This window comes from Electrona antarctica (assembly GCF_951216825.1).
Source record: "Electrona antarctica genome assembly, chromosome: 14".
Classification (NCBI taxonomy): domain Eukaryota; kingdom Metazoa; phylum Chordata; class Actinopteri; order Myctophiformes; family Myctophidae; genus Electrona; species Electrona antarctica.
This window is the reverse complement of record NC_136795.1, coordinates 11,329,834-11,467,354: the sequence shown is the minus strand read 5'-3', so window position 1 is coordinate 11,467,354 and position 137,521 is coordinate 11,329,834. Positions and strand designations below refer to the sequence as shown.

Sequence of the window (137,521 nt, the reverse complement as noted above, 5' to 3'; positions counted from 1 at the left end):
TACTTTTGCATTAAAAAATCTATGGAGAAAATAAACACTTAAACATGTCATGTTTTTGCTGTCCTCTTTCCAAGTAAAACAAGTTGAACTATAGAATAGATCACACATTTCATGTCATTGCTCCCCACTTTCATCCAACAGGAAACCCTAATGTTCAAAAGTACACTTGTCCCCATTCCCCAAACATCAAAAGGGATAGGCTATATAATATTATATTGGATACATTTTTGCTATGCAATAGGATAGTCCAATAATTCAACTCATGAAGAAACATCTAAAGCGGACCCTTTGCTTCATCAAGTATTAAATTACACAACAGAGGTCTCATCTTTAACTCAGTAACTAAGTTACTATTGCCTTCTAGGGACAATACTAGCTGGGGGGGGGGACAATGAATTGCATTCTTAATGAGTTTAAATCAACTGGAATAAAGAATAAAGATTCATGTTAGGTTCACACCGAAAGGGCAGAATAATGGATAGTAATGCTATAACTGTATAACACAATTCAGCTAGATGCCAAATATTTGACAAAAGAAAAATAGGCTATTGTGATAATTTGTGACCATTTCTAGTTCATAAAGGGTATGCCAGTCATCTCTTTAGCAATACTTCATTTATTACAAAATATATACAAAATGGGAAATCACTGAACTATTCATAGAAACAATTGTAACATACATTTATTTTTCATAACAGAACACCGAAAAGCTATTAACTGAAACTCAATGTGCATTGAGGATCTTCAGTACTCATTCAATCACATTTTCAGTTAGTCCAGTCCATTGTCAAAATCACATTATCCCTTTTTATTTACAAGTTGAATATATCCAAGTGTCTCTTGCAGTTGGAGCGTTTATGCTCTTGGGACGTCAAACACAAACTTTTATATTTCTGCAGTTCAGATCTGGTTCATGACTCTTTTGGGACATCCAAGATACATAAGCCCTTATGTTTCTGCAGCAAAGCCTTAATTACGCTCTGCCACAGGACAGTGTCGTGCGCTGAAAATAGCAGACCTACAAGCTCACTCGCATCGTCCGTGATACGTTGTTGTGAGCTTGTAGGTCTTCTTTCTTTTCTACGCATTGACACATCCCTGTGCGACGAAGTATGAAGTCGGGATTAACTGGTCCGTGATGCTTTTTCCGACGTCAAGCGTACATAATATTGCTGCAGTGCCTGGTTCATGACGCCTTTGGGACGTCGAACATACATAAGCTCTTGTATTTCTGTAGCAGCTGGCTCTTGGTGCGGACCTGCTCCCTCAGGGTGGCCAGCTGCTGCTGCTGCTCCGCTGGACTGGTGTCAATCCCCGGCATGTTGTTGATCTGCTCCCGGGACTCCTGTAGCTTGGTTTTCAACTTGGCCAGCTCTTCATGGACATACTGGCTGTCCTTGTCCATGCTTAAGATAAATGGAGAAATAAGAGATTAGGGGCATGCACAGACAATTTTGTCTATAGGCTAAGTATATTTTCTGTGGTACGTGTGTACATGTACATGTGTTAATAGATGTACATGCATGTAATAGGCTATATCTATAATAGATAATTGTGATTTGATTATATGTTGTCATTCATTACCTATTATTTACTAATAGGTAGAAGGAAGGCACTGGAGCAAACTTAGACAGTTAAAGCCTTTATGCAGTAGAGTGCAAGTAAAAAGGACAATGTTTCCATGTAACTATAAGATCTTTGTCAGGTCATGATGCACCGGACCAGCCTATCATAGGCTTGAGGCGTGGTGGAAACCCCTAGTGCTTAACATGTATAGGTAGGTGTTAGAGACGGAAGGAAGCTTGTTTGTTATTTACTTATTAGAGGTTTGAGTAAATAAGTTATACATACTATTCCTTTCTGAATATACATATTTTACTTGCGCTGTTTTTCCATTTTATTAATTATGCTTCAGTGCTATTTTGTTTATTATGCTTTTGTGCTATTAGCATTCTAAATACTCAAAAGAAACATTTCAATCAAAACTCTGAGTGTACAAATGTAACCAAATTGACCATTGTGTAGAACATACATTAGTACACTCTAACACATCAAGGTTCCATTTGTACACTTTCAGGCATTTACAAGAAGTCTATCTTGTGATTCTTGCATATCCGCTACAATGAGCTCATGCGTTTAAACGGATGTTCCGAATCATTCAGAACCATGCGATTTCTTCAACTGGTGAGTATGGTAGAATGATAATACCTCAAATCATAATTCTATTTCTACATATTGTGCAAATTGTTTAGGAAACCCCAACACGGCGCTAGTGTGTGTTGGACTTCATACCGTTTCACAAACCACAGGGGGAAAAAACAGTCGTGAGCTGAGATTTGTTTTGGCTTGAATCCCTGTGAGCTAACAAGTTAGCGAGTTAGCATCGCCAGCTTCGATGGGAGAAACACACAGCCATGTTTAGAATTCAACCTTTCCAACATGACGGGCAATACAGATTCAGCACGCGTGTATGTGCGTTTACTTACCATTTAATAATATCATGAACCAACGGCAGCAATGAGTAATCAAGGGTCTCCTTTTCTTGCTTTGTTTGGGCCACAGCCATCATTCTATTCTCCCAGCCTCCACAGGCACTGATGTAAATTGTAATGGCGCATGTAAACTGCGTCATCACTGATCATGTACTCCAGCTGCTATGTCGCATGTAATATGGGTCATACAGTCTATGGTCATGATGAAGGAGCAGTTGACTGGTTCTCAAAGTGGGGTCTGTCTTATATATATACTCTATGGGTCTGTCCCTGAATGGTTCAAGGGGATCCATAGGGGGTCCCCAGCAAAATGAGTAACACTTTAAACACTTCAGCCCTGTTTTATTAGGAAAATATCTACAAGGTCACACCGTCACATAGCATCATTGTACCTGAGCTTTACGTGCATTGAATTGTGCATCTTTTCAAATAGGGGTCTGCAGCCAATTATGTGGGGCCTGGCCTGGGACCTTGACATGACAGTAGAGTTAGACTATACTTATTTAGGCTAATCAGTTTGTGAAAGTGGTCTTCTAATCTATTGGACCACTTAATATTAGCCTACTTGGACCACCACCTATTGTTTTTATTTATCAAAACAAAGACATTCATGAATATGATATAGGCTAACATAGGCAACAATATTCCAGATGGGGAGTGTAAATTACACAAGTTGGATAAAACTGCAACTAAAGTATTACACAAAAAGGAAGGATATATAAAGGATTAAATGAAAACTAAGATATAAACCACTCCACTCAAATATTTTTGTATCTAAAAAAAATTCTGTGGCATTATAGAGTCTATGCCACAAAATTGTCCCTGTTATGAGAAATGAGAAATATACACGTTTATCATCTGGATACCTAGTAGCCCCTCAGTAGCTAAATACTAACCTCCAGCCCACTGTCTGCAAGTGCGACACAACATGTGCCATGGCTCTCGTGTCGAGTCGTGTGGATTGGAACCTGGGCAGCCTGTGCAAACATGGCGTGGTTGAAATGTGCAAGCTGACTGTGAATATATAGGCTAATGCACTGCAGTAAGTCACCAATGTTGACATTAAGATTAGTATCCGTGTTATGTTCAGGTCATGCAAGTGAAGTTGCAAACACGCTATGCGTGAATCTGCAGCTTGTGAAGTATTGCTCTGCCTTGCCCTTCCACCTGGCTGCTTCATGTCAAATAGGGTATAGATTAATAATAAGGTAAAAGGGAAAACCTAAAAACCTGGAAAATGCATCAGCCATGAAGTTTAAACATGAACTTGAACATGAACCCACGCTTCCTGTTTGCTTAGTTCCTCACGTTCATTCCAATCCTGGATTAAGCAAATGCTAATGTGCAGTTGTGCACACATATTTCATCATTATCCTTTTTAACAAGATGGTAAATGTACGTAGATCATCAAAGCCTTCAAGGCCCAATACACACGTTGTCAGGTAGTCTGAGTAATGGCTACTAATGGGATGTCGGGTGGGCAGTCCCCAGTCCACCTTAATTTACCTCCATGTCCACATATGACCTATATCTCTGTAACATCGGGCCACAATGACCCACATGTCTGTATCCTCTTTGACCCCATTTCAAATGTCATAAGCCCGGTAACTTGAACAAAGCCTACCAAACGTTTATTATCACGATGAGGTATGTCTTATCATTTGCCTGCAATAGTAGCGTTATGTAACATAATGAACCAGTGTAACCAGGCAAAATGGAAAATGGCTTTTATAGTTTGTCCATACATAACACATAAACCCCATCACACAGAGGTGGTGGGGTTGATGAGGAAAATGTAATCATGGTGGAGTGGACTGCAGTAAGACTGCAGCTACATTTCAAATAGAAATATTGTACATTTGAGTCCACTTCATTTCTAGGAAGGGACTCTTGGAACTGAAACTTACAAAAAATATATCATGAATTAACTAATCACTATTTCAAATATAGTGAAAATAGCCGATCTACAAACAAAATAGATTTATTTTTCCTTTAAAAAAAACACCTGGACATTTCTGAAAATGTATTTCGGAATTTGTACTTTTGAACACTTATTGAGTATTTACATGATGAGTATATACTTTGTCCACCACTGAATATAAGTATACTTGAACAAAATATGAATCCATTTGCAAAGTGTCAGAAGAGAGCATTGTCTTTACAAATGACACACAACAACGTGAGTGCATAACAAGTGAATGATCATCTCTAGCTGCAGCTGTCCAATATCCCCGTAGTTGGTCTATACGGTGCCTGACATTATCTTTTGGTCTCCTAATCCTTCCTGACCCATATTTTCTGCACTACATGTTCTAATTAATGGATTGATGCAGCAGCTGATCCCATTCCCCTGCCCCCAAACAAACACAACACACCTGGTGGGCACTGTAGGGAAGATTTCTCATTAGCCGCCACTGCAAAGAGACCACCATTGTGACTCATTCAGCGAAGAACAAATGCCATGCAGCTAGAGTGAGATTTTATACAGTGATTGTTTAGATGTGGATTAATTGAACAATTTCCTCAGTCACACTTCCAGCTGAGCAGTAGCTTTGACGATGATGCCAGGCGGTGGTCTTGCTAATCTTATTATGTGTTCAGTTCCAATGTTAGTGTACAGAACTGAAAGCCATAGAATTAGGTTATGGTGTGCGGGGCAGAATGTGCCTCCAAACTGTGTTCTTATAGCTTTTTATATCACTGGTAAAGTTCCTACATCTCATTCACAAGTTTTGTGAAAAGTTGGTCACATCTACTCGACTTGGATAAATTGTTGCATGCAAAAGAAAAATCCATTGGGATTTTTTCTGTAACCTGAGCATGACCACTTTAAGTGCCACTAGATTACAAAAGATCCCTGTTGAGAATGGGCACATTAAGAGCCTGTACAGACGAGGACGATTTCTGTGTTACTCGGTCAAGTAATTAGCCGATCTGCCCTTTTTGTCACACGGAGACGGCGTTTTGGGGGACTTAAATGGCTAATTTTTAAACTACCTTCCAGAGTGGGAAAGTTTGGAGACGCGACTTTCTCGTCTCCATGTGTATAGCAAATGCCGCCTAATTTGCTGGACTGGAAATTGATTCTCATGTTTGTGAGAATAACTATGCTTTATTGTGTAAACCATTGTGTTTTTATACTGAAGAATCACCTAAGAAAATATTTGTCCACCATATAAATAACATTTATTATTTATTTAGTTAAAATACAGGAGCGTATAACTGCCCTTTTTGTTCCATTCCTAAGCCAATAATGCTGCTGCTCTCTCAGTCTAATCAGTAATCACTAATCAGCACAACTGATGATATTTTCTAATGTGATTAATCCGTTCTCAAATCGTCCATTAACGGCTAGGTGTGCTGCCTGTCATGCCCATTTCAACACGTAAGGAGAGCCTATTTCAACCACTGCTTGGTCAGAAGAACTACTTTTCTTTTGTCCCCCCCCCCCTCTGTGTACCACCAGAGATGGGCTCAAGTAAGTTTATCATCTCAGGAATATAATAAGAATCAGTTACATTTTGACTACTACTGCTATGGTGTGTTAACAAGCCTTAGGCAAGAAGCACCCAGTAAGCTTCAAGTTGTACAGAACTCGACTTTGCCAGTTGTTCCTGAGTCAAAGGCTGATTTTGCACAAAATACACTCCTTGGGCTAAAAGCAGCCATAGGCCATAGAAATTTGGTGCCATAGCACCAAAATGTGCTGACACACTTGTCATGATGTCTATGGCCGATTTTAGCCCAAGGAGTGTTTGTGCAAAACTAATGCTTGGAATGGATTCAGAATCATGAAAACCCCCTAGTTACTTATGTCACATGCTACTTAAAGCGAAAGGAAAGTTTGACATTTCTGCCTGCCATAGGATGGTAGGGTCACAAGAAACCCCTATAAAACAAATTGCCCAATACTTTCAGCCGGTCAGCAAGTGGATTCACGAATGTATGTATGTAGACAATATTTTAGGCCAATAAAAAAGACTACCGTATATACCAAATTTCCCACCCGTCCACCTCGGCTGCCGGACTATGAAGACAAGTGCAAGTTTTCTGTCAGGGCTTCTGGACTCTGACCTGCCTGAGGAGCACAGCCATAATCGGTGTCTTCTTTTAATTTCCTAAAGCGTACTTGTTTGTACGTTTATTGTTATTTTACACAAATATTACTGCCCTAATTGCACATGATGAGAGGACTGTGTTGTCCTGTTGTTTGATGCAATTTTTCTTCTGTTTTATGCAAAGAAATTTGTTTCGATAAGTGCTCCATAAATTGCAGACGGAATCATTGTTGTTGTACATGAAAGGTGTAGTCAGTGTAATGGCAAACCCTCTTAAACTTGTCTATACTGTAGCAATTTAGTTTATCTTTTTCTTTACAACTGGGTTATACATTATTATCATTCTCCTAAGGAAGTTAATCTTTGTATACCATATCTGGATTATGTTCTTCACTGGAGAAGTAATAAGAACAATCTCAGCTGCTGTTGGAGGTCATATTGAAAGCATACGTCAGGCGCCATCTTGGATGTGTAGCCTAGATGTGATGTGAAGCTAAAATGTGAAAAGCACAAAATGCTGCTATAATGTTTTGTTCACATGTTTGTGTGTTCACTGTTCATCCAACCTTTCGTTACAAACGCAGTAGCTTTGTTTTATAAAGCATTATAAAGTTGTATAAAGAATTGCTTGTTTTCATTGGTCGTAGCACCTCATAACTACACGTGATATTTTCATCCGGACCCTATAGCTGCCAAACTCATAAGTTAACATCAGCTTCCTGTTTAAGTCTTAACCATTAATTATTGCCAAGCCTTGGCTGCTGATCATGTGTAAATGAGAACACAGACCTTAGTTAATAGATAGAAAACCCTGCAGTTGGAAGTTGATGTTTTTGTTGGCTTTTCTTCAGTTACATGTTATACAATGTAAGTAGGAATACTTCAAAAAGTATTCCAAGTATTCAAAAGTAGAAACATAATATAAGTGTTGTATAATTTCAAGTTTGTTGACAAAATGCATACATTTTGATGAGCATACATTTTGTCATTGTAATTCACAATTCACTGTTGTGTAATTTCAGCTGTTTTCACCAGAGCTCTTTCATGCAGTACGTACAGGAAGTTAACTCTTGACAACAATGAGTTGTCAATGACCCATTTATGCCCCTAGGGACATTTCACAATATTATTATTATCTGGTTGTTCCCTGAAGCTATTGCAATTACTGCATGCAGGACAGGTCAGCTTCTGGTTATTCTTCACAGTTTCATTTAATTGCATTTCATACATTCATTCACGTTTAAAAAAAATATTGTAAATACTCTCATGGGTACAGTTCAGTGCATTGTCAGGGGAATCTACATTGCTCTTCTTAAAAAGACATTCATGGAGTGTGAGTGAGTGAGTTGGGTTTTAAGCCTGATTTGTGTGGCTTGTGTGGTCATGTGTGCAGCAATGAAGGCCTTGAATTAACACAACACGTACAAGTGAATTAATTTGAATGTTTGAGCAGAATTAGTTTGGGGCGACTGTGGCTCAGGAGGTAGAGCAGGTCGTCCAATGATCCATGGGTCGGCGGTTCGAATCCCGGCTCCTCCTGTCTACATGTTGAAGTGTCCTTGGGCAAGACACTGAACCCCAAATTGCTCCCGATGTGCTGGTTGGTACCTTGCTTGGCTTCCGCCGCAATCGGTGTATGAATGGGTGAATGTAATGCACAATCTATGTAAAGCGCCTTGGATAAAGGCGCTATATAAATGCACCATTTACCATTCATTTGATAGATGGAGAGATAGATAGATGGAGAGAAAGAGAGAGTGAGAGAGAGATCACCTCTATATGAACAACTTAGGAATTCAGTCAGTCTCAATCTCTGTCTGTTATGCAAGACTGCAAGTTATAATGTAGCCTCTGCTCTCTAATATTTCCTGTCAATTGTTAGCCAACATCGGAAGTTATTGTAGCCTGTCACCTGGCCATGATCCTCACTTAATTCTTAACTCTCTCCCATTGTTTGACGTCTGAGTTACACATTTTTTCTTTTTCTTTTTTGTGGTTCAAATGGGAACAAGTAAAATCATTTATATTTCCTTGAACCATACAAACAGCATGGTTTGTCTTAGACCAGGCAGAGTATATATGGTAGAAGTGGCTCACCTGTGTGTAAATGTAGCCTAACTATGAGAGTGTACAAATGGAACCTGAAACAATAAAAGTCCTTTTGGATTTGGTTCCCTTATACATTCTTGGAGTTTAAATTAACAAGACTGCTGCTTGTTTTCAGATTCAACCTTTAGGCTATGTTCATACTGGCAGCCCAAATGAGATTTTTGGCCTATAGGCCTATATCCAGATTGGAATCAGATTATTTGTTTTTTATCAAGTCTGAACAGCAATTTAAAACACATGGAAAATTATTTTTGTTAATCAGATTTGAACAACATTCTGAGATGGTTTTAAATGTGATGATTTCTGAAGCTGTGTCTCATTCTGGATGCTCAGACACTGAACAGTGATTTGTACTTTGTCGATGATGATGGATCACTTTGTGATCTTGTGGATCGGCTATTTTTGGCAAGCAACGTCATAGTATAAAAAGCATATAATGTTGTTATATCATACCACTGCAACCAATGCAGATAAGCTGACAAATGTCTATAATACACACAAATCTCATCACACAATACACAAAATCTGATTTGGTAAACAAATCGGAGTACAGCAGTTCTTAATTTAGATGCACACACGCACGCACGCACGCACGCACGCACGCACGCACGTGCGCACACACGCACGCACACACGCACACAATGTAATAGGAAAAGGCCTATTACCTACATTTGCCTCTGAGATGTAGTGGAGTAGAACTTAAGTATTGAAAACATGGAAATACTCAAGTAATGTAAAAGTACCTATTAGTTGTACTTATAAGTGCATTATGCTTCAGTAGGTTCTTTCAACCACTGGGTAAGAATTATGTCATGTGTCGGAGCTTGCATCTCCTTTGCATGGTCGCAAACAGATATGAGAGGAAACTATTTGATGAGACATTGCACAGGATCAAATATCAGTGGATTTTTACAGCCAACTGGACAAGTCACGAATACTTGTGCTTTGAAGAGACATGTTTTTCTGCCATGAACAATAATTTACCACATGTAGCACCGGTGCAATCAAACTAATCAATGTAATCTCATCGATTTGCACACATACATTTTCCCTAATTGGCTTGATTGTTTCAGGAAACCATGCAAGGCACCACCTGGGGTTTAGAGTCTTGCTCAAGTACATTTCGATATTAACTCTGGGGGAGCCCGGGATCGAACATCCTGCTGCTCTACCGGCCACTCTACCCCTGAGCCACTGCAGCTCCAGTACGAACCAGAGCATCCCTATTCTGCAAAAATAGCAGATCTACAAAGCTCTAGATCTTCTATTTTTGTCGAAAAAGCTTTGGTGTCGAGTGAAAACAGTTGCATCTCTGCAACTGTTTTTACTAAGAATAGAGGGTTTAAGTGGTTAATGCATCCCAAGGAGCAACTGTCCGGGGGCTACTGCCTGTCGCTGGTTGTTTTGCTACCACCTCGAATTGAATTGACAATGTGTCTGAGTCACAAGTGCCATTGTTTTCATCTAATGAAATCCCGCGCGTGGGCAAAATGGATTAGGTTTATATTGGTCACAATACTGTTTACTACCCTGGTCAGCTCCTACATACACCCTGCCCGGCAGGGGTGCACCTGCCCTAGGCCATTATGCTTGACCTGGAGAAGTCAAGCAGACGGCTCAGGGCAGGGTGTCCAGTCTTTTAATTATTTTTTATTTTGTTTTGACTTCATGTTTCCAATGTATGTTTAGTTTTAATACTTTTTTAAAGTGGGTTTGCTAGTTTAGTTTAGTACTATGTATTTTGAGAAAATACTTTATGGGGTATTGTTAGGTGCGAGATAGAAAAAAAGGTTAAAAAAGTTAATGTGTAATGTTAAAACAGTTAAAACTGGCACAGATTGGAGGATATTATCATACATCGATCTTCTTTATATGGAAAACTGTAGAAGACTAAAACTAACGACATTTTCTCTAGGATTTTATTTAGCTAACTTTTTAGTTTAGTAGAAACCACACAATACATTTTCAGTTATCCTTTTTTGTAAAGCTTAGTTTTTTGTTTTTTTCAGTTAATTAAATATTGCTCAATTCTAGTTTTACCACACTAACCTTGGTCTGGACACTCTGCCACAAGTGTCTGCTTGACCTGGAGAGGTGTGCTTGACCTAACCGTCAGAGCATCGTGTTCAGAAGTATAAGTGATTCAACTCCGTCAGCCCACATGTTCCTCAAGCTGTATGTCACCCCTCCCTCTGTTTTGTTTTAGTTTATTTATGGCATGATGAGTTACACAGTTGCAGTGCAGCCTAGAAGAATACACACACATCCAAGAAAGATTATCTGTCTATCTATCTGTCTGTCTGTCTGTCTGTCTGTCTGTCTGTCTGTCTGTCTGTCTGTCTGTCTGTCTGTCTATCGATCGATCGATCGATCGATCGATCGATCGATCGATCGATCGATCTTCTATCTGTCTATCTGTCTGTCTGTCTATGTGTCTGTCTGTCTGTCTGTCTGTCTGTCTGTCTGTCTGTCTGAATGAACAAATTGATTTAATTTAACTTATAAATTGAATGCATAAATAAACAACAATAATTAATTGGACAGTGCATCTCCATAATTCATATATAGAAACTAGGCACAATTTGGAGCATTTATTGAGCTGTGCCTTAACAGAACTTAGTCAAACAAAACTGATATCATTTCAATGATCACACTCAGAGTCATCATACAAATGGTCATGAGATTGTTCAATGTGCCCATTGTGATTGTTACAGCAGGTGAAAGACATATCAAATACTATCACTATACATCATAGGAAATAGCACAAGTTTACCATGCTCAAACATTCCTATGAGTCATAGGATGAGTCAGCTTATAATGTGTGATATACTTCATTCTTTATGCATAGTGAAGATAACATGGTGGGAGGCCACTCACAATGAAGGTCTACTCTGCACAGTCTGCAGTGCATACTGTGTTTGGCTTATCACCTGTTGTGTGTGCTGTAAGCCTGTACGTTATGAACAAGCATTCACTGTGAAATTATCCATGCTATTTAGGTGCTGATTTTGTCTTATTGAGTTAATGGTTAATGAGTAAACATGAGCTCATAAGTAATTATTAATCTTCCGCTTGAAGTTGTTCCTTTTTGTTATTCAGAGAGTTTGTTTCTTCCTGGGTGACGTGTTTATTGTTTGGGCAAATACGCAACTACCTTTGTAAATGTCTTGACCTGCGTCAGAGAATGCAGCCCCCGTGACAATACTGCTGAGGTGACAGTCTGGCAATTCTTTAAGGCTAGAAGAGACAGCAACATGTTTCTGTATGCATTTTGTCTGTGATTAATCAGTGATTAATAGACTCCCACAATGAGACATACCTTCGTTGTTTATTTACCAGTTACAGACCACTTGTCAATCTACTATGTATAGGCAACATCATTTCTTTGACTGTTGTACCAGCAGCTGTCTGTAAAGCATACATGATAGAAAAGGTTTAGTTTTGACTCATTTACCTTTTTATTTTTATTTTCTAATCAGCAATAATATACATACAAGCTGCACTATACTGTAGCTTTCCTCTTTCTATCCCGGATTTGAACCTGGTTTCCTGTGCAAGTGCTGACATTTTTACTATTGAGCTAATAGAACCTGCATGCTCGCTCAGGATAAATTGAATCTTGGCCATGTCAGATGTATCAGATCCTGTGTGTCAAGGTGAGACATGACCTTTGACACATTCTAGGCTAAATGTCTCAATAGAAGAGCAGGGACACAAAATACAACCATCCCAATTGTATAAGTTATATATTGCATTTAACTCTACCATATTTGTATTTTGTATTCATTAAAAAGTTACATAGTGTTGTGTTAATCTCTCCTGTTTGTGATTATCATTCATTGAATACAATATAGGAATGCAGTCTGTCTGAAGCTGAATAAAATAAAAATAAATCAGTCCAGGCTTAATCAGGGTTGATTTGAGATCTATAGAGAATTATAGGATAGAGACACAACTTTTGGCCACTGTATTCTGGGAAATAATCATTTGAGCCATGTCATTGTTATACATTATACTTCTCTTGAAGTTGCTATATATTTAACACATTTTTAAATATTACCTAGAAAAGCTCAGAAGGATTTACGAGAGCCATGACAAGCACATGTTATTAGAATATTGTACTGTAATTTAAAAAGCTATATATTGGATAAGTGGACTTGCACTGCCCCCAAGTGACATTTTCAGAAAATGTATCTACTCTTTTCTACAATGTCCTAACAGATACATCTTGAAATGAACTAAGGGATTTTTAAGTCTTGGTTTTTAGTCACACCACCAGTCAAATTAAATTAAAATGAATACATTCAATGAAGACTCAAATGTCTTGGGGTGAGTAGAGATGTATCTCAATTTAGGAGTGTGGCAAAGCCTGCACAGTATACAGAAATAGATACAGTCTAATAATAAGTGAATATATAAGTGAATATATGCCATGCAATCAGAACTGCAGCATCACTCCCAATCTTCCGCCGTAGTCTGAAGACCCACCTTTTCAGACTCCATCATGGCCCATAGCACTTATCCTACCCCCTTAGATAGCACTTTTTAGACTTAGATAGCATTTGAAACAGACTTATAGCATGTCATGTAGACAGCACAATAATTGCATTGTATGTAGTCATAGCACATCATAGTACATATGTATAGCATAGTATAGTATATATGTATAGTTAATATGTATAGTGTCATTATATAGATATGTTCTAGTTGAGGTCCAGTGTGACATATCCACAGTCAGTCATGATTTGGGGTGCAATGTCCAGTGCAGCTGTTGGTAAACTCTGCTTTCTTAAATCCAAGGTCACCGCAACAGTCTACCAGAATGTTTTAGAGGACTCCATGATTCCTTCTGCTGAGGATCTGTATGGAGATGCAGATTTCATCTTCCAGTAGGACCTGGCCCCTGCCCATACCTCCAGAAGCACCAAAACCTGGTTTGATGCCCATTCCATCACAGTGCTCGATTGGCCAGCCAACTCGCCGGACGTCTAATTGATTGATTGATTGAAAACAGTTTGCAGAATTACAGTACATTTTAAGCACAAACTCAATACAAAGACTGTTAACTGTAAGTGGACGACCCAATAAAGCGCTACACTTGTTTACAAGAGGGTCCACCTTGTTCAATTCATCAACACATTTAGAGACGTACAAATAGACACTTCTATATAGCCAAAGAACAGAACAGGAATTCATCATAAAGGAGGTAAAAAGGGAAAAGAAACATATACAGTGAGGGAAAAAATGGGTGGGTGGTGGGGAGGATTCAGATTTTACGGGGGCCAGTTTCGAATTGCAGCCCTTTGAGAGCGGTTTTGAAGGAGTCAAGGGATTTGCATGTCTTAATGACTGTTGGTAGGGTGTTCCACATTTTGGTGGCACAGGAGCGAAAATAATTTAGTCCCTTGTTTGTGCCGAATCTGGGTTGCACATGGTTCGTTGCACTCCCTCTGGTGTTGTGGGTGTTGACATTAGGAAGTATTTAGACAGGTACATGGGTATCTTGCTGGTGTATCGAATATTGTGGACCAGACCCATTGCAAGATGCTGTACTCTGTCGTCAAACCCTAAGCCATTCCAGCCTGTCAAAGTGGGCAGGGGTGAGGTGGGTTCGGGGGGTGAGGCCAAGTAGGAGCCTGACCAGTTTGTTTTGGGAAGTCTGGAGCCTTGTTTTAAGGGCCTTTGAGGTGCTGTGGTACCAGGAGGTACATGCATAGTCAAAGAAACCTTGTACGAGGGCTAAACCCTAAACCCCATTGAGAATCTATGGGGTATTGTCAAGAGGAAAATGAGGGGCACCAGACCCAAAAACAAAGAAGAGCTCAGAGAAAGCATCAAGGAAACCTGGGCTTCCATAACTCCTGGGCAATCCCACAGGCTGATTGCCTCAATGCCACGGCGTATCGAGGCAGCGATGAAGGCAAAGGGATTCCCAACCAAGTATTTTAGATTGACATTTCTGTTTTGAAAGTAGCCTACCATATTTTGATTGATTTGATGTGATCCTAATTTCTTAATGTGGCATTCAGATTAAAACATGCATGCTCTGCAAAAAGTAAATGGTGATTTCTTCACAGTATTCTAATTTTTTGAAATTTTGTTTTAGTGGGTTTTATGAGCTGGAAGCCAAAATTTTGTAAAGATAAACAAATAAATACTTAAAATCCTTTACGTTGTATGCACTGAATCTATAATCTATGAAAGTTAAACTTTTTGAATGGAATTATGGAAATTGGGTGCTGTAGCCTGCAGCCTGGTTTGCTGCGTTCCCCGGATCTGAAATGTCACTTGACATCTAAATGTCACTTGACATTTCAGATCCGGGGAACGCAGCAAATCAGGTTGGAACCCAGGCTACTGTAATGTTAATCTGTTATTATGGCCATTCAAGAAGAGCGTTGAACGCGGTTTGCAGTCTCTCGGCAACTGTAGTGCACTGCACATGCAAAATAAATCCACTAGATGTCAGACTTTGACTGCTGATAACATATTGCATTTGCTTAATACAGGTTTCTACACTTTAACATTAACAATTATATTTACGTTTCAGTTACACACACACACACACACACACACACACACACACACACACACACACACACACACACACACACACAGGTATGGTATGGTAGAACTTTTGAACACTAGTAGACCACATCATCTGATTCTTGATTCATAGAGACAAGGCCGATGCACATGCAGTATTTCTCTGCGACGACGCCCATTCAAGAAAAGGCTCGTCCGATAATAGCCGATCTACAAGCTCACAGCGCTTCGCAAAACGCTGTGAGCTTGTATAGTCGGCTATTGTCGGCGCGCGAGTGATAGTGTGACACCATCGTAAAACCAAGTTGGTTTATATTAAAATCACATTCTTGCTGCAGAGAGGAGGGGCTCATCTTGATCGGTTTTGAATCCCAGGGGGAGGTGTTGTTTATTATGTGTTGTGTATTATATGTGTATTTTTCCCCCACACATTATAATTTGTATTCATATTTTTTAATTATTACATTTTTATATTAACAGAAACAAATCTATTACAATATTACAAAATAACAGGGAAATAAATGAGCAAAATGCAAAACTAATGAAGAAGATGCAGGATGTACCGGGTGCCAAAACACGCGCACCCCACTGATACCCATGTCTTGACGTCGTCTTTTTAGTCTCGCCCAATCAACGTGTCCGGTGGGCGGGCCTTTGTGGAGCCCGTGGTTTGCTTGTTAGCAGGCTAGCAGCTACAAAAAGAAAGCTAAAGCTAACCGTGAGAGAGTGGAAGTGGAGCTAAAGGAAAAGGCAACTGTCAAAACAGTAACGGAGATAAAACTACAGCGTGCAATTAGCCGAGGCTCCTCGTAGCCAGCTCGTTAAGCAATTAACTAGTTGCCTAATTAATAAAGAAGCGTGTTTGTCAGATGCCCGAAGCGTATCTTGGATATTGTCTCGGCTGTCCCAGTTCCAAACGGAAACCATTTCTGGACATAGAGTTGGTGGTGCTAGCTAGGCTAGCAGCTAGCTAACACAGACAGTTCTACCGGGAGACTTTTCATTGTCCACATCCAAACTGAATGTTGCGTCTGTCATGAGTCCGGCCGGGTGTTCCCATGTGAACGGCTATAAAGTGGATAATTGGAAACAAAATCTACGGGTCATTTACCAATGCTTTGTTTGGAGTGGTACTGCTGAGACCAGGAGACGAAAGGTAAAGAAAAACAAACAAAAAAACAAACACACAGACAGACAGGAACTGTTATGAATAATGTTACATAAAACCGGATTGTTGTTGCACAAACATGACGACACCCCACGTGAAGGACGTACACACAACCACTGAACCAACTCTCACACACCCTGTTTGGGCTGATAACTGTGTTGTAGGACTTGCTGGTAGAGATTTGCCGGTATAGCTAGTCAGCCTGGCTGACGTGTGTGTGTCAGAGAGCCTCATCAGTAGTTGGTCATTTGCTAAAATAGCTAAGACAACGAGCTGTCTTCTGCTTGCTAACTTTGGCTGAGCTCAATGCACCAGTTATTCGTGTAGGAAGGAAGCCAGTCTACTGCCTCTATGCCCATGACTATTAGCTGGGTGCCCAATCTGGGCTTGTAAATTCTGACCACATCAGGCTAACGTTACCCTCATTTTACCCATTGTGTCCCAGCCCTATAGTAGCACACTGACTCTGGGCACGCACATCGTTTAGAGGCCACGTTAATGTTGTTGCTTCCCCGGCATCTTCCTTCCCAAGTTGGGATGCTGGGGCGTCAGCCCTGCCTTGACCCTTCCTTGGTTTCCAGTTCTTGATGCTCTCACACTCTCCCTCCTCCGCCTCATTATGTAATGTTATCAGATATCCACACCGAGCTGTCTTGTCAGCCCTGTAGGGTGATGCTGCAGTCTTTATTCCAAGACAAATTAAGTGTCGGTGTGCTTTATTTTATCAGCTTCATCTACCCATGATCACATTTTGCACTAGTATTTTCTACCCTGTCTGAACTCTGAACTATAACATCTTGAGTGTTAACTCTAATATGTCCATGTTTACATTTGTATCGTTTCAACTCAAGGGTTTAAAATAATTTAACACTGAGGTCACAAAGATTGCTAGTTCAGAAATATCTGACAGATTTGTAAATCACATTCACAATGTGAGCTTTGTTTGCACAGGCATTTTTGTAGGGGTTTTTTATCAGCTGACTGAGCTTTGATTGGCAATCCCAGCCAGCACATCTTACATGTGTGTCATACATTTTTATTTTGATGGGATAGGTGCATCAGAATGACGCAGCACGGACGCTACTGGTGAGTTGATAACTTTCCATCCTTGCACTGATAAGTACTGTAGAGTGGATAAGTATACCAAATAGCCGCTTGCTTTCTCTCCCTCTTGCTCTTCCACTTTGTGTTCCTCAGCTCCATTGCCTTCATTAGTTTTGAGTACTAGATATTTCATTTTTAGTGGAACTAAACTAACAGGTCCTGTTCTCGTCTCTGATGTGTTTGACTGTTACAGCCGGCAAAATGGATGCGACTGAGGAGCTATTGTGAACACTATGTCTAGAACTGTATGGGTTCATGAAAGAAAATAGCTCAGGCAGGATGGTCAATGACATTATTTCTTTTGTACTGTATTTCGGTGTCAAGGCTTCACATTTAACCGGATGTGTGCCCTCTTCCTCTGTACAATAACAATTAACATTGCTTTTTGCCCCATTGTCTCTGAGTCCTCTTTCTAAAGTAATTAACGCGCTCATCCTTTGAAGCCTGCTGTGTGCACAATGGGAACATCTCTCCCAGAGGTAACCAACTGGGCAAGCCTACAGCAGCTCGGCAAACCCAGGAGCCTGCAGAGAATGGCTCAGAAAATCCAGCAATACCACATGCACAGGATCACTTTGCCCACCCCTTCCCATATAAAAGCCCTCTGTTTATTCTAGCCAGGTAGATTGAAGACAGAAAACTGAAATGGACCAAATATACTACCCCAGCTTTTATGCATTAAAAATCCTGTATTAGATTATGTTGCACCACCATATCATATGTAGTTTTCACTATTGAGGGCCTGTTAGCTATTTTCATTTCAACATGGCAACATGCTAAGGCATTTTGTCTCTCACTGCTGAGCTTGGCCAGTTGAATCAGGGACATACTTCCTTTCTGTCTTTGTATTACTGTGTGGCTAGTGAGAGGAATTCGGGTTCATTGTCCCTAGTCTCTTCTGGACTGTGGTCTGTTTGAAAGACTCACTGTTTCAGCACTGTTTCTGCCCCAACCAAACACTGCTGTCTTGTTTGTCGTCTTGATTCGTGGAACTTTGTAGCCATCTGTTATGCAAACAGGACAAAGCAATAGAGGTAGGCAAATGCATCAGCATGTGACAAAGGTTTGAAGGTCTCTTTCATTCTAACTTGAATAAGGGTTATCATTGTCTTGGCTCAAGGTCAAATCATCCACCTGGTCCTATTATCCTATCCCTGTCCCCACAATTAGTTTTTATTTTATTTTCTGCAGTGGTGTCGGGGAAACTCCCTTTTAACATATGGATGGTTTCAGTCCCATCCTGGGGACTCAGTCCCATCCCAGCCCAGACCTTTCCTACCTGATATCACACAAAATTGGCAGCTTTGCTCTGTGGTGGGAAATAATGCTTGGCGTTCGACACGGCAACTTGCACGCTTTAGTGCTCTGTGGTGTATCTCGTGGCTCAAGTTCGCTTGAGATGGCGCCCCTCCGTCGCGGTCTTAATTAAAGGACAACTTTATTTTTTTTATGTTATTAGAGAAAGTAAACATTTTTTCATTTGCTGCTTTCTTTCGTTTTAGTGATTTTAGCTATTTTATTCAGGTGGGTGGGGGCATTCGAACATGGGGCTAAATCTGTATTTTTTTTTTACACTTTTATAGCCATTTATTTTTTTATTTACTATAGTCCTACTAGACTCCACAAAATTACATTTGGCCACAAAATATAACAGGATCTACTGAATGTGAAGGGGGTTAATGTAGGGGGCTGCCATACTTTGTTGTAGGCTCAATATGTCAGATGTTGCTAGGGTGAGGCCCTAGCAACTGGAGCGCTTCCAAAAATGGAAAATAGCAAGGCATTCTTATATCGATATAAGACGAATATACTTATAAACAATAGTGTGAATTTAACTTGGAGGGGAAAAATTGACGAGGGTCAATTCTTACTCTTAAAGGGAAACCTTGAGATTTTCAACCTAAAATCCATTGTTCGGATGTGATCGGATCAATATGTGGCAAAAAAATACCCTATGTCTTAAATACCCTATGTCTTTGATGTATTTGTCCGTAAAATGTTGATGTGAAATTATGTCAAACACGTTCTCATGTTATAAGGGTACATTCCATATGTCCGATAACGTTAACACAATCAGTGCCGGAAGTCCTTAAAAATAGAAGCTCTGGGGTGCCGGAACAACATGGCCGCTTTTACTCGGAAACCCATGACCCGGAAACAATCCACTCATTTTTTTTTACTTTACATAGCTAGCTTACATTGCGATCGTTTTAGTTTATACGATATATGATCCAAAAAGCGTTCATATTTTGCGCGTGAGACGGATGAGGAGCAGAAATGAAGCGCCAGTATATCGATCCGTTCAACACCACGGAAAGCGCCCTGGATTAGGAGAGACGAGTCACGGCTAACTCAATGATAAGCTAACATGGGGACAGAGCGGAGCATACGGTAGCCGAAAGGCGAACTGACAAATAAAATAAAAAGAGGAAAAAATTCAGAATATTCTTATCTCGCCCTGTATCATTGAGGATGCGCTAAGACGTCCTCACACGTCGGATGTACGCGTCGATTGGGACCCCTAGGACGTGCTGACACGTCGGATGGACGGAAACGGTTAATGTGTTTGACAACATCATCGTCGGGTTTCATTAGTTCAGTGCCGTTTCTCTGCTGCCTCCTGTCCTGCTGTCCGTGCCTCACCTAACCTTATGGCATGCTGCATAAACACCAAGCCCCCAGGCTTCCTAACTAACGTAATCCCCAAGCCTTGTTGCTTTTAAGAAGGAGAGAGCAGAGCATCCCAGCATTTCAACGCACTTGTGGCCCATGCATGAGAAAAAGCCTCATAGAATTTTTTTTGCTTTTTGGGCCCAGCTATCCTTGCCGTCATTGTATTGCTCTAGTGTAATAACAGCATGTATTTAATAGTGGCCCGACCTAGTTATTTTAATTACCAAGTATGACATTATTTAAAATACTTTTGTCTGTTTTGGTTCATAATTATCATGGATCATATTGCAAGGGCTGGCCTGGCACACTGACATAGATATAAATCAGTGTAAAATGTAATTGTTTCCCGCACTGACTGCCACTCTACAAAAATAGAACTGTGATTAGCTGACAACGCACAATACAGCAATGGTTTGAACGAAGATGGTTAGAAGTGACTAATGAGCCACATTCAAAAGGTGCATTTGTTTGTACCCATTTTTATTTTTATCCTGAACAGCTGTCCTGCACCTGTTGAGGTTTGTGGCTGGCTGTTCTACTCTGGGTGTCTACAGTGGCTGTGCAACTCACTGATGGAGAGAAACGGAATGATATGAATGATAGGCAATAACCAATTCACCATTTGTCAGCCTTCTGCTTGGTCCCTGACTGACTAACCAGCAGGCTCTTTCTGCTTGTTCCACCCTGGTTCTACCTTGTTTATGTTGAATTTGCTAAAACATTATTTTTGGAAAAAAATAAAAACAAACATGATATGCCCAGTCACCATGCTGCACCTGTGATGTTCCTTTTTTACTGACACTAAGTTTAAAATAAGAATTGAATACACCGAATATCTATATGAAGCAACTGAAAAACATGTTATTACAAAATGGTAGTGGATGGAGAGAGAGGATTTTTGTCCAACCACGAAACGGCAACCAATGGGTGCGAATAGGGGCACAACCATGGGCGGGACTTGACAAAGGGTGAATTGGGTTATTCATACTTAGAAAACATATTTGCATTAAGCGCTGACCTGATGCACATAAATTCAACACGCAGGAAGTTGCCATTCAATTTGTACATTTTCCATCTTGTCTAATGGTGCGCACAGACAGCATGATTTTGGCAGTCGCATTACGTTCATTACATGTCACACTGTGCAATGGCAAAAAAATTACCTTCATTATCCACCATGTCAGACTGTGAGATGAATTGAGTCTACCTGTCGTGCTGTGTGATGAGATTAAGACCTACGTCAGCCTGCGTATGTCTTGACTTGGTAGAGGACTACATGGGTTGGTAATTCTCTATAGGGAGCTGGTACTACTATCTCTAGCAATTTTTCATGAAACTAATTCATCCCCTGTGCTTCAACACATGGAACCTGTTAAGATGTTCTGTTAACACCCCCATCGCCCAGGACGAAGTTCTTTGTCCTTTCTATTAGTAACGTAAGTTTATTGATATGAAAACGGATCGCATCGCCTGTTGCGCAATCCTCTATGTTGCGCAACTGTGAGACGTCATCGAAAATGCCCCCCCCCCCCCCCCCCCCCCCCCCCCCTGTTTAGCCGACGACAACGGAAATCTTAAAACGTTAACTCGTGATCTAAATCACCCCGTCTAATTATAAAAAAAGATCCTGTGTTAGACGGCCCTCCGCTGTTCAGTCGCTAGTCGCGATAGATTTATTCTTACCTCCTGTTGTTGTTGTCGTCGATCGCATCGAGAGTGGTTTGGCTACATCTAGCTGCTACAGCCATATCCGGAACAACATCCGGTCCGTCGGTAAAAGTGCTCCGTTGCTATACATTGACTGGGCGCTATAATTTAATGGATTAAATAACCCTGGGCAATTAAGGTGTTAACAGTTCTACTGTGTAAGTGTAACCCGTGTTCCCCGCTATTTAATCCAATATTCTACGCTGCCTAGATTGTCTTATTACCTTTGGAGCATACGCTGAAGTATTTGCAGCTTTGATCCATGAATATCCGGCGGGAAATAGTCTGATGATTTGTTGTTTAACTTGCATTGAGCTCATTTTCCCAGAAGCCCTAGCAGCCCAGAGCATGGCTTGATTTCCGGTTTCATCATCATAACGCGACGGCCTCGTCACCAGGTCCGCGACAAATCTGCTCTTTCTTTTTAAGAAAATGACATTCACTTATCCCTATAGTGTGTCACTGTGTCCTTAGTTTTAGACAGGTTTTGCCTTGGTTATATAGGATAGAGTAGAGAAACGGGGAACTGAAGTTGGATATCGGCAGAAGGCCATGTATGTACTAGCACAGTTCTCCAGAATGGATTGAACCTGGGTGTTGTAATTATGTGGTCGATTCCGCAAACCTAACGGCATGCCCTAGCCTTTGAGACACTTCGAGAAATGTTTTTCCATGATGTGGAAATGTTGTTGATGCCACTGGCACTAAGATGATATTATACAGTGAGTGTCTGTGCCCTCACTATAAACTAGGACGTTACATTATGTTATAGCTCAAAAGCTTTACATTATATTGATTCGCCATGACGGGGACATATTGCTTGAATAAATACTGTACTGTTCATTGCCATTGTTGGCAGCATGACATAAAGGAGAAACACTAGCTAGCAGACACTGAGAAAATTAGAGCGATTGCCATTTAGAGAAATACCATAAAGCTTATTTCTGGCTACATGTTAGGCTATCTCTTTCTTCATTTTTTTCCCTCTTTCTCTCTCATTTCCTTTTTGCTTTCGCTCTATCCTCAACAACCTCCCTGCAAGGTGTCATCCTTGCTGCCTCCAGCAAAAATCAATTCCCAGTCGATGTGCAGGAGCATCAAAAATAATAATAAATCTGTCACCTGCTCTGTATGCGTTGTCCAAAATCCCAGGTGGGGAAACAAATGGTGGAATAAATACCAGCTTTGTATGAGTTTGTAGTCATGACAACACAGGCCAGCATGGCTTAGCATATCTCCTATCCCTAGGTTATTTAGCTGCACTGTAGCTGAATGGTGATTTTTCTTTTTTTGTTTTGTTTTTTTGAGACTGGCATGCTGGTCTGATTTGAGATTTCATAATATTCTCTGCATGAGCTTGTATCGATTTGTCTCTGAGAAATACTTGATGTTGCTAGTTGGTGCCATTACTGTTCTTCGTTGCTATTCCAGTTGCTATTTGTTGGAGGTACGGCCCCAGAATGCCCTGTGGACACTGGACAGAACAATTAAAGCAAATTGAGCAGTGCATAAAAGATGGCCTATGGTGAGGAAAAACAAATAGATGATACTGTTCTGTCCTTGGCTGTGCTAATGAGTGTGAAATGGTAGGCTAATGACTCTAATACGATGCCGCCTGCTTCTTTTCCTGCCTCTCCGTCTCATTATGTCTCCGGTCTCAGTGAGGTGTGCCTGCCTGGTGTGAAGGGCTGGCAGTTAACGGAGGGATGTTGATTGGCCATACCTCGCTCGTAGACAGAGGGGCTTCGAGATGGATGTGACTGTACTCTTATTGCAGATACTCTTGTGTAAAATTAATCACAAGAGGAGGAAGCAAAGTTTTGAACTACTTCCCTCTTCTAATGTCACCCATGGTACAACTCTCACTCGTGTGTGTGTGTGTGTGTGCATGCACGTGTGTCCTTGACAGACGCATAATATGACAAATGAGTTGGAGTGTGCCTTCTTGTCTGAACTGTTTCCTGATGTTTTCTTTCTTAATTGAGGTTCATGTTGCATGAGATTGGTCAGTGCCACTTAAGCAGAGTGCACTGAGCAGACCTTGCCAGTGCAGAGTTGCGTGGATGGTTGGAAGGCTGCCCCGGTTTTCCGCGGTTCAGTTCACTCCTCTTCTTCCAACCCCAGTTCTATTCATAATTTATAGCTTATGAATGGTTAAGGAGGTGCAGAGATGGAGTGAATAGTCACAGTGCTCATGGTTATTTACTTTGTGTTCTCCGGTCTCCCCTTCCATTTCTGTCTTTATGAACTCTCCTTGTGCCTTTTTTGGTATCCTCATGAGGAGTTGCCAGTGTGCCACTGCTACCAAAACACTGGCACCTTCAAGGAGTGTGCCTGGCAGTTAACCCATAGCCATTATACTACAACGAGTGGAAATTGGATGAGATGAGAAGGGATGGGTGTGTGGTGGCGTGATGTTTTACAACCAGGCTTCTTTGAAGAAGTCACTGTCACTTTGATTAAAGATGAATGGGTTGTGATTAAAGAGAGGCGACTGAATGTACCTTTTTTTTCTAGTTTTGGATAAACTCTTCTGTCTTGTATGATTACAGGAGCTATTACCACCCCACAATATGAGACAGACAGCTTTGTTTTGAGAAAGGAGAACTATGAGCAATAAGAGCAAGAGAGACAGAATGTCATCGTAGACTGCTGTTAAGTATGTGGGAGGAGGTGGATATAATATGCATTTACCGTCGAGCATAACGGTGGTTTGCTTCCCTCCCATCACATGGCTTAATATTCATATGCCTCTCCCTCCTGTTCTCCTACAACCACTGGCCCCATCATCGAGTCGACACACATGCACGCGCCCAGACACGCCTCATCCCGGAGAGGGAGAGCACCTGATCTCTGTGCAGTGAGCAGATCTCTCTGTCAGATCGTTCTCCATCACATCACTCCACAGGCCTGCTCCCTGACTCATCAGCATATGTTTGAAGCATCCAGATTCCTCCATCTATCCAGCCTCCTCACACAGACCACACTCCTCCTCTAGGGCTGCCACGACTTAATAATAATAATATTGTCACCAAAATCATTGTGGTTAACAATTCTAATTGTGTTTTTTGACATTGAACATACTAGGAACATCAAAAAAAAATACTTTTGTTTGCCCTTCAGGCTATGTAATCAAAGATTGCAAAAGGCAGATAAAATATAAATATACAAAGAAATGTAAATGTATGTAAATTAAGTTATGACATCCACAATTTAGCAGTGATATCTTGCATGCCTTGTCTTGAATATAAATGAAATGCATAACCCATTACTTGTGAAAAAACAAATGTGACCCTCTTTCCAAATTATGCACAGAAGGCAGAGTGTGATTCACACTATTATAATATCATAGCAGTTTTATAGTCATTCAAATAGCATTGTAAGCTCCCATGTGATACACAGGCACATGTCTAATCCTCCCATTCTCCCATCTTCCCACTACCCCCCCCTTCCCCCATCCCGGCACTGCCTCCGTGTCCAACACTCAGTGGGTTGGGTGATGTCAGGCGTTGGCTTCTGGCCCGCAGCCAGCCCTCGTTCCCCCACCGACTCCTGCCCTTCTCGTTCTCACTCATTCTCAGGCGCTGTCTGATGTGGCTCTCAGGCTATCTGTCAGCGTGACTCAGCCCCCAGTGATTCAGGCTAAAGAAATGGGAACGGGTCCACAGGAAAATCCTCAGTATTAATTAACTCGACAGAACTGCCCCCAAATGGTTAAATTTAACCAAGGGTCCATTTGTCAGTTACACTGAGGATTTTTGTGTGCAATCTCCTTGTCCCATTGTAATGTCAGGCCTGCCATGTCATTGTCACCCTGTGAGCTCCCTCTCACAATGATGGCTGCCTCAGCCTCTCATAACCGAACATCTCCGTTCCATAGTCAACTCTGTAACATTGTTTGTCCGTGTGCTTGTTTTCCCAGGCCTCATATCTCTCCTAACTTTAATGACACAGAATGGTGGTGAAATGCACTTGACATTCCCTCTGATTTAGCTGCTGGCCGTAGAGGATGTGATCCGCCATGGTGTCCTCCTGTCCATTCAGGTCGGCCAAGACAAAAGGAGACTAGACATTTTTAAGGAATGGCACAGGCCCAGGGCTTTGTCCCAACAGCCATGCTGTGTAGAGGTCTTCTATTACTGTGGACCGGCACTAGTCAAGGAGATAAGATATTGGCACAAATTGAACAAAATTAGATTTTAGAAACTCTTGCTGCTTCAGGGTTTCTTTTTGAGTGGTGCAACCACTCCCTTACGGAGCTATGTGTGTGGCTGGGTGGCTGGGTATGAGCACGAAACAGCATGGTTGTTTTTCACCATCTGTGTGCAACCTAACGCACACACAAACACACACGCATGTATTAACTGTATATATGATGCTTTCGGGTGTGCCAGTACAGTACAGTAGAGGTACCGCCACATGGTAAATTTCTCAACCGGTTTGGACGCGGGGCGGCACGCCGGAACCGGCCCGGCCCCCTGGGCGTGTTCCTGGGGGTCTGGAACTTATTTTTAAACGGGTGTTGTGAGCTTGTAGATTGGCTAATTTTGGCGAAGAGATTTGGTGTTGAAGGAGAAAGCTATGGGGTCAACGAGGCCGGGCAACAGATGATTTAAATTTGTGGAAAACCGTATTTATCTTAGGTGGCATTCTCATAAAAAATAAATCTGTGTTTTCTGAATGTTGGAAAAGCTAAATCAGCCCTGACCCTATTCATTCACTAGTGATGTCACGCATCAAGGAAGTCCACCCTGGTAAAATTAGCTTAGCATGGCTTTCCCTTTCTTGTTTTGTATGGAGAAGGGATTGTGGGAAGATGGTCCAGATAATGTTCGTTCAGATGTTTATATTTAGTTTAGGATAAGTCTGCCTGTCTGACAAGCTTACCCCCCCCCCCCCGGTCCCCTCCCCCCTCCCCCCTCCCCAACCACAATCTCTCAAGCCATCTCTCCAGTATTGCCTGTTCAAGTGTGAGTACTTTAAATGTGCCTGTCCTTAAGGCCCTGGGCAGACGTCACCACTGCATGGCATGCTAGTCACAGCTGCAGCCAGCCAGCCAGCCAATCAGACTGTTCTCCAGTCCAGCCCTCCTTTAGTTCTACCATCTGGCTAATGAGATGTCAATCACTCTCCAGGGGCGAACAAGGCCCAAAACCAAGAGGCAATCAATCACTTATAGTGTGGACACTCAATTACTCCCCATTGTTCAAATCCAAGGCTTAAGCGGCAATCTTGCTAGCTTTTTCTCTACCCCTATGAAAAAGGTGGAGATCATTGCTTTTTTTCACCCAGGTTGGGGGAATTCATTAGGCCTAGCTCTAGTGTTAGAGGCCCCTCACTGCACTAATGGCCCCTCTAGAATCTACCTATAGTTGGGGCTTTTATAGATTTTCCTGTGGCTAATTTGCATTGGTTTTGGGCTCTGTCTGTGGACAGTACTGATGGGATGGGGCATAGTCCTGTCAGTAGTCCTGTCATCTGTGTACTGTGTAGTGTGTGTGTGTGTGTGTGTGTTTTCGTTCATCGGAGAGGCCTTGGTTGAGGGCATCTGGTAGACGTGAGACTTGAAAAGTGATCATGCAGCCTTTTGTTGTGCTGAAGTGGGACTGAGTGTTAACCATCTGCGTGTACACACACAATAAATGATATGCTGCCCGCTCTGCCTGATCAGCCCCCTTTCCCTACTTGTTTGTTGTCAGGGTTTATGCTTGTTTTTGTTTTGCTGCATTCTCCTCCTCCCAGTCCTTGTGAATGTGGCGTGCTGCTCTTTAATTCCGCCCACTGGTGAATTGGATAAATGTAGGTTTGGTGGTGTTGAGTGACATGCCTGCCTGCTAGAACAATGATGCCAAGGATTCAACAGTGATGTCATTAGCAAGTCTGCTTCAGATTCATGCGTCTCTTGAATGCAAAACCGCACCATTGTCATAATGGCAGTGGCAGCAAACATTGTTTACTTTGATCACAGCTTTGGCCATATATTGTGCATAGACCTGTTAATTATGGAGGTCTTGTGTAATACTGTGCATGCTTGTTGTAGCAAGTCCTTTGGCAAAGCTGTGCATGAGTTGCGGTCATATTGAATACATTAGTAGAAAACCTGCTGTGAGAAATCGTGTTTTATTTAAAATGAAGTCACCATGGTGTATGTGTGGAAATGAAGAGACCACCAATTATATGACTTTCAAATTCTTAATATAATTAAGCAATTATCAGCTCTTTGTCACTGGTGTCTCCTGACTCTGACGTGTACTATGCTTACTTGTCTGTATTGATATGTCTGTTTTTGAGTTCATAGTTATATTACCACTTTTAACAGCCTGCTCAGGGACTACAGATGAAAATGAGCCTTTGGCTAATTCTGTCTCATTTACATGTGAAACTGAAAAGTCGATCAATGTGCACTCACTGCACTGCCCCTAGTAAATAAATAAAATAAAGAGAAAGGAAAGAAACTCCATCAGCCACACTTGTGATGCTGGAGGTAGCTTGAATATACTGCAGCTGTGTGCTGCAGTATATTCCCCGAGTATGGCTAATTTGGCTAATTTGCCCCGAGTATGAGCAAATTAGCCACAAGGTAAATATGGTGAATTAAGAATTTTGTCTTAATTCACCATATTCAGTAATCAAATTGATTACTGAATATTGCTCTTCTTTTGCGCTCTACTTATGCCATGGTCCTCTGATCTGTAGAATTTGAGAAGAAGCCCAACGTCTCTCTAATGACTGTTTTTCCTCAGATTTTCCTCTCTCCTAAGGAGCATCAAGCACCCCATTTGATCACAGCATCAAAGCGACCTCTCTGAGCATCTATGTATATCCACCCTATGCACATTCTATTCTCTTTTATCTCCATTCCTAGAGTGTGTGTGTGGGCACCGTGGGGTGTGTGTGTGTGTGTGTGTCGCTAGATCCCACCGGCTGAGGCACACGCTCCAGTGCAGCCCATGGGGTCATCATAGCACTCTGCCGTGACAGTATGGGGTCACGTTACGCGCTCCACACCCCTGCACCCCCTCCTTTTCCCACACATCACTGGGACAAGGTCGGAATATGAAGACCGTATATGTACACACTACATGTCATGGCAGTCATGCGTTTGTCTGCTGTATGAGATCTGTATAGATGGTGTATAGATGGTGTTGATGGAGGAAGGAGATCTGAAGAGCCCAGAAAGCAAATTGTATTTAGGGTGTCTTGTCAGCGCTTGCTCAGACAGTGAGACTATGGATGATGATCGGGCAAGCACCAGGGAGCAATGAAGAGGATATGAGACGAGTGTGTATATAAATGAATATATAAATCTTGTATTTAATCGTAATCTAAGCAAAAGTTTGAAATAATTGTGCTATTGTTTTGAAGTTCTATCGCCCAGTCCTACATGTGATTGTACAGTCAAGTATGCTGGTCATAAATGAAGAATGGGGATTGTGGGGCTTGTCTGTTCATGCATGCCTGGCTGCTAGAGATGACATTTGGGCATTTTTTGAAAATGTGTACACACTTGCAGTTAACGGCACCTAGATGTGCTTGGTTCTGAGATCTGCTGGCAGTGCCAAAGTGAGCGTGTGGCACTGCCAAAGCAGCGCAGTACTGTGTGAGTTAGAAGTCTGCATAATATTTAAATTTATATTTATTGGTTGAGTGGTTTATTTTTTGTTAACCGGCGACCGCCCCCCATCCCTACTAACTAGATGAGGCCAGTGTCGACAAAGTGCGTGTGCACAGCATACACTACATGTGAGGCTCGGATCTCACCCAGCTGTGAATACTTTGCAGTATTGATATTTTTACTTAAGTAAAGAAAGGCAGTCCTCTGTCCACATCGTCGTCATCACCACCACCATGGACTCTCCAGTCCTCTGGCCACATCGTCGTCATCACCACCACCATGGACTCTCTACTCAATCATGCCCAGACACATCACCATTCAGCCGCCCGTTTCGAATGCATAGAAAGGGATAGAATCACTTTTAATCAGAGCATCGAATGGTCTCTGTAACCGTCTGCTGACCTACCAAGATCTCGATAGGCTGTGTGGTTGATCACGGCTACTGTTTTGACTGCGATGGCGCTCGTAGTCAACTGACTACGTGGCCAGTTAAGACATATGATATGCGGTTGGGGAACTTAACATGGCCGGTTAAAACTGAGATGAGGTTGGTTTACTTGTGTGGTTGGTTAAAACTGATTTGAGATTGGGGGACTTGCGTGGTTGGTTGAAACGCATTTGAGGTTTGGGGATTTATGTGGCCGGTTAAGACTGAGGATAGGATTAGAGTTCAGGTTAGATTTAGTGTTAGGGTTAGTAATGTCGGACAACACGCATCATCTCTGTCAAAACTGTAGCCATGATCAACAAACGCACATAATGCAGCCTACTGAATTGACCCAAAACCTCAACAATATAACGTTTCTTGTTGCGGTAGGTTATGCTCAATGCTCTGATTAAATGTGATTTTATCCCTTTCAATGCATTGATGGCATTCGAATCTGCTAATTCAGCTCTGTCTGAATATGAATGCATGTCTGAATGCTGAGCAGAGGAGGTATACATGAGAGAATGCCAGTGGAGGTGACAAACCAAACCAACAAGGTTTAGTCTGGTCTTCTCACTTGCCAGTCAGAGTATTGGGTAGGGGTGAAATTTGGGAAGCAATATGATCATGTCCTTCATCGTCATTGGTCTCATTTACAGATCTAATTGACATAAAAGCTATCTGATCCTTGATTCATTATATGAGATCTATAACCAGTGTTTCCCCTAGCCAGAACCTGATTGTGTGGGTTGAGACGCTGGTGGGGAGCTACGTTGCTCCTTAGTGCTCGGATCCGGTTTACTGTCCGCCTACTGTATCCGGCACTCAGCGCTTCTCTTCCGTTTTTAATTTCACTCCTAGCGAGCTAAAAGCTAACAGCCACGCTACCCCAGGCTTTTCGCGCACAAAACGCGCACGTTTACCCTAAACGCGTGTGTTTGAATTTAGGTCCAGACCTATTTTTAAAAAACGCACGCACGGGCCGCGCGTTTAGGGTAAACGTGCGAGAAAAGCCTGGTGTAGTGTGGCCGTTACAAGGTCAAGGCCATAACTATAACGAGGTCTGCTGGATAATGCAACTGCATCCCTGCTCTTCAAATGCTTCCGCATTGCACTGTGGAATTTATCCAAAGCCTAGTGAAGTCCATTGTACAGATATTGCAGGTAATCATTTCTTAACTGCATTGGCATTGCAAGTGAAAGCAATTGGCATTGCCAGTGGGCAAGTGAAAACTTTGTTAACAGCCGCGAGTACAGTGATTTTGCCACAGCCTAAGGGCGCTGCCATCTTTGTTTACCTCGCATGAACACACAACTGCAGATTGTAAGGGAAGCGAAAGGGTTCACACACACTACGCTAGTTTAGCCACTGCTAGGGCAATAAAAACAAAACTTAAACCACTTAAACAAGTGGAAAAACAGCTGTGATGGGTTACAAAAAAATCACATCCGTGAGGGGTGCTCTTATCATCATACAACATCTCATTCCGGCCAATCGCAATTTCCGTCTTCACTTTTCTGTCCTCACTTTTTAACCTCAATATGTACTTTGCGTGAATCATAGCGTTGATTTGATTGGCTGAGCAAACACACAAAGCTGGGCATAGGAGTCGCTAGCGCCCCTCAAACACCCGTGATTAGTTGCCAATTAAAGCGATGATATTATTTGTTGGCGACGAATGTATTACTGTGGCGACCCGCCACACAATAATGCATATAGGGGAAACACAGAGTGCGCTAATGTGTCATCACTCGTCAGGACCTCTACCACCATCAATCAGACCGTTGAATATCTGGGGGTCACTGTCCCGGGCAGAGAAAGGGAAGCCTGACCTGGCCCGCCTGGCAGCAAGTCCATCCCAGATGGAGACGCGGCAGCCCAGACCAGCACGATAGCTGGCTAGCGCTATCTGTCTGACACTTGTTCCAGTCATCTGAGCCAGTGGGCTGATCAATAGGTGATCTAATAGTACATTAAAAGCCCCGGGCGGGGAGACGAAGGACTGCTGACATTGAGGAAGAATAGAGAGCATGGGAACCAGAGGGATATTGGGGGGAGAGATGGATTTCCTACCCTGGAGAAGGGGTGGAGGCTGGAGCAAGGCGTGGTATTGGCATGCCCTCTTGTTTTTGATTCAAGCGTCCTGGTGCATTGCAGGAGAAACAACACAATCTCTCCTTTGGGGTGAATTAATGGACGAAAGCCCAATTTATGCTTCATCATTAAATGTAACAATCTGAAATAAGAGATTTTAAAGACAACTTCTGAGCTTGTGTCGTCTTGAAAATCAGATATTTTCAAAGAGCGACAACGCAGTGCACTGAATTTTACACTTGAGAGGGCCTGAAAATGGAACCCCAAAAAAGGGCTTGAGACAGTCTATACACACACACACACACACACACACACGGTTGGCTTGCCAACAGGTCAGTTTAAATGAAAACAAAGCTTAGTGTCTGCAGCTATGAATGTCCTCTATACTGCACTGTCATCACAATCCACCCATGGCCAACAAAAGCCCAGCCAAAACAGTCTGTGTGTGGGACTGGCTGTGTGTGTGTTTTACAGTAGCATGTGTCTGCTGCTCCGTGTGGTCTTGACTTGTATAGTAGTATAGACATGTAAAGTAACCAGAGAATTGAACAACTGCCTCATTTCCCTTTCTAAAACCACTTTTATCGCTGCTCTTCTTTCCAAGTGGAACTATCAGTTTTGCTATGTGCAGAGACAGTGCAGACAATTGCTACATAAATCTGATCTCACATAGCCAGAAGATCAGGGATCTCCACCTACTGATATGTCAGAAACTACAATGCATTCAGTGTGGACTAGAACAGCGACGATAGTGGCTTCTAACAAACCTACCTAACCCATATTGCTATTGCGATCGCCCTACTTTTTTTTTATTATCTCAGAATTGTTTCAAGTTCCAGTTTTAGCCCTATACGTTGTCTCGTATCAGTAGGCAGAGATCTCTTGATTGTTTGGTTACGCAGGACTATATACTGTATCTGGTATCTCCTGTTTTTTTTTTGTAACTGCACAATTGACCAAAGTCCCCCAGGGCGCGTCTAGGCCCCCTACCTTCTCCCTCTACACCAAATGTGAAACTGAGCGGCTAAAATTCTTCTGTTGGTCGCACAAAAGGCTTCAGCATTGTTGTGCCAGTGGTGTTATATTCTTCTGGCATTGTATTCCTAGGCACCAGATTGTCTATAGGTAGACACAGTACTTGTACAGGGTTGTTGGGTTCATAACTGTGTGTGCGTGTCTCTCTCCACGTCTTCCTTATGGTGTGCACTGACTCAGTTTTCACCCAGTATAATGGGGATTGAAAATGGATACATTTGGCAAAGCTGGCTATAGTTTTCCCACTTCAAGTCTCTTTCACACTGCTTCACACCTCCTTCTCCTCCCCTGGCTCTCTCACTCTTCCTGCCCACTGGGTGACTCATCATGACAGGCCTGCACAGTGCACACCCAGTGGGCTTGGATTAGACCAGACCACTCTTAACACTGAGGAGTTTACTGTGTGTAGACTGTAGAGCAGGGGTGGGCAACTTTGACGATGGAGAGGGCCACTATATTTCAACACTCACTCCCTAGGGCCATATTACTGTCGTAGCAAAAATAGCCGATCTACACGTTTTGAGCTTGTAGATCGGCTACACACTGAATTGGAATCCTGAAAATTAACATTTTGATGTAATTTCAAATGCCTTTAATTATACTTGTATTGAGCTACTAATTTAGACTGAAGTAATTAAAGCGGGTCAAGTTTCCATGTTGTGGAATTGTAACAGTTGAAACCAATGTTATATCAGTATTCTGACATTACCCTTTGGGCCGCATTAAGTGAAGGTGGGGGCCGCATGTGGCCCCCGGGCCGCCAGTTGCCCACCTCTGCTGTAGAGGGAGAGCTCTCGCATGTTTGTATGTTCAACGGTGCCCACTGCCTCGGTACCAACAGGCCAGTTAAGCCAAGGGACGCTTAAAGTTCAGCTTAACCTGCCTTGCACTCTCTATGCACACACATTGAAAGCAGTGACAACATGAGCCTATTTTCTTTTCATTCTGAATGAAATCAATCCGGTTGACGACTCCCATGAAGTATTTCATTATGAACAGTGAGCACTAATTAAAATGATCGGATGAGATCGGATGTCGTGTTCACATGTTCCACATAAGTTCTCATGAAGAATGGTTCTAAGCTAAGGCACTCGGGTGGCACAGGGAAGTTTCTGCCCACCACCACAGAGATTAGGGCTTCGAATCCTCCTGTGGTTTGGTCGGGCATCCCAATAAACACAATTGGCGGTTATTGCACCCAGCCCTAGTATGGGCACCTGTTGGAGAGCTGAACTTGGAAGAATTTAAGTCCTCCCTGTGAAACGTCTCACTGCCGGGGATAGTGCTGCACGATTCTTGCTAAAATGTGAATCTAGATTTCCATCCACAAGAATTGAGATCACGATTTAATGGTTGTCAGTCTGTAGTTGCTGAACATTACTACATTCAAAATGTGGAAAACTACTGTGGCTTTAAACGGACAACATGCTTGCACAGAGAAAAGCATTTAAAGCAACTTGTCCTGGCAGTTAAAGCCCCCCACCCAGTGGGGGTAGAGCTGAAAAATGCTCAAAGTGAAGCAGTTACTGCTATAATGTGCATAAAACATGTCTTTCCAGAGGATGACTACTGAAATAATAATGATATACATTCAAATATAAATAACCCCTGTAACCGAGTGGTTGCTGTTGCATCTGGACCAAACAATAGTGTCAAATGTGCCAAACAATAGTGTCAAATGTGCATGATGTCAGAAGGAGAGAAATCCTTTTGATGTGATTCACATCCTTTTGATGTGATTTTGTTGTGCAGGTCATGATGCTGCATGCTGCAACTTTACATGAAAGCCTGTATGCACATGTATCCAGGGATTGGCACACACTAATGCCAACCTTTAATACTTTGGTTTGCCTCTTCGATTCTGAACTACTGTAGTAAACATCATTATGAGACATGCTGGCAAGACAACAGCAACCTGTGTCATTAACATAATGTTTGCTCACTCACTACACTGACAACACTAAGTGTATCTTGTATTGCATAGTAATAAGAAAAAATAAACTACATTTATTTTGTATTGCATTAGTAATACGAAATATGTGATTAACATATCGTTTCTGTTGGGAGGAAACCACTTAACTCTCTTTGAGGTTTTAGATTTGTTTATTGCATAAAACGCTGCTATTGAACACCCTTTACTTCTGTGTGTTGGTTAAAAAAATATTAGCCTAAAAAAACCCAGGCGTTTTATTTCCAGGGAGGGAAAAAAGAGGGCAGAGTCCACTTCAATTCGGCATACATAGTAGCGCAAACGTTGCTCACTCTCTGATCCATGCCACCTGTTAAATAAACGCTGTGAAGGATATGGGACAAATTAAAGAATAAATAACCGTGGGCGCATCCATGTGCACATCGCATGCATGTCAGATAATTATTATTTTCTTTTAATTAAAAAATAAAATTAATAAATAAATAACGTAACTTTACGTCTTGGCACAGGTAGTATCTGCTGCTTAAAACGTAACCTGACGTTTCTTGCCCAGATTGGGTTAAATTGACGCACACATGTACACACACACAGACACATCACCAACTTTGATGAGGCATTACTGCTTCGTTTTCAAAATATACGGTTTTCTTCATTTCCTAAAAAATGTCTATTTTTCATTCTGAAAAATTACCATTTTGGAGTTAGGTGGCTTCTTCCAGCAGAGATGTTTGTTTACAGACAGAGCTGTGCACTGGGCTTAGTTGGGAATCGATGTCAAGTAGGGCTGCAATGTGGGGGCTTTCTGTAGGCAACTCGTTGGTAGTGTCAGTGTGTATGTTGTGGTAGCTTGTGGCTACTGCAGTTGTACACATCAACAGTGATGTTGAACAAATGTTGTGGGTCCTGGGGGGGGGGGGGGGGGGGTTGTGTGTGTGTGTGTGTGTTGGTGCTGCCAACGAATTTTCCATATTCGAACGAATTTTCGAATCAAAAAAATAAATGAACTGAATTTATTAAATTAAGGTTCGAAATTTCGAATTTAAAAATAAAAATGATGTGCGAGTTCTCGCACCCAGCGGCAGCAGGATAAGTCTCCCTTAAGCTTTTTTTTAATCATACGACGGTGCCGAGGGGTAAACGAGAGCTAATAGAGTTAAAAGTTAAAATACGTCGTTAATGCAATGCGCTGTGATCTTGTAGATTAGTTATATTTGCCACCCGACACGCCGTCACCGGCATACAATGAAGATTAAATCTGCTGCCTCGCACCGCTCGGCTCTGCCTGTCTGTTGTTAACACCATGGGGCCACACAGACCACAGTGACACAGCCTTGGAGGAGTCGCTAGGCAGTTTTGACTTTAACTTGCTCCGTATAAAGCACACGATGTTAACAGGTCAAGAATTGAGATCACGGTAAAGCTCCCTCTGTGACTGACACATTTATCTTGTAGCCTACCTTAACTTGAGTTTTACTGCATATTAGGCTGCAATATTTTATATTAAAATTATATAAATTCGACAATCGAGCCGTTCGAATCATTCCGAACCCACATGGTGTTTTAAAAGGAATATTCAAACGTAATCTTTGGCCAATTCTGGCAGCACTAGTGAGTGTGTGATGAAAAAAGGAGATATTTACTCGCTGTTTGGCATACAGTATCTAAATACTGTATAATGGTGTCTATAGTATGATGTGTAGGTTGGAGGCAGAGCAGAAGATAATACCACAAGTAGAAGCAGATGTAGTTACAGCAGGCAATGTTTGTTGGCTGGCAGCAATAGGCTTCCACTTCCTGTTGGTGACATCCGCATGTACGTTTGTCTGTACATCCGTCTGTAGGTCTCGTATCTTGAGAACCGATTTCAAACTTAACGTTGTAGCAACTTCTTTTCCCTATGCAATCTGAGTTAAGTGGTGAAAAGAATCTTATTGGGAGAGGCGGGGATGCTGTGTGACTATATATATATATATATATATATATTCATTTCTCACAGGTTCAATGACGTAAAAGTTGAGACCCAGTGTGAGCCAACCATAGCAGTGGTACTTCTGTCAGACTTCCAGGTGCTTTTTCAAATGCCACTGAGCAACTTCCATTGAAATGAATACCTGGGTGCAGGGTTATCTTATCTGCCCTCTAGATATATTATTATAACTCTATGGTTACATAGACATAACCATCCACGTGCTTCCCAGTCACAATTTCCTTTGCTTAACTGTTAGAGCTGTGGAACCCCGCATTCAGTGTTCAGTGTTCACCACCACGACGACTCATCAGTCGATGCTCTGAAGGACGGCCTCCCAAAGCCTCTGTGGTAATTAAGGCTCCGAGTTCAGCAGCAGCCGGCTGGCCAGTACCTCGAGTGGTCTTTAGCAGACGGCCCCTGCTAGCCTGCCTGCCAGCTCGCCCATCCGCCACGTGCTGCTGCATTCATTAACCCGAGTGCCTGCTGGATGCTTTTGCAGTGACAACCTGCTAGATGCAGGGGGAATTGGATTTGTGTTGTAGAGAGCGAGAGAGTAGGTGCAGCACGTGGGGCGGTTTTATAGTAGGACCAGAGGTCCTATGGTCTATTCATATCTCTTGTTCTTGGAGCCTCCATGTATGACATAAGCAAACACAGGCCATTCTTGCACATGTGAGAGACACACACACACACACACACACACACACATAGCCATATTACATTCCTCTCCAGGAATGTAAGCTTGTTTGCTGTTAACCTTGTTCGTCCTATGAGAGATGTCGCCGTTCATCTGCCTACCTTCTTCTCTTCACATGCTCGCGTCAGATAGGCTACTCCTCTCCAAGCCACCTATCGTGATATTGTGTGGAGTGAATGTTCACATTGACCTTAGTATAATATAATGAGCTTTCCCCATCTACAAAAGATCCCTTTCCTCTTCCATCTCCTTCTACCGCTCATATGTATTCCTTCTACCGCTCCTATGTACACGGACATAAGCTTTAAAGATTAGACATGAAGAATATACACACACTTTCTGCTTTTCCCTCTCACTGTGTTCCGCACAACCTGCATCACTCTCTTCTGTGAATGCCTGTTCAGAGCTCATTTTTAGTAGCTTAGTTTGCAACACACGAGAGGCTTTCTAATGTGTAAATCCTCCAGTCGCTCTGACTGCTGCATTCGACCAAATTCACATACATTACATTAACATTCGTGTGTGTGTGACTCACCCTGCCTTCCTCAGTTACCCTGCCATGCATGAAATCCTATCTGAGACTGTGTGTGTGACAATGTGTGACTGTGTGTGTCTGTGTGTGTGCACACGCACGCACACATGTATGTAAGTGAGAGAAAAGGGTGACATGCTGTTTCTGTTGGACCACATGAGGTTGATCTACTTGTCTGCCGTTCCATCAGTCCTAATGGAACACCACGCCCTCAAACTGCTGTGACTCTGTGACTGACTGGATGATGATGATGAGTCCCTGCATGCAAGCAGAGAAATCACTCTGCCCTACTAGCTAGCCATGCCCCTGTGTCCCTCTAAATGCTCTGCTTGGTCCTGCTGCAGTAGCCTATATATATAATATATATATTACATACTGATTGCGTTCCTCTCTCCCCGCACCCTCCCTGTCTCCCTCAATCTCCCCTCTCCTCTCTAGGCCAAGTCGTGTATTTGTCACATGTGCGGCGCCCACCTGAACCGACTCCACTCTTGTCTTTACTGCGTCTTCTTTGGATGTTTCACCAAGAAGCACATCCACGAGCACGCCAAAAACAAGCGACACAACCTAGGTAAGTTCCGCCCTCCTCGCCTAGCACCAAAACCTCCATGAACGGGTGAGCTGTGACTGAGCCAGTACAGCAGCTAAGAAGTAGTTTGCGTCACTCCAGCTATGCTTAAGAACCTTTAAAATGTCACAAAGTAGTCCCCTTTTTAAGTCTGAGACAGAATTGTCAACATTAGTGTATGTACATCACTGTTTCTCTAACTGGGGGCCCCCCCAGAGCTCCTTGAGTGGGTTCCGTATGGTCCCCAGTTAAATGATTGATAGTTGGGAACCAAATGGACCCATACAGGTTACCACTTGCTTTAATTTGCAAACACTGATCATTGATAAGATCATTGAATATTACTATTACAACGGCTTCATGTTGACTTCATGTTGCCGTATCAGCCATGAGCCATCATCAGGAAGGGATTACAGCATTACTTTTGTAGCGTTCGCCCCCTCTTCCTCTCTTAGCTTTGATAGTGACTCAACCTCACCGTGCATTACCATTTTACTGGGAGCACCGTAGCCAGCCAAATGTCGTGGTTTTTTTAAGCCGCATCAAAACTACTGCTGTTTGAAGGGGAGTCCCTTCAAACAGCGGTAGTTCTGATGCCTCTTAATCCACAGCTGCTAGGGAAAAAAACCAACCCACATAACCCTAATTACAGCCCCCAAAACTTTCACAAAGGAACTAATATGCGATTGTGATATTATCCCATGAAGGATAAAGGGACTGGAGAAAAAAAGAGACAATAAAGATGTTGGCTAATGCTAATCATCTTATGTAAGGAGGGGTGGGGGTTTGATGGGCTCTTAAGAAGCATCACATCACACAGGTCATTCTCATGTTACCCTCTGCCTGTGCACATGTTCATGTGTGAGGTGTTCTTGTTTCTTTCTCAAGTGGGTATGCAGGACTTCATGGTGTTTAACCCATTCTGGGCGGGAGCCGCGGGAACCCCCTTTGGTGTTTAAAGCATTGTTATACTTTAGCTATTGAAAAATAGCAGATCTACAAGCTCGTGGCACCGAGTGAGCTTGTAGGTCTGCTATTTTTGAAAAATCGTGAAAATGTGATGCAAATCTTATCTGAATCTGAATATATGTATATTCTTTCACAGCGTTTTTAAGTCAAATCTTTGCTTCTGGGGGGTATCCTAGCTGGAACTACATATTTTCAGATGGGGGTCGGCGGCCAATTACAGATAATTCTGGGGGTCCTTGACATGAAATGGTTTGAAAACCACTGATAGAAACATAGGTTTTTCAGAAAACTGTCAGGATTTAGAAGACCTTTTGTAGAATCGTTCTCAGGTCAAAATGGGTTAATTAGCCTGATTTTTTTCCACCAAAGCCTTGTTGGCATTAGAGCTCTTGTTCCTCTCCACCTGTAATCAAATTCATCCAAAGTCCCCAGTCGGCTCAACAAGCCAGTGACATCGCATCTCCTCAGGAGGACTCCTTTTCATCCACCGATTCCACCCAATGCTGTTTTCCTCTCCTTCTCTGCGCTCGCCAGCCATATTGATGGGTTTCTTCCTCTCTTTATAGACTAGTGCACATCACTGCTTCCCAACCTTTTGATAGCGTGGCTCAGAGTCTGTGACTGTCTCTCACCGGAGCTAATCTCAGAGTCTGTGACTGTCTCTCACCGGAGCTAATCTCAGAGTCTGTGACTGTCTCTCACCGGAGCTAATCTCAGAGTCTGTGACTGTCTCTCACCGGAGCTAATCTCAGAGTCTGTGACCGTCTCTCACCGGAGCTAATCTCAGAGTCTGTGACTGTCTCTCACCGGAGCTAATCTCAGAGTCTGTGACCGTCTCTCACCGGAGCTAATCTCAGAGTCTGTGACCGTCTCTCACCGGAGCTAATCTCAGAGTCTGTGACTGTCTCTCACCGGAGCTAATCTCAGAGTCTGTGACTGTCTCTCACCGGAGCTAATCTCAGAGTCTGTGACTGTCTCTCACCGGAGCTAATCTCAGAGTCTGTGACTGTCTCTCACCGGAGCTAATCTCAGAGTCTGTGACTGTCTCTCACCGGAGCTAATCTCAGAGTCTGTTACCGTCTCTCACCGGAGCTAATCTCAGAGTCTGTGACCGTCTCTCACCGGAGCTAATCTCAGAGTCTGTGACTGTCTCTCACCGGAGCTAATCTCAGAGTCTGTGACTGTCTCTCACCGGAGCTAATCTCAGAGTCTGTGACCGTCTCTCACCGGAGCTAATCTCAGAGTCTGTGACTGTCTCTCACCGGAGCTAATCTCAGAGTCTGTGACTGTCTCTCACCGGAGCTAATCTCAGAGTCTGTGACTGTCTCTCACCGGAGCTAATCTCAGAGTCTGTGACTGTCTCTCACCGGAGCTAATCTCGCAAACAGCTGGACCGATCAGCACTAAACTCGCCATGCTGCCAGTCGGCCACGGAAGTGCCACCACAAATTTTAACATTTGAAATGGGAAGTAAATACGCGACTGATCAAACTGAAACCTTGCAACCATTTGGAGTGTCATATGTCATAGAGACGTCCTACATGACATGCTGGTCACATGAATTCCCAGATCCACATCGGAGCCACGCTGTTTCTATATGTGGACCCTGAGATCCACATGGTTTTCCAGTTAATTTCAAGGACCCCCAGTTTGATATGCAATAGGTTACGGGCGGACATCTGTTTGATACAATTCTTATCCCTTCGACCCCATTTTACACTGTTAAATGAATGCTACCACAGACTGAGACTCTCAGAGTTACAGGCCATTAAGGGTCCATTGTGTTCTTAACTATTACTCATTTACCTGGGGACCCATGGTTAGTCTCGCGTTGCCAGACTGTTGCCTCTCGCAGTTTCCAAATTCTTCTGTCATACATTCTGGAGCAACGGAAGTTCTATCATGAGTAAAGTATAAAGCGGAAGTGGAGCCTCCTCCCGACTTCTGTTTCGTCTTTACAGTCGCGCAAATTTATCCTAATATAAATAGAAATCATCTAAGCATATTTAGATTGTTGCTTAGCAGAAAAGGTAATAAAAAAATACAGAAATGGCAGCTTCCTTACTCGGATTTCGGGAGGTGTAGTTCCAGACTATATAGCATTCGGAGATTGTGGAATAGTTAGTTGTCTGGCTACGCGAGACTAACCCATGGTAGACCCCATGTTGAGAACCAGCGGACCACATATCCCCTTCCCCTCTGCTGACAATTCCCATGTCACTGGGTCCATGTCGCCTTCTCTCTGCATGCTGCCTGCTATCTGGCTGCTAATGAATGGTGGCCATGGTTATTTGTTGCACATAAAGATGACATGAAATGACCATGAGACGCTCGACATTATCACGCTCCTGTATGAAGCGAAATTATTCTCCCATACACCATTTCTGCTCTGCCGACATGTTAGTCCAGGCACACACATAATAATACCGGTGAATTTAAAGACCCATGCACCCATTCAGCTTCAGCCACTCTCATCCACATCCATCCGTATTCCCTTGTGTGATTTCATCATTCTGAGCACGGGCAACGGCAAAAACAATCTGAATTGCCAGAAAACAAAAATACGACTAATGAATGACCGGTACCACTAAAAACAGGTTGTCATGGCAACAGAAGCCAGGTATTGTTGCCGTGTGGACCTCAGATAATGAAGCCTGATTTATACATGGTTGCGTGCCAGTGTCGCATGCCGAAAATAGCCGATCTAGAAGCTCACAACGCACTGTGCCGCTACACGGTGTGAGCTTGTAGAGGAGCTATTTTTGGTGCACGACGCGATGCACAACCAAGTATAAATCCCAGTTGATAGAGCGGAGTGGGTGGAGGTGAAGGAGGACACGCATCAGCCGATTCCCGCTGCTTGCCTTGTGGCTTCTTGCGATTTTTAACAATATGAGGCGTTGAGATGGAAACACAAAAAACATAAAAGGTCCCCCGATCGATAGATCTGTGAGTGGAAAATGCAGGGCAGAGAAGGCCGTCTGGAGGCCGGGCGGGCGGGCGGCACCAATGACGTGGGACAGTGAAATCAAACCCAAGGTGTATTGCATCGCAGTTGAAAAATCCATTTGTAATTATTGTGCGTTCGCGTTTTCTCTCCCTAACGCCCCCCCTCCCCTCCTCTTTCTCTCTCTCTCTGCAGCGATAGACTTATTATACGGTGGAATATATTGTTTTGTTTGTCAAGACTACATATACGACAAAGACATGGAGCAGATTGCCAAAGAAGAACAGAGGAAAGCCTGGAAACTGCAAGGTACAATACATTTGCTTTCGTTTCTCTCCCAGATGCCTTTCAATACGTCACATTCCACTGTAAGGCTGCCTAGTATTTCAGGCCCTCCTTAAATATTTTTGATGTGTGTCTTATGTGCATCCACAGGCATAGGAGAGAAATTCACAACATGGGAGCCAACCAAGAAGGAGCTAGAATTACTACGGCACAATCCAAAGCGGAGGAAAATCACTACAAACTGTACCATAGGTTGGTGATCACATCCTATCGTTCGTGTGTGTGTGTGTGTGTGTGTGTGTGTGTGTGTGTGTCTCGCCGGGGTCACTCATGCGGTGAAGTAGAGTAGCAGAGGTCAACAGCAGTGGGCCGCCCCCCACAGACCAAGCATACGCAGAGGGGGAGATCAGCACCACAGCACTTCTGTCTCTTTCTCTCTGCACATCTTATTCTTTCCTTCACTTGACTTTCTGTGGTCTGTCATTTTGCGTTTTCTAACGCCCTCTGCGTCTCATGTCTCTGTATCTAAGCTTTTCACTTTTTCGTCTTCGTCTGTCCCCCAGTCCAACGATTTGTCATTCAATCCAACCAATCCCCTTCTGTCTTGGTCCGTAGCCTTGACTGTTTAGCAGCAGACCGGTTGATGGCAGCTGTTGTGCTGTTTTTACAGTAGGGAGTGTTTAAGCCCCAGCTGACGGTTCTCTTCCTTCCACCATGGAACCGAACCTGTTCCCTTTGGAAGTGACCCAGGATCATGTCGACGACTCCTCATACGGTTCACTGGTCCTCATAATCACTGAAAGAGCCACATAAATCCTGTCCTTTTCCATCTGACACCCCGAATCAATTCACAGCTTTGTTTTTTTGCTCTAGGTCGCAGACACTGATTGGAAGACACAACGTAGCAACTGTCAAACAAACCATGTTCCTTTAAATTCACATTGTTGCTGTCGGGCAGGAAACCTTGATTCTCCATATTTCAACTTTTTATGTTTTTCCGTACATTAATGCCCTACTTTGTCATACTACAGTGTCACGCCATAGTGTGACACTTTCTATTTTTGAATACATTTTTAAGTGAACGATATATGTCTAATGGCTAATGGCTACAGCTAAAGCCCCTACTGGTCTGGGAAAGAGTGAGATTAGCCAATAACATTCAAACGGCAGTCAGCATCAGTTGTGCAAATCAGGACCAATGTCTTGATTTATACCATTTGACATGTGGTCCTTCTCTCTCTCTCTCTCTGCTGTATATTCTCTTGTCCTTCCGGCAGGTTTACGGGGGTTGATAAACCTGGGCAACACGTGTTTCATGAACTGCATCGTCCAGGCCCTCACACACACGCCGCTGCTGCGAGACTTCTTCCTCTCTGACAGACACAAGTGCGAAATGCAATCAAACTCCTGTCTGGTGTGTGAGATGTCGCAGTTATTTCAGGAGGTAAGATGCCTGCGTACTCTATAGGCTGCTGTTTAGGTGCTTTCATTCCAAACGGTCTGATGTTGCTACAAGACGACCCAAAACACTCAGGCTAGTCTCTCTGTCAATATTTAACCCATTGATGCCTGAGGCCGAATCTGGGAACGCCTTCTATGGCCTGACCTAAGGTTTCTAAAAACCTTCAAATTCTGATTAATTATTTTTTAAATAGTTATGTTGCCACATGTATAGCTGATGAGACGCAGAGAGCGCGCCGGCATCAAGGGTAGAACAACGTATACGTTGCATCAGGCATCAATGGGTTAAAGGAAAAGAGGGTGCTGTTTTTCATTTATTTTTTGATGATGGGTTCTCAGATTGGCATCAGGCTAACTGTGTTTGCTATCATCAACCAGTTTAACATGATATTAGCTATACGATGTAGTGGGTCGGGGAGACGGAGGCCATAAACATGCATTTTCATGGTTCTGTTGTTTTTGTCAGCATGATACATGTACAGTATATGTTATACATAGATAGCTAGCTCACTAGCTAACCTAACGGCTACCTAACATTACTTAAAATGTCATAACCAGGACAGGAGACAGATCATATGATTGGAATGTTCATATGGGTTGTAAAACAATTTGAAACCATCTGGGCATATACATGTGTCTGTGTTTGTGGATATACACAGTAAAATCACGACTGTTAATTTAACTCTGAGCGTGTACAAATATACACAAATGGACCCCATACATCCGCACACAAAGGGGAAGCATGTGGCTCCGGTTATAACCCAATGCTTGTTCTGCCAACATTTGTCAGATTTCCCCTCAATAAAATATAGAATGTAACCCACGTCCCACTGCAGAAGGCTGAGTCACTATTGCGCTCTTTTGTCAAGTCTAGGGCAGGGAGCGAGAAGGAAAAATATAAAAATATACCTGGAAGGAAAGGATGGATGAATGGCAAGATGTTATATTCTTTGTTGAACTATAATGGTCAATTTAGAACATAATGCAACAATCAGGCATTTCGGTTGGAATTGGAATCAAAGGGCCTCTTGTCCTCATGTCCTATGGTATACCAGTTCATGTATGTGGGAGTGTAATTGATTCTATTTGAACACTTTCCTCTTCTCAATCGCTTTCTCCACACTCTCCTCGGTAAAGACATTTTAAATGCAACAAACTCCTTCGTCCTGAATGTTATGTAATGGCTGCCTTGGTGCCTTTTCTACTCCCACACTGCTTCGCTTTCTTTCCTCTCTTACCTTCTCATTTCCGTGTGTGTGTACACACACACACACACACACACACACACACAATACGTAAATATTGTCGTTGTCTGGGCGGAAACCCTGTATGTCCAAAACCGTTATGTTGTCACGGAAACGGTCGACGGCGTGACGTTAGGTCACAATGTCACGTCACCCTATAAAGTATGGCACACAGATGATTAAGAATATAATAATACTACAGGTAAATATATCGTACAGTAAGTATCCTATATTGTGATTAAGTATTTGGAATAATGAGGAGGTACCTAGCTAAAACACTGGCCTCAAGTTACTAACTATTCTCAACTCCCTCCCCCCCAACGCCTAAGGCAAGATACCATAAGACCTCCTCAAACGGAGCCTCTTATACAGCCCACTGACAGCTCCCTGTGAGTACAGGAAATCTCAGTTACAGTTCCCTTTTTATTGTTATAAAAATAAATCATTCAATAAAATAGTGAAAATAGCTGATCTATAAGCTCACAATATGTTGCGATGCAATGTACTGCGAGCTTGTAGATTGGCTATTTCCAGTACCTTTTGTGTGACACTCTTGTATGATGAAGATGGGCATTCATTTTCGACAAAAACAAAGTTGAAACATGGAGATAAGGTTTCTGCCTGACTGCACCCCTATGTATATGTATGTATGGCGTGTTGTGCAGTAATGTGTTGAATCATCAATGATAGCCTGAGCTCACACTGATCAGTCACCCCACAGGGCTCCACTCCTGTCTCAACTGGCTGAGCCGCAGTCATTTACCCTTCATCATCCAAGCAGGCAGTCATTTTATTGAGTGTTCCGCTCTTGACTGGGGTGGACAATGTCGGTCATTCCTAGGACAACGATCAAAGAGTCTTTGCAGAAAATACGTTGGCTAATCTGCCTCCTCAAACGACACACACTTTGGTTTTAATTACAGAGCCCGTCCACACAGCGCTATGCCTCGGTTAGAGTACCCGTTCTAATGGCATGGCTTGTTTGTGATCCCATACATTATGTCTTCTTAAACTGTTTATGGTGCCCTGCTCCACGCGCCTGTGTCCACAGAGACACAGACGTGTGTGTGCGTGCACAACTAAGTATGAATCAAGCATAACTACAACCCAACCCCTAAACCTAACTTCTAAATGTCTAATCCTAACCCTAATCCCACTGTCTATTTCTCAAATTCTGCTATACTTGTGGGGACACATCACAAGTATAGCAATATAAGTGCGCACGCACACACAAACGCGCACACGCACCCCTCTTTCAAGGCGGATGAGGTGTGTCCCACTTTGATCAGCGACGCTCTCCCCTCCTATCCCCGTCTTGCAGTGTCTTTGGTATGTCATCCTTGCACAAGACCAAAGAGTCTGTAAGCTCCAGGATTGACAGTCAGTGTGGGTTTTCCTAACTATCAAACTTGGCAGAGAATGGCGGAGATTAAAGGTGTGTGTGTGTGTGTGTGTGTGTGTGTGTGTGTGTGTGTGTGTGTGTGTGTGTGTGTGTGTGTGTGTGTGTGTGTGTGTGTGTGTGTGTGTGTGTGTGTGTGTGTGTGTGTGTGTGTGTGTGTGTGTGTGTGTGTGTGTGTGTGTGTGTGTGTGTGTGTGTGTGTGTGTGTGTGTGTGTGTGTGTGTGTGTGTGTGTGTGTGTGTGTGTGTGTGTGTGTGTGTGTGTGTGTGTGTGTGTGTGTGTGTGTGTGTGTGTGTGTGTGTGTGTGTGTGTGTGTGTGTGTGTGTGTGTGTGTGTGTGTGTGTGTGTGTGTGTGTGTGTGTGTGTGTGTGTGTGTGTGTGTGTGTGTGTGTGTGTGTGTGTGTGTGTGTGTGTGTGTGTGTGTGTGTGTGTGTGTGTGTGTGTGTGTGTGTGTGTGTGTGTGTGTGTGTGTGTGTGTGTGTGTGTGTGTGTGTGTGTGTGTGTGTGTGTGTGTGTGTGTGTGTGTGTGTGTGCGTGTGTGCGTGTGTGCGTGTGTGCGTGTGTGCGTGTGTGCGTGTGTGCGTGTGTGCGTGTGTGCGTGTGTGCGTGTGTGCGTGTGTGCGTGTGTGCGTGTGTGCGTGCGTGCGTGCGTGCGTGCGTGTGTGCGTGCGTGCGTGCGTGCGTGCGCGCGTGCGCAACATGCGATAGCACATGCCTGCGCTCAAGGGTGACAGAATTGAATGTGCTCTCCTGCTAATGGGCTGTGGCTGGCTGGCTGCTGCGCAGGAGCATTAGCACCCACCCAGCTCCTGCGCTCTGCTCTTCTCCTCTGCACATCTCCCGACCCTGACCTGAATTGTCACTCATTCTCATCTCCATGGCAACCCGAATACTCTTCAGGCGCCACAGATGGATGCTCTCGCTCCATTCCCTTCACATTTCACTTTGCGTTCTCCTACAAAAATCGCAGGTTTTTGGGCAAGTGACTTAAGTATAAACGAGCCTTTAGCGGGTTTATAGCCTGATTTATACTTGATTTATACGATGGTGTCCTGTGCCCAAAATAGCTGCAAGCAAGAGTTGAGCTCGTGGATCAGATTTTTGGGGCGGAAGGAACACACTCGGGGCATAGTAGAAAAGGAGTTGTGTAATAAACGTCAGCGGCAATGGACTTTCTGAGCAAATCCCTGTTAAGGTTCAGGCATTGTGTTGTAGCGGATAAAGGGTGGCTGTGGCTCAGGAGGTAGAGCAGGTCGTCCAATGATCCCTGGGTCGGCGGTTCGAATCCCGGCTCCTCCTGTCCACATGTCGAAGTGTCCATGAGCAAGACACTCAACCCTACATTGCCTCCAATGAGTTGGTCGGTGTGAGCTTGCCACCATTGATGTGGGAAGTGAGGACGCTGGCGTCGACTGTTTGCCGCTTCACCTCCCAATGTATGAATGAATGAACCATTGTAAAGCGCTTTGAGCACTTGGAAAAGCGCTAAAAAATGCAATTCATTATTATTATTATAAAGTGACGAATAAAGCTCCATCTGTGATTCTGACGGCAATATAGAAAGCCACCGTTACCACCAGTAACACCTGGGGGGAAAATAGGCTAACCCACCTCCTCTCATCATCGTCCTGTTCTACCATTCACCCCCTCTCTCTTTCTCTCTCTCTCTTTCTCTCTCCCTCGCTTGTTTCCCTTCAGTTCTACTCGGGCCACCGTTCGCCCCACATTCCCTTCCGGCTGCTGCACCTGGTGTGGACCCACGCACGCCACCTAGCCGGCTACGAGCAGCAGGACGCCCACGAGTTCCTCATCGCAGCGCTGGACGTGCTGCATCGGCACTGCAAAGGGGACACCACCCGTAAGCTTCACCTCTTCAACCTCCTCCCGCATTTACCCCATCAGGATGGCTGCTGCATAAGTCCATAGCGCGCTTGTGCAGTGCTGACCAATCGTAGGCGCAAGCTTAAAGCCATAATTTCTCTTGGAAGCACATAGCAGCGGACCGATCGCCCACAATCACAGCAAGTTCCACTTAAACCCTATGCACTTCATTGACTGGGGTACCCCTTTATTCCCTCTACACAAAACCTCTCAAATATGGTTAATTTAGGCCCAGGCGGTGGCGTAACCGTCTGGGCACCCGACTGGTAATCCAGTCGCAGTGTGCCGCGGGTTCGACTCCCGAGCCCGACACGGCCTTTACTGCATGTCTTCCCCATCTCTCTCCCGTTTCCTGTCAGCCTACTGTCTGTCCCTTCAAAAACCAATAAAAGGCGTAAGCCGCAAAAAAATATCTTTAAAAAATAAAAAAAATATGGTTAATTTAATTAAATAATAATTGAATATGATTTTCTTGCGTTCTTTATAATATGGCCAGCCGGGGCGCCTGATGGAGGGGAAAGGAACTGGTCGGAATAACGTGTTCCTTCCACGCGCTACGTCCGGCCGGGGAAACTATCCCATGTCAGGTGAAAAGAAGCAGCTTGAACTCCATGTATAGAAGGAAGCATGAGGTCAGTCCGCTGCCCCCCCCAGGTTGGCAGAGGAAGTGTAGCGCCCAGGATTACATTAGTTAATTGACACTGGGTGAAAAAGAAAATGGGTTACAAAATCGTGGGATAAAAATTATAAATGATAATATCCTCCAGTATTGAAGGAAGTACATTTTTTTTTTTAACATACGTTTATTGATCTTTCTTTACAACAATAGTAATTTCAAAACAATTATGCACATATATTTCCCCCCCCACATCCCCATGGCAGCACAAATACAAACAAAATCTTCGAAGAAACATCAGGAAATGTCCATATTTACAGAACAAATTAAAAAACAAATAATAATTAAAAAAAAAACACAAACCACATTACATACAGTTAAACAAACACATGCACAATGTCTGTCACAGTTCCCTACCCCCACCCCACAGCTACTAGGGAGAGGTTGATGGAGGATGTGCAATATTAATGGACTTTTGTCCAGAGCACCTTCTCATATTTGTCCATCAAAACCGTTGGCAGAGGCTCTGCATAGTTGTCATCTTCAGGAAGTTGACACCGTGACAAGTCCCACAACCTAATATGAGTGTGTCACTGTCTGCCGGAGCAAGTCTTTTCCCTAAGGAAAAAAGAGCCTTAGCTGGTGTCAAAACACAAAAATAAATACTTCCATGCGGGGTATGCGCATGACATCGGCAGCATACACTGAAGTTATGAAGGACAAAACTACTTTCTGGCCTTGACAGCCGATACATCCAAACAGAAAAGTCCTATCTGATTGCATTAAACCACGTTAAACTCACTTTGCCACTGTATTTGCCACTCACCTTATGCATGCCCATACCCTCTATAGTACACTCTGAGTCTGTGTGTTTGTGTATATATTCCATGTGTATGTATACAGTATACACACTACAGTATATAAATGTAATCTAGGGTAGACATACATTTTCATTGACTAACGAATTGCAAGGGAAACCTAGAAGATGTATCATGGTGACACACGCCAGATTTGATTGGATACATGGAACTTGTATGCTTGTACCCCCCCCCCCCCCCCCTCCCACACCCGTGCATAATGCATAGCACCATTGCATCAGCTGGAGACAACACTGAAGGAGACTGACAAAAGCATATACCAAGGGGACAGCAAGCAAGCAGTGTGGGGAATGTCAATTGGCATTGGCCCTGCTGCAGCACGGGAGCAGGCTGACTCACCCTCAGCCCCTGCAGTAAGACTTGAACTGATTGGATGAGAAGGTCCGGGCCAGTTTAGAAGTGCCAGACAGACTCCACTGCGGGGGAATTGTGAAAGGGAATTGGAAAGTGAGAAAGAGATGAGAGAGTCTTACAGAGGTGCTAACGAGGTCTGTTTAATTGAGTGTGTTATTGGTGTGTATTTCTACCGTATTTTTATGTCTGCTCTCTGCTCGCCAGGAGACGACAATGGGAAGAAGGCCAACAATCCAAACCACTGTAACTGCATCATTGACCAAATCTTCACTGGGGGCCTGCAATCAGATGTCACTTGTCAAGTTTGCCAGTAAGTGTGTGTGGCAATCAGATGTCACTTGTCGTGTGTGTGTGTGCCAAGAGGAAGCCTTTATGACCAAGGTCATAAAATACCAACCACTTCTACCTAACATCTCAGAGCTGGACTATAGGTGCAGACTATTTGTCTTTATATTTGGCAGCCTAGGGCATACGCACAGACTGGTTACTTGGGATGCCCAAAAAGGAGGCAAAAAGGCTGGCAAAGTATTGTGGTGTCTGCTATAATATTGGCAGCCGTCATATATGGCAGAGACGCTGTTACTTATACCCATAGAGTACTGTGTGACATGCCTGTTGTATCCTGAAAACACATGCCATGACTTTGCAGATGTAACTTTAATGCACCTATATTGTGTGTGTGTGTGTGTGTGTGTGCGCGCCTGCCCTATAGCGAGTAGAAATGCCTGGGGTGGCTGAAATAAAGGGCCATATTTTATATTGGATGCCTATTCAGCTCATTTTATATTGGATGCCTATTAAGCTTGACCGAGCGAGCAGCACAGAACTTACCCGTGCCCTAGTTTGCGTTCCCTCTCTCTCTCTGTCCATTCCTCCACCACTCCCCTGGTCCTCTGGTCGTTGTGCTGCGGTGGAGCTGATCTGTGTGGTCACCACCCCTCCTCCCAGAGTCTGTGGACTGGAGCCACTGCCCGTGTCTTCTCCAGCGCCCTTATTTAATCCAGTTAGGATGGGAACGCGTCTGTGTCGCTTTAGCGTTTAACCCACTTTAACCATTATTTTAAACTTTAGCCGTTGAAAAATAGCAGGTCTACAAGCTCATAGCGCGGCACCGAGTGCCGCATTACGAGCTTGTAGATCTTCTATTTTTGAAAAATATTGAACTTTTGAGAACCCTGACATAGAAAGACATTTTTTAGAAGACATGTTGTATAATCTGGTCTCAGTCCTACATGGGTTAAAGGGCTGGTCCCCATGGAACCGCTGGAAGGGGGGGGGTTGTCTAGACGGCAGCCTGCCCTGCCCCGTAGAGCTGTCCTGTCATATTAGCACTAGCACGCTGCACTGAACTGAAAAAGCATCTCGCCCTGGCTAGCGCTACCTGGCAAACCCAAGAATCACTTATCATCTTCTTTCCTATGTGGCACACAACCCTAATGCACTAATGCAGACAGCCAGCTATGATGCGGAAGGTTGTTCACAGTCAAATCCTCCGTTTTTAAAATTCCACTCTTCAGAGAGTACAAAGGTAACCATAAGGGTCCATTTGGTTACATGTGTGGCCTCTCAGAGTTACGAATGGATAAATGAGCAGTGAGGATTTTACTGTAGGATTCTGGGAGAAGGTCTTACATCTACCTTAAAGGCACATTTTGGTTTGGATGAGTTACAAACAGATTTATGAACGCTGAGCATTTTAGCCTGTGGGCCTGTCTACCGCACACGGATAGATATCGTACCAGTGTGGAATAGTGAATCAAGACTATACATAATTGATGTTGGCTGCAGGATATGTAAGGGTCAAGCCTGGTGGAAGATGGAGTAGTCATCCCACAGTTCCTTCCTGAGAACAGCTCACACTGGGTCAATACCTTAGAGTATATATGAATAGAGACGGCACTGGATTTCTCCTCCCATCCACTTGCATTACGTTGCTCTAAAGCGCATGAGGCGATTTCACTCCTCCTTCTGGGTAGGAACAGAGTGCATTCTGGGATGGATTGGGCCCAAACACATGAACGCGCTGCCGTTGACTATCATTGCACGCGTTCACGTGCATTCACATATGAAACGGCGTTCACGTGTCATCATGAACGTGCGCAATGATAGTCAACGGTCGGACCAGCGCGTTCATGTTTGGGCCAGCGCTGCAATACCAAATTCGGCCACTATGTCCATTTCGCCTCAGGGATTCCTCCTGGCGCCCTCTCTATTCATATATACTCTAAGGTCAATACATCTACAGTACCGTTCCTTCATTGGCCACTTGCTGGTAGCTGTAGGAACTGTAGTAGCATGACTCATCCTATCCAGTGGTTCTCAAAGTGGGGTCCGGGGCATCCTTAAATGGTTTCCGGGGGTCCTCAGTAAAATAAGTTCATATGGCATGAACATCAGTTTAACCACTTTAAACCTATATACATTGGCTATTTTAAAATGGCTGATCTACAAGCTCACACGGTCATTTTCAAAGAAATTGTTTGATATTTTTGAAACATTTCAACGACACAAATCTTGTATTGCAAAAATATTTCCTGACGGTGGTCTGCGGCCAAATACACGATCCACGACATGAAAAAGTTTGAGAGCCACTGATCTAATCCAAGCTAGTGTTGCATGAGAGCTCTTCATTGAATTGCAAATTGCAGAACGGTGTGTATTATGTGCAAACGCACGCTCTTTCTGTTCCGGCTCAAACATAAACACCTAACACCATCTGAATGCAGAGGGACCAGTATGCATTTAATCCTATGTATTACTACCTCTGTCATCATCCTTTCCTCATGATTGCTAATGCGTGACACACGAGCAAGCACGCACGCTCCACTATTTCTACCACATAGCCATGCTTCTGGCCAGCGTCTGGGGAAGGACTAGACGCTCGAAATGTCACCCTTGGTGGTAATATAATAAATAACAATGGGAGCATGATGTGTGTGTGTGTCGTGTGTCGTGTGTCGTGCGTGCGTGCGCGCGCGCCTGCCTTTTGAAAACCCTTTCTTTTTTACCCTCCCCCCTTTCTCTAGTGGCGTTTCCACGACGATAGACCCGTTTTGGGATATCAGCCTGGACCTGCCGGGCTCGTCCACACCCTTCTGGCCGCTCAGCCCCGGAGGGGACGGCAGCACGGTCAACGGAGAGAGCCACCTCTCTGGGTCCACCACACTCACAGACTGCCTGCGCAGGTAACTAACCACCCCTTCAGGCCGGGGGAAAGCATCGCTGTCATTTTTAACCACGCTCACAGACTGCCTGCACAGGTAACGACCCCTTCAGGCCGGGGAAAGCATTGCTGTCATTTTTTTATTTTATTTGAGCTAACTCATAATTTTCCCCAAATTCTGGTGAACACAGTCCCAAAATGCCTGTATCTTCTCACACGGCCAAAATATAGTGATCGGCACTCTCCAACAATATTGCTGCTCTCCCATTTGTTTACTTTAGATTTTTGGTTTAATAAAGAAACGTATCAAATTCGTCCACCCAAATTCCCTCCATCTCTTAGAGCTTGTTGAAGAATGTTGTGTTTTGTTCCTCAGTGATTTTTGTTTACATCTGTTGTAGATCTTGTCACTCTGCCGATTCCTGCTTACGCAGCACGTTTGACCCCGCCTACCTGGCGCCCTATATATATATATATATATATATATTTATTTCCCCGCCACTAACAGTGGATCATACATGCATTATCAGAATTCAGTAAAAAAAAAAAAAACGGCTAGATCAGATTAGTTAGTTAGACCATGTAAAGCCTTGTAAATAGTAAGTAGTGCTAATAAATGCATGACAAATTCTGTATCGTACAGGGAGCCAAGTGTAGGATTAATTTGTTTAGCTTTTCTTGTCTCAGACAGTAAGTACTCTGGCTGCAGCATTTTGGATGAGCTGGAGCTTTCCAACAGTCGTTTTGGGAAATTACAATAAAAAGGCCATTACAGTAATCTAAATGTTGTCTCCTCAAGTCTCGTCCTCCACTTATATCTCCTCGTTTCGGTCTGTCTCTTTGCCTCTGCCAAAACCCAATGTGTTTTATGTAGTATCAATGTGTCAATTCAAAGACCTCCAATTTGATATGCATTAGGCCACAGATCCCCATTTCATAAAGTATTTATCTCTAGGACCCAAATCTACAAACATTTTTGAGGGGCACTAGCCCCTCCTATATTCAGCTACTAGTGTAGATTTCCGTCTTACACAAACATTACATTCCCATTGACAATGAATTGAGAATTTACATCATATGTGTCTGAGCAAATCACTTGTTAGATCATGATGTATGATGATAAGAGCACCCCTCACTTCACACGGGTGTGATTTTTATTGTTAGACATGATTTGGTCATCATCATCATCATCAACCTTTATTTCAATTTGGAGTACAATTGAGGGGCAGACCCTCATTTTCAATGTAGCCGAATACAGAACACAAATCAAAAATATTCAAATCAGCATTTTACAACAGCACTCTTAAATGTACAAATCAGAAAACATTGATTTGATTTTAAGGACTTCTGTATTTATTTTCCCATAGAGTACAATGATGGGTACCGTAACTGTCACCAGTGACCCATCTTAGCGCAGAATGGTACACCGTGTAGCGAGGTCCAACATGGTCAGTCATGTGGTCCAGAATTCCTTTACTTATGTATGTACTTTAGGACGGTATTGAAACTATTATTAAAACTCTGATCAAAATATACAGTACCTTTTTATATGATGACGTTTTAGTTGTGCATGTAATGTTGGTGAAGATGAACTACTAGCCTTTAGCTGGGGATCCCCCTGAGCCATGCATTGAGAACCACCATTAGTAATTGGATTGTGCTGGCTGTATGAATGGGAATCATCTTGGCCGTCACTGTTGTGTGTTGGGACAAAGAGGTCCCCACGCTCTGTCAATTCCCTCTATCTGGTATCTCTCTCTCTCTCTCTCTACCTCTCCAACCTTGATCGGCCTCTTCTCTCGTTGAATGTATTCTATGCCTCCATTCTTTTCTGTTATCCCTGGATCTCCTCTCCTAACATCCTCGGGTGGGAAGATGCAGGTGTGACCTCTCCCGCTTTCTCCCGCCACCTCTTCGTGTTCACAATCTCTTTCCTTTTCGTCCTTATCTCATTTCATTCCCTCTCCATCCCCAATCTACGTCCCAGCAGCACCCCACCCTACCCCCTGCCCTCACTTTCCACCTCCCTTTTCCTCCATACTTTTTTTTTCCTTCTTTTTTGCTGCAGCCCCCTCGCACACCCCTTAGTTGCTGCAGCGCACGTCTCTTAAAGGCACAGGCAGGACTGATGGGTGCTGTTGCCGTGGAGATAGAGGCGCTGGTATCACCAGCATGTCTGTGGGTTGGTTGGGTGCACTGAGAGACAAACGGACTGTGTGAGTGAGTGAGTGCACCAGAAGCACTCGTCAGGCAGGCTCAGACTGTTGCTTCTGATTACATTCTAACACTTACTCGTGTCACACTGGTGTGTTGCACTTATACACATGAACATGAATTAATTTAGTCTCTTTATTTAATGTTTACACTGGCTCTTTCCCTCTATACGAGGAACGCTTCATTTATAATCCGTCCTATGTCTGTGTGGCGCGCCAAAAATAGAACATCTATAGCTTGCGACGCTTCACACCACGACACGCTGTGAGCTTGTCTATCGGTTATTTTTGGTGTGCGTCTGCCCTCTTATGTCCCACCTCCCTCACTAATGCTCTCTCTCTCTCCCTTCCTCCTCTCCCCTCGCGCTGCAGGTTTACACGGCCTGAGCATCTAGGCAGCAGTGCCAAAATCAAATGTGGTGGTTGCCATAGTTACCAGGAGTCCACCAAACAGCTGACTATGAAGAAGCTCCCCATCGTAGCGTGTTTCCATCTAAAAGTGAGTGAGTCACACCCACGCTGCTGGTTCACATGATTGGCCCCGCAGACAGCTACAATTTGATGCTCCAAGAAGATGCGTGTTGCCTGTGTATGCATGTACACACACACACACACACACACACACACACACACACACACACACACACACACACACACCTGCTGTCGGGCAGAAACCTTGTATATCCATATTTCGTTTTCGTAAATAAATGCTCAATTTCACACCAAAGTAGCAAACATAGCCGATCTACAAGCACACACCATGTCTCCATGTGTGTGCTTGTAGAATGGCAATTTGTATTTTTTTTTCTGTGTGAAAGTGGCTCAGCTTGTCTCTTTATAAATATTGAACCAAAAATATTAACAAGAGCTTGTGACTGAATAATTTGATCCATTGGAACACAGGTTATTATTTTTCTCCATTTGCTGCAAAATAAACCGGTTTGGACTTGCAGTCGCGACATGCATGCATGTGTGTCCCATAATTCGCTTTGCTGGTGCAAGGATTACTACAGTCCCTTCTCCTCCATGCCTCTCATGATTTCTGGGGATGGGATGGTAACGCATTGCGCAGTCCTCCTCCGTTGCCCCATGTTTTATTTAGCATTCGGTATTGGGATCCTTCCTATAATCTATTAATGATATTCATGGGAACAGGCTGTGAGTGCATCGTCTTTAGATTGATCCGTGCCTGTTAGCGTCTTGTCTTTCACTGTCTGAATGTGTGAGTTAACGACAAGGGTCAACGAGGTGCATCGCCGCTTTTTCTCTCTATCCTTTATTGTTATTTGAAAGGCGACACAGTGAGGACATCGTGAAGTGCATATTTAATATCCCCCTTTTTAGCTTGAACATGCCTCCCTCATATAATCGAAAACTGCACTCGGACGAAAATACAGTGCTGGACAGTGGCCTGGCCTGAGGGTAGCTACCCTGCCTAACTATCCACCGCGGCCATTTCACCTCCCTTTCACTCTATGTCCACACAACATTGCAGCGTTAAGGGGGTGAAATCAACACGAGCCTTGTTTTAATTCTGTAAGAAGATAAATCCGATTGACTCCCATGAAGTATTTTTTTACATGAACACTGAGTAAAATGACAAGAATACCCTCTAGTATTATTCTGCCACTTCACTCTCTCACTCGCTCTCTTTCTTTCATGGAAATGAAGGCGCTTCATTGGCACGAGAAAACGTGAGAAATGATGTACAACTAAAGGTGTGTCATGCTCTCTGTCTCCAGCGTTTTGAGCACTCTGCTAAACTGCGGCGGAAGATCACTACCTACGTCTCCTTCCCTCTAGAGTTGGACATGACCCCCTTCATGGCCTCCAGGTGAGCTATCGATGACGGATGTTAAATGTTGGGTTTTCTTCCTATCCAGCAGCTACATCACATGCAGCTATGTTCAAAGTCCATCTGATAACTGAATATTTCGCCATTTAACTTCTAATCCTAGTATTCGGTTGGCCAGTATAAATGTGGCTCTGCATGATTTTCCCCATCATGTTTTGTGCGCATTCCTTTTATGTGCATAATACAGTACGCGCATGAGAGATGATGCTCTTCACTGGAGTAACCAAACGCACACCAAATATTTGCTGTGGTTTTGAGCGAGCAGCAATGCTGCCCCACCCACCCCTGTGTGTAGCATCCATTGGCCTCCATGGGCCTGTACAGGTGTCAGAGACGAGACACTCCTGCCACCTTGTGGTGCTGTAATGTGCCTGCATAGCCATTCAGCATTTGCAATGGGTTGGTTTACGACGTCATGTGGTTTTATTGTTCTAATCTTGTCTCCCACAGTAAAGAGAGCAGAATGAATGGACAGTATCAACAGACAGTAGATGTTCTAAACAACGACAATAAGTAAGTACCTTTAGACGCAGCCGTTAGTGATCATGATAATGTGGTGATAATATCATCACAGCTCCATTGTCAGCCATTAAGCTTTTTTTTAAAAAACATCACAGTAACAATAACACTCTTCTTGATTGATTCTTTAATAATTGTTTCCATTTTTGCACCCACTAATGACCTGGAGCAATCCTGCTGTGATTTGAAATCAATTTAAAGCGCATTAAAAGCTGCTTGTTTTCCTCCACCGGGGCACTTTTACAATAGCTTTCATTTTCCAGGACATTTACCAGGGCTTTGCAGTCTAATAACATTGGTAATTTCTTTGCCCATGGCATTGGCCCATTTGTGTCATTTTGTGACTTGCCTTGTACTTGGCATCATGTGCTTGCAGATCATTACTATTGCATTCTTCCCCCTCTCCTCTGTGTGGACTTTTGAACCTCACTTGTGGATTGTGGCAATGGTTGAAATAAGTCCAGGGTTGTTGTTGTTGTATTACATTGTGTTTGAATTGTTTTTGAGCTCTTCTCGTGTAAACCAAACCCCAATCACCCTCCTCCATGATTTTGCAATGCCAGGTATTCCTTGTTTGCGGTGGTGAACCATCAAGGCACACTGGAAAGTGGCCACTACACCAGCTTCATCCGCCAGCACAAGGACCAGTGGTTCAAATGTGATGACGCCATCATCACCAAGGCCAGTATCAAGGACGTCCTGGATAGCGAAGGGTAAGATGACCAGACACGGAGATATGAAACTGACCGTTTATGTTGAGGGATAATAAAAGGCAACTGGGTGGCGCAAGGGTAAAGTTACCTCTGTCACTGTGGAGACTGTGGTTTGAATCTTCCACGCTGCATCCAGCCTGGCTGGAATGAACACAATGAGCTCTACGCACACAGAATAGATGGATTTTATTTCGGTCGGTACAGGAAAAAGGATTACATACAGACGTACATACATTAAAATCCACTAAATTATTCCACTAGAATAACTCTTCCTACTTCCGGGCCCCTTCCCTACTTCCTTCACAGGTGTTACTGATGATACAAATTAAGGCTCTGTTCCATTTAGTTTACAGTGGTTCTCAAACTTTTTAATTTCAAGGACCCCCCCATAACTCTGACAGTGTACAAATGGAACCCTTACAGTACGTTTTAATAGCGGGCGACAGCCAGATGAATTTTCCGGAAGTGCATTATTTGTCTATGGGACCCGGCGACTACCGGCGATAGCAGGCGAGCAGGCCATGGTCGAAAAGTGGGCGGGGGATCGTCGCCTGAAAATATACAAATAATTCATTTTTCGCGTGATAGCGGGCGATTGGGCGATGTGTCGGCCGATGCTCGCCCGCTGTTAAAACGCACTGTTACGGGTCCATTTGGTTCCATTTTTAATACTCAGAATTACACACCCGTACGGGGTCATTTGGAACCCACTCAAGGACAAACTGGTGTAGCAGAGTGTTTCCAGTGAGCCAACATGCACAATAGCAGCACCCTCACTCTGTTTGACAAGAATGGAACAGAGCCTTAATTAGTATCATCAGTGACACCTGTGAAGGAAGTAAGGAAGGGGCCCAAGTTCTTTCGGAAATGGCGTGTGTGCATAGTGCTCCATTAGCAGTTTTGCATGGATTCCACTAAGTTACTCTTTCAGCTTGGTCAGGCTGCCTGTCCGGCAGGGAGCAGAGTTAGATAGGATAGCGGCTGTTGGCATCACATGGGGACGGTATGGGGGAAGAGACAAATTATAATAACGATTGACCATAAAAAAAAACCATTCTAAGTGGCTTTTCTTCTTCTTCCTGTTCTTTGTAGGTATCTGTTATTCTATCACAAACAGTTTCTTGAATATGAGTAGCCTTACCCAGCAACCGGTGACCGCAGAGAACCAACGCTCATCGCGAGAAAGAATCCCAAGCGACTCGGGGACGAGACAACAAAACACACAAACCTACTTGAAACTCTCTTTGACTTACACCGGTCTGACCCCTCAGTCAGTCTCTGCATACCCACCCACCCACCCACCCACCCACCTCAGGACGGTGAGTCGATGAGAATAAAACAGACTGGTGAAATCATGCAACCTTTCAAAACAAACGACAACGAAGCACTGAGCTACTTCTCGGCATCTACTTGACAAAACTGAACAGAGGAAGAGGCGGGAAAGAGAAGGAGTTGGACGTCTTCAGTTCCAGGCATGTACAGTGTGGTGTGTGAGAGGGGTTCCCTTTCACTCTCTCTCTTTCTCTCTCTTTCTACCTGTATATCTCTCTCCGTCTGCTGCAGGGGGGGCGGGTTCTAAGCGTATGACTGACGGTCCTCTGGATTGGGCACATCTGGATTTTGACAGTATTCTGATCTTTGTTTCTGCCCCTCTCCCTGCACGCACGCACACACACACACACACACACACACACACACACACACACACACACACATGCATAAACACTCTCTCACACATTTCTCTCCCATGGTGCTCTTGTTTCAAATGACCAAGCATTTAACTTATCATGATGGGGGGACTGTTGGTCGTCATATGCATACGGAACTGAATGCAAAAGAAAAAAGAAAAAAAAAGAATAAAAAGACGTAAAGACGAAATCAAGGTGTTATAAACTTTGAAAGGACTTTTTTTTTGTAACAGGTATGATTATGATTCTTATCATTTGTGAATTTAGTTATGAAATACTGTATGATCTAGTATACATCTATTTTTTAAGAGGACAAGGACACATGGGAGAGCTTGGATACGCTATCTATGCCAGTTGCCGGGGAAGCGCTGCCATGGAAACTAAACGGACTTGGACCTGAGCGTGCCCGTGTTCCATTATTGTCTTTTGTTGATCGTTTTGTTTTTTGTTTTTTACGTCTTGAGTCGAGGGCAGGGAATTTCTATTTTTTTAGCAAGATTTTGAATTTTGGTTACCGTTACTTTCGGTGTCCATATGTCCTATATTTTGTTTTCTTTTTGTTGCAGTGCATTCATATGTCCCTTTGTGTTGTCCTGGTACAGAAAAAGGATTTTTGTTTTTGTTTTCTTGGGGGGGAGGGGGGGCGGCGTATTATTATTGCATTCTTGTGAAATTGTCAGTATAAAGATAATATGGTTATAAAAATTGGCTCTCACTCTTTAGCTGTTGATGAACTGTTGTGAGCTGCGGGCTTCCTAGGGGCATTCTGGCAAAACACACTGTATGCATGGCCTTTAAGGCTGAGTTATACTTGAGTGTCTGCCCGCACCGTAAATAGACGATCTTAAAGCCACAGTGCGACACATTGAGCTTGTAGATCTGCTATTTTTCGTGCGCGACACTGGCGCACAACTCGAGTATTACTCAGGCTTTAGGATAAAGGTCCTGTACTTGTGAGAACGCTGCAGACCATTCTCATAAAAAAAAAAAACACCTTGAATGCTCTGTGCAAATTGAAGCCCCCCATAACAACATAGCATGTGACAGACCCCCATGAATCTTAAAACTCACCCTCAGTAATGCCTTCAGGCTTCCAGAAGACGCCATAGTTTCCGTCTTAAGCCCAATTCATATTTCGATATATGACCGTGTCGCTTGACGAAATATTAATTGGGCTTCACGGTTTTTCCCATTGACTGTGATGTTGGTACTGAGCCACAGTAAAGTCCTCGGTCTAAGTTTATCTATTCGTAAACGGCCGCCCAGACCAAGCACTATAACGATAATTATGTGAACATCCGCTTGAGTTTTAAAATTATATATATTTATAGTTATCGTGCTTGGTGTGGACTGACTGTGGACGGCCCGTTACTCTTCTGAGGGAACAAACATTGGGGGAGGTCAAGGGGTGAGGTATTGAAGAGGGCAAAACAATTTGCACGTATGTGGGCACTGTGTGGCCACCGCTTGCCTCTGAATCCATCAGTGTTAACTTCTCCATGGCAACTGTGTGGCTGGCGGAGAGACCAGTGTGGCTCGTGGTGTTTGTCGCCTCTCTCTGCAGTGCAGTAAACCTCTGTTCAATCAGTATGCTGTCTACAGTTTGATTCTAGATAATACACATGCATACCAGGGTGTTGTGGTCTGTTTTATGTTTGAATATCACTGGTTGTGTATGTATACAAAAAAAATTAAAATAACTAATGGAAAAAAAACTAAATCTATTCACTCATGTATAAAATGAGAGGGCCTTTACCTATCACAAAGTAATGCCACAACACCCGGTTGTTTAGCTGCTCTGTAATTGAAAACAAACATGCATATCCTCTGTGGGGTCTGCTGCTGAACCTCTTGAACCCTGAGCCACAGGGAAATAATGGTGGGGTTGGAACCATAGAATATTAAAAGAAGAAAAAACTTGGAATGGTTGCACCGAGGCTTTGATGTACTGTGGTGGACATTCAGGGATGCAGCTGAAACGAAAAGAAAGAGGACGGCTTCATTGTCCGTTTCAGTGATTAAACTCAGAACAAAACTGAATTGTTTTCTGTCTTTTCTCATGTTTTTTTTGTTTTGTTTTTAGTTTGGTAGTATATGCTCTTGGTTTCATTTCACTGTATATAATTAAGGGACCAAGAAATCACAAAGTGACTTTGGTCACTTATTGTTGTGTTTCCTTTTCTTCTCCTTCCGCCAAAAATAGCAGTTCTAGCTGAACCGTGCGTCGGTTTTCGTGAAACGCGGGAATCTGGTAGAGGGTCATGCCAAACGGTGACCATGCGAAGCCCATGACCATTGGCCAAAGGGTGGGGCTATAGCACTCAATTGAAAATGCAAACGTTGAATGTGCATAGCTCATGAACCGCTTGACCGTTGGCAATGCGACTTTGATACACATGTCTCCTCATGCCGAACAACTTAGTGTTCTGACTTTTGACCTGACCTTTAGATCACCCGCCATTTTGAATTATATGAAAAACAGTTAAAATCTATCTCCTCCCAGGAGCTTTGATCAAAATGCACAAACGTCTACACGTGAACTTTGGACCTATACGGACAAAGAATCGTAGTACATTTTGTTTAAGTGAAAGTTTTTATGAGCCAATAAATTGCTCGTTTGTGAAAATTCTTCTTCTTCCTCTAATACATACATGCAGCGTTATATGCTTATGTCACTTTACAGTATAGAGGGTCATGCCAAATAGCACTGAAAGCAGTCACTCCAATTGACCAAAGGGGGAGCTATAGCAATTGTTTATTACCAAAAACACTGGATGATGTTACTGTTTAGAATGAGTCAATTGACTGTCTGCATAGCTCATTTGGGTGAGCTTTTGCCTGTGGAGTGGATCCGGAACCCATCCGGGTTCAAATCCGGGTACCGGCAACTCGGCCCGTGATTCGTATTTGTGTATATTGTTCTTATTGCGTATTATCGTCTTTCTTGGTCCCACCTTATCGCTGCTTGCAGCTATATTTGTTATTGGATTTGGTTAACAGGAGTTAAATTAACATCTGTACGCTCCTTGTCCTGAGTAGGGATGCACCAATATGGAAATTATTGGCCGATACGATACTTAAAATAACAATTTAGCCGATAGGCAATACTGATTCCGATTGTTCATTTAGATTTTGTTGTTTTTATTTCCCCCTTTTGTCCCAGGGAAACTAATACATCTTCAATACAAGAAATGCATGTTCAGAATCTACAGCTTGGTAGGCTGCAGATAACCAACATAAACAACGCAAAATGTATGCTTACTAACATAAATATCGGTTAATGTCAGTTTATTTGCAGATACTGATATTGACCGATAATGGCAAATATCGGCCAATACAGATGTGGCCGATACATCGGTGAATCCCTACTCCTGAGTGAAAGCAGTCATTGTACACACTACTGTACTTAACTTCTGAGTGATTGTGGATTCTGCATGTAACTGTGGCGCCACCAAGTGGGGAAAAGCAGGAAATGAGAGAGTGGGAGAAATGGTCCATTTGTCAGAGTTTAATGAACATTCAGGATTTTAGTGTATTTACTTTGTTTTAGCAGAAATGACTTTCCATATAGCGTAAGCCGTAAATCATTCAGACCCATTTCATAGTCATAACAACCACTACTAGTGGTTTATTCAAATTGATAGTGTGCAAAACCTGATGGCACACCTTTTATTTGATAAACAGACACTTTCCCCAGCAGGGGGGGGGAAAGTGTCTACTTGACCTCACAGTTCAGTGGAGTGGTGATGATTCCACCGAGGTTTATGCAACATGTTCCTGTTTTTACTGTGAGCTTATAGATCTGCTATACAGTGCAGTGTGTATTCATAGAGAGTGAGAGCTACACACACACACACACACACACCGCATCGTCAAAGGAGCATGTGAGGGGTTCTGTTAACATTCATTGTTTGTATTGAATAGAAATCAAGGTTCAAGGTTATTTTTATTAGTGTCCCCGAAGGGCAATAGGTTTTACAGCAGTTCACAAGGCTTGAAACACATACATATATCAATCAAACCAAACGTATTGCTGCTGGTCGCTAGCGTGAGCTGCGCCCGGCCTACTTGCATCTTCAGAAAGATTAGGAAAGGAAGAAGGATAGGGGAGGGGGGCATAGTTGGGGTGGGGGTGTTGGCAGGGAGAGAGGTGAGTATAGACAGGGAGGGAGAGAGAACATCACATTACAATTGTATTGTATCGTGTGGGCACAAATGATCTTGGGTGGGGGGCAGGACGGGTTGTAGGTTGTAGGTCTGGGCACCAATCAAAAAGCACTACCATCACGCCGCACTTCAGGTTGGAAGGGCTGCGTGCGCGTAGGGGAAAAAAAAGGGAGCACAGCCGGAACAGCAGCGGGTGGGGCTTGGGGTGGGCGGCGTGTGCCACCGCCCACTTCAAGAGTCAAGTAGTATATATCGGCTTCAGTTGTTTGTAATAGTTATGGTAGTGTTAAGATGAAGGACAAATCTATCATATGCTGTATCTTACCAGTGAGCAAGACTTCACCATCTGTGAGATGGCCAATTACAGTCCAGGCACTGGTGGTGCTGGACTGACAGCGCTAACTCCCTGGATGCGCTGTACAGCCAGAAGAGCCCCATCTGCAGACCGGCCGGCCCACGGCCCCTACTATGCCAAGTAGCACCATCCCACCAGGACCCATCAAGGATCAGATGCTTCCCCCCCCCCTGCCTGTCTGGGTACCTGAGCAGTCACCAAGCTGCCATGTGAGCCAGTATGGCTGTAAAACAGTGCCAAGTACTGTGGAATTGTATTTATGATATGCACGATGGTAAACAGTGTTTGTCTTTTTCCTAAGGGGTTCAATCCAGTTTAACGTAACTCATGTTCCTGGCTAATAGCCACCACCATTGGCCCAGTCGCCCTGACCATCAACTTCTTTCAAGCAAAAACAAATGTCCAGATTGGATGACAATTACCATGTTGATGTTCCAAACTGGAGAAAGCCAAGTTGCCACTTGCTGCTAACTGTTGAGTCCTTAATAGTGGCGTAAAGATTCACCTCCATACATGGACAAATCATGCTACAATCAGAATGTCTGTGTCTAATGATGCTTTTTTTCTCCCTACACACTTTAGTTGAATCTACTTTAATTACTACTTGGTGGTACCTTGTATTCAATCTTTTATTAGATGTTATAATTGAATTACCTTATATTGTATTCATGTGTGCACATACATATATAATCAAACGATTATATATGTTAATTAAACGATTATGGATGATTTGGGATATGGAATACTGAACAAGCTGCAGCCTTCACATTTTGCAATAACATCCTCCTCTGGCCGCCCCCAGATGTATTGCAGAAATCTGCTCCATAAATAAGGCTACAAGCGAGGACCGCCTGTGTTGTACGAGTCGACGTGTCAGTCTTGTTCCTGCAATCTTCCCTCAGGAATACTTGGTGCTCTTTCCAGATGCCAGATTGGTCTCAACGATGAGGACGGTAGCATTAACCTGGAGGTCCGGTGACTCAGCTCTGCACTTCTGTCGCCCTGGAGGCTTGGTAGGTAAAACTTGGTGAAGTGATCAGCTAGGAGTTGTCTTTGGTGCCACCTATAGTGACTGAGCAATGGAAAGTGTGAGTTCTGAATGAAGGACCATGGCTAACTGGGCTCCGGTGAGCGTGGAACACGACTCCAAGTGAGGGAGCAGTTTTTTGGGTGCTACTCTGAATTGGGCAGTGAGGAAGGCTACATTGACCTTGACCTTCATGGGTGCAAATAAACTATTCCTCCAGTTATCACACGCATACAAATAAATTATATTCCTTAGTGTATTACAATTCTTCCGAATGTGCTCTTAGAAGTTTGCTCAATGCAATCAATCGAGCACCTTATCTTCCCTCAACTCCATGTTCCCTCTCTGTTAGAGTTGGGGTTGGGTTAGATCTGAGATTTGCTCCCAATATGGCTTCACACGCACACATTTCCATATCAACTCACATTTAGCACAGATAGGCTACTTGAATGTAGCAACACAATTTGAAACTGTAACACATTGTTATTAATGCACAACACTTGAAATTAAACACTTGAAGGCAAAACAATTTGCACGTATGTGGGCACTATGTGGCCACCGCTTGCCTCTGAATCCATCAGTGTTAACTTCTCCATGGCAACTGTGTGGCTGGCGGAGAGACCAGTGTGGCTCGTGTGTGTCGCCTCTGCAGTGCAGTAAACCTCTGTTCAATCAGTATGCTGTCTACAATTTGATTCTAGATGATACACATTCATACCAGGGTGTTGTGGTCTGTTTTATGTTGGAATATCACTGGTTGTGCTTGTAAAAAAAACATTAGGCTAATTACAACACCCGGTTGCTCTGAAATTTAAAACAAACATGCATACATATCCTCTGGCGGTCTGCTGCTGAACCTCTTGAACCCTGAGCCACAGGGCAATAATAGTGGGGTTGGAACCATAGAACATGAAAAGAAAAGAAATCACACACTTGGAATGGTCGCACCGAGGCTTTGATGTACTGTGGTGGACATTCAGGGAAGCAGCTGAATCATTGTCTGTTTCTACTGGATTGTGTTTGCTGTCATTTCTCAGTTTTTACCTCTTGCACAGCAAACATGGCCATTCTACAAGCTCACATTGCGTCACACATTGTGAGCTTGCTTGTAGATCTGCAATTGTTAAACAATACATTTAAATTTCTTGAAAATGTTAGTCCCGTTTTAGCTGTTGATGCATCTGAGAAGCTACCACGCCGGCAATGGACACTGCTGAACGTCTACGTACCGCGGTTAGCTGCTTCAAATCAAGAGTGCAGCGAGCCTGAGCAGACTGCCAAACACATAATCATCACCCCTGTCCCATGCACAGACCACCTTTGGAGGCCATCATCTTCCAAGTGGGACCAGAGACAAGGGCGTGGCTGTACGACATCGAGTTGAACATTTGAGAATGATACACGAAAGATGACATTGATGCTGATTGTTAAATCAGCACCCCCAAAATAACCATATTTGAACTGGGGGACCCCCCCCCCCCTGATAAGCACTTGGAATGCAGAAGTTGAGGAATTCAATTTGCACCTCCTTCCCCTCTTAGCTGTTCCTTGGCTTGGCTCCCACAGTGTCTGTGGACTCCTGACACAGTGCCCACTGCACAGCCGGCCTCATCCTTCTCTCCCTGACCTTGTCCTTGACTCACAGGAGGCCCTTCGTTTCTGATGTAGTCCGCCCATGTGACATCAAGTACCATTCGTTGCATTCTTATGTAGACGCCATCCAGGGCTTTTTTCCTTCTGTACTTTATGTGGTCACGTCTCTACAGCAGGACTGATTTTACTGTAACCACTCTCTTGAGGTCATCTCTCTCACAGTCCCATCTCAGATTTCCGCAATCTCCTCATCCTGTACGTGGCTTTCCAGGCAAGCCCCCTGTGGACCTTCCGATCCTGTTACATCGAGACGGTACAAGCAATACGATATTTGAAGTTGTCACGACCTCGAGCCCCTTCCACCGTATGGATCTATAAATTGTTTTTAAAATCGTGTACTGGCCTCCTCAATTCCATGTGTTAGGGCAGGCTATTGTATGTGCTTGGAAGGGAAACTATTACCTTGAATTTGTCCACAATTGTCATTATTGGAATTATAGCAAATATACTGTAAAACCCCATGTTAATTTAAGTCGGAGTGTGAAAAAATACAATACAAAATGACACCCCAAGCATTTTATTATACCGTACCCTGCTTGTCAATACATAGTCTTCTCTTCTGGTTGTGGACATTTAGCTGTCATGGCTTTTGGATGTCACTGTGGCGCCACCATGTGGGTCAAACTAGGACGCATAATGAAGGAATACAAGCCATGTGTGTGAATCCCCACAAATTCCATTTAACCCATTTTGGGCAGGAACCCCTTTTGGTGTTAGCATTATGTTATGCTTTAGCTATTGAAAAATAGCAGATCTACAAGCTCATAGCGTGCCACCGAGTGGCGCGCTACGAGCTTGTAGGTCTGCTATTTTTAGTTTTTTCAGAAAACTGTCAGGATGTAGAAGACATTTTTTGAATTTGATCTCAGGTCAAAATTGAAATGTACTGTGTGTTTTAAACTTTGCACATAAAAGGCCACTCTTTGCTTCTACACAAAGAGATTAGTTTATGCGACTCATTATTTATTCTGTCAGTTCTGGATTGTTTGGCTCCTTGCATGTCTTTGCATAAACATCCCCGGAGGAAATTGATGATAACACACAGAGAACACGATGCATTTTAATGAAACCGGCAAAAGTATTTCCACGTAAAGCGAAAGAAAAAAGTCTGATATCCGTCTGACAACAATATATCTTGTATGCATTAATTGGCAAACAAAACAAATACTATAGAACACTGAAACAAGACACACCAATAAATGTTTAAATAAATGCTGTTACTAAAAATGTTTAAAACTCTTTGGAACAATTCTACAATACGTGGATTTTGTTTTTAAATGTTTATTCATTCAATCAAGCTATATGATCTCCTAACTATCTGGGTTAAAGGGATATTTCACTTTCAAAAAAATGTTTTTGGTAATTTCATCTACCCAGGCTTTTGTGAACACCCCAGACAGTTTTACGTTGCTTGATTCAGTATTCAGTATATAGATATTTGATATAAATTTTTATCAGACACGCCCCCTTCCTATAAAACCCATTGTAACTTCAAACTCCATTTTAACCATGATAGATTCATTATAAACACATGTCCATGGTTCTGGTGACTCATACTGGCCTCCTAATATGTGAGGGGCTAAGGTGTTTTCGATGAATCTAACATGGTTACATTCTGCTAAATGCCTAAATTTAGCAGAATTTGTTAATGGAGTTTGAAGTTGATTGATTGAATACTTTATTTGCAGAAATGTAATCAGTACAGGGTACAGTCAAACAGAAATGTAATCAGTACAGGGTACAGTCAAACAGAAATGTAATCAGTACAGGGTACAGTCAAACACACGTCCAATGGGATCACTGAAAAAAGTCCTTGCGGTCTTGTTTCCATTCAGGTCCTGGGTAGGCTATTCAATTCATAATCATGACATGATTGCATTTACAATTTTAAATGTCAGTCCCAATTTCAATTGCTTAACTCTGTTTTCTATACCGGAGCCACCCTGACCCTTGCAAAAAGATGGGTCATGGGCCCCAGACCAAGGAGTAGTCCAATTAGTTTGTTTTGGGAGGTTTGTAGCTTGGTCTTTAGTGTCATAGGGATGTTTGAGAACCAAGAGGTAAGTAGGGCTGAATTAGGGCTCCCGCTAGAGTCTTGAGAGCACTTTTGTTGACAAACGAGGAAATTCTGCCCAGAAATCTTGTTCATTGGTTTGCTTTTTTGATACAGGCAGCATTCATGTCGTTAATGTAAAGTAGGATCAGTAACGGCCCTAGAATGCTTCCTTGGGGAACCCCACAGTTCACTGGGTTGGGAGAGGACATGGTTCCTTTGATGTCAACCACTTGTCCTCTTCCCTCCAGGTAGGATTTCATCCAGTGTAATGATGCACTATCAAAACCGATCGCCTTCAGCTAGTCCAGGAGAATTGAATGATTTACAGTGTTGAACGCTTTTTGGAGGTCCAGCATGACCATGCCACAGTATTTGCCAGAGTCTACCTCAAGTTTAATGTAGTAGCATGTGTCAGTGGAGTGGGATGTTCTGAAGCCAGATTGGAATTCAAACAGCAGTTTACGCTCGTCACGCTCAGGTAGCTGCTGATTTGTTACAATGGGTTTGTATAGGAAGGGAGAAAGGCAGCAAATTAAATATCTAAATACTGAATCAAGCAACTTCAAAACTGTCTGGGGTGTTAACAAAAGCCTGAGTAGATGATGGAATGACCCAAAAATGTTTTGAAAGTGAAATATCTCTTTAAGCTTGAATGTATTGTAAACTGCAGCCTAAATTTCACTTTGTGACGCAACGACAAAATGCAAAAGATGTAGCCTACTTGATTTCACAGCTCAGTGGAGAGGTGATTTTAGTATTCACCAACCAGAAGCATAATTCATAATCCAGAGAGGGCACCGTATTAATCAGTGGCTGCTAACCAGTCTTTCAATTGGACCAAGTCTCTGGGTCATTGTTGCTATGCAAATATAGGGTGACTGGAGGCGAATCACATGAACTGACTACTGAACTGAAGTGTTCATGTTGTGCAGGGTTAACGCTACATAACCAAAGGAGCATGTGAGGGATGACATGATCTCATATAGAACTGGAGTGGTGACCTGAGCACCAAATATTTCCATTTCATATTTTTCTCATTTTACATTACTTTTTTTTGTTTTGTTTTGTTTTAAGAAAACATTTTAGAAAAGTTTAAAAAAAGCAAGGGAAAAAACAAAATCATAGCACGTCCACACATTAGATTAGGCCAATATCGGCCAGGCATGTGTAAAATGGAGTTTGAAGTTGCATGGGCTTATAAACAAGAGGGTCGTGTCTGACTTATGAAATCAACATCAAATATCTAAATATTTAGTCAAGCAACTTAAGAACTGTCTGGTGCAGGCAACCTGGACAAAACCCAAGTAAATGACTATATAATATACTATATAACATAGGTGTGGCGTGTGGCCAAGGGTGTCATATTACTAGAACACATTAAATGTTCTATACTGTATCTCACCAGCATGGCGTAATCGTTGAACGTGGGACGCGACAAAGTGCATACATTAATCAACCAAGTGCCATTTGAGGATTATGTGTGGAGACGGTGACTGTGTTGATCAGTATAGGGAACACTAGAGTACCTCAGGGATTTGGGGGTCAGTGTTCTAGCCCTTCTCAAATATTCACCTTTAAGACAGCAGAGCAGACAAAACATTCATAGCATAATGAGCTTTGGTCTCTTTATAGGCGCACAATAAATTGTCTAGTTAAATCTTAAGAGTATAGTGTGTGAACCATGTTACCGTAGTGGTTCGAACCTGGGTGGTTAAGAAACGGAAACACGCTCACCATTATTTCGTCAAAACATATAAACTATGTGTTTTTTTCCCCCACAGACACTATACAGTATATGATATACAGTATTATATTTATGTCCTCTCGTGACACACAGTATTATTCTAAAGCACATAACTCTGCATGCACTTTGCTGTTGAATTATTGAGTGTTTTGCAGCCAAGCACATTTACATGTAAATTACAGCATTATAATAGCACATGTTCTGCAGCAGTTCAATAAAATCAACAATAGAAAACAGATATCCAGTAATCTCACGTTATATAGCTTTCCTTATCTATCTTGAACATTATAAAGGAAAATGTACCTCAACCCAATATAAATTACATCAAGATGTACATTTTAGCAGCATTTTTGGTTAATCCAAAATAATACAGTTCAGAACATAACTCTGAACATAAAATGTAGCATGGGACTAAATATTATGCTTTAACGTAACGTATTGACACATTAATATCTTTTAAAAGTTGAATATTGTTATTCACACATGTTTGCTGACGACACAATCACTGCAGTAGCTGAATCACAAACTCAGTTACACAAACACCTGGCGAATGATTTTAAACGCGTTGTTAAATGGGTAGAGAATAACAATTAGTAGCCTACTGAACACTGAGAATATGGTCATATGCACCTACAGAAAAAGGAATAGGTTAGGGCCATGGAAAACAATTTATCATGGACAGCTCATACCACAGATATCTCTAAAAAGGTAATGCAAATGGCAGGAATGGTTGGGCAAATTGCAGGGCTTCTATCTGAAGTGACGTTGAGGCTAATATCCCGTAGTCTGATTTATAGTCACATACGTAAACTATTGCTGTGCATTATGGGGCAACGCAGATCAGACCGATATGAGAAGACTGCAGATCACACTAAACAAGGCAGCTAGAATGGTCTTAAGATGTGGGTATGAAATAGGCACAGGTGAACTGCATAACAGAATGGGATGGCCCACAGCACTTATAAGAAAACAGTCTCTTGCATTGATTTCTAAAATAAAATCTAATCTAATTAACCTAAACATAAAGAATAAATTAACATTAGGTCTCGCGAAACATCAGGTCAACACAAGATCAAGACACAAAGATAATTATGTTCTACCAAAAACAAAAACTAGTATGGGAAGCCGATCTTTTATTTTTAGGGCAGTTAAATTATGGTCATTATAGCTGGGATTGCTTTTATTGATTCATTACTATGTTGTGATTTTTGTTTAGCTTTGTTTTTTTTTAGTTTTAGTTTCTGTGTTGGTATGCGGTCAGGTTTTCAGCTGGCTCAGGGAAGAGGACGACCCTGCCATGCATAGTCCACTATAGATACAGTTGGAGGCCATCGATATTGTCCTTTTCTTTTTGCTGAGGTTTGCGTGATCTGCACAAAAGGACAGTTAACCCATTTTGGTGTTTTAAACATTATGTTATAATTTAGCTATTGAAAAATAGCAGATCTACAAGCTCATAGCGCGCCACCGAGTGGCGCGCTACGAGCTTGTAGGTCTGCTATTTTTGAAAAATCGTGAAAATATTTATTTCAGAAAACTGGAGGATTTAGAAGGATTTAATTTTGAGGTCAGGTTTAAATGGGTCAAATGATAAGGGACAATATCGGTGGCACCCAACTGTAGGTGAATACTGTATCTGTCTGTGGGCAGGGGGTGTGTGCGGATGTATGAGTATAGAGGATTAGAGGTATAGCTACTTTTTTTACGCTGTAATACTTGACTCACTGTTGTCTTTTAACATCAGTGTATTTTGTAATGTATTATAATGTATTCTGTAATGTTTTAATTTATTTCTGACTGGACTCTTGGAAGATTTGCCGAAAGGCTAAAAGAGATCCAAATAAAAATCAAATTCACATTTAACTCTTAAATAAAACTAAACCGTGCTTATTCACAGAAATGCAGCTCTATTACAGAAACCCAGTCATTCATGAGGCTAACAGTCTTTACATCAGGGGTATTCAACTGGATTAGGCAGGGGGCCACAACTGTGTGGGGGGGCCGGGCCGCACACCTGGGAAGTTTGTGGTTTCTCAAAATGCATTTTGTGCTCAAAAAGATTGATGTATATACAATACATTTGTGCACAATAATTAACAGGATAATATGTCTATATAGACATTCAGGTATATGCTACCTTAGAATAGATGTAGACCTATACAGTGCATAAACATAATTGCCTTGACATTAACGGGCGTCAACGAGCACCAGCTGGAGACACACACACACACACACACGCCCTCTGCAGTGCTCTATAGTCTAACTCTAAAGTGACTGCAGTCTGTCTCATTTCTCTCCAAAAGCCCTTGAATAATGGAATATGATTACTGTCATTATGGTAATTTCACACTTCATATCACACACACCATACCTGTAACTTTCCTTAGCCCTAAAAAAAGTTTTTTCCCTTTTTCTTTTTCAGGGGCCACAAGGGGGTGCGGCCCGTGGGCCGCCAGTTGAATACCCCTGCTTTACATCATGTGATTATCTTCTGAACATCTTAGTTGTTAGATTTTCCTCTCTACTTAAGAGTGTCTATCTCTACTTGATGAAGAGTATGTTTATGGTGTCACGTCACCTGAAGTATCAGATCTACAAGCTCAACAACAGGTTGCAGTGCAATGCGTTGGGACGCAACATCATACAGCAAAGTATAAATCAACCTTTTGGGCTGCATTAATACAAAAATACCAGGGTTGTCAACTCTATCTACAATGTTATTGTTGCATGATATTTGGACACACAATGTTCTCATTTAATTCCACATGAAAGACTATACAGACCTGTGTCAACTTTGTACACACTCCATACACACTGTGTTTGTGTATATAGTCCTGGAAAAATCCATATCTCCGAGTCCAGAGTGTGCAGTTAACTGTAGTGTCCTTTCACTGTCTGCCTTTACTCATGGTCAATACACTGAGAACAGCCTGTACAGTTTTCTAGGCTAACACAACACACATCTGTATGAAGTTATGAATATGTTAACAATAGATGTGTGCACAAGCAGCGCAACACAATGTGTCTAATTGAAAATGAAGCCGGATACATAACGTTCACTTGTCAATCTCTTTGATTTCCATTGGACCTTTGTCGTATTTGAACCCCTGGTTTTGATGAGTATTCATGTCGGGATGGACACCGCTTCCAGGCAAACACTGCTTCCAGTTGTGGTGTGTGTGTGTGTGAATGAATTCTCAGACTGTTTCAGATGCTGGTCTGCAAGTCCCCGTTAATCTGAGTACTTTGAGTCTCTGTGGGGTCGCTCATCATGCGAGACTTATCCTGGCGGCTGTCGGTGCGCTCGATCTCGTCCAGCCCGCCCACCTTCTTCAGACACAGGACATTCTGGAAGCTCTTCTTGAAGTTCTCCGACAGGAAGGCGTAGAGGATGGGGTTGGCGCAGCTGTTGGCGTAGCCCAGCACCACCACGAAGGCAAACGTGCTCCTCAGCACGGGCGTGGTGCTGATGCTGCCCGTCACCGAGGTGACGTTGAACACGTAGAAGGGCAGCCAGCAGAAGACGAACACCGCCACCACGATGGACACCATGCGCGTCACCTTCCGCTCCGAGCGCTTCCGCTTGCTGGAGCCCACGCGGAGGCCCGACGACTTCACCTTGACGACGATGAGCAGGTAGCACAGGCAGATGACCACGAGGGGCAGGAAGAAGCCCAGGACGAAGGTGTAGAACATGAAGGCGGTGTAGTAGGCCTCCTCCGGCTCGGGCCACACGATGGTGCAGAAACAGCCGTCATGCTTGGTGATCAGGCCGCTGTAGACGACGATGGGCAGGTTGACCAGGAGCGACACGCCCCACACCGCCAGGTTGACGATCTTGGCGGTGCGCGGCCGGCGCCAGCGCGTGGAGCGTATGGGGTGCACCACGGCCAGGTAGCGGTCCACGCTCATCACCGTCAGGCAGAAGATGGAGGTGAACTGGTTGAGGGAGTCGACGGTCATCACCACGCGGCACAGCGCGGCGCCAAACGGCCAGTGCACCAGCGCCAGCTGGATGGCGATGAAGGGCAGGCCCAGCATGAAGAGCACGTCGGCCACGGCCAGGTTGAGGATGTAGATGTTGGTGACCGTCTTCATCTTGGCGTAGCGCAGGATCACGTAGATGACCAGCGCGTTGCCGCCGAGCCCCACGGCGCACACCAAGAAGTACAGGCAGGTGATGACCGCCGTGCTGGTCCGGTTGAACGTGCCGTCCGTGTAGTTCCCGTACGGGTCGGAGTCGTTCGTGCCCGGCACAAAGCTGTCATACATGAGGGGCTCCGTCAGGTTTGGGGGCGACGAGGGGAAGATCCAGGGATCCATGATGCCGCCTCAGTCTCTCTCTCTCTCTCTCTCTGCCTCTGTGATATGAACTATGGCATCCCACCTACACACATTGAAAGGATAATATCAATACTGCACGGTTGTTAAATGGCGTTAATTGTGCCTGGTGTGAACTACATTGTCAGCAGGGTGACAGATGTGGCTGGACAAAACCCCATCCTGGATACCATCGATCCTGTGCATTGTAGTCGAACCCAGACAGACTTGTGGTAATGATTGTTTGATATTGAATGAGTTCTAACTACTCCCATTTAGGCAGCTGCGTTTCTTGCTTGTCACCTTAATTGATCTGACTCGAATGCGTGTGTTTTTGTAATTCTACAAAAGTACAGTTGATTGATTCAATGCGATATGCAGTACAATAATAAGTGCCTCAACACAAAGGTTTATCATCATGTCCTTTCACAGCAGCACAAGCTGTTCCATAACGCCAAATGGTTCTCATTACGTATTAACTGAGATTAATATGGGCATAATGGGCTGTGTGGGCTCTGTTACACCCAAGTATAGCCTGATGTAGTTGTGGGTTGGCTGTTTCTTTGTACAGTGGTAATAACACCTGATTTATGCTTCAGGTTCAAGGTTGTACTTTATTGTTACATCTTGTGTATAGGCTACATAAGAGTAAAACTTAATTTTTTGTTTGCCTTCTTTCAGACAATGCAGCAGCTAATTCAGCGACTAAGTGTGGCTGTCACTCGACATAAAATAACATTTTCAAATGGGGAAAAACGTTTTTTTTTTTTCAGTTGAAAATGTTAATTTATGCCTTTTTGCCTCTGTAGCATATGGCTATAGATCTGAATGCCCTACAGTTACGAGTTCAACCCTGTGCAATGCTGTAAAGTAACCGTGGAACTATAAGGTTATTCTTAAATGTTCACAATGTATTGAGGGCTGGGTACAGTGCAGTGTAAATTCAAACCTATATCCTAAAGTAATTGAATGACAGGATTGAAATTCAAATCAGTGGGACTTGATTGTATAGCGGATCAACTGAAGTGCTTGTCCTTGCCAACACACAAGAGGCAAGGGATGCTTTGACAACCTAGCTGCTATATTATGTCATTTGTCATTGCTTTCCATGGTAGCAAGCTGTCATGGGCACCGCCTGCAGTTTTGTTTTAATAGAGCCAGATAATGCCTTAGGCTTTGGGTATTATGAGCCAGGCTGGTTGAAACAAAGCTGATAAGTTTTTTTTTTTCTCTCTCTCTTTTTTTCTTTCAGATTATCATCGACTATTGAAAACAGGACCCCAACAGCCTAAATGATATAGGAATGGACTCAATCACAAATCAACAGTGCGTGAGTAAATATGGGTTAATGGGTATTAACATTATTGTATTCCTGTTATTAAATATTTGTGTGGTAGCCATATGTTACATTATTCAAGGGATATTATTGTTTTGCTGTTCAACAGGTTCCCTCTCGACTAACACACATACATAATTTCCCCATATGGCCATTCAAATGCAATGATGCGGTGTTCTCTAAGGCTAATTTATAGCCTGTTGAATTATCTTAGAATTTCGGTTTAAATAGTAAATACAGCTTTTACCCCAATTGCTTTAAACGAAAAGCCCGTGATAGGTGGTGGAAAGATTAAAATGTTTTCGTCCGCCTTGGCTGATCAAGTATGTTTGACATGGAAACAGTTTCATTTGTCTTGTGTGTGCGGCCACAGATTTCCTCTGCTGACATGGAAACAATCACAGAACTGTGTCATCAATTCTGCCCGCAAACAATTTATAAGTGGCACAGCCATTTGCGTTAAAATTGTGTGTGAAATAAACTGAATTTAATAGCATAATAAATTAGGCCATATAATTTATCTGAGGAGGGAAACAATTGGCCATATGTAAATGCAGTATAGAGGCCTAAGCTTATTTATAAACAAATCGTAAACTAGAACGTTTAGATTCACACTAGATTCGTTATTATGTATTTGACCAAACTTTTTGCATGTGATCCAGTGAAGAATCGATCTGTTCATGCAGGCTGATGTATAGGCAGGCTGTAGCCTGACGTTCCTTACCTCCAAGTTCCAACTTGTCTTGAAGCGATCTACTGAAGAACTTCAGCCGTTTCAGAAGAATGGCTATTTAGAAGTTACGATCATGAAAAAATACATTTAGCCTCAAACCGACGCAGTAGGCTATAGATATAGTTGTCTTCTAGTCGGAGCGCGAAGTGCAACAGTCGATGTGTGAGTTTTCCTTCCGTGTGAATATTCCCAATAGTCCTTCCCATAATGAAGCTACATCGTCTATACGAGGAACAAATATGTGTTCCATATAGACCTAACAAATTAAACATCCTAATAATACAAAAATAAATTCGCCTTTTGGCACTGCTGTGCTGGCTGTGATGGAGAAGAGGCGCTCTTGGTGAGACGCGCACAGCACAGTGACTGCATGCTTGAGAGCAGCGCGCACTGATCGAGCAGAGCTGCGCACACATTTTCCTCTGGAAGTATAGACGAGGTTGTCACTCCACCATACCATATAGGTGGAGCTAGCGTTCTATCGTCAGCCTGCTGTGCTGATTTCAATATAGTGTTTCTCCAAAAAAATGAAGTGGTGCAACCACTTCCTTAAGTGACTATGTGTGTGGATGGGTGGGTGCCGTGGGTGGCTGGGTGCGTCTGAGCACGAAAACAGCATGGTGGTTTTTCACCACCTGTGCGCAACCTAACACACACACAAACCACACGCACATTTTAACTGTATATATGGTGATTCCGGGTGTGCCAGTACAGTACAGTACAGTGACAGTACAGTACAGTACAGTACAGTACAGGGTACAGTAGAGGGACCCCCACACGGTAACTCTGTCATTTCTCAACCGTTTCGGACGCGGGGCGGCTCGCCGGAATCGGGCCGGCACCATGGGTGCGTTCCTGTGGGTCTGGAACTGCCCCCCCCCCCGGGGACCCCCACACGGAGTTGCATCACTTACTTCACACGGGTGTGATTTTTTTTAAATTTCAAGGACCTCCCATGACTCTGATTTGGTTCCATTTGTAGCCTAATTCTGCAGTTACAGACTGCTAAGGGTCCATTTTGAAACCCCCTTGAGGAACCATTGCAATATAGAGAATATAAGGTCAACTGTACTGTATAATCCAATTTTAGCCATATTAAAACTATTCAAGGCTATCATCACCTCAACTATGGATGTGTTCGGAAATACCGCACCGGAGCTCACTCTCCTATTAGTTTACATTGCACTGTGCGCTCAGTGCGCTATTTCCGAACACACCCATATCTATTCACAGCATGGACACACTTGAGCCGACAGGCGCGGCCAAAGGAAGCTGACTCCCGACGTCCCGGCTTTTTAGACAGCTGGTGGATGGAAAAGAAGCTCCGCCCACGCGGCAGGTTGCCGCGTCGGCCAGATTCCCGGAAAAGCTTGCCCCAGCGGCAACCTGCCACACCCTGAGAAAACCAGCAGCTAGTACAACGCGCCAGGCACTGACTTGGAACCCCCAGGGGAAGCGGAAGAGAGGGCGGCCTAAGAACACCTGGAAGGCGGGACACCGAGGCGGAGCTGAAGAGACAGGGACTCAGCTGGGGAGAGGCAGAAAGGACAGCCCAAAACCGCGTTGGATGGAGAAGAGTCGTCGATGGCCTATGCTCCACTGGGAGCGATGGGCCTAAGTAAAGAAGTAATACAATTTTGCGCCTGGACCAGCGCCACGACACACTGTCTGTGATGCCCCTATTTCATCTGCTGCACTCAGTGGCCAGAACTGTAACATTCCACCATGGCGACCACGTGCGGGGACATTTGGTTATTACTGTGTACTTTCTATATCTGTTGTATCCTAATATATCGATAATTGCCTAATCACTTGAGGGAGGGGGAAGACAGCTCTTGCATGGAAACGATCGAGTGAGCTGGCGCGAAAGGATTTTTTTTCCCTCCTTTCTTTTTAACAAACGCTGACCTGCGTGCGACCACACTGACGTGACTGAACCAACTGGAAACATATTATATATCTTCAGCTTTGAACGCACCTTCAGTCCCCAAGCTTCCAGCCTAGCTGCCTTTAGCCATTATACTGATAAGTAACATGGATTCATTCTCGCTTCCTCCCCCACATCATAGCGACAACTTTGCAATGGTCGACCGTCACTCTATATCACTTCAACCAAACACGGGTGAAACAGCACAGGCATCCTGCTGGACAGTGCATGGCACTGTGGCAGACAGGCAGATGGCCATGTCCTGTCTGAAGTAGTCAAAGCCAAGGACAATGTTACAATAGCCTACTGCACCGAATGTAAAAAAAAACATCGCCTCGATGATCTGTCTCACGATGGGTCGCGAGCGTCCTTCACAATCCCCCGCCTGTCAGTGTTGTTTGTACTGTGCACACGCCGTCCAGGGCGCTGCTGTGTGTTGTGTCAAAACCAACTCTGGGACGTGTGCCGTGTGTGTGTGTGTGCGTGCGTGCATGTCTCAGCCACACAGACATATTTATGTCAGTCCAAGGAATACACCCCCCCCCCCCCCCCCCAGGGAATGCTCCGCAGAGTCAGACCACTTGCCTATTAATATTAACTTTGTGGCCTTCCCAAGCTCATCCGTTAAAGGAGAATTCCATACTAAAAGGCTTTGTTACGTCCCCACCAAAGAGGTCCAGGTGTTATTTTGTGCAAAAACTCCTTATTGGCTATTTCCCCTACCATAAGCCCTAAATTAATTGCATTGAATTGAATGGGGCTATGGGGTGTTGTGCTAATTCGCTTATTTCCATCGCTCAAAATTATAATGTTTGAGTGGTGTAAACCACTCCTACAACTGGCTTTTGTGTGCAGAAAAAATGAGCATGGTTGCTATGTTCAAAATAATGTCTGACGTAATTAAATCACACCCGGGTGAACTGGATGACCGTAGCAACCATGCTCATTTTTTCTGCACAAAAAAAGCCAGTTGTGAAATCACATCCGGGTGTGATTTCATTACGTCAGATCAGAGCTGATCAGGCTATATAATACCTTACCTTATATAATACCTCACATCGGACAAAAACTCCAGCTGAATCAACTTCATGGTCACAAATCATCACATCAGAAGACGACCCTACCTAGCCAAACGTCAGACCACAGCTGATCATGCTATATAAAACCTTACACCACTCAGTTCACACGGGTGTGATTTTTTGTATATATCCTCTCTTCATAATGTAAATAATATCCCAAGCGGCACACTTTACTTCTTATTTCGATGGAAATAAGCGAATTAGCACAACACCCCATAGCCCCATTCAATTCCCATTCAATGCAATTCATTGAGGGCTTATGGTAGGGGAAATAGCCAATAAGGAGTTTTTGCACAAAAAAACACCTGGACCTCTTTGGTGGGGACTAACAACTACAAAGAAAGGTAAGAAAGCCTTCTAGCATGGAATTCTCCTTTAACAATTCCCTCCCAATCAATACACATATAATGTTCATATATTAGTTAACGGGTAAGGACTATAATTACAATGAAAGAGTTGAATATTCTTTCAAATAGGCCTATAGTATAATCTTGGCCCCCAAACACTCATGGATGGAATGAACCTTGTTGCTCATCAAAGTGGGTATTACAAAGAATTTACAGGCCTATATTAGATTAGGAAAAAGTGCTACTGACAGCTGTCAGCATGATGCCTGTACGTGACTGAAACGTTGCTTAAATAAAACTGTCCCTATTATGGAAGTGCGAACGGTGTGCACAGCATTTTATTTTATTCTCTAATAGTGTGCACCAGAAATGCCTTTCAACTCTGACTAGTATTACTGTCAAATTCTGATTAGATGATTGTGCCTGGCAGGGGCTTCTACTGTGATTAATACCGTCTGAGAGTGCTGCTGTGAGTTGTTATGACTTGGCCATATCGTTTCACTCAGCAGTTGTTTACTTTTCAACATCTCTGATTGATTTCCTCTTTGTTTCTCTGTCCCTTAAGACAGAATTCTGAAAGGCTGGAGGGCTTTTAATTTGAAAGACCTGCCCTGGGATCAAAATAATGATAAGACAGGGTCAGTTATCAGGATAATACTGTACCATAGCGGCAGCCTGGAAGGATGATTCAGATTGCTCTGCTATTGGCCAGTAAAGTTCATCAAGTAGCAAGTATAGTAACATTCATATGTGTATACTTAAAATAGTTTATTTATCTTGCCGCCTTGTCTACTAAAAGTAGCCTGCAGGAGAGGAGCTTTCACAGACCTGTTGTTTGTGATGTCTGATGTGGATTTGGTTGATCCCATTCCCAGAAGGAAGTTAACCTCTTAAACCCCAGGGGGGTTTAGGGGGAAAATCCGCAACGAAAAATCAACAGCTCACTTCTATCCAGCACTTGAATTATGTCCTTATATTGTGCCAATGTAGCGTGGATTGACTCCAAGTGCCCTTGGGTGGCTGTGATTTCTCTTACGCCCTTCGACTTTGTGCACAATACCTGGGGAAAGCAGTATTTTCAGCAGGCATTAGTTTCCCAGCAGACAGTGTTAACGTGTGTGACCCAGCTCCTCCAAGGCCTGGCTAAGCTGCCCAGGATGACGGATGGTGTCTGGGTGGAAATGTGCCACAGGTTATCCTTGGTTATGTGTTATTAGCCAAGGCTAATTAAACAATTTGCTGGCAGCAGGAGGCAGAGCACTTTGCCCGACCACCCACTGTCCGTACAAACTCCTGCACAGTGAGGATAAGGAGAGTGGAGGAATTTGCTGATACGAGGCGAATGCTTTCTCTACAGTGAGTTTCTAACCCCGCTAGCTAGCAGTGGGGATTGCGTTGTCTGTTGTTTTTTCTGTCTGTCCAACACTTTAGACCCAAACAAGATATCCCAATAAGTATACTGTGCACCTTCATGCTCCCTGGAGGACAAACCCAGCTGATATCCCATCATTCCAGCTTGCTCAACAAAATTCTCAAATTAAATGTGTTGAGCGCATTCATGCTCCCCAGAGGATGAGCACCTAAGCAGCTTTCACACTTGTATCCCTTTTTTGGGCATGTCATTATCAGTGAAAATAGAATAGTGAAATAGCAGATGTACAAGTCTTGCAGGTTGGCTGTTTTTATTATTTGTCATAGAACATGTTTTAGGGAGCGCCCCTCACTTCACTTGAGTGTGATTTTCTTTGACAAATAACTAAAGACGTCAAATGCTGTGATTGTATAGTGGAGTAAAAGGTAGTAAATTAAACATCTACTGATGCACAAACTTGGACACATCATCAGTGTTGTAAACCTGCATGGAATCGTTGAGTGTTTCTGGGTCTTGCAACAGACACCCTCCTCCAGGGGACCCGACCAAGGCTGATCAGACCCCGGCCTGTGTCTGAGTGGCTGAGTGATGAGATGTTGGCGACACTAAGAGGCTCCAATTGTTGTCTGAGCAGAGATTTAGTGGAGTAGAATCACACACACACACATATATATATATATATATATATATATATATATATATATATATATATATATATATATATATATAATTATTTATTTCTAGTTTTTGGTGACTGTCCTACACAAACATTAAAGTCCCATTGACAATGAACAGAGAATTTTACGTCATAGTGTCTGAGCAAATCGACTATTTTGTGTCTATTTTATGTCATGACAGGTGTTATTTTTTGAGGGGCGCTAGCCCCTCAAAAAATAACGCAACGACAATGAAGGGAAAATTTATGTCATGTGTAATTTACGTCATATTGTCTCTTTATTGTTAATGGCGTTTAATATTTGTGTTTGTTTTATATCACCATTACATCACCTAATCAACATGAGTTAGACTTTAATATATTAGGCCCCTCACTTCACACGGGTGTGATTTCTTTTTTATGGAAATGCAATCCTCACGTAAATTAAAAGAAGGCCTACCTCAAAATTGTACTGTACATTGTGTACGTACGTACTACGTACTGTACATTATTGTACAGTATTTGAGTAAATGTACTTCCACCACAGACCAGAATACATCTACATGTACGTATTAGCATTTGAGTGGATTTTGAACCTCACAAGCACCCAAAGCGGCGGTTTGTGACGCCTTGATGAGCTTGTAGACTTTCGGCGCAACAAAATGTAAATCAGACTTAATTGTCTGTCATTAGAAAAACGACAATAAATCGATAATCGAAGACAGATGGAAAATTCATTAAAATGGAAATCAATGAGAGCTTAGGGCAAGTTATCAGATTTTTGATTCAAGCCATCGCCGTGTTATTTTGCTAATTAGGGAGCTTGTCATTTTGTTCAATAAGAAAAAGGGTTGACATGTCACAGTAAAATCACACACATGATTTGCGTTAACAGCTAATCTTCAGCACCGTTGGACCGGCCAGAGCAGAAGTTAGAACATCTTGTTTTGGAGCTTTTGGTCCATTAAATAATCTTACTATAATTAATTGTCTAAATAGCAGACTAAACTGAGAGTTCGGAAAATTAACATAATGAAGACTAAAAAAACACAAATTCATTGTCAATTTCACTTGCTTTATTATCGAAGCTTCTCATAGAGTGTGATGTAGATGTGATGTCCATTGAAAAGGTCACAGAGGAAATTAAAGTAAACAAAGTATTGAAAATGTCAATCTGCTCACGGATAACTAAACGTTAATTCCCCCAAGGACCAATGAATGTCTCAATAATTTGATTTGCTGTTAGTTACACAATAATGTATCAACTGTTTATATTTAGAAATGGCATATATACGTATACCGGTTGGCTTTTACACACCTCTTGAGATTACAGGCCTATAATAAAGTTTAAAAGAAGCTTAATTGTAAATCACGAACAAATTAAATGGGATTAAATGTGCTAGAATATCAATGCTTATCACTTTCCTCCTGCGGCAAAGAAGTATACCAATAGACACTTGCAATAGTAATCACAATGTCTCACTGGGTTCTGTCCAACAGATAGAGCCAGGTGTTGTAATGCAGTGCTCAGTCTTTCTTTTTTTTTCCTACCGTAATTACCAAAGGTATGATCAAGCATCTCTATCTTCCTGCGATTACATACATTGATTATGTAACCTAGAATCTAGATTACAAATGACAAACACATCCTCAATATCCTGAGGCAATGGGCAAGATTCAGTGATATTATCTTCTTCAAACTTTCTTAAGGACATTATGAACAAATTGACTTTGTATCTAGGGAGGCATAAGACATGCATTAAAGCTATCCTCCACATTGGCCCCAAGGCAACATTTTCATTCCAATGTTTCATTTTGGATACGGAATAAGACTTGGAATTAGAATTGTATTATATTTAATTTAGCCCCAGGCTGTGTGTTTTTAGTGGATGAACATCAAATAGAATAAGACTTCCACAGATTCAACCCCAGGCCATTCGTTGAGATTTGTATGTAACTCGTGCAATTAAATTGCCAATTTACAAACCCACAACGCATCTTCCGATCTGCTGTTTTCAGTGGTATGCAACCAAGTATAAATCAGGCATTAGATAATTGGATGTCAGGCAGGTGTTGCATAATGCCTGTGTCAAGCTGCTATAAGTGAGACACAACAAGGTCCTGGTAGCTGTTAAAGCTCGAGTTGTGCCTGATGAGACATTTTTCGTTTCATTGGTCATACCAATGAATAGGAACTTAATGGTTACGTTTGGTTCCATTGATCCAAGCCGGAACACAACCGATGATTTCATCATTAAAATAAACATGCTATGAAAGTGAAAATGACCCCATCTGACCTCTTATCACAGCAGCCGAACGCCTTTGAGATTTTCAAGTGGGCCCTGATCCAGAAAAGGTTGTCAGCGACTGGCGTGGAGAGCACAGTTTCAGTGCAAGCTGACTTTTCTTTTACCTTCATGTGTGTTTTCCCAGAAGTTCAAGTGTTAGTCAGTCACTCTCAACACATCCACTGTCTACAATGGACTACTGAACATTCCTGCTTTTGGTATTGTTCTTCTTGTTCTGGTATCTTTTAATTGTATGACGTTTTGCTTTGCAGGGCAAAATAACATGAGATGCACTGGCATTCTTATCAATGACAATCACACATCTCTAATTCAGAAAAGACTCCCAACGACCATATACAGTACTCACATTTTTAACAAAATTTTGGGCTTGTTATTGGTTATCACATTTTATTATTGATATATTGTTATTGCGACCATTAGTCACACCACACCATTAGTCACCCACACCTCCATATATGGTCATGCTTCGAGACATCTGGATAGAGCCGGCCAGCAACTCTACATCTGACCTCAAACCCTTAGATCTCCATATATGGAGCTGACCTGTTCTGACATGTCAAAACAGGTCATTCCCCTGGATATATAATATACATACATTCATTGCGGAAAAATCTTGAACCTTGATGTTGTGAGATCGGCTGTTTTAACACGAAATTGTTATTTCCCACCCTTACAGTAGAACACACGACCTGCACCATCAATCAGTGCAACACAGCATCAAGTGCGGCAGCAATGCAGTGGTAGCATCAGTTCATTAGGGACAGTCCCTGGGTAACTCATGCGTGGGAGCGGACTCCCCAGGGAGTTTAATATTTTCATTGTTGTGGTGGAAAATGCTTTTAAATGGGCTGTTCTCCGCAGTCGGAGGCCTGTAAACATCTTCCTGATAGAGGGGGCTGGAACAGGTAGCAGCTGGAAGGCGGGTGGGGAGAGGGATAGTCTCAAAGGAGTAGATTCAACCCGAAAGGAATTGAAATAGGCAACACTTACCTATCTACCAGCGTGACATAATCATTGTCATTGTATAGCTGTTATTAACCGGGAGTGAGGGAAACCGCAATATCAAGCAGTCAGATATATATACCAGCCGTGGAGAGGATACTACTGCCTTTGGTCCATACCATTCCTCTTCATTGAGTCAGTATGGCTGGGTCACTGCAAAATAACATGGAGGTTTTGGAAGTATGTGATAAACAGAAAAAGTTAATACTAACCAGCTAATGCATTCCCAAGAATAGACCCATCATATAGCACTGACGAAGGTCTTAGGACCGAAACGTTTGCTTTTTAATTGCACTTTGAGCACAGAGCACTTTATGAGCATGATAAAATAAAAGGAAAAATATTTCCCTACGTCTCAGTCTATAGAAGTTTTTACTTCATTTGGTTATACAGTGAGTGAGTCAAGTTTTCCTCAAGAATAGACCCTAACCATGACATTCCACAAATCAGCATGCTAAATCCTAATTAATTATAATTACACATTAAGCTAAATATATGTGCAGCAGCAATCAACCAGGATGATTAGGTTAAGTGATTGAATTTGAGAGTGAAGTTAATTGTACTGCTATCAGCGGAGGGAGTTCTAAAGATTGAGACCAAAGAAACATACAAATAATGTGTGGCTCTTTTCTGTAGCAAGGCAAGAAACCAATGTAGAAGAGATAAAGGTAAAATGTGAAATTACTCACTTATGAAAGTTAAAGAGCATACTCTGTAATTGGGTACACTGAATGAGACTTTCAGAGTAGGCAGTGTCATCAGCTAAGTTTGCAAAATTGTTATGTTGCCATGCTTCTCGTCCCTGTTGCTGTTGAAATTGTACACAGTATAGAAAACCATACTGTACTATACTCTGACATAAGATTGTCTGTCAATGAATATGAATGCATTGTGTGTATGACACCAGCCGCTTAGGAAATATGAAAATATGATGATATGGTACAAACACATCAAGATGAACATCAAGATGGTGACACACTCGGCTGAACTGTGCTCCTCTCAGACATTGTAGTTTTATGGTTATTTTAGTGTTGTTGATTTTAGGGAAACGCTGCTGAGAAACAGAAGTGGTCTCTCCATGCATAACCTTGAATTTGGAACATTTAGCTCACCTATTGCAGTCACCTACAGTAGGTCCATATTGTTGACAGGTGGTCGCTGCCTAGCATGGCTGCATCACGCCTAATATAATTGGGGCTCGTAGAGCTCAGGCTTATCATAATTGAACCAATAAACAGCTGAATATCATCATGGTGCAGCAGGGCCTACATGAGAGCTACACGTTTCAACGGTGTTAGCTGTGATTGCCGTTGCTACCTGACTGCAAGAAGTCTGATATTCACTTCACCTCTCATCAACTATTACAGTGAGACAGCTTTCATGATCAGTCTCTGTCCCTCTCAAGACTGCAAGAGAGTGCCTTACGGGTGATAAAACATTTGGTAATTGAATATTTGAACAAGGTTATGTGACCTTGATTTGAGTTGATCCATATGCAGTATACTGTAGGTGCATGTTTATGTTTGTTTATCAGTATCTCTGCTGTTTGGAAGAAACCACCTAACTCCAAAATGTTCATTTTTCAGGAAATTAAAAAACATCCAGCTCAAGTGGAGTTAGGAGGTTTTTGTCGAAGCGCTTTTTAATACTTTTCATTTTTTTGCCAAGACACAAACGTAAAGGGTGTTCAATAGCACTGATTCATGAAAAAAGAAGATGGCTAAACGGGTGGAGTTTGCTGGTTTGGCAGATAGTTTGAGGATCAAATGGAGGTTTTCGCACGATTTCGGAATCACAAGACTAGAACATAGTCTTGGTGTTTCCACCATTTAATTTTGTCCCTCATCAATTGCAGCAATTTTTTTCCTGTTAAAGGAGAATTTCGTGCTAGAAGGCTTCCTTACTTTTCGTGCAAGTGGATGGAGCTCGCGAAGTCTCGCGATAGACGAGACTTCACGCTTTATGGCTGGAACACAGCAGTAAAGTGTCATGCTGCTTGATTTTCGAGCGATGAAAATAAGCGAATTAGCACTGAAACCCAGAGCCTCATTGAGGGCTTATGGTGGGGTAGGGGAAATATAGCCAAAAATGCGTTTTTGCACAAAATAACACCTGGAGCACTTCAGTGCGGATCTAACAACTACAACAAAAGGTAAGGAAGCCTTCTAGCATGAAATTCTCCTTTACATTCTCCTTTGTCCTCCATAAAATATATCGGCTTATGTCGTCGGCTAATGTATAATGGACTTTGTCGTAGCAACGCAAACGTTATGGTAATGAAATAGGCATGTTTTTTTGCTCTTTTGTTTTTCAGTGCAACGTAATTAAAATGGAAATTAACCCCTTGATTGAATATGTATCTATTCACAGACAATAAACAGCTCCATGTTTGAGCCTGCAGGCAGCAACCTCACAACCCAAGATGTGTGTGGGTGCCTGGGTGGAGGAGGGAGAATTAATCTGAAAGTCTGCAATACTAGACATATTCAGGGAGAACATAAAACCCCTTGTATGTGAACCTATAAAGCATGCATTTATGGCCCTAAACCAGCGAGTGACTGGAATATGAGCTGCAATAGCCACACACACACACACACACACACACACACACACACACACACACACACACACACACACACACACACACACACACACACACACACACACACAAATCATGACAATAAACACAATGTTTTGGGCTGATCAAGTAATTAGAAAGAAGAAGAAAAAGGCAGGATACAACTCTTTTTGTTTTGTTTTTCTTCTTACTAATTATTTTGGCCCAAAACATTGTGTTTATTGTCATGATTTGTCACAACTCGAGTTGGCTTTGTCCGCGGCCTAAACGTCTTTAAGTAAATACTTTTTGAAAAGTCTATGAGGAAAATGAACGGGGAATTATTTTCCGGGTCTCTCGTCTTCATGAAAGGGGGCGGGACTGCGACGCTCTATAGCATAGAGATATAAAGGTAGACGCCTCTTCCGGCTCTGGGGCGTCTGTATCTCAACCGAAGGCAACGGGAGGCGATGCGTGATTGGATTGCATTGGCAACCCTTCCCTTCCCCCGAGATTCCTTGCAAAACATAGCGGAAGCAAAACGGAAGAACGGAACGGGACTCGCGTTCGGTAGACCAATCAGAGGTGCGACTCCCTCTTTCCCAGCAGCACTTGCCTTCCGAGATCATGCTTGACTTCCTCCTCCCGTTGGAGACATGCAGGTCTCTCCAATGAAAGTGCAGCGACCAATGAGGCATCTATATATTTGTAATATCTATGCTATATAGTGCCACATTTGGCCCCATGCAGGAGCTGCATGGCTTATTGACTCTAAGGTTAGTTTTACTGTTGTTAGAACTCCCACAGCTGCATTCTGAATATCTATATCTTTTTTTTTGGGGAGAAAAACGACCATTACAGTAGTCTAAACTGCTGGAGATAAAGGCATGGGTACTAAGCCATGTTTGTAGAGGAACCTTCTAATTATTTCAATATTTTTAAGAAGACCATTTTTATTTATTTTTTATTTTGCAATGATGACGTTAGTCATCTACACATTTGCTTTTAGCTTGTAGATCTGCTATTTTCAGACATTTCTATTTTTTGTATGTGTACTTTTGTATACCTGAGTATTTACTTTGTCCACCACTGTTCGGAGCCAGGCCTTAAAAATTAAATAAAAAGTTCCCCATGGCTACATAGAACTGTGCTTTCAGTAAGGTCACCAAAAATGTAATGCGGTAACATTTGATGACCTTTATTTCGCCCATTGTTTATTTATTTATTTAAAACAAGTGCTAAATTTGTGATTAATTTACATATAATCGAAATTAAGATTCCTACACGATTATTCATGCAAAAGTGGCTCTAATACACTGTGCTACCCTTGGAAATCCAGTTAATTTTTAGAGTTAAATTAGTCCAAAGGAGTTTTACTGTGGTAGAAGTCTCTGCTGCCTTGCATTCATTATCATAACAAGATCTTTTAATGCCACATGACACGTTGATAACAGTCATCATGCTAGACTGGCAAATAGCATGTATAGCACTCAAATTTGTGGAGTGAATGCATTTAAAATACTAAATGCTGCTGGGAAACTTTAACGATCATTTATTTGGGGCGACTGTAAGTGGATAGAGGCGAGGCCACCTGCCAATCGGAATGCATTTGACTCCAGGCTCGGACCGTATACGAGTCAACTGATGTCTCCTTGCAGTGGTGGTAAGTAAGTAAGTACATTTACGCAAGTAGGCCTACTGTACTTATGTACTGTACTAAAAATGTCCACAATTAATTGTGCCTCTGAGAGGTAGTGGAGTAGAAGTAAAAGTACTGGAAATTGGAAATACTCCAGTAAAGTAAAAGTACCTAAAAAATACTTTATAAGTACAGTAGGGCTACTTTGATAAATGTACTTACTTACTTTCCACCACTGCAAGGAGACTTCAGTTGACTCGTATACTGTCCGAACCTGGAGTCAAATGCATTCCGATTGGCAGGCGGCCAATGAGAAACGGACCTTTGCTCTCCGCGGTCACGGAACTGCCAAAAACGACCCAACTAAATATTGCACTTACGCATTATATGCTTGTAGATTTTCAAATCATTTTTATACATTTGAAAAACTTCAAATGGGACATTCAGCGTAATTAGTAGCCTACTTTTACTTTTGGTAATTTAAGTAAGTTTTGATGCCAATACTTTTGTACTTTCAGTACATTTTGAATTCCAGACTTTGACTTGTAGCGGAGTACTTCTATATTGCAGTATTGATACTTTTACTTAAAGTAAAACAGTTGAGTACTTTTTTCCACCACTGTCTCCTTGAGCAAGACACTTAATGGTACATAGAATTGAACATAAACAGAGTAGTTACTTAAATACAATTCTTATTTTAGTTTCATACCTTCTCTGGCAATGTAAAAGTAGGCTTTGTTTCTCGTCAATAAAGATCCTTTGAAATTAAATTACTGAATTAAAAAAGGGGGGGGATTAAATACTGCAACCTTTAAATGTCAATTACTGGCACTTTAACGTTTTGGAGATGTTGCATTGTGTAATGGATATCTGTAAACAATGGCACTAAAAGATGCATGACATTTAAGGATATAAAGGTGGGTCAATGCATTTTGATATAAGTACCATGCATTAAGCCTTAACTCTATCTCTACGGCTAGCTGTTAGCATAAACCCCAGTTCCCCGCCCCCACCCACACACTCGCTACATACACTCGCTACAAAAGTGGTATATACCACTTTTAAAACTGGTATACCACTCTACAAAAAGTTGTATATACCACTTGTAATACTGGTATACCAAAGACCACTTTTGGAGCTCGCCCTCCATGTAAGGCTGATCCTATAATGTTTGTGTAGAGCACATTTGGTGTTGATTGAATACATGATTATGGGCCATCCATGGTGACTTGTGAAGTTGTATCTAATGCTGATTGCTTCTAGATGTGCTGAAAATGCATGCGTGAGTGGTGTGTTGATTGATGCCTTTGCTTCAGGTGTTTCTGTTTAATCTGTTAAATAGATTTGGGAGTCTGTTGATGCATGTTGACGCACAGGATGAAGCTGCCTGTATTTTTATTTATTTTTTACTTTTCCTATTTCAAAATGCTTCTTGTCTGAGGATGGATCTAAAGAAAGCTAATAGAGTGAATAATGTGGCTATAACTGCTTCCGCTAGCGATCGGTGCATAGCTAAATAGTCTTTTAACAGCTAAATTGATGAGAAGGAAGTGGTGCCCTGCTAATGTTATTTACATCACAATGACAGCTGAAAACTTTGCTATAAGTTTAGTTATTAGTAATTTCTAACTTCTAGTAATTTGTCTATAAAAGTGGATTGGCGATGGGGGCACCGCTGGAATTGAACTCGATAAAGGGCGATTACAAAGTGACACCTGTTTGTTTTCTTTTTCACTTCTCTCAGTTCTTACAGATCTGTGTTTGCTGACTTGTACAACCCATCAATGCAGTGACAAATACACAGCAGAGAACTCTGAAGTAGCCTACAACATTAATAGTCAGTTAATTTTTAATTAAATCAAAGCGGTTCCTACATGTAGTTTGTGTACATACAGTTGTGTAGTAATTCAAGCTATATTACTTATCTCATGTCTGTGTGACTCATGGTGCATTTGGTGAATAAGCACAATGATGTAACAGACAGCGCCAGAATGATTCATGTAGAAATGACACTACATCATCTAATGCCAGGTACTTCTCCAGGCAAGCAATCCCAGCTTCCGTTATTCAACAGATTTATAAGCCATGGGGGATGGTGATATTAACCAGAGAATACTTGGAGCTGAATTGAATGAAAAAGAAAAGAAAAGATTGCATCCAGAGGGTCATAATGACAAACTAACTTATTTCTTGGCATCCCTTACAACCCTTACAGTCCTGTCTGAGTCTGGTTTGCCAGGTTTGCCTATTAAAAAGAAACATTTTTGAATAGCTATATGCATATTTGTATGCTGGATAAAGTTACCTTAATACCTCCACAGAATCATTCTCTGGAACTTCGCTTGCACGGTTTGACTGGAATTGAAAGAATGCCAGCATTTTTCTTTTTCAAATTTGAGTATTAATTAAGTCCTTTAACATTTAGAACATCAAGAGACACAAAGAACATTGTAACACATCTGTCTGTGTACTGTACATTAGTGTCTTTATATGAACTTGATGATTGATGAGAGCAGATTTTTTTAATTACATCCTTTATTGAAAAACAAAAATTGTCACATGCACCCTTCGTTTGTGATCCAAAAATAGTGCCCACTGCCCAGGTCTAAAATGCAGACTTTGCCCTTTAAGCACCGTTAGTAAAATGTTAAAGTAACAATTTAGTGTGCTTCAATTTTTGTTGAGGTTTAGCACTGTTAGTCTTTAGTTTTAGTGTTTCCTATTTCCAATTCTGCCTGATGGCTAAAATATCCACTGCCTAATATTTAAGCAATAATTCACTCCAGGCACCTAAGAGCCGGAAAACCACTTAGGTGTGATATAATAATGACATATCCATCGCCTGGAGGGAGTTATTGCTATTATATTATATTGTCTTTTTATATTGTCCTTTTATCACAGCTAAGGGATGTTGTTCAATAACCGACAATCCCCTTAGCTGTGAAATAATGACATTATATGACTATATGGCGTGGAGTGAGTTACGGTTTCCAAATAATATGGCAACATGACAAAACCATAGACAAATCCCAATTCAAGTTTTAATAACAATTTCATTACAAGAATAATTTCTACAAGAAAGTAGTCTTGGCTGCAGAAACAAGGCAGTTTATATGCAACATTCTCATTGTGCAGCTCTCCCTGTCATCCTTTGCTGTTTCTGTTATTGGCCTAGAAACCTCGTAAATTGTTTTTAAACTACCAAAGCATTTGATAGAACATAATGGTGTTGTTAACTTAATTTTCTTCCCTGCCTATAGTCTAGGCATGTGTCGAAGTGTCCCCGACTTGTAAGACACTCAGCCCTAACTGCTCCCCTGGTGCTGCCCATTCACTCATGGGCAGCACGAGGTATGACCATTCCTCCTAATAGTAAATCGATCGTAAATGCAGAGGACAAATTTCACATAATGGCTATACTGTATGTGAAAATGTACAGTGAAACATCCTCAAAACAAAACAACGCTCCACAGAGATTTAAGTCCACCTTAAACTGTGTTGTGGAGTTCACCTGTTTTTCCTTAGCAGCCACGTGATATAAAACTATGTACATACAAAGTCATTAGACTTTATATATGGTAGTATATGGCCAATATCATAGCACCACCAATCAGATTACGTGATTTTACGAACCCGTTTTATAAAATTGAATAACTAACATTATACTCATCCAGCTTTTATTTTGGGTAAGAGGAGAGAGAAACTGAGAGAGAGAAGAGATTTTGAAAAATAATAGCCACGTTTCAAGCTTGTGGATCTGTTACTTTTGATACCAGTGTGACGCTGTAGTATGATTAAGTAGGGCATTAACTTACGAAAAAACACAAAAAGGAACACAGGCAGGTTTCTGCCAGACAGCAACGATATGCATGAAAGCAATTGTGCATACCCAAATCACTCAGTGACTGAATTCTTCTGTGTTTGTCTAGTTGGTGCCAAAACTAACCAGGAATTTATTTAAAGAGGGTTACATGGAGAAGACCGGTCCAAAGGTGAAGTGCCTGTGCCTCCCTGTTCTTATGCAACTAGGGCTGCAAATATCGATTATTTTCCTACTGACTATTTTTCAGATTAATTGAATAATCGAGACTGTGCTTTACAATAATTTGTTAGATTGTTTTATATATCAACACGTGACATGAAAAACATTACAATAGATTTTTTATAATAGACTAAATTATAATTACCGGTATAATAATTATAATTATTAACCAGATATAATTATTGGGGAAAGTGTATTGCATGCACTATGTGTACTATGTAAACTCTTCATTTCCATTTTTTTTTTTTTTTTTAATAAGCTTTGACTGTTCAATGGGCCATGATGAAGTAGCAGAGGAGGGTCTGGATTCCTTTCAAACACAGTATTCACACAGTCAGTCCGCCCCTTCCAACACTGCCTTCCATGTTCTCAGCCAACTACACATGCCCAGACTGTTCTCTACCCAAAGTAAAAAAAATAACAGAACTACCAGCTCACAATGCTTCAAAACGTGACACACTGAGTGTGTAGATAGGCTATTTTCCCCTAGTTTCTTTTTGTCTCCACCAGGCCGAAGGCATGGGGAGAGAGTATGTATGTGTGTCCCTCCGTCTGTCCGTCCGTGTAGAGCTAATCTCCGCCTCCGTTAGCCAGGCCAATGCCACACTCTGCACACACACTCCCTGGATGCCAATGACTAACCTCTGCCCCAAATTCTTCAGAACGGCCTGTTATAGCACCACCATAAGGCCGATTTTTAGCAAAAAACATTTCTTTATTGTTATATATGTTTTAAAAACTCGACCTGTCATGTCACATTGACCTGTGTTGTTTGGTTGTAATTGTTCCCACTTCCCAGTGTGTGCACTCGCTGCACTAGCAGCGCTGAGAGTTGAGATTGCATCATTGTTTAGCCTATATGCTGCCTTCCAGTTATACCTTAAAGTAAAAAATGTTTGCTTCTGATCTCCTGGAGTTACATTAAACCAAACATGCTGCAATTTTTGGATGGGTCTTTCCTATAGGTTTCCCATACTCGGTATTCCCTATTGTATTTCCCCAGCCCTGCGGTCATTCTTCCAGTGTTGACTCTCTTATTTGACCAGGCCGACCGAGTCTCCTGCTGAGGAACCAATCTCTGATCTTGGCAAAATGCCAGTTACACGCCGATGAAGCAGAGGGATGAAAACGCATGATGACCAACTTTCACAGGCACTGCTGCAATGATGGCTTTTAGAAGGATTAGGCAATGCCTTTGGGACCCAGATGATGGTTTTTAGAAGGATTAGGCAATGCCTTTGGGACCCAGACGATGGCTTTTGTCCCATAACAATATCATAATAGCCATAATAGCATATTTTATTTTGTTTCCAGGACATGTAATCGTTATCACAGTTTTTTTATTTGCAGTTATGTGCAGTGTGACTACACAGGCAGAGGTATACGCACACAACACGCACTTGCACACACACACACACACACACACACACACACACACACACACACACACACACACACACACGTGCACACTGCACACACACGCACACAAACAGAACACAATCAATGTTGATGTTTGAAATGTATTAACTCTAAGGGTCGTTTGCACCAAGAAAGATTAAATAAAGCTTAGTTTAGTGTTAATCAAGGATTTGTTGATCAAGGATTAATTTTAATTCGAGTTGTGATTAAATCCTTAATCTGTGATTAAAATCCATTAAACTGTGATTAAAACTTTAAACTGTGATTAATTCATTGATTAAACTTTGTGTGTCCGCCATCTTGGTTTTGCGCTCTAAATAAACAGCAGCAGTCGTGAGCATCATTAGCGTTACTATTTCATTCATATTTGAGAATGTTTAAATTAAATTATAGTGCCTGCAGCAAAAATATATATAATAATAAAAACCGTCTCGCTCGCTAAAAAAACAACCAACAGGCGTATAAGCATGTTGTTTTCATTTAAACCTCCTCTCCTGCTGGTTTAGAATTAATCCCTTATTGATACTTAAATCAAAGTTTAAAGTAGTGGTGCAACAGGATTAACATTAATCCAGGTTTACTGGGAAAATTAAAACCAAGATTAAAAAAACAAAACCAAGATTAAAAAAACAAAACCAAGATTAAAGGGATGGTTTAAAACTAAACCGGATTAGTGAAAACTAGGTTTAAAGTTTGGTGCAACTGGATTAATAGATGAACCTTGATTTAAACCAGATTAAGGCTTAATCTTTCTTGGTGCAAACGACCCTCAGTGATGAAGAGCCTTGGCTCGAAACATCGTCAATAAATAATAAACCTTTTGGAGTGTGCGGGTTCCCTTCTCTTTTCCTTAACTCTAAGTGTACAAATACATTCTAAGAGGTGCATGTGTTATACATTTGTAAAGTCTCTGAGTTACAAGTTAACACTGGGGACTTGTACCGTGTAAGGGCTGAGCTCAAGTAGTAGAAACACAACAGTGGTTAAACTCACCCAGAGAAGAAAAGGGAAAACTAAAATCTCCACTGACTCCTAACTCCCAGGAGGATTTCATATATTCATATAACCGGGTTCTATCAATGATTCACAGTCATATGGCACAATTGGCACGTTTCAAGTACATAAAGGTATAAGACACAAAAGGAATGCTTTTGTGTCATAAAATATACTCTGTGTTTGCATCTGCAGATAGATAATTGAACAATATCTGTGCTTTAAATTCTCTAGTAAATACAGATCACTGTCTGTCAACTATAACTTAATTAAACCAATAAAGAGATGAAACTTCTTCTTAAGACGCCCTGAGGGCACGCATCCACATCCGCCTGGAGGACGGCAGACTATACTGGGTGAGCGCTGGTGCTTTGGCATGGGGGGCAACATATGGAATTAATTATGTACTGGCCATATATGGAGCATTGGAGCATGTCTTGGAGTGTACAGTGTTTGATTAGGTCAGATAAACATATGGAATGTCAGAACAGGTCAGCTCCATATATGGAGATCTAAAGGTGGCTGCAGGGGGCAGTGTCGTGAGACGATTGTACAGGGTCTATTACGAGGGCCCAGGTAGGGGTAAACGGAATGTGATTGTATGCTGATGAGCGCCCGTCACTTCACAAGAGTGCAATTTTATTTGAAGTTCATACAGTGAGTACAGAGATTTATGCACATTTGGGGATAAACGGTGGATCATCCTTCTCATGACGTCATCTCCATCCCAGATGTCAGTCTATCTTGTGGCTCCTTTAGCAACCAGAGGCACGGTGACACGTGTGGCAGGCTCTCTTGATGGGAAGAAATACGCACACTTTGACACAGATATAGATAGAGCTTAAACTAAGCTGAAGAACCAGTTAGAGACAAATTACAGGGGCTCAACAGGTTCTTTGTATGGCAGTGGTGCTGTAGTATACCTCAATCACCCCAAAGAACCACTGTAGAACCACCTTTTTTGTGCAGGTGTAGTGACCCCACAAACGACCTTCCTGTAGCCTAACTGCTCCACTCAGCTCTATAGAGCGTCGCAGTCCCGCCCCCTACCAGGGCCCAGGAAATGATTCTCCGTTCATTTTCCTCATAGACATTTCAAAAAGTATTTATTTAAAGACGTTTACGCCGCGGACAAAGCCAACTCGAGTCGTGACAAATCATGACAACAAACACAATTGTTTGGGCCGAACAAATAATTAGAAAGAAGAAAAAAACGTTGTTTTTCTTCTTTGTAATTATTTGTTTGGTCCAAAATATTGTGTTTGTTGTCATGAGTTGTCACGACTCGAGTTGGCTTTGTCCGCGGCGTAACCGTCTTTAAATAAATACTTTTTGAAATGTCTATGGGAAAAATGCATTGGGAATCATTTCCTGGGCCTGGCGTCGTCATGAAAGAGGGCGGGACTGCGACGCTCTATTATGTGTTGTCGAGCTGGAGGGGTTTGATTCCCAGCTCAGGGCTTTAGTTTGAACACTATACACTGATGTCAGAAGTGGGATGTCTCTTCTCTTGCCTCTGGCTCCGCCGGTGTTAACCATGTGTGGGGATGCGCTTTGCGAACAGAAGGGCGGCCCCACAAAAGACCCACCCGTAACGGCTCTATTGGAGCAGCGGGTTGCAAGCAGTCAGTAGTCGAGCTGAAGATCGTGGGTTTGAGGCCAGCGTGGGGCTTTGAACACTATATTTTTACCTCTGCACCAGCCAAGCAAAAATAAATCAATAATAATAATCAATTAGATATGTAAAGGGAGGTACAAATCAGCTAAACCCATATCTAGGCCCACAGAAATAGGCTCCTACCAATTGCATTGTCCTTGAAGATAATTGTTTTTGTAAAACACTACACTACATTATGTTGAATGGTTCTTAGGTTCTTAGAGGTCCTGTGGGAAAATTACTTTGTAACTCATGTCATGAGCCATCATTTGTAGAGCTGATTTCCCCCCTGCTGTGAGGTGGTGTGTGTCTCTCCTCTCCTGTGGCTGTGGTGTGTGTCTCTCCTCTCCTGTGGCTGTGGTGTGTGTCTCTCCTCTCCTTCTGTGAGGTGGTGTGTGTCTCTCCTCTCCTGTTGTGAGGTGGTGTGTGTCTCTCCTCTCCTGTGTGAGGTGGTGTGTGTCTCTCCTCTCCTGTGGCTGTGGTGTGTGTCTCTCCTCTCCTGTTGTGAGGTGGTGTGTGTCTCTCCTCTCCTGTGTGAGGTGGTGTGTGTCTCTCCTCTCCTGTGTGTCTCTTCTCTCCTGTGGCTGTGGTGTGTGTCTCTCCTCTCCTGTGGCTGTGGTGTGTGTCTCTCCTCTCCTGTGGCTGTGGTGTGTGTCTCTCCTCTCCTGTGGCTGTGGTGTGTGTCTCTCCTCTCCTGTGGCTGTGGTGTGTGTCTCTCCTCTCCTGTGGCTGTGGTGTGTGTCTCTCCTCTCCTGTGGCTGTGGTGTGTGTCTCTCCTCTCCTGTGGCTGTGGTGTGTGTCTCTCCTCTCCTGTGGCTGTGGTGTGTGTCTCTCCTCTCCTGTGGCTGTGGTGTGTGTCTCTCCTCTCCTGTGGCTGGGGTGTGTGTCTCTCCTCTCCTGTGGCTGTGGTGTGTGTCTCTCCTCTCCTGCTGTGAGGTGGTGTGTGTCTCTCCTCTCCTGTGGCTTTGAGCACATCAAAAGTTCACAAGATGGATTCATCACAAAAAATGGCAGCTAGTCTCCCTGCCTGTGACTCTAATGGAAGTCTATTAGGTGAAATTGGTCTTTTGCCTTGGCAGTGTTCCAAAGCCACCTTCAACTCCACGTTCTAATAGATAAAATGAAATACAAGCTGGATGGGATATTCCTACTGATACTGTATAGTTGTCTGTGTAATATGTTTCACTGGTGGGTGATTATTGTCACTGAACATCAAAGTGCATGCAATGTCGTTATTTACTGCATCATATTACCTATGATTACTTATTTCCCAAACAATCACATATATACAGCATATACTGGCAATTGAGATTTGGCAGCACTCTATAATGATTTTACCTTTTTTATTTCCCAATAGTTTTGTAATGCCTCACTGGAGCAACAGGGGCCTCTATATTGTGGTGTAATAATGTAGCCTACACTGTAAGATCTGAGTGAGTGTGTAAATCGTAGCGTAAAACTAGCGTTTTTTTGTGTTTTATTTTGTTTTTTCATTACATTAATACTTTTGTATTACAGTATACAGATTATAGAGCTATTATAACTTTTCATAGTAAGAACACAAAGCAGTAGAAATGAGGAAAACAAATAAATCATGTTGGATGTGGGGAGGTACTAAATTGGTCTAATTTACTATCATTGTGCACATGATACCTCTGCACTGGTCTGACTGGTCCAGCATGTTGTGAGATTAGCTCAGGAAGAACACACAGACATACACTCCCTTGGCCCTTGTTGTTGGCCTCCTGGAACAGTGCAGGTCTATCAGAAATCATTATGTGTGTTTTCATTGCTTTCTAAAATGTATTATTAACATATTCCTGCAGGCTACGCACAGTGGTCTGCATGGCTGGCTACTAATTTGAGAGATTGAAATCCCTTTCAAATATACAGCTTGGAAACAATTTCCCAAAAGATCTAGTATGATTACAAGAAATAGAGTGTGTGTGTGTGTGTGTGTGTGTGTGTGTGTGTGTGTGTGTGTGTGTGTGTGTGTGTGTGTGTGTGTGTGTGTGTGTGTGTGTGTGTGTGTGTGTGTGTGTGTGTGTGTGTGTGTGCGCGTGCGTGCGTGCGCGTATATCCCTTTCAAATATACAGCTTGGAAACAATTTCCCAAAAGATCTAGTATGATTACAAGAAATAGAGTGTGTGTCTAACCCTAACCAACCTGCACATCAGGAGGACTATGTTTTGTTTATCCATGAATTCATTGCATTTGAGAAGATTCCCTCCTGAATCCAAAGTAAGCTAACATGGACCAAATAGCTGTCTCCACCCAATCACAATAACATAAAGATTTTCTTTTAAACAAGATATATCTCAATATCTGTTCTTCCAGATTGGATAGCTGTGTGCATATACTTAAATAAATCCGAAGGATTTGCTGATGAAATTTTGACAGCGTAATGGGTAGTTCACTAATACAGAAATCACATCTTAACACTTGATGATTAAAGTCAATTGAAGCCTAATTTTGATACTGACGCTTAACGCCATTGCCAACGGCCTTCGGCAATTGAGCTTTTATAGCGCGTTCGATTGCTTGAGCCAAAATGCTACTCACGTTAGCCGGTTAGCTAGCTGTGTTGTTAGCACAGCACTGGATCGCCCATCTTAGATCGTCGTCGCCATAAGAATACATTCTATCCATTTCTTTCAATCGCCTGTATCTCCTATTCCTTGTCCCAGATGGCATTTTGGTCAAAACAGCGTTTCTTTGACGGCACAGATCGGACGATGTAGAGCTCTCCAGAGCCCCGTTCTGGCTTCAGATGGTAAACAAGGCCTGTCCGCTCCGTGTAGCTTCCTAGGTTATGACTACTGCTCATGGACCGGAAATGGCGGCTTTTCAAAATAAGAGCTCAAATTAAAAAAATGCTGGTGTGAATTAGATCCTAATTTTTCAATAAATGCTAGCGGCCTAAGTGTTAACAGAAAATCAATCACACCACACACAGAATATTAAACTAGATCCCATAATTTATTTACCATTTTAGTTTTATCATTCCATTCATTGCCAGATAGCCTCATAGTTGATCGATCACATTTCAACACCCTTCTGCTGACCATTTTCCCATTTGGACTTTTCTAGGATTTTCTCAATAAATGTGATATTTGCAAAAAAAAGAAGAAGAAGAGACCACGGCACTGATTAATCACATTCATCGTTTAAAAATGTCTATTAGAATTGTTTCGTGTTGATTTGCTATACCGGTATAAAGGAGTAGAAGAATAGGAAGGAAAACCTGGTTCTCAAATGAATCGATTACCCTACATGCGCAAGATTTAGTCGGTTATTGGTTCTACAAATCGGTTTTGATATATTGGTCAATTGCTCAGCCCTACACATGCCACAGCTGCGGACATGCTGAGTCTGAAGCCTCTCATGTGTGAGATTATCAATATTATCAACATCTAATGTACAGATGTTGTGAGGCTCAAATCACACTGTCGTGTGGTTGATTCGGTCTGGCTTATTAGCCAGGCTAGTAAAATTACTTGTGCTAGTGTCCTTGACATTCATTTTGAGGAACTTTAGCGAATTAGCCTCATTCACTCTCAATAGTTCATCATTTCAGTCCACCATCTTGCCAGAACATCACTGCTGGTGGAACTGTGAGGACACCAAGACATTGACCCAAACTGAAAGCCTGTAGGTCAGAACCATTGCAGAGAACACACACACACACACACACACACACACACACACACACACACACACACACACACACACACACACACACACACACACACACACACACACACACACACACACACACACACACACACACACACACACACACACACACACACACACACGTACACACTCCGACAACTGAAGTGTTTATATTGAGAGTGTGAAAAGAGCCCAATCTTTCAGCGTCAGCGATGGTGGTGTTGAAAGCCAATGTAAGACCTACATGAGGTGTCACCCCTCAAATATGCTTTATTCATGCTGATGAAGTGTACCTCGCGGCCCTGCTGCGATTATGCAGACAGTATCTTGTCATTCATTAAATGCCACTCACACACACGAGCGTGCACACACACACGCGCGTGCACACACACACACACACACACACACACACACACACACACACACACACACACACACACACACACACACACACACACATGCGCACACAGTTTCTCCAGAGAAAGGACAAAGTAATGACAGAAAACATCAAGCATTAAAAAGAGCTGCAGCCGGCAGGTAAATCAATGAATGAACAATTCACATGTATCTCTGTGGCTGGACTGTGGCTCTGACAAAGGAGGAATAATGGTTGAATTAACTATAGTGTGGACAAAGGCCAGTGTGGTTTAGGGCCATGCATGCATTCAGCTGCTCTTTAGAGACTGATTTTCAACATTACATTCTCCAGTCACTAGTGAATCCTTTATGCAAGTAGACAAGTAGCCTTTGCGTGCGTGCGTGTGTGCATGCGTGCGTTTGTGTGTGCGAGAGGGGGGGGGGGGGGGACGACTTCTGTTGGTTTATATAAGGTCGAAATCATTATTCCAACACAGCATAATTGCATTGCTAGATATTAAACACTGCATGTGTCATATAGGAAAGATGGAAACGATGCTGTTCATCAATGATCTAACCGCACTGTTGCCACATATCTTTCACTGTTTTTGTGTCAGTTATGTTATGCCCGACTCTTAGATAGATGCTGGACAAACGGCTAGACTGAGTAAAGGGTGCGAGAGGAGTGATGGAAGACAGACATCCCAGCAAGCATTATAGACACATACATGGTTTTCAATATCTTTCTCTACAGAGAAGGATAGAAAGAGAGAGAGGAGAATTGTAAAGATGTGGTGTCTCACACACGCTTACACTCGCTCGCACACACGGAACAGCAGAGAGATTAATTGTATGGCTCTTTCACATGGCCCGAATACAGAGTGCTTGGCAAGAAACCTGTTGCGCTAAAATCAATCTTCCCTTATTTAATGAAACTTGAAGAAAGCCAGGGTGTTGTTTTCAGCATCCCCATTGAGCCGTGTATTGGTCTTTTACAATTAGAGAACCTGCTCCATAACTCATGTAGTCTAATGGAAATGAGGTGGTAATGAAATATGAATAATTCTAATTACATTACACAAAACAAATTACACACATATGCTATATGTTCTATTGTGCAGCAGCGGCAATACAGCTATTAGTGATGGTGATTGTTTGCTCGGCCATACATCAACTGAGTGAGCTATAATGATTCTTAAGAGAAAATATTTTTAACATCAGGGGAAAGTGCAGCCATTCATGTAAGATTAACTTTGTAAGTGTAGCATTACGCGGAAGCGGGGATTGAACACGGGCCTCCCACTCACCAGACCAACGCACAACCTGCCGTGCCAATAGGGCTGAGCCCGATTGGTAGGGCTGTTGCGGGCTGGGTCTTGGCTGGGGGCTACAATCACCCCCCCAGTCTTTGAAGCGCGTCCTCGCGTTTCTCACTTCACACCGCCGCACACGATGTCCCTCATGCGAGGATATCACGATCCACGTCCTGCCGATTACGCCAAGACCTAGCCCCCAGCCTGGGTCTTGGCTGGGGGCTACATAAGCAAGTGCATGCTGATTCATTGCTGAAGCTAGCTAAGTAGTAATAGCAAAAAGTACCAAGGACTTCTTGAGATCTCAAAGCATAATTGAGAAAGTTGACTGCCTGAATGTTTTATTATTATTTAACCTTTATTCAACCAGTAAAAAGTACTAAAAACACATTGAGACTGCGTCTCTTTTATAAGTGGGAACTGGCCAAGAGGCAGAAATAAAATTACACTTCAATATTACATCGTACATGTCACAATGGCCTAGCTTGAATCATATTATGCTATGATGGTAGCCACGTTCCCAGTCTGGTAACAACTTATTGCAGAAGCTATTTTATTTGTGTTTATTTTTATTTTTATCATAACGTAACGCGTTTTGAGCTTGTATCTGCTATTTTTGCTATATTTAAAATTAAATCCTGAATATTTTTGGGGGGGATATTTTTTAAGTGGAATCCTGAAAAGTACATTTTTATTTAATTTCAAATGCATTTAATTCATACTAGTCATTAAACTACTAATATAGACGCTTGTCATGTTTGCATGTTTTGAATTGTAACAGCTGAAATCAATACTATATCAGAATTAACCTCCGCATTAAGTGAAGCCCCCGTGCCGCCAGTTGCCCATGTATGGTCTCGACCATGCAGGTGTGTGCTGAGGGGGAGTTTTATGCTCCATCACATCACCACAATGCTGCCTGCAACTCCCCAAATTGTCAGCCATTACTCTCTGTTACAGTAATTGCGCTCTTGGACATTTATGGGCTCCACGTTCAAGCAAATGGTGAGGATGTATTTGGCCAAATGAGTCCATATGCAGGTGAGGGGGAAATAATCTGACTCCATTACATCAATTAAGTCCTTACAGTGTAGGAAGCAACGTAATTGTGTCCAGTCAGCGGTACCTGTGACATGTTTCCCCAATAGTATAATAACTTAGTCTGAAGAGAAGCAGATTCTGTGTGCACTAACCTTATATATAACGACATTCTGGTCACGAATAACAATTCGACAGATTTTGTTTTGTCGTTTGATCTTGGGGCACTTTTTAAGAACTGTGACCATCCCAAACTCCTAAAAGGGAAGTCATGCAAGCCTGCAGGCCATTACTTTTTTCTTCGTTGCAGACTTTCTCTAACAGGGCATACTCCGCAGGCAATATGCTGTATGTAACGGACCCCGAGAAGGCTAAACTTTTATTTTGAAGGGTGTAAGCCAGCTCCTTCCGGCTGTTACAAGAGAGGGCTATTTAAGTCCAGCTTAGCATGCACAGGGCCAGGAATTGTTTGGCATGGACGGACGGTACGGGGAATCGCACCAAACATGACATGTTTGGTGCGATCCCCATGGACATGGACAATGGAGAACTTGTCATGTAACTTTTAGAGAACACAAGAACGGACCTTGAGAGAGACGAGCTGTTCAGACCTCAATGATTTAGCGCCTAGCTGGAAGGGGAAAAAAGGTATTTGTTTGGATGATTTTTCTGTATTGGTTGCATGTTCACTGGATGTTATTATAGTTTTATTGTCTCTCGATCTAATGTGTATTATGGTGGACTGATGGTTTATGGTTCAGGAGGCATTATTGTATTCATTATCAGAAATGTAGGCTATGTATGGGAAATGTGCAATGCATAAATGTGATTAAATGTCTATAGCTGCATTGTCAGGTTTATTGTTGCATTTGTAATGCTTATTGATTGACTTTTGATGTATGTATTTGTATGTTTTCCTTTCAGTTTTCACGGTGACAGTTTACAATAAAATGGTAAAAATCATCAGTCGAACTCCAACTCCTTATTGCCAGCTGGGTCCGCTACACTGTATTTTTAAAGCAATAACTCTCAACAGGCCATGGTATATTGTCATATCACACTTAAAGGGCCTGGTTTGACAGCCCCCTGATGTGTGATATAATGACAAAATGATATAGGCTGGTGTGAGTTATTGCTTTTATTAAAAAAACAACAAACAAAAAAAAGATGACACATCTAATACGCCAGCAGTGCAACCTGGTTGACAGTTTCAACCTGTGAAGACCAATGAAACGTTCTGCAATATGACTTTGACATGTTCACCGTTGTCCGGGTAGCTCAGTTGGTAGAGCTCTCGCCTTTGGACTACAAGTTCATATCGATCCCAGGCACCGCCAACTCATGCCTGAGTAGCACGGCTTGTGTGTGGCAGAGCCATAGAGTAAGACAACTCCGTTCACTTCATGGGGCCAGTCTCTTCTACGTAGACATCTATTGGTTTGTCCCTGTCTGACAACCAGAAGTTTACGGAATGCATTGGTGTCTATGGGCTCGCGCGAGTACATGAACCACGTGACCAATGTCGTAACTCCATCTTACTCTATGGCTCTGGGGTGCGGCAAGTCGTGGCGGAAGTACTGGCAGCTGATGGTAGGTCTGGCGTTCCACCTCAGCAATCCATCTCCCAGGGGTCTAGCGTATTGTTACAGGGACAGACTCTTGTGTGTTATCGGCTATCGGTTATCGGCTGATATACTGACCTACTTCTTCACAGTCATAGTGTTTTCATTAAGGGACCACTTCACCGATTTTCAACATCTCTTCTTATAATTGGTTCTCACTAATTGTGTGTGTGTGTGTGTGTGTGTGTGTGTGTGTGTGTGTGTGTGTGTGTGTGTGTGTGTGTGTGTGTGTGTGTGTGTGTGTGTGTGTGTGTGTGTGTGTGTGTGTGTGTGTGTGTGTGTGTGCGCGCGTGCAGTTGCACCTGAGCCACTAGCTGGGAGACAATTGTTTCAAGTCTTGTTTCAATGCTTGCAGAGCTGGTCCCTCAGAGACTTCCATCTCTCTCTGCAAACCTTGCCTATTTATATAGATTGAATAATTACATGTAAGGCTACATGTTGACCGATATAGGCCTACTACAGGCCAGTGGTGTGCAGTATAAAAAAGAAGATATAGGCCTACGTCTGCCAACCATTCCATCCATTTATATAGCGCTATTATCCAAAGCGCTTTAAATAGATTGTGCATTATATACACCCATTCACACACACATTTACACACCGATCATGGCGGAGGAAACCATCTCGCCCCCCATCGACTTCACGTCTGTGTGCTGTGGGTGTTCTGCCCTTCAGCGCCACCAGAGGGCTCCCCAGAGCACTCCACAGCACCTGTCTCCCAGTTACAACCTCCCCACCTGAGCGATGTCTGCAATCAGCTGATGAGGCTACAAGAGCTTAGAAGAGCCAGCCCTGTCTGCAGCTCGGCGCCAGTTCTTCTCCAGCCTACGGTTGGTAAAGTTAGACAGCCAGACTTAGGTCCTCAGTGCTTAGTGTAGGTCCTCAGTGCTTAGTGTTAGACAGTTTAATGTCACGCCATTACTGTGCTTTGTCCTCCCCTCTGTATGTGGACCTGCCACTGACTCACCTTCTCTTCTCTCCAGTGTTTCCGGGACCCGAGCCCCTGCACTTGAATCCTTTCTCCCCCCGAGTTTGTGAATAAATTCCGCCAGGGTGGGCTTTAACTCTGCTTTGCCTCTCCTTGCTGTGCATTTGGGTCACACCACACTCGAGTTATAACACCATGCAAGGCACCAACCTGCACATCGGGAGCAATTAGGGGTTCAGCATCTTGCTCAAGGACACTTCGACACTCTCTAGTTAGTATAGCCTATACGTGCATGTCGCACAGGGAATAATAATTATGATATACCATCTGAAAAATTGGAGACGGCTTTAATAACATGGCCTCCAGCTATCACCTGGCAGGGAAAACTGTTGCTGACGGTATGAAAATGAAAAACATGCAATGCCATAATGAAGAACATGATGGTGACCCAGATTGCTAGCAACCCAGATGCAGATGCTCCATGCCTGAAGATGCCTGGAGAGATAATGCATGGCCTCTGATTTCTAGAACAAGTGAAACTTTAAAGGATCCCTGGCTAATAAGACAAATATGCCTTAAGACATACTTAAAATATACTTATTATACTTGCCCTCTATAACTATAATTAAAAAATAACACCTCAAATATTGTATTTCTTTCATAAATGGAGAGTCTTTTACTCAATATAGGAACTGTACCCGTCGCAAGTTGATGATGTCATCCATGTGTGGTCCAGCCCTATGGAATGCACACGTGCTAATAAAAAGTATTTAAAATATTACTTTGATGCTCGTATTATCATTAGGAAGTATTAAGTTGTTTTTTATTAGCATATGTATTCCATACATTAATCATACCAATAGACCATTATGGGCATATGACAACATCAACTTGCGACAGGCAGTTATTCCTATTGAGTGAAAGTTTCTTTTATTTATGAAATAAATAAAATATTTAAGGTGTTTTTTATTTATTTTATTTTAGTTGTAGAGGGCAAGTAGCCTATAATGTTTTAAGGCATATTTATCTTATTAGCCAGGGATCCTTTAAAAGCGGTTTGGGGGCATTGGATGGCAAAATACAGTAATACAGGCACACATATTGGTCACAGGCAAACATCTAATCTCTCTTTTGGGTCTTGACCTGAACGGTTTAGGAACCACTGGACTGTGGTGACGTGAGGAACCTGTACAACTTATTTATTACTACGGCAACCTTTTAACCTTAAATGGAGGGAAGAGTGGCCTGACAGCCTGACAGGGCTGTCAACAGGGCACAGTGTGGAGGGGACACGGTGGACAGTATAGGCAGACAGACGGCAAGGCAGGAGAGAGGGAACTTTGATGCATTACCTCTTGACAGCCATTAGTGGTCCTACCTGACCGCGGGGAACAAATAGAAGAGAGCAGGTACAACGACCGTACGCACGCACACACACACACACACACACACACACACACACACACACACACACACACACACACACACAGAAGGATGGAAGAAGAAGGATTGTGACATTTACTGTGTGTCAGAGTGGACCTGGCATCAGCGCAGATAAATACTAATCTAGGATCATTCAGGACTCAGCAGTCAGGACAAAGCAAAGCAAGGACATAATGTACAAAGTGGACATGCGCCTGCATTTTGGACTCTTGGCTACCAGCTAGAAAAAAAGAACAGCAGTGGTGTAGTGACTCAAGTACTGTACGTACTTTAGTACAATTTTGAGGTACTTTTACTTTACTGGAGTGTTTCCAATGTCCAATACTTTTACTTCTACTACATCTCAGAGGCAAATATTGTACTTTTTACTCCACTACAATTATTTGAACTTTTGTAGTAGAGTTACTTGTAGCCCTATACATTTCGGTCATTTGAATATAGCCGGTCAACAAGCTGACAATGTGTCGCAAATGCATTGTGAGCTTGTAGACCAGCTATTTTCAAATTATTTTGTATACATTTTGAACTTGTGATTCTGCACAATAAGTACTTCTACTTTTGGTATTTTGATGCCGTACTTTTGCACTTTTACCCTTTTACATTTTGAATACGGGACTTCCACTTGTAACTTACATTGCAGGATTGATACTTTTACCTAAGTAAAGAAATGTAGCCGATACTTTTTCCACCACTAGCGGACACAGAAACGGCTCTGAGTGGGCCCCAAGTCATGGAACAGAGGAACAGATCTAATTCACGGTAAATGAGACACATGGCAGCGTGTCACTGAGCTGACTGAATACATTGATAAGATTTGATCTTAACAATGTGCACACCCTGATGCCATATGGCTATGTGAAACAAGATCACCAGCAGATTAGCTATGATTTACTGCTGGACTGGACTGAGAGTGCATGCTGTGTGTCTCACATGTTCTATGAAAAGAGAGAGATAAATGGGCCTTAGGGGGAAAACAGATAAATCGGTAAGCTAATGTGATGGTGGCGGTAGAACCCCAGTTGCTTTGTTGCCAGTAAGGCCACTGTAGGTGCACATGAGATTAGCTTTCTGTGTTTGTTACTGCAGAGGAGATTAGATCAAATTATGCAAGTGTGGATGCTGAATGACTTCAATTTACATTATCTTTAAATCATTATCTAGCTTAGTTGATTCATATTATTTATTACAGAATGTTCTGAGTGAGCAGAAATAATCAATAAGAAATACACTCTGTAATCTGACTGTAGGAACTAACTCTATAGTAAAGAACCTGACTCTATAGTAAAGAACCTGCAGGGGGTTATTGTCTCCACCAGGCCGAAGGCATGGGGAGAGAGTATGTTTTGCACTCCGTCCGTCCGTCCGTGTGTCCGTGTGTGTGTGTGTCCGTCCGTCCGTCTGTCCGTCTGTGAACAGCTAATCTCCGGCACCGTTAACCCAGTCGATGTCAAATTTTGCACACACACTCTCAGACTCCATCCTGATTGGCTAAGATTGGCTTCCAAAGTTCGCAGGAGTGCTCAGTTTCAAACAAAATGCTGCAAATCATGAACACATCGTGTGATTTCCGTGAAATTGTGCACGCACATTCCCACTAGGCCGAGGACAAAATGCCATGTGAACATTTTCAACTCAGCCTCATGGTGGCGCTATAACTCGCCGAAAAGTGTTTTTACCTCCAACTGCACGGAACTGTGGATAACTTTGTATGCCAACTCCCTAGAGGCCAAGGAACAACCTTTGCCTGGAATTTTTCACATCTGCTCTTTATAGCGCCACCAGGAGACCGACATATGTAAAACACATTTTCTAACATTACTCGTTCAGATTTTATCCAAATTTCACGCAAATCAGTGCACATGCTCTCCATAGTCATGTGATCAGGACACGTTTGTTTGATTTCTCATAATCCACCTTCTTTGCCTATGATTGGCTTCTAAACCTTTCAGGAGTAGCCCGCTTTGTACCCGTTTTGTACAAATTGCCACAACTATTCAACGCAGCGTCCGATTGCGGTGAAACTGTGCATGCATATTCCCACTAGGCTGAGGAAGAAATGCCACTTGACAATTTTCAAATCAGCCTCATGGTGGCGCTACAACAGGCCAAGCCGCGTCTCACACACACACACACACACACACACACACACACACACACACACACACACACACACACACACACACACACACACACACACACACACACACACACATTGATATTGATATTGCTCCTAAACATTTTGCCAAACATCACACACACACTCCTATCCTCCTGGTGGAGACCTGTGCCCAGAAGGGCACTTTTTCTAGTTGATTCTGAATTGAACTTCAATACACACATTAATCAGCCTACCAAGACTAGCTTCTTTCATATTAGAAACAAATTAGAGCCTGTCTGTCGTTAGACGATGGAAAAACGTTGATCCACGCTTTTGTTTTGTCCCGACTCACTCGATCACTACACTTTTTTTCTGGCCTGCCAAAGAAAACAACGGAACGGACAGACTACTACAACTCAGGAGAGCACAGCCATAAAGCCATTACAAACAATGACGCTTTCACACAAGACCACACTGACTCCAGTGGAATAAAGCCCGTAGCCTACTGCCTTGATTATTTCCTCCCAAATGTGCCCTGCAGAAATCAACCATCGCTGAATCATTTATGCTTCAGACGCTATAGATTTGCGTTACGTTCAGCTTGGCCCTGCTGAGCGTTCTTCAAATCAATTAGGATTCAATATTCTTCACACACAGTAAAATCCTCAGTGTTGATTGTTCCACCAAAATGGACTCCTAACAGGTTGATTTGGTTACATTTGTACAACGTTTTAAAATAAAATGAACACCTGGGATTTTACAGAGCACTGGTTGATTGTGGCCTGCGTCACCTCTGTACCCAATTACCTGCTAACAACAGCAACATGAACATCATTCCAGCTGCTTCCATCTATTCAGATACCACAAATTAGCTCGTCCCTGTCTTTCCCCCATGCTAGCACATTGATTGCAGAGTGCACCTGTTTGGCTGTTGCGGTCTGCCTTTTTGACAGTAATCAAAACCTGCCCTATGGTGTAAATTAACAAAGCACTATTACTCAATACTGTACTTAAGTATGGTTTTGAGTTACTTTTAGTTGACTTCCAAATGTAATGTGTTGAGGTTCCAAATGTAAACACAGAACTCGGGAAAACAGCCTTTTGTTTTAGTGCCCCAACCACATGGAATGACTTGCAGCTTAAATTAAAGATCTGCTCTCCCATTACATACGGTCGATTTAAATCTTTGATTGCAGACTTACCCCCAAGTGTCTGCAACTGTTTTTAAACATATTAGATCACAAAATGAGAAAATGTTGCTGTTCTGTTTTGTTGTTTTTGAATTACTTTAGAATTTCATTTTTTATAATTTTTCTTTTTTGATACTATGTTTCTACTCCAGTACATATCACCCAGCCAAGCACGCCCACTTGGGGCCCATGTGGTTTCAATGCGTGATACATGGGTACCAAGTGGGAATGGGCTTGAACTGGGCAAATTATGAGGGTCCCACGTGGTCTACACGTGGGCTAACTGGGCATGGGTTGGAAGTGGGCTAGCCAATGTAGGTCCCACATGGTCTACATGCGGGCTAACTTGCATGGGTTGGAAGTGGGCAAGCCCATGTAGGTCCCACATGGTCTACATGTGGGCTAACTGGGCATGGGTTGGAAGTGGGCAAGCCAATGTAGTTCCAACATGGTCTATATGTGGGCTAACTGGGCATGGGTTGGAAATGGGTAAGCCTATGTATACGTCCCACATGGTCTACATGTGGGCTAACTGGGCATGGGTTGCAAGTGGGCAAGCCAATGTAGTTCCAACATGGTCTACATGTGGGCTAACTGGGCATGGGTTGGAAGTGGGCAAGCCAATGTAGTTCCAACATGGTCTACATGTGGGCTAACTTGCATGGGTTGGAAGTGGGCAAGCCTATGTAGGTCCCACATGGTCTACATCCAAATATAATTGGATTTGAGACTACATCTAATGACTGATTTTAGCTTGGTTGCATGCTGAAAATAGCTGATCTACAACCTCACAGCATGTCACAGCGTATTGCATTGTGAGCTTGTAGATTGGCTATTTTCACCATACAACCCAGCATAACATGACTTGTATTTTAGTTCTACTGGAACTCTTCTCCACTAGTTTTTTATGTTTGTTTGTTTTAACTTGAAATTATACATTATAATAAAATTAAATTTCTACTACTACTTTTGGTACTTGTGACAAAGTAGTTCTACATTGCAGTATTGATACAGTAGCCTATTTGCATCCTAATTGCTATTCATTCACAATAAACATGTTGAGAAAAACAAAATAATGTATGTACAATTAAAAGGGAATAGAAATGATGTGTACACATCAATGTATCAATGTATAGCCTATGTACTGAGGTCACTGGAGAGTGGAGAAGGAACTGCACGGAGGAGTTGGGGGTCATTAGCCAGGTGAAAAAAACTGGTTTGGCTGGTTTTAAAGCTACAGTGTTGGGGGTAGGGTGACCATATCCTACAGTTCATCTGGGGATTACAGGGTCTGGGTGTTCATTCAGAATGTTGAAAGTTTACAGTAGCAGATATTGGATGGAGCCCGCACACCACAGGTATAAGAAAGATGTTCTTTATTGAGAATTCTGACAACGTTTCGATCTATTTGATCTTCATCAGGTCATGTGAACATACACACACGTTTGAACATTTATAATAAGGGAGTGTCCCCATTATCCAATCAAAACACCACATTTTGGTGATGGGTCTTTCAACCCCCCACTGTGTCTGCCTTTGCCCACCACTTTCAAACTGACAAAGGACCTACACAGCCAGGAGGAATATGCCCTGTGGGATTTCTGCTCTCAACTAAGTAAGTAAAGATTTAAATGCTTTAAATTTGTTTTATTATATGTAAGCAGGCAATTATGATGGCATTTCATACAGTAATAAGTAATAAGTATAATAGTGTAATACGAGTAATACAGACAGCATTTTTTTTCAATGAAATTGGCTGAAAAAAGCCGCTCATCCCGTCTCGTCTTTTTTTCTCCTCATCTTTTTTCTCGTCTCGTCTTTTTCTTCTTGTCTCGTCTCTTCGTCTCGTCTTTTATTTCTCGTCACGTTTTATTTTCTCGTCTCGTCCTTTTTTCTCGTCTCGTCATAATAATAGGTTCATAATAATTTCTAAAATGAATTAACTTATAATTATATCGGTCGGCCTCATGGTGGCGCTATAACAGCCCACTTTACGTATTGGCTTATAACTCTTGAACCATAGGTTAAATTTCTTTTCCCCTGGATTTCTTGGGCCATGACGCATCTGACCATATAGGCCACGCCCATTTTGTCAGGATAGATTTTCCGCCATTTTCAATTTTCTCCAAAACCCACTTGTTGCTCCTCCTCCTACAGATTTTGTCCAAATATCACAGAAATTGGTACACATGATCTCTGGACCTATCCGATTAGAACACCACAGGCCAGACTTTTGGTAGTCCATATCGTTCGTCTGTAATCGCCGTCCGAAGTTTTTGCCAGTTTGCCAGTCAGTAGGTGTTGACACCACGCATCTAAATCAAGGAAGCAGGCACGACTGCAATTCATTTTAATGTCTCTGATTTTTATCGGGTGCACGGTCTGGGAAGAACCTGTTAAACAAGAGAATACCAGCACTCATGGAACTGTCCTTAAAGGAACTTTATTGTTTCCATAGGTTTTTAATCTGAGCATTTCCCAGAGTATAATTTTTCAGTGTTCCTTGTATATATATTTTTTACCTCATGGTTAAATTTGGTAATGTGTAAAAAGACTGAGTCACACTTGTTGTTCACAGCACACACCTGACAAAAGACCATTGATATGAAATATTCAGACTGTACATGACCAAGACATCTCCCTTCAGGAAGGGTACATGGGTATTTGTGACATGGGGTGCCGGAGCTAAAGGAAACCCTATTACTAAAGTACGGCTTTCCCGGTGGATTGTGGAGGCCATCCAACTGGCTTATGCCAGTACAGGGTTGCAGCCTCCTGAAGGCCTGAGGACACAGGAGGCTGCCATACCCTGCATAGAGCAGGTGTCTTATATATACATATATAAGACACATACCCTGCATAGAGCCATAAGACGACCGGATTAAGGTTGGTGAGGGGTGCGTTAAGGGTTGGGAGAGGGTTACGGTTAGGTTTAGGTGTGCTGTCCCGTGGGAGGTTAGGTTAGGGTGAGGGTTTGAGATGGTTAACATCGGTAGACAACTTGACTGCGTGTGCGTGCGTTTGTTTTGATTTGTGAGTTCTCTTGGCACAGTACCATGGGTGTGTATACGCATAACAAAACCATGATGCTTCTATGCAACGATTGGTATGAAAAACATCATTGAAGCTGAGAAGGGCCACACCTATGGGGATTAATGTGGTTGACACGCACTGTAGGAGGAGAAGATGAGTTCAGATATGTACCAGTGCCACTGTCTGCTATTTTGTTTAAAGCTGCATTACACCTCAAGCAGACTGTAATTATGAAACCTTTTAATTCATTGTCTGGTTTGGGTGTTATTTTGTTCATAGTGTTCAAGTGCATGCTATTCTTGTGTGATCCTCAACACAGGATTTGATATATCCAGACTAACATTATTAGTATTGCTGCCACCACCAATAACCATGATAGTACAGCAGCTATCTGCACCCGGGGGCATCACTATGCCAGCTTGTGAATGTGATGGACATTTCCATTAATGTTTTTTTTTTGCCCACGGACATGCAAAACAAGTGATCAATGATATTACCAGAACACAAATGTATAGCCTACAGTACTAATTGACTCTTGACGTGTCATAGTGTCTACTCTATTCCACTGCGCTACACATTTTAAAATAAGTCACTTATCAAAACTTATTTTTGGGGAAAAGCCGATCTACAAGCTCACAACACATTATGGCATGTTGTGACCTTGTATAGATCAGCAATTGTCCTTTCTTCTTAGCCTATAATGACATGCCCAAAATTGGGATGTCAGGGTTAAAGTAGTTACCGTAGCTATATATAGTTACCCAACTTACCCAGCAAGACTGGGAAGTTATCCACTGTATACTGGCAGGTGGCTGTCCTGAGACAGGCATTATATGTGGCATAATGCATGGTCCAAGTACATTCCATGTTTGGGATTTCAATAAATGGGTCTTATACAGTAAGTACAGTTGCAGTCCGAGAAAGGGACACTTAGCTGCAAAGGTGAATGGGTGCGCAGTATACTTCATATTAGGTCATTGCAGATGGCCTTTCAGAGGACAGTGTTACTTGGGGACATGAGGAGACAGGAAGTTCTACAAGCTAAACTAGTTTTGTGTTTGTCAACGTAGCTTAAATAGTTGGTGTCAGTCCATACCTGAGATTCAAATAGATAATTAAGTGCATGATGAGTGATTCATGAAGGCCATGTCAGGATTTAAAGGAATGCAGTGTCACAATAGTAGTTTGATTAGGGTGCCCAACTTTGATCAGAGCTGAGGAGGAGGTCTGTGGATCAGGGAGAAAAACCGTGTCATAGAACTTAAATTAATTGAAAAAGTATGTTAATTTGAAGAGTCAGAACTGTATTTGGTAGTCAAAGTTAAATCCAACATTGACCACTTTCTTTTTTAATTTTATTTGTAGGCTATCTGTCTTGAGAAGCAGGAAGCTCTATTTTAGAGCCGAATAAAAGTCGGATCGGCTCTGTAGAGCCTACAATGTGACGTCATTTGAGGTTCGGGGGGGGCAGGTACGAGTATGAATCGGCCCTTAAAGGCTCAAGAGACACACCCACATGCACAGAGCCGAGATTCATCTGAAACATCAAACGGAATCTCATATTTCCTCAGGCCTAAAAACGATTTTCATATACCTCTCACATTTTCTACCTGTGATTTGTTATGAAATAGGTTTGCATTCAGCAGTCAGCTAGTTTTGTTTTGTTTTACCATATTTTGTTTTGTTAGTCCCTGTGGAGCATAATTGGTATATTTCTTTGCATTTAAAGTGATTTAATTATTTAGTATACTGTATAAAAAGATCTACATTTGCTGAATATGTGTGTGCCTTTTTCTCATGCACTTTGAGAATTCTGCTATTACCTTCCTTAAGAGTAACCTTGTGCATTGTCTTTATTTCTATTTTTTTTTATCTATTATTGTCTCCACCAGGCCGAAGGCATAGAAGCATCGTTGCATAGAAGCATCATGGTTTTGTTATGCGTATACACACCCATGGTACTGTGCCAAGAGAACTCACAAATCAAAACAAACGCACGCACACGCAGTCAAGTTGTCTACCGATGTTAACCATCTCAAACCCTCACCCTAACCTAACCTCCCACGGGACAGCACACCTAAACCTAACCGTAACCCTCTCCCAACCCTTAACGCACCCCTCACCAACCTTAATCCGGTCGTCTTATGGCTCTATGCAGGGTATGTGTCTTATATATGTATATATAAGACACCTGCTCTATGCAGGGTATGGCAGCCTCCTGTGTCCTCAGGCCTTCAGGAGGCTGCAACCCTGTACTGGCATAAGCCAGTTGGATGGCCTCCACAATCCACCGGGAAAGCCGTACTTTAGTAATAGGGTTTCCTTTAGCTCCGGCACCCCATGTCACAAATACCCATGTACCCTTCCTGAAGGGAGATGTCTTGGTCATGTACAGTCTGAATATTTCATATCAATGGTCTTTTGTCAGGTGTGTGCTGTGAACAACAAGTGTGACTCAGTCTTTTTACACATTACCAAATTTAACCATGAGGTAAAAAATATATATACAAGGAACACTGAAAAATTATACTCTGGGAAATGCTCAGATTAAAAACCTATGGAAACAATAAAGTTCCTTTAAGGACAGTTCCATGAGTGCAAATCGTTACACACTATCTCTATGGTCATGTGCTCAAGTCGGATCTGTCCGATATTTCATATTCCATCCTAATTGGCTATAATTAGCTTTCACAGTTTGCAAGATTGCCCCGTTTTGAACAAAAGCCTCAAATCATGAACGCAGCATGCAATTTACGTGAAATCTTTCACACATTTTCTTACTAGGCTGAGGAATATATCCCACCCTTTTCACATTGGCCTGTTATAGCGCCACCAACAGGTTGATTTTTGCAAAACACATTTTTGGAACAAAATGCCTCAAAAACATGTTTATATTAATCCTAAACATTTTGCCAAACATCTCACACAGTCCTATCCTCCTGGTGGAGACCTGTGCCCAGAAGGGCACTTTTTCTAGTTTTCACTGTATTTTTATTATCTTGTTGTCATGTTTTAAATAAACATTGTCAAAGATATATTTTCTAACATGTTTCATCTTTTCAAAGGAACCAGTGCCCAGTCAGAACCAACTTCAAGCCTAAGTGGGTTTCCCTGTGGGATCCACATGGGCCAGTCTTAGCCCATGTGGATCCCACAGGCAAGCCCACTTGGATCCCACATCTATCCCATATGGGAAAAAGGTGGGTCCCACAGAATTGCCAAGGTGGGGCCCACCTAGGGCCCAGGTAGAACCCACTTCAAGCCCACACGGGCAAGCCCAAATGGGAACCATCTGGTGCCCGCTGACAAGCCCACTTGAAGCCCATATAGTTCAGCCCACCTTGAAACCATAAGGGACCCGTGCCAGCCCCACATAAATTGCCAAGGTGGGGCCCACCTAGGACCCAGGTAGAACCCACTTAAAGCCCACATGGGCGAGCCCAGTTAGGACCCACTTGGGTCCCACATAAAATTGCCAAGTTGGGACCCACCTAGGACCCAGGTAGAACCCACTTAAAGCCCACATGGGCGAGCCCAGTTAGGACACACTTGGGTCCCACATAAAATTGCCAAGTTGGGGCCCACCTAGGACCCAGGTAGAGCCCACTTAAAGCCCACACGGGCAACCCAGGTGAGAACCATCTGGTGCCCGCTGACATTTCCATATGGGTCCCATATAGTTATCCCACCTGGCTCCCACGGAGCCCACCTCTAAACCATATGGGACCCACGTCGGCGTGCTGGCTGGGAGGCAAATTTAATTATTTGTCAAATTTAGTTACTACTACTTTGCAGACAAAAATGTACATTAGCTGATCAATTATGATGAGTGTTATTATAGGTTAAGCTGGAGCAACATAAAGTAATTTAGTAGTATTTATTTTTCTCGCCTAAATATAGGTCAAATGCTTAGTGTTGACCACACAGCAGGCTCATATGACACTATAGCCTACTTTACAAAGGCCTGTGATTGCGTTCCAGATTTTGAGATGAAAGATTGAAATCTTTATTTAGTGTGAACTCTTATGCCTAGTAGTGTTCTCACCGATATGGTTGCCCATGCTTGGAAATACATCTCGCTTCGCGCTCCACTTCGATTTAGTTTGACACATTATTTTCCACTTGTGGACACTGTGTGTGTGTGTGTGTGTGTGTGTGTGTGTGTGTGTGTGTGTGTGTGTGTGTGTGCGTGCGTGCGTGCGTGCGTGCGTGCGTGCGTGCGTGCGTGCGTGCGTGCGTGCGTGCGTGCGTGCATGCGTGCACATGCTGCTGTGAAACAATAAAAGAGAGAAGGTGACAAGATATGAAAACAACATGGTATATGGCCTGCAAGGTCTATTAGGTGTCTGAAGAAACAAGCTAAGGCTCAGGGGACAGTCTTAAATTGGGTGCCATTAATAAAGAGAGACCAGCTGAAAATACGTCATGCCAACACAGACCCTGGCTTGGGCCAGAATATAATTACAAAAGTGGGTTGATATGACAGATCAATTGTAGATTCATTTCAAGGAGAAAAACTCTAGCGTAGCTGAAAAGCGCAGCTGGTTCCACCATCCAGTTTGTGTTTCCAGGACCATGGCTGCACAGAATGGCATGAAAACTTTAGGAAACGAGGGCAGTGATATATTACCTATCAATCTTATCTACTTATGCGATGTTTTTTTTAGTTCTTAGTTGTTCTATATAGTGACTCAAGGAATAGACTATGTGACAACCGAGAATAGTCTGGTGACCACCCGAGAGATGGTTGACAGCCGGAATGTAGACGACACCCGGGTGAGCAGGGTAGCTAGGCTCTCCAGCCTGTGTCCGTCGTGAGGAGGAAGCCCAAAAAACCCACGTGAGGCCTTTAGGAGGGCCATTCAAGCCGCAAGTGGAGCCTGCGGCACCACCGTTTCCTTGCCAGTGGAGCCTGCAGAATCCACAACTCCCGAATGAAGTGTCTGGTTCTGGGAATCTGGTACAACGCACAGGTCCTGGCTGCACCTGGTGACAGCAGGAGTAGACCTGGTGAGGTGTAGGAGGTGCCCGGCCAAGAGTCAACCCACAGTGCCTAGTCCCTCCACGCACCGGATGGCCTTCCCAGTACCCACCCAGTACCGGATGGCCCGCCCAGTACCGGCAGAGTAGTTCTGGAGCAGCGGATTGTGTGTCCCTGTTTTTTCCCTAATGGGACTGAGGGTAGCTACTGGGATGTAAGTCGGGACTTCATCACCCCGGCTGGGTCACCCGAGTGAGGGGTATGATGTTGTGAGACCCGAAACCCAGAGGACCTTGGAATACATCACTGAGGATACGTCCCAGGTGCAGCATGCAATGTTTTTTTAGTTCCTAGTAACATTTTGGGTCATGGTAAAAGCTAAAGCTGACCCTGGATCAAATGTAATGTGTTTGACTCTATGGGAGCCAACCCAGGGCAAAGCCAGGAGGGGAAAGAAGCGTACCACCTATGTAGACGTGCTGCGGCGCGACAGCTTGGCTAACAACACTGCAGAGCTCAAGAACCTGATGTTGGATAGGAATTTGTGGAGGGCAGCGGTCCAGGAATCCCGAGTTGGTGTTTGCTAGACCTCACTCTCCTAAGCCTATGTCTTCATCTACCTGCCACCATTCACTGTCCTATTGAAAGAGAACCACAAAAAGAATTGCCTTGGCATTTTTCAATAAAATTACTGCAAAACACAATAATTTAACCGATTACTATTCAGTCACGAACACTCACGTCAAAGTAGATTTAACCATTGCAACAAATGGAATACAGTTAAACCTAATACAGTTAATGTGGAAAAGCGTGACTGCTTTGGTAATGACCAGCAGAGCTGTGATTGGAGAATAGGAAAGCTAGTCTGACTGTAAACAATCAGCAGACTGACAGCCGATTACAGCTGAGGCGTGTATGACTGACTCCTGCATGAACTAATGTGATGCTTCATTTTCCATGCCGTCTTCCAGGAGCAGAACCGTTTAACCGCTTAACCACATGAACCCTGGTGTCCCTATTTTGGGTAAATTTTTTAATCATTCATTTTCTTTTTCTCCGAAAATAGTTTTTACGCTATTCATTCGTACAACAATGTATAGAGTAGACAGACAGGTAACTAGCCGCACACATTCCTAGCATTGACACTGCCAAAGATCTGCTTAGAGGTTTTATGATCTGTTCTGATAAGGTCCGCACGCACACTGGAATAAGCTCCAAAGCTTAAATATGTATCTAAGGTTCCTTACACCATAGTGGACATGAGGTTTCGAGCCTCACGGCACTTCATCAAACCCGTCTGATGAAGAGCCGTGAGAGCTTATTCCAGTGTGCGGGCCTTATTTTATTTTCTATTATTTACCTAGGCCAGGCCCCTGGTGTTTAGTTAGTGGATGTGCGTGCTCTATTGTATTTTTCTGTATCTGTTCTGATTCCATAGGTCCATATAGTCAGTCTGTCCTCTCTAAATGCTGCTGGGTTTTTGGTTCTAGTTTCGAACCAACTCTTAGGGTTCTGAACCAATTCATTTTCAGTAGAAAAACTGAAATGATTCAATATTAGGCGAGAAAAAGGAACCGAACAGGTTCAACCCCCCAACCTTGTCTGGATCAGGCCAGGGCCCACTTAGAAATCCCAAAAGTGTTCGCGGCCCACCCATCTGACCCTTTAACACTCAGCACTCTGCATTTTCAGAGCATGTTTATTTTGATGATCAGTTGATTCTGTTCCGGCTTGGTTCAATTACTAACATTGTGTACTTTAAGTTCCTATTCATTATCGATAATACGATGACAAATACATTTGTCATGCATTTTCAAGGTTCTAAAGCAATCTCTTGCAATATCCTCACTGCCTCTAGCCCACAGGTTGGGCATCGCTGTTATAGGGTATTGTGCAAGAGCTTTCACTAGTTTGGGTCTTGGGAAGCTCTAATCCCTCTTTTGGGTCTCGACCTGAAAAGTTGGGAACCACTGCTGTAATAGCCCTGGGCATGTTAATGCAGTCCATGTTTCTTCAGTAATTAGTACAATGACCTAGACTAGAAGTGGTCTCATAATCATTATTATTATTATTATTCAGAGTAGCCCTATTATTGACACCTTTTATAGCGTTTGTCTACATCTTTTCGGGAAACTACAAAACATCGGGAGCTTGTACTAAAAATATTTTCACGTTTTACACTTGTGATGTGACAATGAAGTTGATGTCAGAAGTTGTTGGAACATCTGGAACTTTCGTAAGACTTTGTTGGAACATTATTGGGACATGCGTAATACCCAGTTGAAACATTAGTTGAAACAAAGATCTTCCTGCTTCAAGCTTCATGGTTGCCAGGGATTATCGTGGTTGGTTCAAATAGCAGCATCCCCATCAAGCAAACATAACAGGTCATAGAACATGGGTAAACTTAACAGGTCATAGAACATGGGTAAACTTAACAGGTCATAGAACATGGGTAAACTTAACAGGTCATAGAACATGGGTAAAGGACATTCATCTTATTCCTGGAACTGGAAGCACAGCTGAATGGCTTCAGGGAAGAACTGGTTTGTTTGTCATGTGAAATGGGCGTGGTTTCCATTTTATTAGCGGGTGAGATCAAGGGTTCATGTTGTATTTTCATTACGAGTGCAGATAGAAGCCCTGATGAAAACCATTTTCATTATACAGTCCCCCACAATGAATATGTGGGACGGATGATTAGAGGAGAGCACATGGGTGATAATAGCAAAAGGACAGTGATGTCGCTGTATAGGGATCAAGCTTTGAATTGGAAGCTGTCAAACACACAGCAGACTCATCCCAAAGTACCAGACAGTGTTACCGAGCACCAATCAGTGGGAAGAAATGGGACAGGAATGATAGTAATTGGCTTCTGAACACAGCAAAGGAAAGGAAAGTTCTCTAATTATCTTTCCATTTCAAAATTAAGTTTCTCACCAGTGCTGGAGAGACCTATCTATTAACTGCACAGCATACTGAAGGAGGAGGGAATAATTGACCTATTTTTGAGTGGTGCTGCTCTGACAAGTGACTCATGTGTGACTTTGTTTATTCAGGGAAGCCAATTGAGAGCAGGATCTCTAAAACACAATACATATAATGAAAAATCACACTTGTGTGAAGTGAGGGCACCTGGTAATGCTTGTTAAAATGTGCTGTAAACAAACATTAAAGGTCCATAGACTTGGCTGTGCCATATGATGTAATTTCAAAAGCCAGAAGTTGGAAGGGCTAGCACCGTCAATAACAATATCAAACATTTGAACCACATTACCATGTCACAGATGAACCACATTACCATGTCACAGATGCAAATACATATATTGTTACATGAAACAGGTGCAGTAACTTACTATGTAGTGACTATTAAGACCAATCGAACCAGTTTCAGAGAGTTTTTTCTTCCATTTGTGTGAATAATCCTTGTTCACTGTTCATACATGGACTGGTATATCTAATGTGTGTCTGTGAACATGTCCATGTGAATGTCCAATAACATTTGGTTTTTAAAAGTGAGGATAGATACAAAAGAAGCTTACCATACAAGGCCTTGAAAATAAATAAAATACAATGTTACTCTGAGAGCCAACCCACTTTTTCACAATATAAAATACAATGATGGGTGTGAAATTACCATCTCATCAATAAATCATAGAGCACTGTGAACAGAGAAGCACACATACTGATGCTATGTGAATGCCACTGCCATTTTTCAAGGAATCCAAGAAGAGTGTCATGAATACTTTGTCTTCCCATTATAATATGATGACTCACACTTTATAGCCCATAGTTGGACATGAAGTACGTTACAACCAGCGTTTGCATGGGGGCATCAATGGGAGACTTATATCTGTTGAGGAAATGCATCAATGTAGATTCACTTCTTTCCTAACCTGCCGGTTAGGGCATACATCAAGCAACTATATTTTCCTCTTCACTACTTGGGAACAAATGATGGAAGTTGTAAATACATGTCTCATTATGCAATAGGCCTACTTGTTGTCAGAGTGCCTGTTGTACCTGTCTGTCTGTCTGTCTGTCTGTCTGTCTGTCTGTCTGTCTGTCTGTCTGTCTGTCTGTCTGTCTGTCTGTCTGTCTGTCTGTCTGTCTGTCTGTCTGTCTGTCTGTCTGTCTGTCTGTCTGTCTGCCTGCCTGCCTGCCTGCCTGCCTGTCTGTCTGTCTGTCTGTCTGTCTGCCTGCCTGCCTGCCTGCCTGCCTGCCTGCCTGCCTGCATGCCTATACCTGCCTGCCTGCCTGCCTGCCTGCCTGCCTGCCGGCCTGTCTGTTTGTCTGTCTGTGTCCCTTTTATGCCCGTATACGGAGAAATCTGTATCTCTTTTATGCCCATATATGGAGTTCTGTGTCAGGTATTACTTGGCCAAACATGGAGTCCAGGCCAGTCTATGACATCAGTATACAATACATGCATAGGGTATCGGTCGTTTCCAGTACACTCCCTCGGGTCGTCGGCGGGCCATTATAATCTACCCTCATGCCACGATTGGCCCCGGGCCGGACTTTCCTGTACCCAAATTAGGCATGTCGTGTTGACTTCCCCTGAGAAATTCCACAGGGGAAGTCAAAAACTAATTATCACCACTTTCCATTATTTCCATTATTACAATTCTGTTCCCGCAATCTGTAGCGTTTTATGTAATGTGTCGCTTCTTAAAGAAGTAATCATTACACAGTAAAAAAGCAACTTAACTTTAGAAAGACATGAGAGCTGAGACGTTATGGGGTCATGCAGTCTAATAATGTCTCCATTATAAACACATAATCACTGATCTGCAAAGGCAGATCAGTGAAAGATGAAAAATAAGAGCCCTATCTTCTGCCTGATGCAAAACAGTGCAAAAAAAGGGCTACACATTTGTCATTGATATCTTCCGACTGACGCAGTTGTAATTTTAACACCCTGTGCTACCATTATCTAGATGATAATTATCCTTCGGCTATTTGTTGTTGGTCTTTAAGTGAAGTATGGTCAGGCGCAATCAGGGCTCAATGCTATCTTACACAAAGACTTTGCGTTCCACACTAAGACCAGCTTCAAGGTAGTCTTCTTATCTGCCTGTGCAGTGACAGCACAGTTATTTGCTTACTATTTAAGACATCACATTGCTGGGATTAAAGGTATATTCAGTGATTTTTGGCTAGGTGGCCCAGCCTTCATCCAATCAGGATATAGAGGGGCCTTCCGACAATCATGATCGAGCGGGGTGGGGGGGGGGGGGGTGGGGGGGGGGGGGGGGGGGCATTGGTGTGTGTGCTGTTGGCCTGTCGCGTGTCCCCCCCACTGTAGTGCATGCATGTGCACATCTTGTTACCGGGGAGGACCGTTCTTTTTCTCCAAATCACCCAAATCACTGAATGCTCCTTTAAGGTGCGCCTTGGTGGGTTCATAAACACTGATAATCATCAACATTCATCTGATGTGACTGCATTTATTCAGGAGAATTTGGTCTACAGTTACTTGGTGTCAAAAGTTAACATCAATAATTGTTTGGTCACTCAAATGATTTTTAGATATATTGTAATAATAGGAGGTTTTCGCATGAAAGGAAAGCAAATTCAGTGTAGCCTGTAGTTTTTTAAATATATTGTCTTGGATCTACAGTAAATGGTGGTTTGACCGACACACAGAGGGGCTGGACAAATGGTCTAAACATATATATATAGTGCAGGGTCAGTTTTTGTCTGTCATTTCTTGATAATATCCTGTGATGTGGACTTGCGTTGTGTAAATGCGCTTTAACATAATATTGATTCTGAAAATCGATACATAAAAGTGGTCAACTCTAACACTGTTTACAAGTAATGCATCTATATAGTTGGCACTAATGTGCATATCTGAGACTATAGAATAGATTGAATGTGCTTGTTTCTTCCGTAATGTGACTGGTAATGTCATAGACTGATGTTGCATTTAACTCTGCAATGATAAATAACCTAGTGTATCTGCATGTAATTGGAGCGCAGTGGATGTGAATCACTCGCTTCCCAGGGTTTTGTCAATCATGGGGTGCAGTCGTCACGACACAAGGAAGCTGCAGGGGAAATAGTTTGTACGACAGACGGTGCAACTGTTCGCATTTGTGGTGCCCCCTTTGGGCAGAAGTGAAAGAGGTTTTGTTCTCATATCCTGTGACAGTCTCCTGGTAGTGGTTAATAAATAATTAGCTGCCACAGTTCTCATGCTAGACCTCACAGTGTTGCAGTAAATAGACCTAGAGCTTGAAATAATTCAATATTTTCAAAGCTGCCTTTCTTCAAGGAACAAACATGCTTGATGTTATTCCATTCTTCAAGGTAGATCAAGGAATACGCAGGGAATAGTGATGTAGGCTATGTTATGATATCCTTTTCAACTGCAATTTATTGCATTGTCATTGTCAAAAAAGGAAAAAAAATAATCTTTGATTCTTTGAAAATAAACAATGGATTTAGTCTTTATTATTGTTAGAGACGTCCTAAGTGCATTAACGTATAAATGCCAAACGTTTGTGGAATTATTTTAACCAAACTCCTACTCTTCTCTTGGGCTTGCCCGCAGTATTCAAAAGCTTGTTGAAAAGAAATTGGGCCATTTCATTTTCTTCTGTGACTGTATTTGTAATATAATTGCATGCAATCCAACAACCTCCCCTTCCTTTTCTTGACAGCTATTTTCCCCCTGCCTTTTTTCCTTTGCCTCTTTGTTCATTGCTCAACTTCCTCTTTCCTGTCTGCATTCCAACTTTTAAGTATTTAGTATGGATTTCTGATGGGATCAGTGCTCTATCCAAAGTCCTTGAGCCTATCCTCTGCACCACAGGATATCAGTCAATAGGCCCTCACTATGGTTAATTCATGAGCACCAAATCCTGTCGCTCTCTCTTCTCTGAAGTGTTTTCAAGGAGATCAGGGCAGCAGAAGTGCGACAGAAACGTCTTACCTCACTGTTTCTGTGTCACCACTGCTGCCTTTCAGGATAGAGACGTCAACCGCCATCCATCCATCTTCAACCGCTTATCCGTAGTCGGGTCGCGAGGGCAACAGCTCCACAAGAGAGCTCCAGAATTCCCTCTCCAGAGCAACATTAGTAACTTTCTCCTGGGGGATCCCGAGGCGTTCCAAGGCCTCAAGTCAACTTATCTTTCTCTGGATAGAGGTCTTAGCCTGTGATCATTTAACAGATATAGGCCTATAACTTGTTTTTACCTTAACCTTGAAGATAAAAAAACAACTTTTTGATTTGTACCATTTAAAAATAAAATATCTAATTATTTTACATCACAACCAAAACATGTAGTTCCTGTGGCAAATGAGTAGTTTTAGTTTCGTTACGCATCCAAAGAGAACTGTAAAGTGTCATTGATGGTCAACACTTGTCTGCAGAGGTGCTCTCCAGGGTGCTGAAACTGGTGGGTGCAGGGAAGTGAGGACTGTCTATCTATGGCACTATAGCCACAGCTCACACAGTAATGTGTAACTAATAACTAAATCTGTATGATTTGTCTGCACCTATATGTTCAACTCAAAACTGTGCCTTTTCAGTGCATGGTTGCTGAATGTTGGACCTTTCACTGACTTATGTATTCATGCAGCTTTTGGTGAGTGAGACAGCTTAATTAAGTTGTTTTGGACACTTTTCTTAAAAGAAAATGCACCCATGGGTGGCCCACAGAATGGTAGTAGTTCACACTTTTTCACGCCCTATGTTTCTTCTTTCAGGTACAGACACTGACAGACCCCCCCCCCCTTCTCTCTCTCATTTTCCTTAAGAGAGAAGGCATCTTGAAAGAAGCTGCGTGCTCTCAGGCAATGCTCTTTGGTTTTCAGCTCCTCTCACTAAACTATTTCACATAAGGCCTCCTCCATGTGCAGGATTAATTGTCTCCACCAGGCCGAAGGCATGGGGAGAGAGTATGTTTTGCACTCCGTCCGTGTGTGTGTGTGTCCTTCCGTCCGTCCGTCGTTCCGTCCGTCCGTTATCAGCTAATCTCCGGCACCGTTGGCCCGATTTATGCCAAATTGTGCACACAAACTCCCTGGATGCCAACGACGAACCTCTGCCCCAAATATTCCTCAACGGCCTGTTATAGCGCCACCATGAGGCCGATTTAGGCAAAACACATTTCTGTAGATAACTCGTACACATTTTATCCATACATCACACAATTCGGTATACACTATCTCCATAGTCATGTGATCAACACAGATCTGCACAATTTCCCATCTTCCATCCTGATTGGCTAAGATTGGCTTCCAAAGCTCACATGATTGGTCCGTTTCGTACAAAATGCCACAAATCACAAACACAGTGTCCAATTTCCATCAAATTATACACACACATTTCCACTAGGCCGAGGACGACATGCCACTATTTCTTTCCCAAATCAGCCTCAGGGTGGCGCTATAACAGGCCAATTCCTGTTTTTACCTATAACTGCATCGACAACTTATGTATACGCACTCCCTAGAGGCCATGGAAAAACATTTTCCCTGCATCCCTCTACATCTGCCGGTTAAAGCGCCACCATGAGGCCGATTTCTGCAAAACACATTGTTTATGTTAGTCGCACAGATTTCATCTAAATCTCACGCAAATCGGTACACATGATCTCTGTAGTCATGTGATCAAGACGAGCCTGTTGGATTTCTCAGATTCTACACTGATTAGCTAAGATTGCCTTCCAAAGTTTTCAGGAGTAGCCCGTTTTGTACAAAATGCTCATCCAGAATTCTATCCTCAGAGATGCTATGAGTGATCTGGCTCTGCATTTCCTCAACAAAATGAAGAAAATTGTTGCAAGAAACATGTTTATATTACTCCTAAACATTTTTTTTATTGCTGGTTTTGTGTTGGGCCTAGTATGTGCAAGAGAATGTTCAGTGCAAGTGCCGAATGTTCCTTATCCCAGTTCAGTTTTCTCTTCTTTGACCAACAGCAATGATGCTCAGGTGCGGTGGGTCTAAATTACTCAAAAAATGCTGCTCAGCCAATCAATGAAATGATAAATGGTACATTATTATTTACATATTTTGTTGTATTGTCTTAATCTGAGGTATTGAGCTGCCTATATTGCAGGAGGGGCTGAGGACACTTGTAGATATGCTATTTTCAAAATATTTTTAGAGACGTACAAATATACACTTCTAGCTATATACTTCTATATACTATAGTTCTCATACTTGCATAGCCTACTTGCGTATGATAAATCAATAAATCTTAAATTAATCAATCGAAAAAAGTACACACTCTCTCTCTCTCACTCACACACACACACACACACACACACACACACACACACACACACACACACACACACACACACACACACACACACACACACACACACACACACACACACACACACACACACACCATTCAAAACAACTTGTGTGGCACAAGGTGCGGCCAGATTTTAGTGATGAGAGAGCCCGCCTTGGAACCCAGTTAAATTGAATTGTAATTAAATGTCATATAACAACAAGTCGTCTCAAGACACTTCTACACGCAGAACCCAGAGGTCTCAGGTTCAATTCCAGGCTTCTATTCAGCAATGTCTCTCAATGTCAATATCTTCCTGGGGTCAACTTGCACGCACACATGAGGAACAACTGCAATTAGAGAGAAAAAGCAACTGCAGAGGGTCAGCTAAGGGCCGATTCATACTCCTATTTTAGGGGGGGGGGGGGGTTGTCATAGTATCGGTCACGGGAGAAGGAAGAGAAAAAAATTGCTCCTACGGTGACAATGACATTGAACCCAAACGATGCACTTTCCTCATTCCTCAGCCATAAAGATGTGCTGCATGCATATTATGACAGCTTGACAGCATCACCATGGCACCTCGTGATGGATGTTTATCAGATCAAGTTCTACCAGCTAACCATGTGTTTGGTTTGGCAAGGTAGCTTAAATGGTTGTGGTTTCCTCTGTTGATGAGAAAGTCCACGGCATGCAAATTGAAAAAAACAACAACACACACCCTACAAGCTAAACTAGATTTGATGTATTAGACGTAATAATTGCATGTCAAATACTTCTCACAGGAACGTCAAGGATAAATTGCCAATAGAACACTGTCTGGAACAAGGAAACTTGAGAGACAAAACAGATAGGTAGGCCTACATGAAGAGTGATTGATGAAGGACATGCCAGGATTATTTATTTATAATCTTGGCATGCCACTACGATTTTTTGGATATCGATAAAGTCACAACGTGGAAGCAAAGTGTTGCCGTAGCGACGGGAAGCTAAAATACGGTAAATGTAATAGTATAAATGATGGATTCATAGAAATCAACAAAAGACGAGCCTTCTCATCTTGGCACAGCTGTGTTTAAACCATATGTCATAGATTGACACGCTTGTCCATGTACGGACAGGTTGATGACCCCTGATCATCACAATGTTGTGGTGGACATTTTCACCAATAGTTTTTTTGTTTGTTGCTGCGGACATGCAGAGAGAGAGAGAGAGAGAGAGAGAGAGAGAGAGAGAGAGAGCTGTGCATTAATTTGATGCACTTCAATAACTGCAATCGCAGGAAGGCCAAGCAAGAGTAGATTGCTCACATTGCCACACTGCAGGAACAGTGTTTTCTAGTTAATAGTTGTTATTGACAACACATTGTGAGCTTGTAGATTGGGCGGCTATTTTAAGTATTCAAATATGTTTTTCAAAAATAGCAAAACAAATCTTCTGTGTTTTATAACTCTGTGCGTGCGTGCGTGCGTGCGTGCGTGCGTGCGTGCGTGCGTGCGTGCGTGCGCACACATGCTGTGGCTCCATACTGTATGAATCCATAATGTACATTCATATTATTCATTCAGTGCATAGATAGATGATAGAATATCACAGTTCCCTCTCGAATAGATGTCAGCTCCACCACCGTGCTGCTGTACTGATAGACAGTGTAAGCGCCATTTTGAGTCTCCTAATTGTGGCCAATGATGTCCACTGAGGGGTGTGGTCAATGTGAAGGTTGGAAGGGTATTTAATCAGGTCTCAATCAAGCAGCAGGTGTTGCTGACAAGAGGCAAACAGTTTTCTGACTGTGTTTAGGAGGCTGTGTGGATCATGTACGTTTATTGCATTTATTTATATGTATGCTGTAGTGATTAGGCCTGCAGAGACAGATAATAAATCCTCATTATACCAACATGTCTGGACATCACTTCCTGGAGCACACGTCTTAACTATACAACCCGACTGTCGGCAACCAGTAGTGCCACAAATTTAGGATTTGGGCGCTACAATAGGTCAGAAAACTGCCTTAGTTCTACACTTGTTTATAGGAAGCAAGTCAAACGAGCGGGGTTGTTTCAGAAGAGGACATTGGACACAGTACACACAGACAGGGCATGTGTGTGTGTTTGGTGAGAACCGGACGGATCTGCAGAGATGGCAGCAGCTGCGAGCGATCGTCTCTACAAGTTGCTGTGAGGTGGTGGTGATCGATTTCAACTCGGAGCTATAGGGGTGCACCGGGGACATCGGCAGCACTGTCGCCGCACGGCCGCAGCAGCAGATCTTCGGGGCCGGACGGGACCGCTTGGCAGTCGGGAGATCATCCACACCGACCGACAAAGTGTGTGTGTTTCAACGGCGCACGGCCGCCAATACAGAGGAAACCCAGTATTGGTAAAAACGAGCACTTTTAACTGACTTTTTGTTCATTTGAACATGGATTCTTGGTTGGATGATGAACCTCCAGTAGTCACTCAGAAAACAATTCATGACTATTTCATGCACAAGTATTTTCCAAACAATCGGTGTCAAAAGTGCCATGATGATGTCACATTTGATATTGAGTATTCTGTTGCCGCCGATGACTGTGATATATTTCGTATTATTGGGGCCTCTGTTGTTGCTCATGAGTGTGACAATGGTGGTGAGGCTCTGCAGGGAACACAGGAAATGCAGGCAGTAGGTCTACAAGATGCTACAATCAGCAGCTCAGCTGAAGAATCAGCTGTTGGTGAGAGGCCCAAGCTGAGCAGAGTGGTGGAAGAGCCACTCATACAAAAGCATCCATCCTTCTCTCCAGCGCAGGCCATGAAGGCAGCAGCTCCACGACCAAAGAAGACCAGCCCCAACATCGCTGAGCAGGTCGTCGAGGCCATGTCCGCCTCCAAGGAACGGAGCAAAAACAACATGTCCCTGACTGTGGTCAAGAAGATGGCAGCTAAAAGCTCAAAGGAGAGAAAGAAGGGAAAATGGCAGAGCCAAAGAAAGAGAAAGAAAAGAAGATGGGAGAGCTCAAGAACAAAAAGGATCAAAGCAGAAGACACCTGAGTTGTTTAAGCAAGTCTCTGACACTCATACACCCTCTCTAAGTAGGCCAGTTTATGTTTGCAATTTTGAATATTGCCTGAGTTATGAATGCTTAAAAGGTTTTGAATTTTGGTTTTGTTGTTTAATGGCTCTTTGTATTTTTTATGTTTTTGAATTGCTCTGTTTTCACACCAGTAGCAATTAGGGGTGGGTGTGTAAGCGCCATTTTGAGTCTCCTAATTGTGGCCAATGATGTCCACTGAGGGGTGTGGTCAATGTGAAGGTTGGAAGGGTATTTAATCAGGTCTCAATCAAGCAGCAGGTGTTGCTGACAAGAGGCAAACAGTTTTCTGACTGTGTTTAGGAGGCTGTGTGGATCATGTACGTTTATTGCATTTATTTATATGTATGCTGTAGTGATTAGGCCTGCAGAGACAGATAATAAATCCTCATTATACCAACATGTCTGGACATCACTTCCTGGAGCACACGTCTTAACTATACAACCCGACTGTCGGCAACCAGTAGTGCCACAAATTTAGGATTTGGGCGCTACAGACAGGATCCATGTACTGTTACACTCACTGTATTTAACACTGTTCTACAGCTAGACTCTCTCTCTCTCTCTCTCTCTGTCTCTCTCTCTCTCTCTCTCTGTCTCTCTCTCTCTCTCTCTCTCTGTCTCTCTCTCTCTCTGTCTCTCTCTCTCTCTCTCTCTCTCTCTCTCTCTCTCTCTCTCTCTGTCTCTCTCTGTCTCTCTCTCTCTCTCTCTCTCTCTCTCTCTCTGTCTCTCTCTCTCTCTCTCTGTCTCTCTCTGTCTCTCTCTCTCTCTCTCTCTCTCTCTCTCTCTCTCTCTCTCTCTCTCTCTCTCTCTCTCTCTGTCTCTCTCTCTCTCTCTCTCTCTCTCTCTCTGTCTCTCTCTGTCTCTCTCTCTCTCTCTCTCTCTCTCTCCTCTCTCTCTCTCTCTCTCTCTCTCTCTCTCTGGGTAGTGATTTGAATGTAATTATTTTCAAATTAAAATTATAAAGATTAAATGAAGGAAAGGAAAAGAGAAACATCCAAAACAAATGCCTTCAAATGGAAAACAGTCTCCTCCCTCCTGGTCCTTTTTGGTACGCAGAGCGAGGGCAGAACCGTTCTCATTCACCCAAAGGAATTATCCTTGTTACCTTTCTAAGTGAAATCTTAGTAGTTAACAAAAATAGTACTGTCACTTTAAGACCATTTGAAAAAGCAAACAATGTAAATAGACCTCAATAGACCCAAATAGTAATTCAGAGGACTCTGAAATGAATAGACACGACACCAACACATGAAGGAAAGATCATTTGAGTGATTCTCAGTAAAATCATGTTGTAAAGATTCAGCGTCATACATATAGCCATAATCCATCGTTACAAAATCCCATTGTCTGAATAATGTCTCTATATAGCATTTTAAGATGTCACAGTTGTTGTATTGTTGTGATTGGTTGAGAATAGAGTTCATGTCCCGTGATGATGACAGATGATCCGGATGTAGCGATGGCCGATCCAGAGCTGGCCTAATCCTATTGGCCAGCCGAGGGATGGTGTGCTCATTACACCATTATGGTGCAACCAGATTATAGACTATATAGGCCATATGGAGATGTCATAACAATGTATATGGGACGGGCTGTGTGTTGACTCTCTTTTGTCCTAGCCAAGAACTAATGACCTCACTAAGCCGTTCACAGAATCTTGTAATTCTAGTTATTATGGTATGGTACTCACTGTAAAGCCTGCCCTCCAATTCACACACTTTCATCTTCTCCATAAAATCAGGTGCTTTTAGTGCTACATTCTCATGCTTTGACAGATAGGCTCCAGAAACACGGCCAGCATTGTTACCGTCACAACAGTAAGCGCTCCAGAAATAACTGGGCACGTTCACTCCTTTTGCCACTCCCCCTGTCTGTGTTCCCCTGGTTATCGACAGCCAGGTCGCTGATGGAACTACCCCAGTCACTATGTAAGGGCCGATTCATACTCCTATTTTACCGATGTAGTGCCGAAATTATTTCGGCTCGTCAGAAACTTTCAGTAGCCATTGAGTAGCCATGTCATTGTCACCGTAGGAGCAATTTTTTTCTCTTCCTTCTCCCGTGACCGATACTATGACCCCCCCCCCCCTAAAATAGGAGTATGAATCGGCCCTTAGCTGACCCTCTGCAGTTGCTTTTTCTCTCTAATTGCAGTTGTTCCTCATCGACAGCTGTCAAGATGGCGCCGTCGATGGCTGCTGTGGCGTTAACGTGTGTAGTGTTCTGTCTGTTCTGTGCTGTTTACGTGTCCTGTTTAACTTCTTACACTAAAGAAGAGCTTCTGCACATTGGGTGTTCAACCCCATCGGACATTTTACCAACATTACTCACCCGTTCAACGGACATACTGGATATGCTAGTGAGGGGGACGGCGTTCTTCGCCAGTGCTGTACGTTGGACTAGAAGACAACGGGGAAGAAGAGGAGGTTGTCTGGTTCGCCTACGCCGGAGAGGATCGCGTCCACCTCTCCCAGGTATATTCCTTGGTAACGTGAACTCTCTACCCAATAAAATGGATGAACTCCGGTTGCTGGTTTCGAGAAGCAATGACTTCCACTCCACGGCTGTCTTCGCGTTAGTAGAAACCCATCTAACGCCGGCAGTCCCAGACGGAGCTGTACAGCTGGAGGGCTTTTCTGCATTTCGAGCTGACAGAGACTTCGAGGCGGTTGGCAAGTCGCGTGGAGGCGGACTAATGTTTTTTGTAAACAATCGCTGGTGTTCTGACGTGACAGTGATTCACCAACACTGTTCTACTACAATTGAATCTCTCTTCATCCTTTGTCGCCCATTCTATTCCCCACGTGAGTTTAATGCGTTCATCCTCGTGTGTGTTTACATTCCTCCGGATGCTGACGTCACAGCAGCAGTAGACACACTAGCAGAACAGCTGTCGGGGGCGGAGCGTAATTACCCGGACAGTTTTGCTGTAGTGTTGGGGGACTTCAACCAGGCTCATTTGAGTCGGGCTCTCCCCAAATACAGGCAGCAGGTCACGTGCCCAACTCGGGGAGTGAACACTCTGGATCACTGCTACTGTACAATCAAGCAAGCTTACCACTCTGTCCCCCGTGCTGCGCTGGGCAAAGGTGATCACCATCTCATCCATCTGATCCCTCGCTACAGGCAGAGATTAAAAATCTCTAAACCTGTAGTGCGGAACTACAGAGTTTGGTCCAGTGACGCATGTGAGCGACTCCGTGCCTGGCTGGAGAGCGCTGGCTGTGACCAGGACTTTGTCAAGTGGGCGGGGCCTGAGGCTGGAAACAACCTGGATGAATACACAGACACTGTGACATCATTCATCAGTCTCGGCGAGGAGGTGTGTGTCCCACTCCGCTCCAGGAAGATCTATAACAACGACAAGCCCTGGTTCTCAGCCCAACTCAGAAGGCTAAGGACGGAGAAGGAGGTGGCCAGGCGTAGTGGAGATGTGGCTCTGTTCAAGCAAGCCAAATACAGGTTTGCCAAAGAGGTGAGGGAGGCGAAACATCGCTTCTCAGAGAGACTGCGGCAACAGCTCTCTGAGGGGAATTCCTCCTCGGTCTGGAAAGGCCTCAAGACCATCACCAATTACAAGCCCAAGTCTCCACAGGCGTCTGACAACCTCCCCCTTGCTAACGAGCTCAATGAGTTCTACTGCAGATTTGAGAAAGAGAGGTTCCGTCCCGCCCTTTTCCACCACCCCCCCCTGCCACATCCACCACCCCCGCATCCCCCCCTCTCTGTCACGGAGAGAGAGGTGAAACTGCTGCTGAGGAGCCAGAACCCCCGGAAGGCGGCCGGCCCGGATTCTGTCTCCCCCTCTGTCCTGAAGCACTGCGCTGACCAGCTCGCCCCGGTGTTCACCAACATCTTTAATGCCTCGTTGGAGCTGTGTCAGGTTCCAGCGTGCTTCAAGGCCTCAACCATCATCCCCGTCCCCAAGAAGGCCAAGGTCACGGGCCTTAATGATTACAGACCCGTCGCCCTGACCTCTGTGGTCATGAAGGTCCTGGAGCGCCTTGTCCTGGCTCACCTGAAGAGCATCACAGATCCTGTGCTGGACCCGATGCAGTTTGCGTACAGGGCCAATAGATCCACGGAGGACGCCGTGAACATAGCCCTGCACTATACGCTAGAACACCTTGACACTGCAGGCAACTACGCCAGGATCCTGTTCGTGGACTTCAGCTCTGCCTTCAACACGATCCTGCCATCCATCCTGG

At 42.9% G+C, this 137,521-nt stretch overlaps 3 protein-coding genes across 6 annotated transcripts; 1 reads left to right on the top strand and 2 right to left on the bottom strand.

The window, feature by feature from the left end:
* Positions 1 to 664: 664 nt before the first annotated feature.
* On the bottom strand, positions 665 to 2,653 carry med9 (mediator complex subunit 9). Its single transcript, XM_079521069.1, has 2 exons — positions 2,487 to 2,653; positions 665 to 1,406 (listed from the first exon to the last, which is right to left on the bottom strand). The coding sequence occupies exons 1-2, from the start codon at positions 2,630 to 2,632 to the stop codon at positions 1,187 to 1,189; spliced, it is 366 nt and encodes a 121-aa protein (XP_079377195.1). The 5' UTR covers positions 2,633 to 2,653; the 3' UTR covers positions 665 to 1,186.
* A 13,195-nt stretch (positions 2,654 to 15,848) lies between these two features.
* On the top strand, positions 15,849 to 61,126 carry LOC306936515 (ubiquitin carboxyl-terminal hydrolase 22). Of its 4 annotated transcripts, none has more exons than XM_079520056.1 (14): positions 15,849 to 16,361; positions 17,427 to 17,459; positions 38,596 to 38,728; positions 42,837 to 42,950; positions 43,077 to 43,178; positions 44,204 to 44,370; positions 48,729 to 48,888; positions 50,967 to 51,069; positions 53,786 to 53,944; positions 56,508 to 56,634; positions 57,878 to 57,969; positions 58,441 to 58,503; positions 59,073 to 59,222; positions 60,315 to 61,126. In XM_079520056.1, exons 1-14 carry the CDS (start codon positions 16,242 to 16,244, stop codon positions 60,355 to 60,357), a joined length of 1,566 nt encoding a protein of 521 aa, XP_079376182.1. In that variant the 5' UTR covers positions 15,849 to 16,241; the 3' UTR covers positions 60,358 to 61,126. The 4 variants fall into 4 exon arrangements, with proteins under 4 accessions (XP_079376182.1, XP_079376181.1, XP_079376184.1 ...); XM_079520055.1 differs by having other exon boundaries at positions 50,964 to 51,069; XM_079520058.1 differs by lacking the exon at positions 17,427 to 17,459.
* A 13,993-nt stretch (positions 61,127 to 75,119) lies between these two features.
* On the bottom strand, positions 75,120 to 76,235 carry LOC306936520 (somatostatin receptor type 2-like; the record flags this gene model as incomplete). The annotated part of the gene is made up of 1 exon (XM_079520063.1): positions 75,120 to 76,235. The coding sequence occupies one exon, from the start codon at positions 76,233 to 76,235 to the stop codon at positions 75,120 to 75,122; it is 1,116 nt and encodes a 371-aa protein (XP_079376189.1).
* Between the last annotated feature and the right edge of the window lie 61,286 nt (positions 76,236 to 137,521).

Excerpts from the sequence above, each read along its gene's own strand:
- LOC306936515 (XM_079520055.1), top strand. The coding sequence starts at position 16,242 with ATGAGTCCGGCCGGGTGTTCCCATGTGAACGGCTATAAAGTGGATAAT. Across the intron at positions 17,460-38,595 it reads ACGCAGCACGGACGCTACTG|GCCAAGTCGTGTATTTGTCA; the intron begins GTGAGTTGATAA and ends TCTCCTCTCTAG. Across the intron at positions 48,889-50,963 it reads CTGCAAAGGGGACACCACCC|GAGACGACAATGGGAAGAAG; the intron begins GTAAGCTTCACC and ends TCTGCTCGCCAG.
- med9 (XM_079521069.1), bottom strand. The coding sequence starts at position 2,632 with ATGACGCAGTTTACATGCGCCATTACAATTTACATCAGTGCCTGTGGA. Across the intron at positions 1,407-2,486 it reads GTTCATGATATTATTAAATG|CATGGACAAGGACAGCCAGT; the intron begins GTAAGTAAACGC and ends ATTTATCTTAAG.